This window comes from Dermochelys coriacea, chromosome 6 (genome assembly GCF_009764565.3).
Source record: "Dermochelys coriacea isolate rDerCor1 chromosome 6, rDerCor1.pri.v4, whole genome shotgun sequence".
Classification (NCBI taxonomy): Eukaryota; Metazoa; Chordata; order Testudines; family Dermochelyidae; genus Dermochelys; species Dermochelys coriacea.
The window spans coordinates 94793625-94937803 of record NC_050073.1 but is presented as its reverse complement, the minus strand read 5'-3'; the positions used below and the strand labels follow the sequence as shown (position 1 = coordinate 94937803).

Below are 144179 nucleotides of genomic sequence, written 5' to 3'. Positions count from 1 at the left end.
TGTAGAACCACAGGAGCCAAGCTTACTCCCTTAGGACACAATAGTTTAACACAGAACTATAAAGTTGATTTTTTCAATAGAGGCTGCTACTGAGTCACACCCTTGAGTGAGGGAGTTCCTACAAGAATGGAGATCTGATACTAGAGCTGCTGTTATACTAAATTCTGAATCTATCTATCACCAGACATTGTCTCAAGTTCCTCTGGAAGAAACCTCGGTTGTTTTGAAGATTTATACAGAAGAAAAGTTAGTCCCAAAAGGGGATACTGCAGGTGAAAGTTCAACTAAGATGGGCAATCAGTCATTTTACCCATGTATGTGACTGAAGGAAAGTGTCCACCATTATTTGGCAGATCTTGGCTTGAGAAGCTTGAGGTGAACTCGACCAAGATCAAGAAGAACAAACACCTCAAAACCCTCAAGAGAAACTGGACAACACTACAAAGCTTTTGAGAAAGAACTTAAAAGTGAGCTTCACTGACATGTTGCTCATTTGTCTAAATCTGATAGCCAAAATATTACAAGTTCAGATTTGTGCCTTATTCTCTGAAATCTCTGGTGGAACCACCTATAGTTTCATACAGTGGGTGGGCTACATCCATAGTACCATTGATCAAGAAAGATGGGTCTGTCTAACATTGTGGAGATTTCAAACTAAATCCAGTTTTATGTGCAGAACAGTATCCATTGCCTTGTATTGAACATTTGTTTGCTACTCTTAGTGAGAAACAGTGTTTCAGTAAACTGGATTTGCTCAGTACATACCTACAAATGGAGGTTGATCTGCCATCTTATAAATCTCAAAATCAACACACACAAAGGCTTATTTTGTCAGAACAGGTTGCCTTTTGGTATCACAACAACATATGCCTTATTTCAGAAAGCCATGGATTCTGAGGGGACTGAAGAAAGTTCAGTGATATTTGGGTGACATCCTTGTTATGGGAAAGGATCAAGAGGATCATCTTCAAAATTTGGATGCTGTCTTGCAACATTTGGAAGACCATGGACTGAGAGTATATTGAGACAAATGTGAGGTTTTTCAAACATTCAGCTGAATATCTTAGTCATTGTAATTGATGCCGTGGCATAAGAAAATCACCAGAGAAAGAGAAGACAGTTCTTCAAGTTCCATCACCAGAAAATGTGTCAGACATTCATTTTTAGTACTGCTTAACTACTATGGTAAATTTCTGCCTAATTTGGCAACAATATATGGCACTTTTACATGAACTGTCACAAGCTATGTCCTGATGTTGTCTCACGTGTAGCAACATCCCAAGCTATGCAGATTGATTGACATGAGACTTGTCATTTTTTTCAGGTAGGAGACTTATAGTAGACTCACAACTACAGTTGTGGAGTGAAATGGGTACCTGGAGAACGTGTAAAAGGCACAGGACCTGCTTTTCTGTGATTAAAACTATATTTGATAATATTTTATGGAAATGAATATGGACCAGCTGCAGCCCTGACAAGTACTGGAGTCCAGAGATATTCCTGTGGGACTTTCTGTTCCTCTAATGGAACCTCTTTACATTACAACTCCTACTTTTCATGACTTGGAAGAAACTTTGGTACCACATCCAGATGATTCTTTAACACTGACTGTTCCTGTTATCCAAGACATTGCTGCACCACCCTCACCATGTTAACCCAAAACAGTGTGAGAACCAGTTGTGCACCTGCACTTATAAGTAAGTTGTTTTTAGTTTGTCAGGGCAGAATAGTCCCTTGCAATTTAAGAGTCTGTTGTAGTCCACCTGCAATTTTAATTTAGGTTATATTGTGTTTCATGTTAGCCAGGTAAACAATAACGTGTGTGTGTGTGTGTGTGTGTGTGTGTGTGTGTGTGTATGTGTAATATATTTTTGGAAATGTTTTAAAGTAGGGTAGAGGAATGTGATGTCCTGTTCCTTTAAGTGTTTCCCTCCGCTCCCTCTGTGTCTGACTATCTCCTCTTCTGGATCCAAATATAACACTATATTGCAGACCAAGGGAAAGTCTTCACTTCTGTGTTTTAATGTCTTGAATAAGTGATGCACTTTGTGGCAAAGGCCAGAATACCCAGTGCGACTTTAGACCTGATCATTCCACTATCAACCAGATCTTTTCCTTGTGACAGCTTTTTAGGGAGATAGCTGAATTTAATAAGCTGTACACAGCATTTTTATAGACTTCCATCAGGCCTTTGATTCTATGCATCAAGCAAGTTTGTGGATCTGATGAGGTGACTCGGCATCCCTTGGAAGATAGTGGTATTGATAGAAGAGCTCTATAATGGAACAGAAAGCTGAGTTTGAGTCAATGGCAGATACACAGCATGATTTCGGATTGCCATGGGAGATCAACAAAATTGTGCCATGTCACTGTTAGTATTCAGTATCCATATTGGTTGGTTAATGGATGAGCATGAGGAAGCAGATGTGAGTGGCATTGAGCTGCATGCTGTTCTGCTTCCAGAACTTGAATATGCTGATGACATTTTCCTGTTGGATCAGTTTGGTGAATTGCTGTAGCTGATGGCCTGTCCGGTTAGGCAAGAAGCTGTGTATGTTGGTCCAGTCATTCATTCAGATAAAACTAAGTATCTGGCCATTACCATCAAGCAGCCTCCAACTCCAAATTAGAACCAGCTTAATATTAACCTGTTCAGATAGGATACTGATCAGGAGGCAACTGTCAGATACTTTGGAAGCATCACAGGGAGTACTGGAGGATGCTTAAAAGATGTGGACATTCAGATAGCAGCCACCACCATGTTCCGGGCCCTTAAGCAGCCTTTGTGGAGATGTCATGACATCAAGCTTACTACAAAGCTGTGGGTCTATGGAATCACAATTATACCAACTTTATTATATGCAGTGAAACATGGTTGCTGAAGAGCACCAGGTTGAGATTTTTTGATTCTCATCATCTTCATCAGCTGCTATACATTAAGTGGCAGGAGATCAGAAATGAGTATATTCATAGTTGAACCCAGCAACCATCTCCATCAGTACTGCTTCAGTTTTGATGTCTTTCTGGTACGGACATCTTATTGGGATGAAAGATGAATAAATTATAAAGTGTATTTACCAAGGAATTCTGTTATATGATTGGCGACCATATGGTTGTCAAAAGCTTTGGTGGTGCTATAAGATCGCTAATGACAGACATAGATTGAACATCCAGCCAGACTGATTTAATGATCTAGCTTGAGATTGGTAGCTGGCACTGGTTGTGAAAAAAGGTTGCATCCCTTTGGGATTTACCATGCTGCTGCTGCTATTAGCCAAACAACAAACCCATGTGTTGTGCTATCATGATTTGGCAGTGAGAGCCCAATCCTGTCAGGTATTGTGCACCTCCTGCCAGGTGCTCAGCAGCCTCAGTTCCCATTAACTCTAACTCTAAATTTTGAGATTTCAAACTCTTCAGGACATCTGGGTGCTTCCATTATTTAAATAATTAATAATGTTATAGGATCCACAGGGTGTTCAGCATCTCTCTGATCTGGCCCACTGCCTTCAATAGGAGTTGTAGATGCTGAGGATCAAGCCCTTAATGAAAAACAGAGTTACAGAATAAGATAAATTTGAAACACTTATAGGTGGCCTATCATTATTATATTGTTCATCAGAAGCTCTTAAGGCAGGTAGCAGCTGCTATGAAACTACATGTTTATGGTAGGTTCAAATTTTATATTTATATTTTTTTAAAAGGCTTGTTATAACTAGGGTTCCAATTTGGTACTTTATTCCTTTCCTCCCAAATCAGGAATCTCCTCTTCCACACCACAGAGGATATCGGTCACTGAGCAGCTTTGACTATTTTAGGAAATATAATTATCTACCTATACACAGAAGCAGAAATTGCCCCACTGACTAAGTTAATCAGAGGAAACCTTGTACTTCTGATAAAATATTGGTTTCCTTTCATCCAATAATTTATGTCTTCAGTCAGCTCGCTATGGCACTCTCCTGCTTCTTCACAAGGACTATTGATCATTATGGGCATTAGGGCTATATCAGAGAAAGAATGAGGCTACTTTTTTCTTACTGGATGACAATACATACATGCCTGGCTTTGAACAAGGCTGAGTGTTATTGCAAATGAATCTTTGCACAGAAAGCACAGCTAGTGCGCCCACGGGAATTCAATTTTTTTTTTTTACAGCCAACAGCTGAATTAATTTATTTTATTGGCACATGCTATTTAAAGGTCACCATATAAACATCATTTCCAACAGTTACAGCTTCTTGTATGAATTCCCAAGTGTTCATCAATAGAAAACTGAAAAGCTGGATGGAAGGAATTGGATCCCTCCATTGTATATTCAGATAAAGATTTTGCAATATCTATTTTTGTGAGAGTACATCCTTTTGCCACTTTCACGGTTTAGCCGTATTATAAGTTTAATGTATTTTCATAAATGGCTGACAGCAAGGAGGAAATACAATTTACTCATATAGATCTGAATCTAATCACAAATGAAAACTAAACCTGATTCAGACATTTCACAGAACACTGTAACAACATAGTTGCAAATGCTGAACTTCTGTTTTTCTGGGAAGTATTCTTATTCCTGGAAGCTATCAGCAAAACACGCTGATAGCCTCAGTGACCTTTTATTGATTGATTCTATTTTTGTCACCAATAAGCCTTTTTTTGTATTATTTACAATTGCAGGCCAATAACAGAGTCAATACTAATTGATCAAAGTGAGCACACATCTTCCTCAGGTTTAGCAATGGTATAAATTACTGTTCAATGTATTCAATGGAGAGAGGTAAAAAGCATTTTTCAAGGTTTTCTAGAGAGAGCTGTAAATGTAAGAACACTAAAGTAGTGGGTCAAATCCTGTAATCCTTATTCAGCCCACTGAATTTGATGTGGGCTTGCCCTGAGTGCATGCATTTGGGTCAGTATGCATGGGTGTGTTTCATTTAAGGGTGAGAAAAAGCACATAGCATCAAAAGATTAAAAACCAAAGTCTGCATAACATTGCTAAACAGAATAATGGGATTTAAAAACTATCTACAAATGATAGGTGCAAACAGCAAACAAGGAAGAGAATTATTAGAGGATTCCAATACAGACATCAGGGCACTGGACTGGCACTCAGACCTGGGTTGTGACCCACTTTTCCTTACACTTACTCAATGGGCTAAGGGAAACTATTTAGGTCTAAATTTTCCATTTTCAAATGAGGCTACAACTCTAGTTGAAGTCAATGGGAGCTGCAGGCATTCGGCACCTCTGAAAATGAAGCCTTGGGTGTATCAGGCTGGCACCGCAACACTGTGGTAAACAGAATTATTGGACACTTCTGAAAACTTCTGTGCCTTAGTTTTCCCATCTATAAACTTTGGAAAGGTGCTTTGAGATACTCAGATGGAAATTACTATGTGTATTAAGTGTTATTAAGGGACTATAATTGGGCTGAAATTTAGCTAAGGGAAATTTAAACTCTAAAAGGAAAACTTTTCTTACAGAAACATCTGTTCGATTATGGAATAGTCTCCCAAGAGAAGTTGTGGGGATGCTATTGTTTGAGTCAGTTAAGCTGCACCAGATAAAGCAATATGTATTTGGAAACAATGTTGCATCAGCAGGAGAATAGACTAGATGGTCTACACTAAAGATCTCTTCCATCTCTACTGTCTTTGATTCTATGATCCTATGAGTAAGAAGGTTCTAATGTGGTGTTAGGACCAAAGCCACAGTGTGACAGAAGTGCAACAACGAAGTGGCAATTGCTACTGACGTTGTGCCTGTGGATGAGACAGACAGGCAAAAGGCACCCTCAGAAATGGCAATTATTAACCCTTTTAAAAGGTTATTATGGACTTCCCCAGGAGTGTGCCTTGACCAGTTAGTGGTTATATAGTAGTGTCCAAACTTCAACCCCATTCAGCTAACATCCCTTAGTGTGGAGTGCTTTTTGGCTCCTGTACACCTTCCATTGCACACATGTAAGAACTATCACAGTTTATCCACAAATATCTGCCTGGATTAAAAAAAAAACCTTTCAAAGTTGTAGTGATGTAGTTGTAGTGATGGCTACCACTTTCCCCTGAATTTATTATTGATGAACTTGCTACAGAAAAAACAACGATAAGTTTTTTTTGTCATGCAGTTTGGATGGTAAAGGGGGCACACAAGAACTTAAAGGATAATAGAAGAGCCAGCCTGGGTCAGACCAATGGTCCATCTAGCCCAGTATCCTCTCTTCCAACAGTGTCTGCTGCCAGATGCTTCAGAGGGAATGAACAGAACACGGCAATTATTGAGTGAGCCATCCCCTGTCATCCAATCCCAGCTTCTGGCACAGAGGCTTAAGGACACCCAGAGCATGACATTGCATTCCTGACCATCTTGGCTAATAGCCACTGATGGACCTACCCTCTAAGAACAGGTAAAGGAAGAGTTAAAAAAACCCCTATGAATCCACAAGCTGGAAGATCTGCTGATTTATCTTGGCGTTTACTGCTCAACAGAACACAGGCTGATTGTACTACTACACAAAATAGAGCCTTGTGAGTGCAAAGTAGCTATGTTACTGCACTCTCACAATTTTATCACAAAGAGAAAAGGAATTTTATCACAGAATCACAGAACCAGACAGAGATTATACAGACAAACAACAGGGAAATGGGGACTACAGTGATAGAACAATACAGAAGTGAGGATTTCACATCCCAGCTATTGATAAGTGAGTTCTTGCCAGACAGGATGCTATCAAACTAAGTTTCCTTTTACATCTTCTGGCACTTCCCTTTCTCTAGAGGCGGTAGGCACTATCAGGAGTGGATTGTATTCCTAACAGCCCAATAGCACCTTCTTTCAATGTGACTAGTTTGGAATGTGAGGATGTGACCTGTCGCTTCCCAGCTTATGGCTGCCTCTGCTGCTTAGCCAAAGATCTTAGCCTAAGCACAGGGCTTCAGACTGTCACAGTAAGAGAAGGCCCTTACACTGGCAGACAGTGATTTTGATTCTTTCTTTTATACCTCTCTAACTAGCCAAGTGATAAGAGTACCCCTTAATTCTTAGAGTATAGGCCTTTACAGACAGGCTCGAATATCTATATCCTAACACACGTCTTTTGATATTTGATGTTTTTCTAAAAGCTCCAACTTTAAGAACCTCAAGTCACTAGATTAGGTGAGACGCCTAGCTTTCCTTGAGAAAAGTAAACTCCTAGCCTTCATTGAGAAGAAAAGTTGAAAAATGTGACCCAAATGCACCCTAAAATCTCCAAAAACAGAAGGAAAGTAGCCCCCAAATTTATAATTAAAAACCCCTCATGATTTCTAAACCATCTCAGGAATTTTGGGGCCTAACTCATGATTTTTAAATGTTTGGGTAACAGTGTAGTAGTTACTGTAGGAAAGATCAGTTCCCTCTAAAAGCAGGATAGAAAAATGGTCTCTCATTCACCTTTCTGTTGTGATGCATGAGGTTCCTATGTTGCTCAGGTGGCCGGAAGTGGCTGTGTTTTGGCTGGTGGTGCTCAGCAGAGAATTCCCTGTATGTAGGGGAACTTTCCAATGGTATAAAGATGGTAGAGGTGGAGTAACCACTTCCTGTGTCAGTTTGAGTTCTCCCACAACAGATGACATAGGGAGCATGCTGGTGAAGGAAGTGGGCATGTGAGGGCTGGGGTGAGTGGGAGGCATGGCTTATCCTCCACTGGCATAGGTCGCTGAAGGGGTCTAATTAGAATGCTCCTAAAATGCTCTAATTTATGCTGGGGCCAGGTGACACAGGATCAGCCTCAACCAGTTCCATGATGACCCTGCTTTTTCCTGCATTGAACGGCGCTTGGCCACAGGGGAAAGTCTATACCCTGATCTGTTGCATGGGAAGCAAGGTGAATAACTCCCATTAACAAATCCAGAATAGAGGCAACCCACCAAGTATCATGAGTAAGGCTCAGTGTTTGTCACGGAGGTCACAAAGTCACAGATTTCGTGACTTTCTGTGACCTCCGTGACTTCTGCAGTGGCTGGTGCATCTGGCCCAGGAGCCACCAAAGCAGCTCAGGCAGCCCCTGGGTGAGGCACACTGGGCACTGCTGAGGCAGTGTCGGGCCTCCCACCCCTCAGCAGCAGGAGTTTGGGGCAAGGGGGGCTAGGGCTGGGAGTTGGGGGGGGGCCGAGACTTACCTGTGCTTACCTGGGGGGGTGGCTCCCCAGAAGGGTGAGAGGAACTCCCTTCCCTCAGCTCCACATGCTGCCTCCACCTGCAGGCACTGCCCCTGCAGCTCCCATTGGCTGTGGTTCCCAGCCAATGGGAGCCGCAAAACTGGGGCTTGGGACAGAGCGGAGGCAGCGCATGGAGCTAGGAGCTGGGGTCCCTGCTTCTCAGGAGCTGGATAGGGAGCCTGCCCTAGCCCCAACAACCCTTCCTACCAGCACCCATGGCCCCCCTGGGCACCCACTGTGCCCCCCCTCGGCCGTGATCTCCTTCCCAACCCCTCCGGTGCCCCCAGGGCCACCTTCTCGAGCCCCTCTCCCCAAGTTTTAGTCATGGGCAGGTCACCCCAGGCCGTGAATTTTTGTTTACTGCCCCTGACCTGTCCATGACTTTTACTAAAAATACCTGTGACTAAAACATAGCCTTAATCATGAGCACCTTATTGTAATGCCTCACTATCCATTAGGACAACAAATATATTTAATTCTCTTGTTATTACTATCTCAGTGGTTATCGTCATCTGAGCATGGGGAAAAACTTCCAAACAGTGAAATCTGACTCTGGAATAGTCTCCAAAGGGGAAGTGGTGGAAGCCTCATCTCTTGGGACTTTTAAAAGAAAATTTGGTAAAGCAGGACAGAAAAAACAGTAGAGAAAAATCCTGCACTAGCAGCAGAGGATGGAATTATTATTATTAATAATAATTAATAATATTTATTACTATTATTATTATTTTATTTATATGATACCATAAGAATGGCCATACTGGGTCAGACCAAAGGTCCATCCAGCCCCATATCCTGTCTACCAACAGTGGTCAATGCCAGATCCCAGAGGGAGTGAATCTAACAGGTAGTGATCAAGTGATCTCTCTCCTGCCATCCATCTTCACCCTCTGACAAACGGAGGCTAGGGACACCATTCCTTACCCATCCTGGCTAATAACCATTAATGGACTTAACCTCCATGAATTTATCCAGTTCTCTTTTAAACCCTCTTATAGTCCTAGCCTTCACAACCTCCTCATGCAAGGAGTTCCACAGGTTGACTGTGCGCTGAGTGAAGAACTTCCTTTTATTTGTTTTAAACCTGCTGCCCATTAATTTCATTTGGTGGCCCCTAGTTCTTATATTATGGGAACAAGTAAATAACTTTCCTTATTCACTTTCTCCACACCACTCATGATTTTATATACCTCCATCATATCCCCTCTTAGTCTCCTCTTTTCCAATCTGAAAAGTCTGAGCCTCTTTAATCTCTCTTCATATGGGACCCGTTCCAAACCCCTAATCATTTTACAGAGTAACTGCCGTGTTAGTCTGTATTCGCAAAAAGAAAAGGAGTACTTGTGGCACCTTAGAGACTAACAAATTTATTTGAGCATAAGCTTTCGTGAGCTGTAGCTTATGTTCAAATAAATTTGTTAGTCTCTAACAAAGTATTCCTTTTCTTTTTTCTAATCATTTTAGTTGCCCTTTTCTGAACCTTTTCTAATGCTAGTATATCTCTTTTGAGATGAGGGGACCACATCTGTATGCAGTATTCAAGATGTGGACATACCATGGATTTATATAAGGGCAATAAGATATTCTCTGTCTTATTCTCTATCCCTTTTTTAATGATTCCTAACATCCCGTTTGCTTTTTTGACTGCTGCTGAACACTGCATGGACGTCTTCAGAGAACTATCCATGATGACTCCAAGATCTTTCTCCTGATTAGTTGTAGCTAAATTAGCCCCCATCATATTGTATGTATAATTGAGGTTATTTTTTCCAATGTGCATTACTTTACATTTATCCACATTAAATTTAATTTGCCATTTTGTTAAGCAATCACTTAGTTTTGTGAGATCTTTTTGAAGTTCTTCACAGTCTGCTTTGGTCTTAACTATCTTGAGCAGTTTAGTATCATCTGGAAACTTTGCCACCTTGCTATTTACCCCTTTCTCCAGATCATTTATGAATAAGTTGAATAGGATTGGTCCTAGAACTGACTGTTGGGGAACACCACTAGTTACCCCTCTCCATTCTGAAAATTTACCATTTATTCCTACTCTTTGTTCCCTGTCTTTTAACCAGTTCTCAATCCATGAAAGGATCCTCCTGATTATCCCATGACAACTTAATTTACATAAGATCCTTTGGTGAGGGACCTTGTCAAAGGCTTTCTGGAAATCTAAGTAAACTATGTCCACTGGATTCCCCCCTTGTCCACATGTTTGTTGACCCCCCTCAAAGAGCTATAATAGATTAGTAAGACATGATCTCCCTTTACAGAAACCATGTTGACTTTTGCACAACAATTTATGTTGTTCTATGCATCCGATGAAGTGAGCTGTAGCTCACGAAAGCTTATGCTCTAATAAATTTGTTAGTCTCTAAGGTGCCACAAGTACTCCTTTTCTTTTTGCGAATACAGACTAACACGGCTGCTACTCTGAAACCTGTTGTTCTATGTGTCTGACAATTTTATTCTTTACTATTCTTTCAACTAATTTGCCCAGTACTGATGTTAGACTTACTGGTCTGTAATTGCCAGGATCACCTCTAGAGCCCTTCTTAAATATTGGTGTTACATTAGCTATCTTACAGTCACTGGGTATATTTTTATGGCTGACTTAGAACAACGCTTCCTCAGCTCTCGTCCCCTAATGCCCCTACTCTACTTGCGCTACATTGATGACATCTTCATCATCTGGACCCATGGAAAAGAAGCTCTTGAGGAATTCCACCATGATTTCAACAATTTCCATCCCACCATCAACCTCAGCCTGGACCAGTCCACACAAGAGATCCACTTCCTGGACACTACGGTGCTAATAAGCGATGGTCACATAAACACCACCCTATATCGGAAACCTACTGACCGCTATTCCTACCTACATGCCTCTAGCTTTCATCCAGATCATACCACTCGATCCATTGTCTACAGCCAAGCGCTACGATATAACCGCATTTGCTCCAACCCCTCAGACAGAGACAAACACCTACAAGATCTCTATCATGCATTCCTACAACTACAATACCCACCTGCTGAAGTGAAGAAACAGATTGACAGAGCCAGAAGAGTACCCAGAAGTCACCTACTACAGGACAGGCCCAACAAAGAAAACAACAGAACGCCACTAGCCATCACCTTCAGCCCCCAACTAAAACCTCTCCAACGCATCATCAAGGATCTACAACCTATCCTGAAGGACGAGCCATCGCTCTCTCAGATCTTGGGAGATAGACCAGTCCTTGCTTACAGACAGCCCCCCAATCTGAAGCAAATACTCACCAGCAACCACACACCACACAACAGAACCACTAACCCAGGAACCTATCCTTGCAACAAAGCCCGTTGCCAACTCTGTCCACATATCTATTCAGGGGATACCATCATAGGGCCTAATCACATCAGCCACACTATCAGAGGCTCGTTCACCTGCGCATCTACCAATGTGATATATGCCATCATGTGCCAGCAATGCCCCTCTGCCATGTACATTGGCCAAACTGGACAGTCTCTACGTAAAAGAATGAATGGACACAAATCAGACGTCAAGAATTATAACATTCAAAAACCAGTTGGAGAACACTTCAATCTCTCTGGTCACTCGATCACAGACCTAAGAGTGGCTATACTTCAACAAAAAAGCTTCAAAAACAGACTCCAACGAGAGACTGCTGAATTGGAATTAATTTGCAAACTGGATACAATTAACTTAGGCTTGAATAGAGACTGGGAATGGATGAGTCATTACACAAAGTAAAACTATTTCCCCATGGTATTTCTCCCCCCCACCCCACCCCCCACTGTTCCTCTGATATTCTTGTTAACTGCTGGAATTAGCCTACCTGCTTGTCACCATGGAAGGTTTTCCTCCTTTCCCCCGCCTGCTGTGGGTGATGGCTTATCTTAAGTGATCACTCTCCTTACAGTGTGTATGATAAACCCATTGTTTCATGTTCTCTGTGTGTGTGTATATAAATCTCTCCTCTGTTTTTTCCACCAAATGCATCCGATGAAGTGAGCTGTAGCTCACGAAAGCTTATGCTCTAATAAATTTGTTAGTCTCTAAGGTGCCACAAGTACTCCTTTTCTTTTTGCGAATACAGACTAACACGGCTGCTACTCTGAAACCTGTCACTGGGTACAGAAGCTGATTTAAAGGACAGGTTACAAACCATAGTTAACAGTTCCACAGTTTCACATTTGAGTTCTTTCAGAACTCTTGGGTGAATGCCATATGGTCCCGGTGACTTGTTACTGTTAAGTTTCTCAATTAATTCCAAAGCCTCCTCTAGTGATACTTCAATCTGTGACAATTCCTCAGATTTGTCACCCACAAAAGACGGCTCAGGTTTGGGAATCTCCCTAACATCCTCAGCCATGAAGACTGAAGCAAAGAATTCATTTAGTTCTCTGTGATGACTTCATCGTCCTTTAAGTGCTCCTTTTGTATCTTGATCGTCCAGGGGCCCCACTGGTTGTTTAGCAGGCTTCCTGCTTCTGATGTACTTAAAAAACATTTTGTTATTACCTTTTGAGTTTTTGGCTAGCTGTTCTTCAAACTCCTTTTTGCTTTTTTTATTACATTTTTACATTTAATTTGGCAGTATTTAAGCTCCTTTCTAATTACCTCACTAGGATTTGACTTCCACTTTTTAAAAGATGCCTTTTTATCTCTCACTGCTTCTTTTATATGGTTGTTAAGCCACAGTGGCTCTTTTTTAGTTTTTTTTACTGTGTTTTTTCATTTGGAGTATACATTTAAGTTGAACCTCTATTATGGTGTCTTTGAAAAGTGTCCATGCAGCTTGCAGGGATTTCACTCTAGTCACTATACTTTTTAATTTCTGTTTAACTAACCTCCTAATTTTTGCATAGTTCCCCTTTCTGAAATTAAATGCCATAGTGCTGAACTGTTGAGGTGTTCTTCCCACAACAGGAATGTTAAATGTTGTTATATTATGGTCACTATTTCCAAGCTGTCCTGTTATAGTTACCTCTTGGACCAGATCCTGCACTCCACTCAGGACTAGATCGAGAGTCGCCGCTCCCCTTGTGGGTTCCTGTACCAGCTGTTCCAAGAAGCAGTCATTTAAAGTATAGAGAAATTTTGTCTCTACATTTCATCCTGAGGTGACATGTACCCGGTCAATATGGGGATAATTGAAATCCTCTACTATTATTGAGTTCTTTATTTTGATAGCTTCTCTAGTCTCCCTTAGCATTTCATCATCACTATCACTGTCCTGGTCAGGTGGTGGATAATAGATCGCTACTGTTATATTCTTATTAGAGCATGGAATTACTATCAATAGGGATTCTATGGAACATGTGAATTCATTTTAAGACTTTTATTTCACTTGATTCTACATTTTCTTTCACATATAGTGCCACTCCGCCCCCCGCATGGAATAAAGTCAGCTGCCTTGGCCTGAGCCCCACAAGCCCGCTCCCCCACCCAAACCCCGCTGGCTTCGGGGGAGAGGTGGAGTGAGGGCGGGAAGAAGAGCAGTGTGGGCGGGGCCACAGAGGAAGAGCAGGACATGGGAGCGAGGCCTGGGGGTGGAGTGTGAGCAGGGCCATAGCTCTTTCGGCGGTGGCGCTCCAAAGGTGGCAGGCTGGTAGCATGCCTCCAGAGGGAGGTGCGCTGCATTCTGTTTGGAGAGGCTTAGCCTCCCCTGGCCCATTATACCTGCCATCCAGTAGCCAGGGCTAGCACCGCTTGGGACATGTGCTATGAGCTGCACTGAACACAGGGTCAGCACACACAGATGCCCTCTTCTGCCTGCCTGCAGAGGCTGTGGCTGCTGGTGTTCCAAGCGGTGGCAGCACTTGCCACTGTGTTTCACATAAAACTGACTACCAAGCCCCCTTTAACTGCTGTTCTGACATGACGCTGCCATGCTATGAGCTGCACTGAGCATGAAACTGGCCCATGTGGATGCCCAGTTCTGCATCCCCACTGTTGGAAAAATCATGGTATTGGGCTATTTCATGATTTCTGTGCAGTCTGTGAAATTGCCATTTCTCACGGTTCTATTTGTGAGTACCAAACTCTTCTGATTACAGCCAGGTCACTTGTTCTAACCCTTTAAAGGACAGGAAAATATAGTCTGATCCCCTGTCAATTTGGAGATTTCCGCTATTCAAAGTCCCAAATTCAGCGTAAAGAAAAGGAGTACTTGTGGCACCTTAGAGACTAACAAATTTATTAGAGCATAAGCTTTCGTGATGCATCCGATGAAGTGAGCTGTAGCTCACGAAAGCTTATGCTCTAATAAATTTGTTAGTCTCTAAGGTGCCACAAGTACTCCTTTTCTTTTTGCGAATACAGACTAACACGGCTGCTACTCTGAAATTCAGCGTGTGACTTTCACCCTGATCCAAGCTCCTTTGTCGTGACTGCTGTGGGGAACAGGGGGGTAGATAACGTGCTCATGTATAACTGATGCATGTTTTTGGAAGGCATTAGAGGAACAGTGGATTGTGCTTTCCTATCAAACAGAAGGAAAGAATGGAATAATTTGCCCGGACCATGCTAGGGACCCTTAATGAAACATCCTGATTCCTTAGAAGGCTCACGTTGTTACCTTTACAGAACTCTGTTTGCACAAAGCAGCTCAGTTTTCATAACTTGCAGTTCTGGATCTTGAGTAGCAAATATCACAGTAGCTCCATGAGATCATAATGAGCTGGGATTCTCATCTCTAAGGTGCCACAAGTACTCCTTTTCTTTTTGCGAATACAGACTAACACGGCTGCTACTCTGAAACCTGTAAGGGGACTGTTCCCCTTACTAACATTCAGTAGGGGTGTTTTGGTTTTCTAGCTCCCAGTACTAAAAACGGGGAAGGGTCGATGGTGAATCAGGACCCTGAGACTGACAGCCCCGAGGAACAATGGGGAGAGGCCAATGCTCCTGGTCAGCTTGAATGACAGGGCAGGCAGGCTAATCAGGGAGTCAGGAGGCCAGGGAGGTCCCATCTTCCGTGTGAGCTGGAATTGCCTGGGTCAGACTGAGTGGGGCCGAGCTAAGGAGAAAGCAGGGGTTCAAGCTGAGCTGGGGAGCAGAGCTGTGCCAGATCCAGAGGGATCAGAAAAACAGCCCAGAGAGAGCAGACCCTGTCCTGGGAGCAGAGCTGCAGCAGCCAGAGCCAGAGGGGCCAGAAAAGCAGCCCAGGAAGCAGGTCAATGCTGGGAGCAGTCACAGAAGCAGCCTGCAGAACAGACCTCTCCTGGGAGCCGAGCTGCAGCAATCAGAGCCAGAGGGGGCCAAAGAAGCAGCCCAGGGAGCTGGAGGCAGAGCAGCAGCAGCAGTGCAGAGACAGAGTGGTGGAGTTGGGGCTGGAGCAGTCTGGAGCTGGGTGTGGTGAGCAGCTGGGGAGGCCAAGGGGGGGACCCTGGGCAGCAGGCCCAGCACAGGGAGATGCCTCAGCTAAGGGGCTCTGCAGGCCAGGCTTGGATCGTAACCCCAACAGGGCGGGGGCGACACTGGGCAGAAGGGTCCTACCACTTAGAGCCTGAGAGCGTGTGGCCACCACCAGAGCAAGTGTCCCACCCACAGCATCCCTGCAGCACAGCTAGGGCCTGAGAAGAAGGCCTGGGACTTCCAAGGAACAGACTGTGAACTGCCCGGACATTCCAGAGACGCTGTTTGTGATGTTCCCTGCCACAGAGCGGGGTGATGTGTTTCCTTTAACCTTTCCCATTTTTCCTTATTCTTTTTAAAAATTAATTGTTGATTAAATAATTTGCATTTGCTTTAACTTGTATGTAATAGTCAGTGGGTCAGAGAAGTGCCCAGTGCAGAGAGAGTACCCCAGAGTGGGGACACCCTAGCCCCTGTCCTAGGTGACCACAGCAGAGTTGGGGTCAAGCCCCCCAGGAATCCTGGGCCCAGCCTTGTTGGGGTTACGAGGACTCTGGAAGGGGAGGCCACTGGGTAAAGGAAGTAGGAGCAAGGACTCGGATCCTTTCGCTAGCCCACTTCACCGGGGTAGTGCAGAAACCAGGAAAGTTCCCCATAATAGCGGGACTATTCCTCTGCTTAGATAATTACAACAGGTTTGACTGCAGGAGTGTGTCACCATGAAAGGCCAAACTGTCCCTGATTTGCCAAAGGGATACAAAATAGTAGGCCTGAAGTGTTCCTATTGATCATACCTCCTACATGTCTCTGGAAGTCCTGCTTTATGCATTCTTCTGCATTCAAACCAGCCTGCCCACATTTGCTTCTTACTGAAGTATGGCTGTGAAATCCTCTGAGATAAGCATTCTGCTGGCATTGCTTCTCAGAAAGAGAACATTTTCTTTTCTTTTTTCTTTTCTTTTCTTTGCAACAAACAGGGCATGCTGACAAAGCCAGAAACAAAATATATATTGAGGTGGAACCAGTGTAAACCGCGCTTTCTTCATGCTCTTGAGGGCTATGGGAATTATTACTACTGCTCCTTAGGCAATAGGTGAGGGGGTGTTATTGCCCGTAATAATTCAGTGCTGCACAAAACCAAAAACCTGTAACTCAGTGACATAACTGAACTGGGCTCCATTGTTCAAGTGTTTATGCAGAAAATAAAAAGAAATAAACATATGTACTGCATTGTGACGACTCCATTTCTTTCACCTGCTCTGACCATAAGATATTAAATAATGCTTAGGCTTGGAAGGATTGGAGTTTTGCTGGTAAATGTTGATTTCACTGTACACCACAAAGTGACAAAAATATTTCCATTGTTGTTAATATAAATTTACAGATATGAAAAAATGCTGCTTGAGAACTTAGAGTCAAGATTCAGTGATTTAGACTCAAATTAGGCTTGTTACAAACGGACTAGTGAGTGAAGAGTAAAAACAAGTATAATTTGTTGATTGAAGGATGCATATATTTTGATATGTATTGTTGACAATTTGGGTTTTAATAGTTTATAAAACTTTGACTTTTTGGATCTCAGTGTCTACTGTCATTAAATAATTATCTGAGCCCTCCATAATTTCCCACAACTGTGAATATTTCAATAGATAAAAAAGCTTAAATGTCAATATTATCCATTGACATTATACAATAAAAACTGAATTCTGCCCAGACTTAATGCTGCAGTGAACAGGATGTACATGTGGAAAGCAGCAACATATCTTTGAGAGGATGTTGCTGTAAAGAGAGAAAGGGGGGGAAAGGAAAACATTTTTAAAACCTTGTTACCTCTATAGGTGTCATGATCAGTTTGCCCTGTATCAAGCAGTCTAATAATACTATTAGATATTCAAAATCTACATATCGTTTTGTGCTTTCAAAGTGCTGTTCCAACTTTGACTAATCTTCACACCACCCCTGTGAGATAATTAAGTAAATATCTCAGTTTTACTAATGGGGAAACCAAGACTGTGAATCTAATTCTACTCTCATTTACTCCCAAGCAACCCTCTTGACCTCAGTGGCGTTGCACATCTGAAAGCCAGGCCAGAACTTGGCAAAGCCAAATTAAAATGGGGTTATATTCTGAAAGGGGACTAAAAGTGGAATTTTCTTACTTTGATAGGGTTATTGTATCTATTCATGTTCATATTTGCTGACATCAGCAGGGGTTTTTTTTCTTACTCCTGTTACTCCTGCAAAACTACTATGGCTATTAGTGAAAGAGCTGGAGTTTATTCTGGTTCATGCATCATTAAGACTTGATTACAAAGTTCAAATGGAGGAGAATGGGTTTGCATGGGTATAAATGAGCGCAACAAATGCCTCTCAGAGTTTTTTTTACTTATGATGATGCATGAGTAAGACAAAATACATGTTGGCTGCAGATCATAAATTGAAGTGTCAACTACAAGGTCATATGCAAGTAAATGGTGTGGTTAGTAAAGGCCGTGTGGTTAGTAAAAGGCAGTGTAGTCGACAATACTTGAAAAGTCCTAGATAATGTGTGTTGAAGAGAATACTCAGATTCCAAGGCCAGAAGGGATTATTGTGGATCATGTAGTGCGACCTCCTACAGATCATAGACCACCCCCAACATAATTCTTAGATATGACTTTTTTAAAAAAAACACCCAATCTTGATTTTAAAAATTGTAAGTGATGGAGAAGCCACCATGACTGTTGGTGATATAGGACAAAACTTACAGAATGAAAGTTATATCTTGGTGAAGCCATGGAGGAAGGGAAAGTAGTTAGGAAAGAAGGGCAAGGTGCTGTACATATGCGTAATAAACAGTCCCTGTTCTGAAGAGCTCACAACCTAGTTTGATAGGACACAACAGGTGGATGGAGATAGACAAGCTGGTAAGATGAGGTAATAGTAAAGCAAATAGTCTGTCCTGTATTAAATAGCTCAATACCTCACTTCTTATGGTTAGCTGGTAGTGCTTCATAAGTATTGTGTCCATAGTAAGTTTAAAGGAAGAATGTGAAGAAGCATGAGGTAGTTTGTTTGCAGATCTATCCATTAGATCTAGGAGGCTGTTCTGTACTTCCCTAGATTCTGTTGCCCTCCTCTGTTTCTCCTTTGCTTATAATACAGATTTTTCAGTTGAATCAGTTACCCTCTCTGTGGGCCTTAGATACCATGGCAGTGAGCGTGATATAATTTTCCTAGATTGAACATTGTGTGGGTTCAAAGCCTCATACCATACGTAATGCAGTTTGTAGAGACCCAGACAGGAAATGGGTGGTTGCTGCTTTGTTTTAACAGAGCATTTTGTGCAGAATGCAAATGTCATCTAATGTGCTGCATTAGAACAGTCAGCCTTGAGACAGGGTGAAACATCTCTGCCAGGTGATCATGATTCATATGGAATCTGTGCATTGCAAAGTGAATCAATCCATGTGATTCAACAACAGGAGGGACAAAAACTCTGAACACAAAGTAGTTCCACCAATCTCCCTAAGTTGTGCGAAACAAAGCCAGTCTTTTTAACAGCTAGTTTTTACCAACAAAAGACCATCTTATTCTCCCTGCCAATTTTCCTTTTCTCTCTCTTTGCACAAAGAAGCATCCTGTTTTAAATAGGCTGTTATTCCTGCCTGACACAGCACAACTGCAGTTATTCATACTGTGTTTTTTTCCCCCATATAATTATTAACATGATGTAATGACTCAGCTGGATTTCTCTCATTATCTTCTTTGAATGAAAGCCAAATGAACTGGCATAGAGTTCCCAGAGAGCCAAAGTGGTGTGTGAGAGACCACGAGGTGCCACAAGGTTATGAGTAAATATGTGAGTAAATATGTGACAGACATGTTCCAGCAAGTTTGTGTCAAGCTGAGTGCTAGGTGACATCTAGCATTTAGAAATTTAAAGCTTTGCTGAAATAAAAGCGTGACAATGGGTTGTGAGCTGGTGGAACGGGTAGTAGCAGCACCAAGGGGATTAGTATCCAAAGGCCAGATCCACAGCTGTCAATTTTCATAGGGCCTGTGTCTTCAATAGATCTATGCCAATCTGCACCGTTGAGGATGTGGCCCTGAAACTTTTTTTCTCCTGATTCTGAGTGTACTCAACAGAAGTTACAAAATGAGCCTCTCTGTTCCACACCACCATTCATTCATTCAAGTTAAACTTCAACTTTCTAGCCCCTGGATATTGACCTCTGCCTTCTCCAAAGGCCTCTTTCCTGTAGATGCTTCTATATTGTTTCCTCGGTCTCCTCTCAGTGCCTGTCTGGATCTCCAATCCCCATCTCTCCTTTATTACTCTGCTCTAAACATTTGTGTGAGACTTATGCCAGGAATTAATGTCTTGGAAACCAAGTAGGGCCTGTGTAACCTTTCAGATTATGAGAGTAGATAGGGTTTCAAGTAAATGAAACAGGATGGGGAGCTCTCCCCATATCTGCCGAGGAGGGGGAGTGAAGAGAAGAAAAACAGCTTCCATGGATGGGGAGGGGCTATGATTATCTGTATGGGGAAACTGATCTACAGCTATTTCAGAATAGCTCCCCTTGGGGACATGCTGTTACAGAATAAAAGTAATTTTATTCTAGAATAATTACTCTGCTCACACAACAGAGTAGCCATTCTGGAATAAACTCACTTTTATTCCATAATGGTGTATCCACACAGGGGAATTATTGCAGAATAGCTAAATTATACCAGCATCACGATAGCAGAAAAGTTATTCCAGAATAGCTGAGCTGGTCAGTTTTCCCTGTGTAAACAAGGACTTGGTGTATATCTTGAATGGACCATTATATAGTCTTTTGTAGATATTTTTTAACATAATGTTATCCTATAGCAGGAAGATTGATGCAAATCCGTGAAAGAGCCTCCTGCCTGGTGTTTGCCAGTTAGTTTGTGGACTAATTAGGCTACAATGCAAACACTTGAAACTACACCTCTACCCCGATATAACACGGTCCTTGGGAGCCAAAAAATCTTACCGCGTTATAAGTGAAACTGTTATATCGGGGTAGAGGGATTAGAGTGGTCTTGGGCCAAGGCGCAGGAAGGAGGCAGGAGCCAAGTGAAGAGGTGGCAGCAGCAGCGGCAAAACCGCCCAGCCCGGTGGAGCGCACAGCACCCCCTGGCTGGGGCGCAGGATGTGCGGAGCCAGGGCCGGGACTGCACCACAGATCCGTTCCCTCTGGCCACAGGCATGTGGGCTGGGGCATGAACTTCTAGCCATGAGCCACCCCCTGGGTCACTGCAGCCTGGCCGAGCCCCGCCACAGCCCCGCTGCGCTGCCCCTGCACATCTGAATCGACCCCTGTTCCCCTCCCCCCCCATAACCCCATTATCCAACCCCTCGGCCCTGGCCCGGCACCCTTAACACACCGCTCAGAGCAGAGTGTGGGAGCCAGTCACGCTGATGTGTTGATCCGCTGGAGCGTGCAGCCTTGACCTCCAGAGCGCTGCTTTACCGCGTTCTATCCGAATTCATGTTCTGTCGGATCACGTTATATTGAGGTAGAGGTGTAATACCTTTCATGGTATTACAAAAGTTGCTCCATAGTAAATAAACTTTTATTTGAATATATTCACTATGATATTAATTGTAATTGTACTCGTATTGCATGGGTGAGTGGATCAACATTTTTATTGTCTTCCTGGAAGATGTGGCACTGAATATTAAACGGGAGGTTGCACTTGTGTCTTGTTGCTTATGTAAATGGACTTTTTTCTGAAACATGCTTATCCAATCGTTTGAGTAACCACAGCCAGAGACATCTTTAAAATGCAATTTTAAAAAAAGCCAACAACCTTCTAGTCTTTTATAGAAAATTATGGATAAGAAAAATCAGGTCACGAAACAGTTTAAAGTTCTGCAGCTAAAAAATGACATTAACATGAGAGGAGGAAATGGATGTATGTAATATGGTCTGAGGAAAAATGATTTTGAGTAGACAAGGAGGAACAAAGGAAAAGAAACTTAGCAAGTTTTGACAAAAGCGACATGAAACTCAAACTCACAACCAAACCTATACTGGAGAACATCTGGATTCAGGTGGATTCAAAGGGGCAGATCCTCAGCTGGTGAATGCTGGCATTGCTTGATTGGGGGCTTCCAGAAGTCCCTGAATTGCCAAATTAGAAGGTGGACTGGGATGGTTTGACTGGCCTAGTCCCAGCATGAGTAGATGGACATGCTTGCTCCGCTTGAGCTACATAATAAAAACAGCAGTGTAGCCAGGGTAATGCGGGCAGTTGCTCAGATTAACCGCTTGAATACAAACCTGTCCGAGTATGTACTCGGTCAGCTAGCTTAAGCTACCACACTTGCTACCCTGGCTATACTGCAATTTTTAGCGTGTTAACTGGAGGGCAGCTAGCATGTCTGTCTATCTAGGGTGGGAAGCGTAGGCCCAACCGCAGTTTAGACATAGCCTTGCAGTGTCATGCTGGTAAAGATGGAGTAGCTGATAATGTATATAACCTGATCTTAAGGGAGAAGCACAGTAAAACTAAGATTCTTAAGGCATGAGTCTCCACTCCACATTGGTAAGCAACAGATGTTAATGAAATCCACCACACTGGGTATTCTTCTTGCTTCTTTTTCATATATCCTCAGGCAACATTACATGAAAGAAATACAAGAAGGGGTATTTTTAAAACTAGTCATTTTTATGTTCGTTTCCATGTGGCAGCTTGCTTTTGCTAAAACCACCTTTTCTACATTATTCATTAGTTTCTTCAAATCAGTCTGCTGGGTGAGAGAGAAAAATAAAACAGTGATGCCAGGACACCACACAAGAGAAGCATGTTACTAATAGAGATCAACCCATCCCAAGTTACAGTGTTGTGCCAGATCAGATCAGGCTGCAGTATCAGACCTTGGAGGTGGTTGTGTTACCCACACACAATTCTCTGTTACTCACACACTCTCAGGGCACCCACCTTTACCCAGTTCCTAGGGCTCAAGGCGTAACCTGGTTGATTTAGGCACCTACACCCTTTCCCCGTTCCTAGGGTACTCCTCTGCGGGTTTACGGGGTCTTTTACCAGTGAAAGAGCCTTACATAGTAATATCCTACTTAATCTCTATTTATTAACAATCACCAGAACAAAATGCACACACTACACATACAATGCTCACCACTCCCAATAAGACAGATGAACTTTTCTTGATGGCCAGTCAGGATCAGGTCCACCTGGGGGACTCCAGCTTCTGCATAGTGTCACTGGCAGAGTGTTGAGGTCTGGCAGCTCTGATGAGTCCTGGAGTTGGTTCCCAAAGAACTTCCTTCTGGACCCTAGTTTATATAGTGAAACTTGAGTCCTGCTTAGCTATATTTTTTAACCAATTATTTTACTAAATTTTACTACAAATCCTAACATATTGTAACAAAATTCTCTAACCAATCATACACCATCATCTTAATTTACACCTAGCAAAATTAATTATGTAACAGACAGAAACAATCAAAGAACCAGAAGAGATCATATACATAATAGGGAAGTGGGGACCATAAAGATGAAACAATAAAGAAATGAGGATTTCACAACCACAACTATTATTAAGTGATTTCTTGACAGACAGAATTCTATCAAACTAAATTTTCTTTAACCATCTTAAGATCTGATTCTTTATCTGGTGATAGTGGATGCTATTAGGACAGGGTCTCCTTTTTAACAGCCTGATATTACATTGTTTTAATGTAATTTAGATGGAATGTGAGGATGTGACTTCCTGCTTAGCTCATGGCTGCTGCTCTCTTAATATGGCTGCAGACAAAGGCCTTATCCTTATAGTTGGGCCTGAGGTTTTGGCCAAGTTAATTTTCGAGCAAAGCCATCTTGAATCTTACACCTTGATGCCAGCTGTGCAGATGTGTCTAGTCTGACCCTGTCAAGAAACTGTTGTAGAGCAGGCCAAGGCATTTATTTACTAAACATGCAGAGTGTGATTCTCTACTGCATTTCCTCTTCTGCAATCACTTAGATCTGTGCTAAGGGGGTGTAATAACACCAGTGTGCATGGAGAGCATGTTACATCTACCTAGCCCAGTTCATTGGACTGAAAGAATGCCAGAGGACAACTGAGAAGGAGATAAGGAATTTGAGGAAGTGAGAAGGGGAAAAGGAGGAAGTGAATGCCAAGGAGGAGCAAAAAAGAGGAATAATAAAAACCACCAGTAAGTGAGACTGATGGTTTTCAAAGTGTTCTCTTTGATCTGCTTTACTTCTGAAACATTTACAAACATAACAATTCATTTGTGTCATTTGGCTTTCTCTTTTGTGTGAGGTCTATATTGCTATCATGAACATCACTTCATGAACCTAGTCAGTAACTCCAACTATTGACATTAGAATGGTCACAATCTGGTCTCTTGGCATCATTTCCAGCATATCTGTAGTAAAGACAGCACATGGTACTTTGTCTGTATTTTCTGTATTTTCTGTATTTTACCATCTAGTGGCTGTATTTTACCATCTAGTGGCTGGTCCATGGCAAAGATATGGGGCTGGCTACTGCTACTAGCTAGAGGAGTTTCATATATTCATACATTACAAGGCTAGAAGGGGGAACACTGTGCTCATGTTATCTGACCTCCTACGTAACTCTGGTCACAGAACTTTCCTGAATTAATGTCTTCGCTTAAGGTGCCGAGGTCTGTGTTGTTGATGCTAGAGGACCAAGGTTCCAGTTCCAGTTTGCAGTATATGTGTGAGGTTCTATAGTAACTCTGTCTGTGCAGCTAGGGTATCTCGTTACAACAAAGTCTGGGGAAAAACTTTTCGGGAAAGATGAGTGCGGCCAGGCGGACACCTTGCAGACTGTCCTTTGTAAGGAGCAGCATGGAAGTTATCCCTGGCTCTGCTGGCAAAATAAGCTGCAGCAGTCCATTTTCTGGGGCAGCTTACTTTCCCTCCATATTGGCCACGTTTAGGGGCGGGAGGGAGGAGCACAGAGGTGAATGCAAGGCTCTTTCCACTCCCTGCCCCTTCAGGCCAACCTGCACCAGCTCAGGACAGAGCATCCGGCATCACAATTGAATGATGCGACACATTCCCTCCTTAATATGAGACAAGGTGCACTGCACCCACCGTGTTTCCAAACTCTCCTGTGGTGCAAGAGACAGGAGTCTGGAATTGCCTTTCCCCTGGTTAAATTAAAAGTTTTGTACTGTTATAGTCATGCCATAGTCTTCAAATCTGTGCTAGATGGAGCAAAATTGCCCCCTACTGATCACAGCATCTCAGTTCACTCATTTTAATTACTGTAGTTTATTTTCAAATACAGAAGAGAGTACAATGGTCGTTACATATATATTCTGTGACATCTTTCATAGTCAAAGTATTACATGCATTGCAATAATGAGTTAGGCATGAAATTTATTAAAAGGATAGAAATGCAGATGTTGCCTCTATTAAACAGAAAATGATATGTTATCTCAGAGACAAGGTGGGTGAGGTCATATCTTATTGGACCAACTTCCATTGGTAAGTGAGACAAGCTTTCAAGCCACATGTAAAAAGAAAAGGAGTACTTGTGGCATCTTAGAGACTAACACATTTATTAGAGCATAAGCTTTCGTGAGCTACAGCTCACTTCATCGGATGCATTTGGTGGAAAAAACAGAGCATCCGATGAAGTGAGCTGTAGCTCACGAAAGCTTATGCTCTAATAAATTTGTTAGTCTCTAAGGTGCCACAAGTACTCCTTTTCTTTTTGCGAATACAGAGTAACACGGCTGTTACTCTGAAAAGCCACATGTAGTTTTTCTTCAGGATCTCATAGATCTATGCCAGTGTCTTCACCTTCATTCACAATTTTTAAGGGTCTGCAAATGAAAAAAAGTTGAAAACCACTGATCTATGGTATCTATTGTGACAAAGCTCTGTCCTTGCCTCCGTGGGTCCCGTGTTTCCTGGCAGATTTCGCTAGCCTCAGAGGCTCACTGTGATCTCCATGTAACCCTTCTTTCTCTAGAGACAAGGGTCACAGTTTACTGAGACCTTTTCATCATAAGCCAGCGAGGGAGGTGAGGAGAAGTTATCCTTCCTTGCACAGTCTCTGTTGTCTCCCAGTCTCAGTGATTAATCAAGGGGCAAAGGTGGGGGGGGGCCCGGGCCCACCCTCTACTCTGGGCTCCAGCCCAGGGACCCTAATAGTATCAGTTATGGTAGTTGTCCTTTTAGAAACATGACACGTACAATTCCCTGGGCTACTTCCCCCACAGCAGCCCTCACTTCCTCAAGCTCCACTTCGCCCTTACCTCAGGGCCTCCTTCCTTGTGCCTGATATGGTGTGTACTACTCAGCTTCTCCAACCGCGCAACTTCTTCCCACAGCTCCTGACATGCACACCCACCTGACTGACTGGGAGGCTTTTAACTAGTTTCAGCCAGCCCCTGATTGGCTTCAGGTGTCCCAATCAACCTAGCCTTCTCCTTGCCTTCTGGAAAGTTCTTAATTAGCCCCAGGTGTCTTAATTGACCTGGAGCAGCTGCCATTTCACTTATTCTGGTACCAGGGATTTGTTTAGCCTGGAGCTAATATATCTATCTCCCACTACTCTTCCATAGCCATCTGACCTTGCCCTGTCACACTATGTTATCTCAAGCAGAGCACGAAGCTTCACCATCCCATCCCCTTGCAAAATTTTTGGTACATATTTTTAAAAGGTTAGATGCCTACTTGTATGCGCAAAAATGTTGCACCTGCTCTGCAGTGTTGCAAATCCAATCATCAGCAATAATATTGGGCTAGTTCATGAAGATTAGGGAGTGAAAGTGATAAGCTGTCTAGGAGCTCATTTCACATTGATGGGCATGGCATAAAACTTTGGAAGTGGTTGGTGACCTTGAAGGGATCCAAAAGAAACTTCAGACCCAAGGCCTCCACCTCCAAAATGAATAGTTTTAAGCTGCTGCTGGTTTCTAAACTACTGCCCAAATTTCCTTGTAACTTTCCACAAAATTAAGCCTTTCTGCTCAGAATATGAGTTGTTAATTTGGTTATGAAATACATCACCGAATTTATTGTTTATACATAGAGCCCTGTGTGGATACAAGAATTTGGATCTGCGTCCGATTTGCATTTATGATAATTAAATTGTATCCAACCCATGATCCGCACTCCAACTTTTATATGGATCCACATCTGCACTAGCACCCTTTAGAGCAGAGGTTCTCAACTGGGCATCTGAGGTCCCCTCAGGGGTGGCAAGCCAGTTTCAAGGGGTCTGTGGCCCCACAGGACAGAAGCCCCGAGCCTCAGTGCCCCCTGTGGGGCTAAAGCCCTGAGCTCTGGCACTCATACCCATGGGGCTTTGGGCTTTAGTCCCATGGTGGGCACCAGGGCTTGGGGTTCCAGGCTTCAGCCCTGTGAGGGACACTGGGTTTTTGTTCGGCGGAGGGAGGAGCGGACCACCAGAGGGGGCACCGGGCTCGAGACTCCAGGCTTTATCCCTTTGGCGGACCTCCTGAAACCATGGCCCTCCAGGGGGGTGTGGACCTCCAGTTGAGATCCGCTGCTTTAGAGCTCTGTGCGGATAAAAAAAAATGTGGATCCACATCCAATTGGTGATCCATAAAGATGGTAAACAAAGAAATGCATTTGCAGATGCAGATATTTCTGGATATAAAGCGGATATCCTTGGATTGGCACAGCTCTATTTATACATGACAAATTCCTCCAACAGCTGCAGATTTCAATGCAACCTCAACTATGGAGTTAACAAGGAATCTTCCATATATTGCAATATGTTACTATTCCCGTAGCAACATATGTACTGGATTGAAATAATACTGCTGCACTCTAAAGACCTATTCAGATTGGGAGGGAAGATTACAGGAGCACATGTCAACATAAATGCTCAGGAAACTGCATATTATAATCTGATGTTTCTGGTGCTACTTCTATAACCAAACTTGTTTTGTCTTTGCAAACAAAATGTGTGAAGAAAAATAAAACTGTGAGACAAACAATACAGGTTTGCACTCTTGGCTGAAATGCACTTGGTGTAAGGCTTTCCACATCACATAAGCCACATGTAGGGTCTGCATGAAGTCTACTGGCTGAGTCCCCATGCAGGGATGGCTTTTCCCCTGTCTGCCAGGGAAAAAGTCTCTATCCCTGGCCATGTGGGGCTGCTGCAGAAGTATCAGTATGGGTCTATGGCTTGGCTTCCCAGGCATTTCCCTGTCTACAGCATGAAGTCCTCCTGGGCTAGATGTAAGGTGACCAGACAGCAAATGTGAAAAGGGCAAAAAGTGAGGATTGGTCCTGCTTTGAACAGGGGGTTGGACTAGATGACCTCCTGAGGTCCCTTCCAACCCTGATATTCTATGAAAATCGGGACGGGGGAGGGGGTAATAGGAACCTATATAAGAAAAAGACCCAAAAATTGGGACTGCCCCTATAAAATCGGGACATCTGGTCACCCTAGCTAGATGGTTCTACATGTCCCCTGGACTCTGCCACCTAGGCTAGCAATAAAGAATCTCTTTGGAGACCTGTTACAGAGGTGGCAGCAGCTGGAGGGGGCTGAGCTGAAGGTTGCTTATTGCATTCTCTCTTGCATTGGCAGTGTCTGTGTTGTTTCCAGTGCCATGGCCCGAGGGGGAGGAAGCTGAGGGGGAGGAAGCATGGCTACTGGTGTGGGCTCCAGGGAATTTTCCATCTGGCACGTCACCCTTCTGGCATCATCTCCCTCATGGAGATTGGGGTGGGGAGCCACTAGCCCTTGGATTTGGCTTTGGCTTGTCATTGTGTAAAGTGTATTTCTCTGAGAGCCGAAGATGTGCAACTCCTGGTCCCAGACTTCAATTAGCTAAGGGGAGAGAGTGTGCTTGAAGGGGAAAGAGGTTCCTGTGGATGCAAATTGGATTCCAAATGGCTGAAAGATCTAGCTCCAGCAGGCTGAATGCAATCCCCACCCCCACCCCTGCAATTTTATTTGTATTTGTTCTCCAAGTTTGGGCCCATCTTTTGTTAAGAGGGGTTAATGAAATATTTCTTCTCCACTTTAAATTGCAAGGATGTAGAATGTAGTTGCTCAAAATAGAATTTGAGAAGGAAACTGGAGATAAGCTATCTGCTCTTAAAAAGCACTATGGAGTCATTATTCATCATAAATTAACTTGGTTTTATATCTTATCTGTGAATGTAATATATCTATCATACCTATAGGGCACCAATCCTCATCACCAGGCATGCTACATAACCCCCCCCCACCAACCTCTCTTGGGGTACAAAGCTGCTCAGGTTGCCTTTTCTCTGTGTACTTTAGTTTTCACGTGCAATGAGTGTAGGGCTGAGTGAAGTGTTTATACCCATATTAATATGTGATTAGACACTAGGAAATTGCATGTGCTAATTTTCTGTCATCTCAACGTCCTATCCCAGAAACAGTTCAGACCCTTAAAAAAAAAGAAGAGTTTTTGTCCTTGGCATTGGATTTTCTAGCAAGTGGTTGCTATAGCAACAATTTCTCTGAAAATGCTGTATTTAAAATGCCAGCTCCTGTGAGCCACCTCACTCCTTGTGATGCACTGATCACCAGCTTCCTTCTGTACCTCACTCACCCCAGGAGGGTCACATCTCCTTTCACTGGCCCGACTCCCACAGTTTCCTCTTAACAAAATAAAATAAAATGGTTTTCCTTTTAAGACTTGTCTTTTTATTGTTACTAAGTGCTTCACACCTCTTGCACTACATGCTTCCCTTTTATTATTAATTACTCTAATTTGGTTATAATAGTGTATGGGAGCATGAGGTTGAGGCCGAGCAGTAGTTCATGGACCAGGGTTTTGGCTCCTTAGGGTATGTGTGTTGGATTTATCTAGGAACTGTGGGCTAGATCCTCAGGTGATAATTTCTATTGAGCTATGTTGATTTACAATGGGAGAAGGTCCAACCTTGTCTCTAGCGCACTGATTTGTTACACTGGCCTAACTGTGCTGTGCTTCTTGTATAAAATCTGAGATGGGTTATTTGATGGGTCTTTTCTTTGGTTCTTCCAAAGTCTTAGTCAGGAAGAACAGAGATAGAATCTTTCCCGGACATTATAAGGCACTGGTTGTAAAATAGCATTGTTTTTATTACATTGGTGTTGTGGGTATAAGCTTCTTAACACTAGTGAGCTAGTGCATTTGAGCTGATAAGGTATATTGAAAAGGTCTGTCATCGTAAACTCCTACCTTCCCTTCCTCTTGAAGGTCTGCTTGAGAAGGAAGCAGCTGGGTGAGTTGCTGATATACTCTCAGCAGATGAAACACTAGACAGAAGAAAATCTATGTAAGCAGGGTCTGAATGAGTTTTCCTCTGTCCTCTGAGGAATTGGGGGAAAGACACCAAGAGCAGACTGTATTTGCATAGACACACCTTCAGAGGTGCTGGAACAATTTGTGTAGCAGGGGTGCTGAGAGCCATTGAACCAAACTGTAAACCCTGTTTTTGATGGAAACCACTTCAAGCCAGAGGGTGCAGCAGCACCCCCAGCACTCCTAGTTCCACCACCTATGAGGACATTTCCCCATGAATCCAAGACTGAAATAAATTTTCACCCAAAACAGACATAATTGATCATTTTGGCAAAGCAGGTCTGTCTGCTGATCACCTAGCTGTCTGCCAGCGATGAGAGAGGAGAGGAGGCCTCAGCATTGGCTGATCCGGGCTGATGCCCATCCGCTTCAGGATCCCGGAGGCAGGCCCTGTCTCTCCCTGCTGCTCTGCTGAAGCAGCAGGCTGGGGAAGTCGGCAGCTCTCCCCCGCCCCTGCAAGGAAACGCCTCCTCTCCACCGCGGGCACTATCAGTGCCAGGCGGGTAGGGCTGGGTGGGACCCTGGGGGATGGGGCTGCTGCCACTCTGTGCTCCTGAGCTTCAGCTGTCCTGTCCCCTAGCACTGTGCTGGGGGGTGGGGTGGGGGTTCCCTGCTCTTCATGGTCTTCATGTGAGTGCAGTATCTGTTCCACAGATTCTTTTTGCATTTCAGTGTGATTGTTCCACAATTACTTTCTTTTAACCTTTTAAGTTATGGGTTGAATTTTACTGTTGACAAGGAAAGGACAGCACAGCACAGCACAGCACAGGACAGGAAGCAGCACTGCCAGTTGTTTCATCAAAGTGTTCCAATGCTGGCCTGAGAACATGATGCATTTCATAAGTGAACGAGAAATTTCATCACCCTGGAAAAATTGAAAAAAAGAAGCACCTCCACTGTATTTTCATTGATGTGCATTATTTTGAACACATACCAGAGCCTGTTGATGCCTGAAAAGATCAGCTACAGGAAAGCACAACAGTATTAAAAAGTATTGTTCTTTGATAACTGGCCAACGTTGTGAGCTGCCCTCAGAAAGAGAACAGCCTTGCTGCAATACCTTAGCATGTAAACATCTTTCAGCGCATACTGGAAAAGGTTGGGGGAGGGGGGAACAAACAGCTGTAATACTCACTTGGCAGCAAGGCAGTGCCCTATCTGTTGCAGCATGGATAGAGTATTGCAGAAGACTTAGGTTCTGTTCCTGGCCTTCTAGTCTCTCACTTGGCAAGTCACTAAGGTCCTGATCCTGCCCCAAGTTCTGCACAGGTGGACCTCTGCATCTGCATGGCGTCCCACTGACTTCAGCGTGGTGCTGCCCCTGTAGATCTCAGTGTAAGATCTCCATGTCTATTTTCTCATCTATAAAATGTGGGAAGTGCTTCTCCCCACACCTTTCCATAGCACTTTGCAATGCTAAGATGGACAGTACATTATAACATATCTGTTGCTATAAATGTAATTCTTGTGTTATATTAAAAAGAGGGTGGGGAAAAATCAAACCAATGCAACCAAATCAGCCTAGACTTAGCCAAATTTAGATCTACGGTAAGCAAGTACATCTCTACTGAATTCAGAGGAGTTGCAGCCAAACTCCTTACAACAGGCCTGAATTTGGCCCTGAGCTTTTACAGGTCTTTAACTTCCCCAAAGTACTACCTAAGGGCCTGATCCGGGACTGCTTGCATAGTCACACGTATATGTTTTTGCAGAATCACCTCTGAAATTGACTAAATTTCCCTAATGGTTTTGGAGCTATTTGGAGATAAAGAAATAATGTAGCTGTGCTTACAATAGGCATAGAGACTGGAATTTTCAAAGGAGCCCACAGGACTTAGGAGTCCAACTGCCACAGAATTTCAATAGGATTTGGGTGCCTAATTCCCTTTGGCTGCTTTGACAGTCCCAGTGTCTGTGCCCAATACTAAATTCCAGCTTCAAGGCAGCTTTGGGAGTGTGGTGAATGCAATGTGTTAAACTTAACATCATTGATGTATTTGTTGAATAAATATTACAAAGCTAAAAAATGATGGGGGAGAGAAAATACATTTTTTCTACTTTATTCAATGTCTCCAGGTTTGTTCACTTCAGATGTGGCAAGTTTGCCTGGAGCACTTACACATGGCAAGGTAGTGGGCAATGCCTGTGTTTTGTTTATATTTACATAGGGTTATTGCAGTGACAGCAATATAGAAACAACAGTGATGAGCTGCCAAAATCTTAACAACCGGGTTCCCTCCTCACCCCACGAGGGGGTTGTGGCCCACCCCCGCCCCCCAGGGACTCCTGCTCCATCCAATCCCCTGCGTTCCTTGATGCCCCCCGACCCCTGCCCTATCCACCCCCCTCCCCTGACCCCTGACTGCCCCCAGAACTGGGCAGAAGGGTCCCGTGGGCCACCATAGTGGGTGCCCACCCCACCCCTAAGAGCCAGAGGGACCTGCTGGGGGGTGAGGTGGGGAGTCCCAGTGGTGCTTACCTGGGGCAGTCCAATGGATGAATGTACTTTTAACACACACTCTCCTTTCCCTCTGCTGCACACTATTCACAGTTGGTTGTATGCAGTCAGAAAAGTCCTAGAATTCAGGGGTGCATTCACATGGGTTCACCTCTCACTTCTGAAACAGGGCTGGATTAACCTTTTGTGGGCCTGTGCCAAACATATTTGTGGCCCCCTATGGGGCAATGAAGCATGGCATGGCATGGGGAGTTTGGTCCCTAGAGCAAGGGGCAGGCCAGGGGCAATGGGGCATGGCATGGCAGGGGTGGCCCCACCCCGGCCAGCCCAGTGCGAGGGCACTGTTAACAAACCCACCAGGCCCTCTACTGCCAGCGTGCTCCTTCCCCTCAGGGGTGGGCCCGCACTGTGCCACACAGCCCCCGCCCTAACACCCCCCGATTCCCTATGCGCAGTGCCCCCCCAGACCTGCTATGCCCAGCTCCCCGTCACAGATCCACCCCACAAATGCACAGCACTCTGAACACCTTCACCCCCCACCCATAGCCCCACCACAACTCCCTAGTACCCCTCAACTACTCAGCATCCCACAGTCCCCCACTAGCACCCCAACACATACAGATCTCCGCAGTGCTCTTCCCCACAGCCCCATCACCACAACTACACAGCACCCCACACTGACCCCCCCACTGACCATCACCCTAACATACCCAGACCTCCCCCACTGCCCAATGCCCCCCGCCCCCTTACAGCCCAGCACCCCCCACATACCCACTCCCCCAAGCCCGGCCCCCCAGCCACACTTACTGGCTCTGCTGACTCAGTACAGAGCAGGGAACATATATATATTTAATATAACACAAGAATTACATTTATAGCAACAGATATGTTATAATGTACTGTCCATCTTAGCATTGCAAAGTGCTATGGAAAGGTGTGGGGAGAAGCACTTCCCACATTTTATAGATGAGAAAATAGACATGGAGATCTTACACTGAGATCTACAGGGGCAGCACCACGCTGAAGTCAGTGGGACGCCATGCAGATGCAGAGGTCCACCTGTGCAGAACTTGGGGCAGGATCAGGACCTTAGTGACTTGCCAAGTGAGAGACTAGAAGGCCAGGAACAGAACCTAAGTCTTCTGCAATACTCTATCCATGCTGCAACAGATAGGGCACTGCCTTGCTGCCAAGTGAGTATTACAGCTGTTTGTTCCCCCCTCCCCCAACCTTTTCCAGTATGCGCTGAAAGATGTTTACATGCTAAGGTATTGCAGCAAGGCTGTTCTCTTTCTGAGGGCAGCTCACAACGTTGGCCAGTTATCAAAGAACAATACTTTTTAATACTGTTGTGCTTTCCTGTAGCTGATCTTTTCAGGCATCAACAGGCTCTGGTATGTGTTCAAAATAATGCACATCAATGAAAATACAGTGGAGGTGCTTCTTTTTTTCAATTTTTCCAGGGTGATGAAATTTCTCGTTCACTTATGAAATGCATCATGTTCTCAGGCCAGCATTGGAACACTTTGATGAAACAACTGGCAGTGCTGCTTCCTGTCCTGTGCTGTGCTGTGCTGTGCTGTCCTTTCCCTGTCAACAGTAAAATTCAACCCATAACTTAAAAGGTTAAAAGAAAGTAATTGTGGAACAATCACACTGAAATGCAAAAAGAATCTGTGGAACAGATACTGCACTCACATGAAGACCCACTCCCTGATGCCGCTTTCAGGGGCCCAAGTCCTTTTGATATACAAATATATAGAGCAAGACTTTTTTTTTTAATAGAAAATTAGGATTTTGGCTACATGAAAAATTTTGCAGCAAAATGCTTTCCATGCAAATTTTTTCGTTGTTGTCGTTGATGTTGTTGGAAAACCGGATAAATGAACATTTTCAGCTGTAAAGTGAAGTTTTGGGGTGAAATTTTCAATGGAACACCTCCTGTTTTCTGAGAAGCTCTAAAAATCAGCACCTTCAAGTAGAAGTCACAGGAGACTCTCAATACCACACAGAACCAAACCCATAGTTAGTATCCGTTCCATAGATTATTGCTAGATTCACGTTTTTTTATAGTTTGATTTTTTTTTAACCAGATTGACAGCCCTGAAGACTGGAGTGTGGACCAATACCAATTCTCAGTGAATGGGTGTAAATCCAGTTACTCTGGCTTTAGACCATTATAACCAAGAGCAGAATCTGGCCCTGTATTACTTTTTAGCCCCAGGAGAAGAACAGCATGAGGGTTAGTAGTTAAAGCTTTCCTCCTGCTGTATCCCCATTGCTGTGCCTCTTTGTGTGCTGGAGACACAGGACCACATTTCCACCAGTGTGAACAAGGAATAATTCCAACTGAGTAGTGGGAGGCCTTATGTGTGTTTTAATAATAATTAACTTTTAACCATCTGAATCTGGATCTTCCTATTACAATGAAACTAGCTCAAAAAGGGAAAGCGTATGTATTAACAAAGACAAAAGCAGAGACTTTTTTGGCAAGCCTGTATAAATGTACATAGGTTTAAAACGTTGCTGAAGATATTGGGGCTCCTAGAAATTGGTCAAAATTGCACCACCACATTAGAAGGTAGATTAGGATGAGTGCCCCCCATAGTCACTCTCTGTCTGGCTACTGCAGTATAATTCCAGTCACACTTGTAACAGTTATCCCTGGAATTCTTAGTCCCCTTTTGCCTTTGGAATATGGTTTGTATCAAAAGACCAGGTATTTTTAAAAAAAATCCCATGAGAGGATCCTTTCCCCCACAACCTTCATATGTATATTAAAATTGGAAAGCAAATAGATTCATAACCTTTCTGCCCTCTTCTTTGTGAGCACATGCATGCCTGGTTCAAGGTGTATAGAATAAGATAAGGGGGGCAGTTTTGTGGGTGCCACTTGTTAAATTATTGGCAGCACAGCACAAGGTGATTCCTGTTTGATTTCCAGATTTGTTTTTCACTGGTTAGAACAATGACATTAGGCCTGCCTCTCCACTCCAGTTGTATACTGATGCAACTTCACTTACTTCAGTGACTTGCCCTGGTCACCTAATGTATCCCTATTAGATCCTCCAATAATAGAACCCATGAGTCCTGACTCACATTCACCTCCATTAGGTCATTAGAACATATACTTGCCCTTGCATGGTATATATAAAGCCAGAAAATATAATGGCTGAATTTCCCCCTCAGTAACACCCATGCCACTCCACTGATTTCACATTATTTTGAATACTATATAGCTTCAGTGGTGTTTCTTGGGTGTAAATGAGGAAAGAATTTGGCCTGTCTCATCAATTATATAGTTCTTTGGCAGTTCACTGTATTGGGCATTTTGGACAAAAGTTCATTTTCACTTAAAGGTCTGTAGATGACTTAGGTGTCACTGCAGTAGAATTCTTTTTATTAATGCTAGTCATAGTAACATCTGTTGGCTGCTGTAACTCAGATTGCCGCACACAAAAGCAGCGCTTGAGCATGTTCAGCATATCTGTTCTCCCAGTTTCACTCACAAAGCAGTACAGAATTGGGTCAGCAATACAGTTGAAACTTGTTAAGGCCTGTGTAATTCTATAAGGCTTAAACATATGGACAAAGTTGACATTGTTTGGCTCATTGATGCTGCGAATCAGCAACACAGCATGGTAGGGAGTAAAGCAAAAGAAGAAAGTAATGGTGATGCTCAATAGCAGCTTCTTGATTTTCTTTTTTTCTATGTTTTCTGTGGCTTGATTATGCCTCACAGCTTGGTAGATTTTTTGGTAGCAGAACAGCATGATTGCCAAGGGGATCATGTATCCTGAGCATATCCGGAAGATGTTTAATATGGCTTGCCATTTTTCCAAAGGATATTTATCATAACATAAGACATGGCTAGTGGAATTGCAAATTTCAGTGAATGTTTCATCCTTCACCAGGATCATACAGTTCAGGCTGCTTTCCAAAACCCAAATAAAGATGCTAATAAGCCAGGCAAATCTTTTTGTGTGCAGGTGTTGGTACCTGAGAGGGTGAACTAATATCAGGTATCTATCAATGGAGATGCAGGTGAGGAAGGCAGCACTGGTGTAAAAATTCATGTACATAAGGAAGGCAGAAATCTGGCAAAGCAAAGCAGAGAATCGCCAGCTATCTCGATTGAAAGTGTAATCAATCCACAGAGGCAAGGTCAGAGAGTATAGGAGATCAGCTAGGGATAAACTCAAGAGGTATATTGCTAACTCATTTTTTTTCCTCACTTCTATATAAGATACACAGAGGAATGTGCAATTGAGAGGAATACTGAACACAATCACAATTATGTAAACAAATGGAAACAAGTTCTTATCCAGATTGTAATCTTCAATGCACTCAATAGTGTTATTCATTGTCCCCTCCTTAGAACAATCACTGAGTTAATTCCAGCTTGGATACAGAAGAGTAAGCTCTGTAGTCTCCCTTTCTTCTGCTAATTTCCCAGGGCACAACGACAAGGATCCCATCCACTGCACTGATATGTCTTTCTGTTGCAAGAAAAAAAAAATCATTCGGTTGATCATTCAGTTAACCTGGTACACAAAAATGCAGTGGTCCTTCAAAAGCTCTAAGCCAATGCAGGAGTAAAGGAACTAGACTCATAGGACTTGATTCTCATGGGGGCCAGTTGCTGCTCCCTGATTCAAAGCTGTCTAGCTTTGGCACAAATGGGGTTCTACAGGAGCTGCCCCCAATTTATGCCAGTGAAGGAGCAGGCATAGTGGAGTCTCTCCCTACCTGTCCCACCCATGCCCCACCCATCGAGTATATATGGTAGTTTATGTACACAGGGACATCCCTTTAATCCTCCTGACAGATCTCGATGAAACTTCCATGGGGGTACACTGCAATCCTCTCCCAGAGGTTTCTAGGGATAGTGGCTTTATTTTTGCCTTTGAAGTAGAATACTTTCCCATTCCAGTCAGCAATAACTTCAGCAGGCCCTATTGCCTTAAAGAGGCAGCATACAGGCTCAGGCAACTTCGGGATGCCAGAAGCAGCTGTGCTCTTTTTGCCTTTGTTACTCTCAGGAGTGAGATATCAGCTAAAATCAACACTATCTGTGGAAAATGGTGCCCGTATTCAGTGCCATTGCCCTATACTCATAGTTTCATGCCACTGAGCAATTCCCTACTTGGTTCTCTCACCCCTGGTGGGTCATACTCCCCATTGCTTGAACCGAGAGTGGCACTGGGCACAAGCCCTCCAAAGCAGAAGTGTCAATAAGCATGTCTAACACTTTAGGGGAGCAAGGGAAGGGGGGAGTTCTGAATCTTAAGTTTTGCTTTCCATTCCTACTATACTGACAATGGTACCGCTGTGTTTTATCAGTAGTTGCAGCTGCTGTGGCCTTGAGAAGGACCCTCCACACCAGTGGAAGGACTGACCCAGATAAGGAGGAGAAAAGAGAGTACCCAGGAGGACATGTTCTATGAGATACTGCAACCAAATGCTGCATGAGACCATGAGCTGAAGGTCTGGAGGGTCAATATTGCTGACTGTGTGGAGAAGAAAAAAGTGGACAGCTGAAAGGCCCGGGAATCCCAGCAGGAAAAGGAGAGGGAGATGCAGCAGGACATAATGAAGCTTCTCTGGCAGCAAACACAAATGCTGCAGACTCCCGGTTCAACAATCCTGGGCTCGACTTCCAATGAAGTTTGTGGAGAACTGCAGCATAGCGCTTTCCTACACCCCCCTCAGCATTCCACATGGCCTCAGGACCCACACGCCTACCCCTACCACTCCACCTTGGGGGAAAGCATGGACAGCCACCGCTGCATGTATACATCAACTGTGGCTCTCGCAGGTCAGTGTATGTTGCTACAATGGACATCAGTGTTCCTTCCTCTTGTTTATTTATTAAGGTTTCTAAATTTGTTTAAGTTAAAATCTATTTACTTGTAAGTTCTTCAGATCTTTTTTTGGAACTGTTTTTGTAAGTAAATAAAAATCCTTTGTTTTGAAAGCAATTAATCTTTATTAGTTTACAACACATGATGTATAATGCCTGCCGCCAGTGAAAGTAGTGGTCTTGAACTCTCACAACTCATAGGATCAGTGCCAAACAGGGTAGTCATCATAAATGTGCACCTAGCACTCCAGCATTAATAGGTGCACTGTTGGTGATACAGGTGTGCAGAAAGCACCACACAATTCCTGCAGCCCCAGGTTGAGCATAGTACACCACAGAATGTTACTGTGGCTCTCTGTGCTCTTTCAAAGCTTCCCTAAGCCATGAACTCCATTTAATAGCCCTTGTATCCAGCTGTTCAAACTCAGCAGAAAAGCTGCTCCACGCCAGGGAACAAGTTTTCCCTTTTTGCTTCACAAAATTATGCAGGACCCAATAAGCACCTATTGCCATTGGGGTATTTTTGAACTGAGAATGACAGTTGAATGTGCTCTTTCAATCTACCAAAAGCACATTCAACTGTCATTCTGCACCTGCTGAATCTTTCCTTGGTGCTGAAGAGATGGGTAACGTTGTGAAGGGAGATGAACAGAGGACATTTTCTATGGCTGAACTTTAGAAAATGAAACAGTGCATAGTGATTCTCTCCTCCTCCCCCCTACCCCCCGCCTACATTTGAGGCTCCCACCTGTGGCATGAAAAGCTCTGAGAGAGTCTTGTTCTAATGTGAAACTTTCCAAAGTTATATGCTTCTGCCTGGATCATAGAAATTAACAATGAGAAAAACCTGTTAGATCATATTGGCTCATTCCCAACAAATATGTGAAGGGAAGATTTTGTGGCTAAATCCCAGAACTAGCTGGTAAAACACTGAGGCTGTATTTTCCCTTCTCAGTTGCAGATTTCCTATGTGACTTTGGGCAGACAAGAATCATAGAATCATGACTGGAAGGGACCTTGAGAAGTCATCTAGTCTAGTTCCCTGCATTCATAGCAGGACTAAGTATTATCTAGACTACTCCTTACAAATGTTTGTCTAACTTGCTCTTAAAAATCTCCAATGATGGAGATTCCACAACTTCCCTAGGCTATTTATTCCAGTGTTTAATCACCCTGATGGTTAGGAAGTTTTTTCTAATGTCCAGCCTAAACCTCCCTTGATGCAATTTAAGCCCATTGCTTCATGTCCTATCCTCAGACATTAAGAAGAACAAATTTTTCCCCTCCTCCTTGTAACAACTTTTTATGTACTTGAAAACTGTTATCATGTCCCCTCTCAGTCATCTCTTTTCCAGACTAAACAAACCCAATTTTTTCAATCTTCCTGCATTGGTCATGTTTTCTAGATCTTTAATAATTTTTGTTGCTCTTTTCTGGACTTTCTCCAGTTTGTCCACATCTTTCCTGAAATGTGGCACTCAGAACTGGACACAATACTCCAGTTGCGGCCTGATCAGCGTGGAGTAGAGTGGAAGAATTACTTCTTGTGTCTTACTTACAACACTCTGGCTAATGCATCCCAGAACGATGTTCGCTTTTTTTGCAACAGTTACACCATTGACTCATATTTAGCTTATGGTCCACTCTGACCCCCAGATCTCTTTCCGCAGTACTCTTTCCTAGGCAGTCATTTCCCATTTTGTAAGTGTGCAGTTTATTGTTCCTTCCTAAATGGCGTACCTTGCATTTGTTCTTATTGAATTTCATCCTATTTACTTCAGACCGTTTCTCCAGTTTGTCCAGATCATTTTGAATTTTAATCCTATCCTCCAAAGCATTTGCAACCTCTCCCAGCTTGTTATCATCTGCAAACGTTATAAGAGTACTCTCTATACTATTATCTAAATCACTGATGAAGTTATTGAACAGAACCAGACCCAGAACTGATTCCTGCAAGATACCACTCATTATGCCCTTCCAGCATGACTGTGAACCACTGATAACTACTCTCCGGGAACTGTTTTCCAACCAGTTTTGCACCCACCTTGTAGTAGCTCCATCTAGGTTGCATTTCCCTAGTTTGTTTATGAGAAGGTCATGCAAGACAGTATCAGAAGCTTTATTAAAGTCAAGATATACCACGTCTACTGCTTCCCCCCATCCACGAGCCTTGTTACCCTGTCAAAGAAAGCTATCTTTTTGATTTTTAGATCTTTGAAGATCTCCTGGGTAAGAAGGCTCCATCTACATTACAAATAACTGCTGTGTCACCCCTCTTGTAGTCAAAGAATAGTTCCATTTTGTAGCATAAAACGGACCTTTCAACTTCTTGTGCTTCATGTTCACCATTTGTGAAATATTGTGAATGATGCCTACCACCTGATGGGGTGAGTGGTGAGGCTCAGTTAGTAGTTATACTGGGAATGGGCTGCCTCTTATCATCTTTGCCATCCTTCTGGTAAATAATGTAAGTAGGGAACATAAGGCTATAGTTTTAGGGTTCAACTCGTAAAAGTATCTAATATCTACTTCTTCCCACCAGCTGGTTGTGAATCCAAATATCTAAATTGTTACTTAGAATGATGCTATTGGGTTATAGTTTTAGGAGTTATATCTATTTATTGGCTGGACTGTTTAATTTTCTCCATTATAGAATACATATAAACCTAATTTTGAATTTGCACTTCAAAAATAACTTTATTATAGGACCAAATTTACTCTTAGTTACATTGGAGTAAATCCAGATTTTGGAGTTCTTCCAGCCTCATCTTTGTGTAACTGTGTGAGTAGTAATTTGGCCCATCCTATCTATATTCTGGTTTCCAAATGAGATATATCCCCAACATAAAACTATGTGAGATTAGCTTTCCATTCATTTTCAACTGTCCCCACTACAACCAAGAGTCCTGGTTATTTATCAGTCCATTTCCTTGATCACCATTTTGCTACTCTCTCCACCACTCTAGTAAAGGAAACCAGCTGTAGGAGTAGACTGGGAAAGTTAAATATGGAGTAATAGACTGGAAAAATGGACTGGGAAATTGTATCCTTTTGGGGAAGTATGTAAAGAAGCTAATAAGGACCCTTTCTAATCATTCCAGGAGGAAAGTCTATCTCATCTATGACAGGTTTCAGAGTAGCAGCCATGGTAGTCTGTATTCGCAAAAAGAAAAGGAGTACTTGTGGCACCTTAGAGACTAACAAATTTATTTGAGCATAAGCTTTCGTGAGCTACAGCTCACTTCATCGGATGCATTCGATGAAGTGAGCTGTAGTTCACGAAAGCTTATGCTCAAATAAATTTGTTAGTCTCTAAGGTGACACAAGTACTCCTTTTCTTTTTATCTCCTCTATGGTATCTCTACAACTCCAATTACCATGGTATGTGTGTTCTGAACACTGCAGTTTAGATCCACAGAGTATTCTCCAGAGAGGACCTGAAAGATTCTCTTTGCACATTGCCATTTGAAAGAAATAGAATCTGCACAAAAAATATCCTTTGATTTGATCACAAACATGAAATGAAGATTCTAGTAACATTCTACAATCTATTTTCAGAAGAGACCTCCTACTTCAATTCAATGGAAGAAAGTCTTTTTTTTTCAGACTGGAGAATACCTTAGTCTTGGAAATTAGAGAAGCCCAAGCAGAGTCTGACTAATGGTTTTGTGTTATGAAGTGTAAGGCTTATGCGCTCATTTGAACAAATACTACTTTAGCCACTATCCACTAGCTTAATCTCCTTTGAAGCATCTGCAACAAGCACAGTTCACCATGATTCCTACATTTCTAATTCAAAAGATCCAACTAATTACTATGAGCAATTTTCAGTATACTGTGCTACACTGCTGTAAATAAATGGCTCCGTGCAGGGATGAGCTGCCAAAATCTTAACAATCGGATCCCTATAAAAAGTTCTGGTTTAAGGGATGTGCCACAGTATGTATTTTTTGTACCAGTAGGGTTACCATATGTCCATATTTTCCTGGGAGGAATTTTTAAAATTTAAAAATTTAAATTTAAATACAAATTTTAAAATGTAAAAATTCCTCCTGGACAGTGATTTAAGAACCAAAAAGCATGACATATCCAGGAAAATACGGATGTATGTTAACCCTACCTAAAGTTCTTTTTTAAAAAGATTGGCCTGAACACGACATGAGCTCCATATCACGTGTGGATCCCTGCCACTCCCTGGGGATGTGCTAAGGTGACCAGTTGTCCCGATTTTATAGAGACAGTCCCGATTTTTGGGGTCTTTTTCTTACATAGGCTCCTAGTACCCTCCACCCCGTGTCCTGATTTTTAAAACTTGCTGTCTGGTCACCCTAGGGTGTGCACATGTGTGGGTCCCAGCTGCTCCCTGCCCCCCTCATTGAAGCAGGTGTGCAGGGTTACTGCCCTGGGAACTGCAGGGCACCAGTGGATGTGGGCCAGCTGAAGACAGGGGCATGGGCCAGGGCTAGCTGGAGGCAAACGGGTGTGGGGCTGGTTGGAGGCAGGGCAGGGGGTGCGGGGCTGGCTGGAGACAGGGGTGTGGGGCTGGCTGGCTTCGGGCAGGGCTGCAGGGGGGTACAGCAGGGGTTGGCTGGAGATGGGGGGTGTGGGGCTGGCTAGCTTCGGGCAGGGGAGGTGTAGCAAGGGCTGGCTGGAGACAGGGCAGGGGGTGCATGCGGCAGGGGCTGGCTGGAGACAGGGCGGGGATGCGTGCGACAGGAGTTTGCTGGAGACCCAGGGCAGGGGATGCAGGGGTGGCTGGAGGCAGGGGCTGGCTGCGGGCAGGGGGTGCGGGGGTGGCTGGAGATAGGGGCTGGCTGCGGGCAGAGGGTGCGGGGATGGTTGGAGGCAGGGGCTGGCTGCGGGCAGGGGGTGCGGGGCTGGTTGGAGGCAGGGGTTGGCTGCGGGCAGGGGGTGCGGGGATGGCTGGAGGCAGAGGCTGCCTGCGGGAAGGGGGTGCGGGGCTGGCTGCAGACAGGGGCTGCCTGCGGGCGGGGGGTGCGGGGGTGGCTGGAGGCAGGGGGTGCGGAGGTGGCTGCAGGCAGGGGCTTGCTGTGGGCAGGGGGTGCGGAGCTGGTTGGAGGCAGGGGCTGCCTGCGGGAAGGGGGTGTGTGTGGCAGGGGCTGGCTGTAGGAAGCGGGTGCGGGGGTGGCTGGTGGCAGGGGCTGGCTGCGGGCGGGGGTGCTGGGATGGCTGCAGGCAGCAGCTGGCTGCAGGCAGGGGGTGCGGGGCTGGCTGCAGACAGGGGCTGGCTGCGGGTAGAGGGTGCGGGGCTGGCTGGAGGCAGGGCAGGGCAGGGCAGGGGGTGCGGCAGGGGCTGGCTGCAGGCAGGGGGTGCGGGGGTGGCTGGATACAGGGCAGGGGGTGCGGCAGGGTCTGGCTGCAGGCAGGGGGTGCGGGGGTGCCTGGAGGCAGGGCAGGGCAGGGAGTGCGGGGGTGGCTGGAGGCAGGGCAGGGCAGGGGGTGCAGGGGTGGCTGGAGGCAGGGCAGGGCAGGGCAGGGGGTGCGGGGGTGCCTGGAGGCAGGGCAGGGCAGGGCAGGGGGTGCGGGGGTGGCTGGAGGCAGGGCAGGGCAGGGGGTGCGGGGGTGCCTGGAGGCAGGGCAGGGCAGGGCAGGGCAGGGGGTGCGGGGGTGGCTGGAGGCAGGACAGGGCAGGGGGTGCGGGGGTGCCTGGAGGCAGGGCAGGGCAGGGCAGGGCAGGGGGTGCGGGGGTGGCTGGAGGCAGGGCAGGGCAGGGCAGGGGGTGCGGGGGTGCCTGGAGGCAGGGCAGGGCAGGGCAGGGGGTGCGGGGGTGCCTGGAGGCAGGGCAGGGGGTGCGGGGGTGCCTGGAGGCAGGGCAGGGCAGGGCAGGGCAGGGCAGGGGGTGCCTGGAGGCAGGGCAGGGCAGGGCAGGGGGTGCGGGGGTGCCTGGAGGCAGGGCAGGGCAGGGCATGGCAGGGGGTGCGGGGGTGCCTGGAGGCAGGGCAGGGGGTGCGGGGGTGGCTGGAGCCAGGGCAGGGCAGGGGGTGCCTGGAGGCAGGGCAGGGCAGGGCAGGGCAGGGGGTGCGGGGGTGGCTGGAGGCAGGACAGGGCAGGGGGTGCGGGGGTGGCTGGAGGCAGGGCAGGGCAGGGCAGGGCAGGGCAGGGGGTGCGGGGGTGGCTGGAGGCAGGACAGGGCAGGGGGTGCGGGGGTGGCTGGAGGCAGGGCAGGGCAGGGCAGGGGGTGCGGGGGTGGCTGGAGGCAGGACAGGGCAGGGGGTGCGGGGGTGGCTGGAGGCAGGGCAGGGCAGGGCAGGGGGTGCGGGGGTGGCTGGAGGCAGGACAGGGCAGGGGGTGCGGGGGTGGCTGGAGGCAGCCCACATGGCTCCCTCCCGCAGTGCCTGGAGGAGGATTTACATCACTTCCCAGCCGGAACCCATCCAAGCCTCAGCGCCCCCTGCAGGGAAGCGGGTTAACAACCGATTCTAAAACTGCTTCTAAATTTAACAACCGGTTCGTGTGAAACGGTGGGAACCAGCTCCAGCTCACCACTGGCTGTGCGGGTAAAATAAGCGATTAGAGAACTGTGTTGCAACAGCTGCAAGATCTATAAGGGCTGTTGCTACAATGGTTCTTTGCAAAATAGTAATAAAGCGGCCAGAAGTCGTAGGTGCAGCTAGTTGACCTGAAATGCCAGTTCCTATCAGACCCATGTTGAAAATTATATTGTTTCATGTGTTTAAAATGAGAGATGGATTCAAATTGAAACTCTCTAACAATAATACCTCCCAAATCTAGATTTTGATCTGAATTTTGCAAATGGTCCCTATCTTTAGACTGAGCAGATTCAAAAACTCAAGTCTGAACCTTTACAAAATTTTGGATGTTTGAAAACTGGACTTTTATGGGACTTTTTATGCTTGAGCCCATATTTACCATTTACTTAAAATGCATCCTATACTAGTATGGTATCTCTTGTGCCCCATGATTAAAAAAGCACTTTCTTTCATGAATTGTTAAATTATACTCACAACTGTTACAAATGTAGTTATCTTTATTGGGGAGCCAGGGACGTCTCCAAAGAATTAATTTCCATTAACTCTGATATGCTTACAAGACTATTTCATAAAGCAATAAAAAAATCCCAAATATTATTGTTAAAATAAATTGGCTAATGCATAAGTAACACAGAGGTCATTGGTTTGGTAGGATGTAGTTCACACATTTGTCTATTACTATGATTTCGCTATACCTTATATGAAGCAAATTTTTGATATTGCATATTTAGAGAGAAACTATGTGAAATTCAATATATATGGTACCAGAAACATTAATAAACCACTTTCCAGAGCATCTTGTTTTCTCAGTTTCTCTTGCTTAGTTTGTAAACTCTTTGGGGCAGAGACTGTTTGACTTTTTTTGTATAGTACATGGCTGTGAATATTGTTGGTGCAAAACAAATAATAAAGAATAATAACCAGATGAGCTGCTTTAACTCCTTAGCCATGATGATGCTGGGGAAACATAGTGATGGAAACTCTATACAGTAGAACCTCAGAGTTATGAACTGACCCATCAACCATACATCTCATTTGGAACTGGAAGTACACAATCAGGCAGCAGCAGAGACTCAAACACATGAAAAAAAGGAAATACAGCACAGTACTGTGTTAAACGTAAACTATTAAAAAAAGGGAAGGCAGCATTTTTCTTCTGCATAGCAAAGTTTCAAAGCTGTATTAAGTAAATGTTCAGCTGTAAGCTTTTGAAAGAACAACCAAACATTTTGTTCATCAGTCATGAACATTTCATAGCTGTGAACAACTGCATTCGCGAGGTGTTCGTAACTCTGAAGTTCTACTGTAGTTTGTAATCTAAAAACCCATCTGAAAATATTTTCTTTATTTCCCCTGCTCCTCTACAAACAATAGAGTCTTTTAACTCTGCCAGTTCTTTAAGAGCAATAAACCATGTCCACCAGGTTGGAGTAGTGTCTTAAATCACCCCGTCTTTGGAACGATCCACTTACCTTTCTGCCTTGTGCCTCATGCACGTTGGTACTATACATCAGACAATCTCTTTCCTTGTATATCTCAGTGTTTTGCAGTTCTGTCTGATGTTGTCAGCATCACATTCAAGGAGAACCAGCAGCAGAACTCTACTAGAGGATAATGTTGCTGATGAAAGTTATGCCCTGCTGGTTTCTTAGATGTTCTGGACTTGCCTTGCAAGCCATGTATTCCGGGGTTGCAGTTTTTACTGTGATGCTATAACTACTGTAAACAGGAGCTGGTTTTGAAAGAGGAAACTACAGCAAAGAGTGCCCCTAAAGAAACAGGAAACTGCTATGCATATCTTTAATAGAAAATACACCAGTGAGAAAGCAGCTCAATAGATAGGATGAATGTATTCAGATTTGAAAAAAAATCCGCCTTACTTTTCAGGCACTAATTTTTGCCTTCCACTTTGTCCTGTTACTCTTGGTTTGGCAGTAAGAACGTGGGCAAAATTACTGAATAAGACAGCGTGTCCAAACTTTGCCCATCTGAGGTTGCCTTGGCAACTTTACAGGAGCCCAAGATCAGCACCTGATTTCATAAAGTGGAGTATATTGCGGCCACCCTTATCTATGCTACTGATGTGGAGTCTGCAGAGATGACAGCTCCACAGACACAGTACTCCATTTTTTTAATTTTAATATGCCAAAAATCAGAGGTTCTTACTTCAACAAGCAGGATTATGTACTCAGTATCAGACATGCATTTTTTATTCCAGCCTTTCTGTGGCAACTTCCCATTGAATCAGATGGGAACTGGCCTGAGCAAGGCCTGAGTATAAACTGGAAAGGATCTAAGGGTTCAGCCTAACAAGAATCGATTCATTTCAAAAGCTGTAAATACCGATTTAAAAATTGTATTTATATTCACCCAGTTACAGGGTCAAGTCATTCAATGGGAGTTTTGCTTCAGTAAGGACTACAGGATTTGACCCACAGCATGAAAGTATAATATATGTAATATACACAATGTATAAATGTATATATAATTATCATTTCCAATCAATTTAAACTAGGACCTGCTCCCACTGAAGTTAAAAGGAGGAAGTTCAGGCCCTTTGAATCTTTTAACAAATAATCCTGGTTTAATGTGACCATTGCACAGTTGGCTAATTTGTACAGATGCTCTTTTTTTCCCTCTGTGGGTAAGACAATTTGGTTTTGTATACATTAATTCTCATAACATCTGAGTCTGGGTGGGAGTGATTCACTTCTGCATTTGGGAAACTGGTACAACTTCACACCAGATTGCTACACACTGGGTAACACAAACAGATGGCCTGTTTGCTGAGTCAGGTGAAAATACTAGGAGAAATGAAATATAGGTCTTGGTGGCATATTTTAAAACCGTGAACTAGGATAAACATCAAGTACAGGTTCTGTTGAATCAGAAGACAATGCCAGAGAGCTCTTTTCTGTTTGCTTCAAAGATTTGGATCCTATTTTCCAGCCAGAACGAGACACAACATTTTCATAAAAACAACAAGGAGTCCGGTGGCACCTTAAAGACTAACAGATTTATTTGGGCATAAGCTTTTATGGGTAAAAAACCACTTCTTCAGATGCATGGAGGGAAAATTACAGATGCAGGCATTATATAATGACACATGAAGAGAAGGGAGTTACCTCACAAATGGAGAACCAGTGTTGACATGGACAATTCGATCAGGGTGGATGTAGTCCACTCCCAATAATAGATGAGGAGGTGTCAATTCCAGGAGAGGCAAAGCTGGTTTTGTAATGAGCCAGCCACTCCCAGTCCCTATTCAAGCCCAAATTAATGGTGTTAAATTTGCAAATGAATTTTAGTTTTGCTGTTTCTCTTTGAGGTCTGTTTCTGAAGTTTTTTTGTTCGAGTATAGCTACTTTTAAATCTGTTATAGAATGTCCAGGAAGATTGAAGTGTTCTCCTATTGGCTTTTGTATGTTATCATTCCTGATGTCTGATTTGTGTCTATTTATTCTTTTACGTAGGGACTGTCCGGTTTGATCAATCTACATGGCAGAGGGGCATTGCTGGCACATATAACATTAGTAGACATGCAGCTGATTGAGCCTTTGATGGTGTGGCTGATGTGGTTGGGTCATCTGATGGTGTCGCTAGAGTAGATATGGGGACAGGCAATGAGTAGGCAATGAGGTTTGCTACAGGGATTGGCTCCTGGGTTAGTGTTTCTGTGGTGTGGTGTGTAGTTGCTGGTGAGTATTTGCTTCAGGTTGGGGGGCTGTCTGTAAGTGAGGAGTGGCCTGCCTCCCCAGGTCTGTGAGAGTGAGGAATCATTTTCCAGGATAGGTTGCAGATCGTTGATGATATGCTGGAGAGGTTTTAGCTGGGGGCTGTATGTGATGGCCAGTGGTGTTCTGTTATTTTCCTTGTTGGGCCTGTCCTGTAGTAGGGGATTTTTGGGTACCCGTCTTGCTCTGTCAATCTGTTTCCTCACTTCCCCAGGTAGGTATTGTAGTTTTAAGAATGCGTTATAAAGATCTTGTAGATGTTTGTCTTTGTCTGAGGGATTGGAGCAAATTCAGTTGTATTTTAGGACTTGGCTGTAGACAGTGGATCATGTGATGAGTCCTGGATGGAAGCTGGAGGCATGTAAGTAAGTATAGCAGTCAGTAGGTTTCCAGTATAGGGAAACATATATATGGTATAACATTTCCATACACGGTGTTTGCAGTGATGGATTGGATATATTAAACATAAAATCACTGATCAGTTTCAGACTGAAGAATGCCTACAAAATGGGGTATAGACACTGGCCCCCAGAATGGCAATTGCGTGGTTTTCTGCAAGCTGGGATGGTGGTCAGATCAGGACATTATTCTGAAGGAAATCTCAGTCAATCTTGCATTCTGCTCACTGACAGAAACATTCTCTAGTTTCCAGAGATTCTGACTTACCTTTCGCCTGCCCATTGTGGACTCAGGATGAAATTGGTGGTAGCTCAGTTTTTCTGTTAAAGGTTCTCATTGTGCAGTGAGAAAGAAGCAATCTGTTTTTATCATTGTAAAATGTTCAGATTGCTGTCTGGTTTTTTTTTCTTGTATGATGTTGTATCCTAGCTACTATTATCAGAAAAGGAAGCAGAAAAGGAGATGATGAATCATATGCTGTAAAAGAACACACACTTCTCATTGGTGCCTGCTTGTATCAGGGCTGAATTTGTCCAGTGTCTGTGTCCCAAATTACCAACTACCATTCAAAGAGATGCTGTCACTGTTGGATTGGGCATTTGTCACTGAAAAAGAGAAATGGAAAAGAAAAAAACCTAATTTACTGTCTGTAAAATGCTTTAAAAAGGAAATAAATGGCAAGTGTTTTGTTTAAAGCCTTAATATTTTTATTTAGTTGTGGATTAATAAGTGCCTCCCTCATACATCCCTGGGGTGAATGTACAAAAGCTAAAAGCAACAAATGTAATTTATTGGCAGCACAGGCGCTGACTTTTGTTTTTCCCGGCGGGTGCTCCACCCGCACTCCGTGGCTCCACTCCCGATCGGCCTCTTCCTCCGAAGCCTCACCCTCGCTCTGCCTCTTCCCACCTCCTTCTTCCCCCTCCCCCAAGAGCCCTGCTGCCCGCCACTTGCTCCTCTCTGCCCCAGTGCCTCCCACCAGCCGCTCGCTGCTCTGCTGGCCATCCTGGGGCCCGTTGAACAGCTGATCTGTGGCCAGCTCCAGGACCATGGAATCACTGTTGCTGGTGGGCACTGAGCACCTCCTATTTTTTTTTCTGTGGGTGCTTGAGCCCCAGAATACCCATGGAGTTGGTGCCTATGACTGGTAGAAGACAAGACCAAGATTCTCAACCCAGATTAAGATTCTTCAAATGCTGTCTATAATTGCCTGCACAGGAAGAAGCTTTTGATGTTCTGATTCTGCAAGTTGCTTGGCACCCTCAACTACTGAGAGGTGAGGGGACTCAGCACCTCGCAGGATTGAGACCTGAGTCGTGTCCTCAAAATCAATAGATTTGGCCTCTGATTGGCAAATGAGATGATGTTCATTGCAGAGTTGAGGGTCTTCTACTGAAAATAATATTCCTCCACAAATGTATTCATTTAGGTGCTCAGCAAAAATTACCCAACTTACTTCATCTGTCTCATCATGATGGCAAAATAATATTACTAAACAGCTCATATAAAAACACCAAGATGTGACAAGATATATAGTCTAGTGGATTGAATATGGACTGGAGGCCAGGAATTCTAATCCTGTCTCTGCCACTGAGGCACTTTGTAGCCTTGAACAGTCACTTAACTTCCTTATTGTCCTTCTTCCCTGGTAAAACAGAGCTAATAATACTGGTTTACATATCTCACTGGAGTGTGGGAAGATTCACTAATTAATGTTTCTAATACTTTGAAAATAAAAAATTGTATACACGTGTTCAGTGTTGTGATTAAGGATTAGCAAACAAACAGGAAACAGCCATCATTTAGACGCTACAGTTCTTCAGCTCTGTAAGAAGCAGAAGCAGTAGCTAGAGTAAGATCAGCAACATCCCTTATACGGATAAATAGATAAGACCTGAGTTTCTATATCTAGATCTGACACTGACTAGCTATGTGATCATGGGCAAGTCCTTTCACCTCTCTGTGCCTCATTTTTCCATCTGCAAAAGGAGTAACTATTCTTGTAAAGTGCTTTGAGATCAATAGATAAAAAGTCCTATTTACAAATAAGAAGTGTTATTATTTTAGTGCATTAACAATTTGATGACCTTCCCTTTATACAGAATGTTTTACTGGAGTACGATCTGTGTGGAAAACCTGGCTTGCCTTTATGGAATATTGTTTACTATTTCAGTTATTCATATTTTGTAGGTGCATGGCAGTACAACAATTAAATATCCTCCAATGTAGATAATAAAAACAGACCCCATGAAGTGAGAACCTTCTCACTGCTAGGTACCCCTATATCATACCCCACCTAACCCACCACACTCCCCCTTGGAAAAGACTTGGAAAAAAAAGTTTATGTAGTGTACTCTGAAAAAGACAAAATCCAGGTTCTGGCCAGAGTGGATTTGATTTAAATCACTAGTCAGGAAGACTCGATTTAATCATGGTTTTCTACATAAAAGTGGATTCTTGTTGGTTGTTATAACCTTAATACATATTCTTCACAACTCAGAGATAGATGTATGTTTCATTTTTAGACGGTATACACTATACATTTTTAAACAGTGATTTATTTTGAAAACTTTTCAGATTAGTTTTACAGCTATATCAGAAAATGAATGATTGTTTGGTTATTTCATTTACCAAAGGTAACTGAAGCAGATATTTATGAAGTCATTGAGAAGTGAACTATCTCCAATTCAACAGGTTAATCATTAATATTTGGAGGATTTTCTTGCCATGCTGTATTAGGATGAGATCACCAGACAGACATTTAAATTGTTTTATTTAACTAAAACAATAACAGTGAGTATTCTTGATTTTTTTCTTCAACAGCAAACATAATATTTTAACAAAACAAACATATGTCCCTCGCTTCTCATATTTATCTCCAGACTTCTTCTCCTTGTCTAGATCTATTCTACCCCCAACAATCTTCTATTCATTGAACTTTTTGAAACTTTGCACTTTTAGAGAGAGTTAAGGGATTGACTCTGTGTACACAAATTTGCAGACGGACAATAGGGTTGAGGTCTGTTATTTCTTACCTCTATATATTTATTTAAAATATTTTTGTTGTTAACAAGCATGTTATCTCTGGAGACACAAATGCACATTTGAGAACTGCAAAACTAAATATCTCTGATATTTTCTAGACTGAGCACTGAGTCCCATTGGGTAGATAGAAAGATTAAGCTAAATAATCTATACAGAAGCCCCTGAAACCGCATAAGATTGGGTCCCTAATCCATGAACTATTGGAATTAATTTACAAAACATTTCTTAAACATTACATGAATATATTGTCTCATACTATAGAATTAGAATTTATAATCCCTATTCCATGATGAGATATCTTTGAGCTATAATGTATCTTAATTAAAACTATCTTTAGATAGGTTTTTTTCTTCAAAAAGCATTTTATAAAAAAAATCCAATTTAAATAAAAACTGATTTTTTGATTAAAAAAAATCATTGTTTTTTATCCACCTTAGTTGTGGCACAGCAAAATGAGAAGTGTATTCCAGAGCCAAGTATCCTCACCAATAAGACTCTTCTACCAGCTCACTTCTACTAGCCAGAGGGCTATAATCCTGTAGCCTTAGATCAGGAGTGGAAAAACTATGGCCCACGGGCTGGATCCAGCTGCCCTGGCCCCGCGCCACTCCCCGAAGCAGCCGGCACCACATCCCTGCAGCCCCTGGGGAAGCAAGGGGAGGGGCAGAGGGCTTCATGCGCTGCCCTCGCCTACAGGCACCACCCCCTGCAGCTCCCATTGGCTGGGAATGGGAACGAGGGCAGCTTCCGGGAGCAGCGTGGGGCCAGGGCGGGCAGGCAGGCAGGGAGCCTGCCTTAGCCCCGCTGCACGCTGCTGCCACCCTGGAGCCGCTGGAGGTAAGCCCCTCCTCCTCCACCCCTCCTGCACGCCAACCCCTTGCCCTGAGCCCCTTCCTGCACACCGCACCCCCCACACCCCTCACTGCCTCCTGCACCCCAAACCCTTGCCCCAGCCCTACATTCATGGCCCTGTATGCAATTTCCCCACCCAGATGTGGCCCTCGGACCAAAAAATTTGCCCATCCCTGCCTTAGATGATCACAACATCTATGGCAACAAAGGTGTTCTCAAGTAGAAATGATCTAGGGCTTACAGGTCAAAATCATTGCTGGGGATCAATTAGTCATCAGTACAGATTATGCAGCATGGATGTAGTAAATGGGCAGCCTCGTTCTGCACTGATGCAATTTCCTAATGGTTACAGGGAGTAGTAGATCTGACTCAGTGTTTGAAGTGTGTGGGTGTGTGGGTGTGTGTGTGGACTTTAAACACTGTCTTAACAAAGCTGTTGCCCCCAGATTCTGATAGACCACCCCCCCACGCTTTTTTCAGACTACTTTAAGCACCGAGCCTTGAGTAGCACGGCAATCATCCTGCTTCAGTGTAACAAAGGCTTTGCTAACTTCCATGAGCTTCTCATCCACAAGGAGAGAATGTAACATTTCTGAAGCACAATGGAAAATCCTTCTCCATAAAGGGGAGATATTTTTAAAACAGCCTATAAATTACTGTGGGTTTCCAAGTCCATTTGGCTGAATGAGAAATAGCAGGTCTGAAACTGTAAGAACATAAGAATGGCCATACTGGGTCAGACCAAAGGTCCATCTAGACCAGTATCCTGTCTTCTGACAAAAAGAAAAGGAGTACTTGTGGCACCTTAGAGACTAACAAATTTATTAGAGCATAAGCTTTAGTGAGCTACAGCTCACTACATTAGCTATCCTCATCTAGTACAGAGACTGATTTAAGGGCTTGTCTACATTGGCAAGTTTCTGCGCAGTAAAGCAACTCTTTGCGCTCAAACTGCAGACGTGTACACACTGCAAAGCCACTTTGTGCGCAGAAACTCCTCAGTTGCAGTGCTGCAAAAAAACCACCTCGACGAGAGTCATAAGACTATTTGCGCAGAGTCTCTGCGCATACACTCTCTGTCCCCTAAAACACACTGTCTCTCTCCCCCACTCCATACACACACACACATTCCCTGTCACACATTCTCCCTCCCCCTCCCCACTTCAGTTGAAAAGCAGCTGGCAATGTAGTAGGATGCCCATGGAACAATGGGATTGGGAAACCTGCATCATGTGACACTGTGCCTGCCTCATGAGGCACTGCAAACCCTTCCCAAAGCATCCTGTGGCCAGTTGCACAGTGGGATAGCTATGGCAATGCACTGCTGTCTTTGCTGTTGCAAGAGCTGCTAATGTTGATGCGCTCTAGTGTCACAAGGAACACAGTGTGGACACACAACAGTGGTTTAATTCCAGTGTTTTAATAAAAGTGGTATAACTTGTGGTGCAGAAACTTGACAGTGTAGACATACCCTAAGTGATAAGTTACATACCAGTTAGTAATTCTGTAGTTTCACATTTGAGTTCCTTCAGAACTCTTGGGTGAATACAGGCTGGTCCTGGCATTTTATGACTGTTTAATTTATCAGTTTATTCCAAAACCTCTTCTATCAACACCTCAGTCTGGGACTGATTTGTCATCTATAGAGAATGGCTCAGGTGTGGGAATATCCCTCACATCCTCTGCAGTGAAAACTAATATAAAGAATTCATTTAGCTTCTCAACAAAGGCATGGTCTTTATGAGTGCTCCGTTAGCACTGTAATCGCTCAGGGGCCCCACTGGTTGTTTAGCAGGTTCTCTGCTTCTGAGAAACTTAAAAATTTTCTTGCTATTAGTTTTTTTTGGTCTTTTACTATTTAAATTCTTTTTTAGCCTGCCTTATTAGTGGGGTAGGTCTACACTGTAAATGCCACTGTTGTACTTTGATGAAGATACTGTAAAATGATGGGCGAGAGCTCTCCTGGCAGCTTAGTTACATCACCTCTGCAAGAGGTGATGGCTATTGTGACGTTGAACTCTATATGATTTAATGAAAGTATGCTGATGAGTATGAATATAATGTAACTAGAAAATGCTTCATGCAAAAGGTCTCTTGTAAGGTATCATTACAAAGCTTATAATCTACTGAGTGTGGTCATCCTACTTGTATAAATGTATCACTCTTGTATCTGAAACTAGAAATATGAAATATAACTCTGAGGCCCTATTGTAATTATGCAAAGTGTGGGCCATTTAATGGTGGTTTGGAATCTTGATGGCTTCCATTAACCAGGACAATTGACTGTGGATGGCTCTGTTTGCAGGCAGGCCTTCCTGTGAGTCAGGCTGGGAGGAATGAAGGCTTGGGGTCTTACAGTGACATGTGATCATGTCACCTGAACTGGAATCCATCTTTAACCTGGTGTTTTTCCATTGAGAAGGAGGGGTGGGAACCCAGAGGGACAAAGGGTTCCTGCCTTATGCAAAAGATATACAAGTGGGTGGAACAGAACAAAAGGGGCAGCCATCATGAGAAATCCCCTAGCTACCACCTAAGCTGGAACAAGGGCTGTACCAGGGGAAAGGCTTGTGCCCAGACTAGGAAGCCATCCAATTTGTAAAAGAAATTTATTGAAACATTTCTGAGGGGGAGATTTTATCTGTATTCAGTTTTATTACTGTACTAAGCTTAGACTTGCATGTTTTATTTTATTTTGCTTGGTAATTCACTTTGTTCTGTCTGTCACTACTTGGAACCACTTAAATCCTACTTTCTGTATTTAATAAAACAATGGTTTACTTATTAATTAATCCAGAATATGTATTAATACCTGGGGGGGGGCAAACAGTTGTGCATATTATCTATCAGTGTTATAGAGGGCGAACAATTTATGAGTTTACCCTGTATAAGGTTTATAAAGGATAAAACGGATTTATTTGGGGTTTGGACCCCATTGGGAGTTGGGCATCTGAAAAGATGGGAACAATTCTTAAGCTGCTTTCCGTTAAGTCTGCAGCTTTGGGGCTCGTAGTTCAGACCCTGGGTTTGTGTTGGAGCAGATTGGCATGTTTGGCTCAGCAAGACAGGGTTCTTGAGTCCCATGCTGGCAGGGAAAGCAGGGAGAAGTAGTCGTGGCACATCAGTTGGTAGCCCCAAGGGGGTTTCTGTGATCCAACCCGTCACAGCTATGTTAGCAGCAGCAGCAACAGCTCTCCCACCAACATAGCACTGTCTACACAGGGGGGTTAAGGTCGGTATAACTACGTTCCTCCGGATGCGGATTTTTCACACGCCTGAGCAATGTAGTTATACCGAAGTAAGTGTGTAGTGTCACTTGATTGCCAGAGCTTATGCTCCTTTCTATTTTCATGAGTAGAATTTGACTTCCAATTTTTAAAGAATGCCTTTTTGCCTTTAGCTGATGCTTTTACTGTGCTGCTTAGCCATCATGGCATTGTTTTAATCTTCTATTTTTTTAATTTGGATTACACATTTCCTTTCAGCCTCTATTATGGTGTTTTTAAAAAGTTCCACGCAGCTTGTAGGCATTTCACTCTTGTGACTGTTCCTTTTAATTTCTGTTTAACCAGCCTCCTCATTTTTGTGTAGTTGCCCTTTTTGAAGTTAACTGCTATTGAGGCTGGCTTCTCTAGTATTCCCGCCACTCCCAGGGATGTTAAATTTATTTACATCATGGTCACTATTACCAAGCAGTTCGGCTACGTTCACCTCTTGGACCAGACCCTAGGCACCACTTAGGACTAAATCAAGAAGCGCCTCCATGGGTTTCAGGACTATCTATTCCAAGAAGCAATCATTGTTACTTTGGGGTACAGCTGCTGAAGGTAGTCTATTGCTCTGGTGTGTGAATACTTGGTGCTTGCATCAGTGCTGTCTAGTGTATTGACAATTATATTTTGTGGCAGCACAGGGTTTACACCGTATTGTTTTGAGGCTGATATTTCCCCTCCAGCCCCATCCAGCTCTGTGGTGCCATGGTTCACCTCAGACAGCTTCAGCAGGGCTCTGGAGACAGAGTCCTTCAGTATCAGATGATGCAAATACACACAAAATTTTAAAACCCCTACAGAGGTGTCCAAGCCAGCTAGAGTTGCCAGGTGTCCAGTTTTGGACTGGAACACCCAGTTGAAAAGGGACCCTGGCGGCTCGGTCAGCCATTAAAAGTCCAGCTGGCAGTGCAGCAGGACTGGCAAGCACCCTGCCCGCCTCCTGGGAAGTGGTGACATGTCCCTCCAGCTCCTAGGCGGAGGGGCAGCCATGGGGTCTCTGTGCACTGCCGCCAACCCGAGTACCAGGTTCACAGCTCCCATTGGCTAGGAACCCCTTGACCCCAGCCCGGAGCCTCCTCCTGCAGTCCAAACCCTTCATTCCCAGCCCCATCCCAGAGCTTGCACCCTCAGCCAGAGCCCTCACCCTGTCCAAAACCCTAACTCCCTGCCTTAGCCTAGCACCCCTTCTTGCACCCTGAACCCCTCATTTCTGGCCCCACCCCAGAATCTGCACCCTGAGCCAAGTTACTACCCATTCCCACACCCGTTGCAACCCGTGCCCCAGCCAGAGCCCCCTCCCACATTCCAAACCCCTCATCCCTTCCTGTACCCCAACCCCATGCCCCAGCCCAGAGCCCCCTCTCGCACCCTGAACCCCTCATTTCTGGCCCAACGCCAGAATTTGCACCTGCAGCCCAGAGCCGGTACCCTTTCCCATACCCCAAACCCCTGCCTCAGCCCGGAGCCCCCTCTTGCATCCCAAACCCCTCAGCCCCACCCCAGAGTCTGCACCCCCAGCCAGAGCCATCATCCCCTCCTGCATCCCAACCTCCTGCCCCAGCCCGGAGCCCCCTACCATATTCCAAACCCCTAAACCCCTAGCCCTGACCCCTTCTGGTACCCCTGCCCCAGTTCAGAGCCCCCTCTTGCACCCTGAACCCCTCATTTCATGCCCCACCCGAGTCCACACCCCTGTCCAGTGCCCATCCCCCTCTCCCTCCTGCACCCCAACCCCCTGCCTCAGCCCAGAGCCCCCTCCCACACTCCAAACCCCTCAACCCCACCCAGCCCAGCCCCCTCTCCTGCTAGAGGCCTCCCCCTCCCTTTCCTGCACCCCAACCCCCAGCCCAGAGCCCCCTCCCACACTGTGAACCCCTCAATCCCATCGCCCAACCCCCTCCTGCACTCCACCCCCAACCTGGTGAAAGTGAGCGAGGGTGGGGTTGAGTGAGCTATGGAGGGAGTGGGGGGAAGGACGTCGGGGAGGGGGCGGGGCCTCGGGGCAGGGGGCGGGGCAAGGGTCTTTGGTTTGGGGCAGTTCCCTAAAGCCAGGCCGCGGGCCCCCTCTGTCTCACTACGTCAGGCTCTGAACCTGCAACGCAATTTAATTCCTGACACCTCCAGTGGCCTGGGTTGAACCTGAGGCTTGACTCCAAGCACCGCCCCCTCTTCCCACGTGTGGCGGGATCCGCGCTTCGCAGCCTCACTCCCGTATCTCCCCCTCTATACAGCCCTGGCGGAGACCCCCCCCCCCAGCGCAAAGCTCCGCCCAGAGCCAATACGGCGCCCGCACTCGCTCGACCTCACCTCCAACAAGGCGTCGCAGCGGCTTCCCTCCGAAGCCGGCTCGCCGCGGAGTCACATACCCTTTCGTGCCCGTACACAACATGGCAGCCGCTAGCTTCAGCTCACGTTGTCACGTGACCTCCGGAGGCCCGCCCTCGCCTGTGGGAAGATGGGGGCGGTTCGCGGGAAAGGCCTGGCCCCTGTCAGGTGACCGCCGGCTGGCGTGGTCACATGACAATGGCTAGCGGGCGGCTGGAGTAAGTGTTGCTGTAGGAACGGGGCGGCTGCTATGGACGCTGCTGGAGGGAGGCGTGTAGGGTGCCCGGGCTCCCCTCGCCGGGCTGGGGCGCTGCTGTGGGGCTGGGCCCTGCTGGGCTGCGCCTGGTGCCCTCGCCCCCCGGGGGCCGCTGCCGCCCCTTTCCCAGCCGGCTACGCGCTGGACGATTCGGTCGGGCTGGGCCGTGAGTTCGACGGCATCGGGGCCGTGAGCGGCGGAGGGGTGAGCAGGCATGGGCAGGGAATGAGGGGTGGATGGAGGGAGCGGGAATAGGGGGTGAGTGGTGGGCTGGAGGGGCAAGAGGGATGGGGAATAGGTGGGTGTGGGGGCTGGAGGGAGGGAACGGGGGCTGGAGCGAGATCTGGGAAGTTTCTGGGTGGCCACCCCCGAATTGGGGTGTGCTTTTGTGTGGGGTGAAGATGACTGCCCTGAAGTGACAGTCTCTTGTGCTGTCTGTGCATGTGGCCTGCCCCTCGGATTTGTAATGCAGAGTGAAGGGCTTCACCTCAGGAAAACAAGAAAAATAATAGTGTAGGGAAATTCAGAAGAGTGAGAGTGTGTCCATGTGTGATGATGCATTGAAGGGAATGGGGTGGAGGTATTGTTGCCTGTCAAATTCAGGTGCTAAAAAGCAAGGCACCAAGTTAGTGTTGGAGGGAGACGGGATGTTCCCTAAATGTGAGTTGCAGGTCCTGGCCGTGAGTAGAATTTGAGGTTGAGGAACAGTGTGGGAGAATGCTTCTTGTTCTCTCCTTTTGCCTCTCGCAAAAAAGATGTGGGATGTGTGTGTGTTGCGGTCTATTTCCAGTTAGGATGATAGGAGATTCTAAAGGACAAATGAATCTTTGGTGTAACTCCATTGAAATCCTGGGATTAATTTTACCCTTGACCTACATTTTAAAGACTTCTCTGTATTGTTTTTCAAATATTTAAACCACCAAATGAGTTTCCAGGGACCTCTTCCAGTCCAATGATAAGTGTCATGAGCTCCATTCAAGCTCTACTGTGGTAGGTAATTAGCACCTCTCTTGAGTTACCTGGGACGCTAAGCGTATGTCTACACTTACCATTTAAAGTGCAAAAAGTCCCTTTTTTTGCACTAAAACCACGGGAGTGTCTACACTTGTTAATGACTTTTAGTGGTGAAACTCAGTTTTGCTGCAAAAAAGAAAACCACCTTCATGAGAGGCGTACAGCTCTTACCGCTGTTCTTTTTGCACTGCTGTGAAAGTGAAGACTCGTTCTAGCAGTGTAAACGCCCTTTGGCCTATTCAGGATATCCCACAGTTCCAAAAGCAACCACTTCTGGCCAGCATCTCCGCTGCTCTGACACAGGGATGTCCGCCCCTCCCCCTGTAAGCCCCAGAAAGTTTGAAGCTCCCTTTCCCTTAAGCAGCCAGACAGCAGGAGGTTTTTAAAAAAATGCCTGGAAGTAACCAGGAAGTAATGGGGCTCCTGAGACATGAAGCAGGGCAGCACGGGGCACTGAGTAGGGACCCAGAATGCCTTCTGCTCACTCCCCCACCCTTCCCACAAGACCTATTGAGAGAGCTGCACTGTGGGGATAGCTGCCCTGCTCTCATCCTTGATGGAAGTGCTGCTAGTGTAAACACTCTCTGACGCCTGAGGAATTGAATGAGTACACAAACCAGCACTTTAAGTTTCACCGGTGATAGGGAACCGGTAAAAGTACAGTGCAAAAACTCTGTAAGTGTAGACTTACCCATAGTCTGACTTGGGTTTAGGAGGAAGAAAAGCAGGGAAAACTTTTAGAGGAAAGACTACATTAGTAGGAGATAGGTTTTTGTTTGGGGAAAATGTTCCTCATGCCCATGCTGGATCCCATTCTCTCCTCCCGCTCCCACATCCCAACATACACTTCACGACACCACAGTGCTGCTGCAGAAAGCTGGACAATAGTAATTTGTTAATGTCTTTCTACTATAAGACAGTAAATTTTGTGTCTTAAAGAAGTGTTGAATTTTTGTGGGTATCTGACTGGCTGAGTTCTTGCTGACACGATTCCTTAGTTCTTGGTGGGATTTGACTATGCTATTAATTATGTTAGTTTGGCTAGAGCTTAGATAGGAGGCTCTTTACTATTTTAAATTCAAATAAATAATACAAAATAACTCTATATATTCTCTTTTCTCTTTGTTCTTTTCTTTTTCAGGCTACCTCTCGACTTCTGGTGAATTACCCAGAGCCTTATTGCTCTCAGATTTTAGATTATCTGTTTGTGGTAATATTTGTCTTACTGATATAGAACTATCTCTAACCTCCTCTAGAGTTTTAATGTGTACTCTTATTTTTAATGGCAGTTCTCTAAAATGCATTAGATACTGGTTTAAAAAATACAAAACCCCCTTATTTTCTGAAGTATTATAGCAGGGATCAGCAATGTTTGGTACGTGGTCTGCCAGGCTAAGCCCCCGGCAGGCTGGGCTGGGCCGATTTATTTACCTGCTGCATCTGCAGGATTGGCCGATTGCAGCTCCCACTGGCCGGGGTTCACTGCTCCAGGCCAATGGGGGCTGCGGGAAGTGGTACGGGCTGAGGACACGGCAGGTAAACAAACCGGCCCAGCCCGCCAGGGGGCTTACCCTGACGGGCCGCGTGCCAAACGTTGCCGATCCCTGTGTTAGTGGGAGAGCTTAAATAAAATCATGCTGTTAATAATTATAATGATACTTAGGGCCAGATTTTTAAAGGTACTTACATACCTGATGCTTTTGAAAATCCTACTAGGCACCTAAATACATCTAAAAATCTGACCTGTAAGCATTATGCAGAGATTAACTAGTGCTAATTTATTAATTGACCTATGTGTCATTGCAAACAATATTTTGTTGTCTTTTAGCTGATAAGTAGGGCTTCTGATGTTTGGTTTTTAATTGATAAACATTCCTGATGTAAAAATACGAAATAGGTGTTTATCCAATCAACTCCAGAAATGGTTATTTGTATCTAAGCACTTGTGTACACAGAGAAATAATGCAGATTGTGGGCCTGTGATTTCTAAAGCATGCTAATGTGCTGCATGTTAATTGGTACATATAGAATCTGCTGGTGTGCACTAAAGGCTTCCTATTTAACTTTACCATAGTGCTGTTTGAAACAGTCCAATGTGAAAGTGCACTTGGGAACATTACAAAAAAATTACTCGTTACAGTATATATAAAGAGAGAGTCCATTCTACCCCCCACCCCTGGGATTTTTGGACATCTATGTAGACCGCAAAAATTTCTAAAAGTAACTACCCCTCAAAATAAAATTAATAAACAGAATTCTTACTGATTGATATGGGAAATCTGTATTCTAATTCTGGCTCTGTCATTGACTGACTTGATTTAACTTTGGGCAAGTCACTTGGGTCCTGACCCTGCAAACACGTATGTGCTTGTTTCTATGCACGTAAATAGTCTTGTTGACTGCAAAGGAATTACTTGTGTGTAAAGTTAAGCATGTTCATTAGTGTTTGCAGGATTGGGATCTTAACTTCAATTAGACCAACTGTCTCTATGTGTAAAACAGTGAATGCTGGCCCAATTCTGCAGCTTGCTTTGCAATCCTGTCTAAATAAAAGATATTATGGTTAAGGCTAATATTTTGTCATGGTTATTTTTAGTAAAAGTCAGACAGGTCATGGGCAATAAACAAAAATTCACGGAAGCTGTGACCTATCTATGATTTTTGTTGCTGCAGCTCCATGGTTTCCCCCATCAACATGGTGGCTGGGTTCCCCTTCCACCCACGGCACCTGGGAGCTGCAGGGTGACCATATTTCCCAAAGAGAAAACGGGGCACCCCAGCTGCTCATCCAAGGCATCCCTCTTGTCCCCCACCCTGTGTGAGGCTGTCTCCCATCACTGGAACCCTGAGGAGGGCCCCCTCAGGAGTCTGTCACCTGTGGCTGGAACCTTGCCAGGGCCTCCCTAGCTGTCAGCTCCAGACTCCTGCAGCCCCTGGGGCTGAAACAGAGAATGTCAAGGAGGTCTCACGTTTCAGAGTAGCAGCCCTGTTAGTCTCTATTCGCAAAAAGAAAAGGAGTACTTGTGGCACCTTAGAGACTAAGGTGCCACAAGTACTCCTTTTCTTTTTGTGAATACAGACTAACACGGCTGCTACTCTGAAACCTGTCATTATGCAAGGCACTGAATTTAGCCGTATAGAGTGTAAGTCTGTCAACTTCATGAAAAAACTCGCACAGATACAGACAGACATCATCTTCCTCTCCAAATGCAAAAGGAGGTCTCAGGAAGTCATGGATTCCATGACATAAATGTAGCCTTAATTATGGTTATTAATACAGTAACTTGAAGGTATGTCCTGTTTGTGTGGTGATAGCTGTTTCTGGGACCTAAATTCTGAGGCTAAATTAAGTCTTGTTATTCCAAGGTGTTGTAGCTGCCAAGAGTAAACACCCTTGTTAAGTTAAGAGGAAACAACTAATTATACTGAAATGATTAAACAATTTTAAACAAACTTCCTCTTGGTAATAACCCTAATATAGGCTAATCAACATCTTGTTGTTTCTGTTGGGAGTTTATTTAATTTTGGAAATAACGATTACTGAGATTTCCTCTTATTGCTATTCTGAAATAGCTAATGATTAAATATTTTGGGATATTGGGCTAGAATTAGAAGGTTTTTTTTTTTCTAGTTTAAAGGTAGATAAAATGAAGGGTTGAGGTGGTCATAACTGTTGTGGGTAGTAAATCCTGAAGGCAATATTGAATCAGAGTGCAAAAGTATGTATACTTCATGACTTCTGAAAATTACTGTACATTTTAATTGGCAATTGCAGAGTATCCTTGCTCTCTAGTTTGCTAAAATTGTTCCATTTTAATAGAGTTAATATCCTAAGGTTTGCCTAGGATGCAAGTTTACTTAGGTATGGTTCTGAATTCTTTAGATCAACCTGTAAAACACTTTTATACCTGTAAAGCTATCCAGTTAGAGAGCTGTACCACTTAAACTATATCAATGTCTGCACTGTATTTTCCACTGAATGCATCCGATGAAGTGAGCTGTAGCTCATGAAAGCTTATGCTCAAATAAATTTGTTAGTCTCTAAGGTGCCACAAGTACTCCTTTTCTTTTTGCACTGATATAGTTACAGCAGTACTATACAGTAAAGCTGTACAGACAGGCCCTAAATGCCAGATAGGAGTAGTTGCTGCTCAATAATAACTTGTGCTGTGTCCTGAGAGGGCAACATACCACTTTCAAATAGCTGTTCCCTTGGCTTCAGCCCTGTAGAACATAGTTTCTGTGTTTAAAAAGAGAAGTAGCTATGGAGGTTTTTGATGGGAAGTGGGGAAGAGACATGATGTAGCTGCCTTTGCCTTCTGTGCACTCAGTCATCTGTAAAATGGTCTTTTTGGCCCTTTTTACGCTGGTTATGGAAATGTATATGACCTCTTATATGTAGAAGTTACTTTACCCACTACAGAATTTAATCAGTTATGGTTCTGAATTGATGAGATAAATGAATATAAGCACCTTTATACTCTAAAACTGTCCATTTAGAAGGCTGTACTGCTATAACTTTATCAGTGTCTAAATGGATATAATTACATCAGTACCAACCCTCAAACTTGCAAACCTTTTAGTTTTTTGAAGGAATATGGTCATTTTGAAATCTAGTCAACTTAAAATAGTATTGTCCTACATCAGCCTCTGGACTGCTGTACAAATTTTTTTGGCTTTACCTTGACCTCTTCCTATTTTGTTAACTTTGTTGTGCTAAAGATTCATGCAAACAGGGAAACATACTAATAACTACAGGAGAGACAGTGAAACTGACGAGAGACCAAATACTCTCAATTGCACAAAATAAATAAACTGGAAAAAGTGGAATAGCTTTTCCCTCTAATCTTTCAGTTGCATTAATCATAGGTGATTGTAATAATAATGGGTAAAATATTCAGATAGAAATGTGATTAAGTTGATGGTGCTGCACTTTTTAGTTGGACATTCTTCTGCTTATATTCTGTATTCATTGATATTTTTTTTCCTTTTTTAAAGCCAAATTTTGGTGCCTCTTTGCACATTCTCAAAGTAGAGATTGGTGGTGATGGACAGTCAACAGGTATGAATTCTTGGGGACTGGGCTTACTGTTTTTATGCAGATCATTCTTCACTTCAAATGGTGTGGCGATGCAAGAGATGAAATACTACCAGTTAAGTGATAAACATTGTGATGAACATTTCACCTCATTTGAAATAGCAAAACTCTATGTGATACACTTGGAACTACGCTACCATGTCTAAAAATGTTTGCTGCTAGTAGGGTTCTAGCACCATTTCTTGAATCGGTGTGGGAAGGGTCTTCTTTTACATGAGAACTGTGTTACAGAATGTTACTTAGTATGGTGTATTCTAGAACAAAATAATACCTGTTCCCAATGGACAGGGAAATTGTGCTAGTGAGATGTATTGTAGGGTTCCAGCCATAATATTGAATAGCTTTAGTGTTTCTCAGGTGTCAGCTCCACTGTGTGAACTAGATATAAAATCTTACTTAGACCAAGATGGTTCTTTGTTCTGCTTCCTTATTTGCAAGTCACACTTGCCTATATCACAGAAAATGATTTTCTTAAAGATGAGCTGTGTGTTAATTGGGTTTGATTGTTATGAGTGTTGTCAGTCTTAATGCTCCATTTTCAGACTTTTTGATAGCTCTGGTGAGGTGTGCAAGTGCGACTATTACTGACTAGATTCTGAGCATTAAACATTAATACTCTGGCACCTACAGTCCTGGATGTCTAAAAGCCCATTTTTTTGACAGGAAGAATATTATTTTAAGTACAGGAATTCATTGGTGTTCAACAGAGATTCAGTCAGTACGTTGCTGCCAGAAAAAATGGACTCATGAGTGTCCACAGACATATATAGCTCTTCATCTTGAAAATACTGTACTAATGTTATTTAGTCCTAATAAGTAGGTAAGTAGTGTCTTGGTTTTCAGATGAGGAAACTGAGGTACAGAGATGAAGGGACTTACCTTGGTCTGTGTCAGAGCCAGGATTGGAACTCGGGAGTTCTTTACTCAAAGACCTGTATGTGCTTGCATACTCAGTCTATGTCTAATACACACATCACTGTAGTTTCTGGGCATCCTCTAAAAAATGAGATTTGCCATTATCCCTCTGATGGGGAGAACTATCCTCCCCTATCACTGCCACAATTTTAAAGTGTTCAAATCCTAATGGTTTGCTGATTATCTGACTTGCATTTGCAGTGGTGGTCAGTGTGTAACTGCACAAAACTTGAGTTTATTTTTTGCTAAAACAATTGGGTGAATCCCAAAACTTCTTCCAGCAGTAGAGAAACCCCACAGTAATACGAGTCCAAATCTTATATGAAAGGGAACTTTTCATTATTATGATATAGTGTAGTTTTAACTGAACTCTTGGTTTCATAACAAGTTTCCTCCTTTTCCCTCCCCATGTGTTTCTCTTGCTGCCAAGAAGTAAACATGCAGTAATCTGTGCCACGCTGTCTTTTGTTTCTCAGTTCAGAATCCTTGCATGATGGTGAAAATATTTTTTTCCCCTCTTGATACTGCTGTGGTGATGTTCATGCAATGATTCCTTGGCCCAAAAAAATATTGGAGGTAGACTTAGCATCACAGTAATTGGGGATGTAAAAGATCTACTAGATAATCAGATCAATCCTTCAGCAAGGATAGGGTATAGTCCCTTTGACAGAAAACATATTTTCATATTCATGTTAAATGGATATTGTACTTGATCGTGGTCAACAGACATAGGCTGTCTACACTTACGGTGGCATGTAGAATACAGACACTGCACGTCCAGCTAGCATGGATATAAATAGCAGTGTAGACAGTGAACTGCGGCTTTGTAGAGTATTTCTTTACACAACTGAACCCCCCGGGTATACAGTCTACACGCTCAAGCTCTGTTTCCCATATCAACAGTACTGTTTCCAGCAGTGTAGTGTCTTGCTTCCTCCACGCTGGCTGAGCCTTCCCCTGTCACAGTTAGTCTCTGACAGGGGAAAATTGTGGGGAAAGGATATGGCAGCTCCCCTGTGCTGGAGCATTTCCTCACTTCAGTGAAAGGTTTTGGCAGCAGTCAGCTCCCAGAGTCTTTCCCTGCTGCTGGAGCATTTTGCTGCCATGTGTAGCTACACGCCGCAGTGACAAGTGTGGACATAGCCTGCCTTTCAGTGTGGCGTGTAGCTACGTGTGTAGTGCTTATACTCTACATGCAACTCTAAGTATAGACAGCCTAACATCTGCACTGCAATCAGAGGTGTAATTGCAACATGTACAGACATACTTGATTAGCTTTAATTTAGCTAGCATAAGTACCAATAGCAGTGCAACTGCAGCAGCGTGGGCTGTAGAAGCCAACCCAGGATTCTTGGTACTTAGGCAGCTAGCCCATGCTGAAGCCCATGCTGCCTGTGGCTTCGCTGCTGTCAGTACTCGCAGTAAATAGATTAAAGCTAGCGGGGGTATGTCTACATGTGCTGCAGTCACACCTCCACTTGCAGAGGTGATGTACTCTAAGAGGGAAGGATGGCTAGTCTTTCATGTTGGCTTCCATTGCTCACTTTGCTTTCAAATTTATTTCAAAGAATGTATGCACTGTGCTTGCGGTATGTGCCTAGATATTATGGTGATGAGCAATATAAAAAAAGCCCCTAAGATACATAGGAATTTGTCATGACACAGAAAACAATTAGTGAGATACCTTTGTTGTTTCCTCTGTAGATGGTACTGAACCCTCCCACATGCACTATGAAAATGATGAGAATTATTTCCGGGGCTATGAGTGGTGGCTAATGAAAGAAGCTAAAAAGAGAAACCCCAACATTAAATTGATTGGTAAGGACTTGGGTTTTCTCAATGTTCTGTCTTCCTGTTTTCAAACACTATTTCATACCTGACTCATTCTTAATTGGCTCCTTAGCTTTAATGAAGCAAAGTATTCTTTGTCACATTAGCCAGTGTACAGTCAGAGTTTAGCCAGTTTGCCTTACCTCTCCTTTTAAAGAATATTATTGTGTGAATTTTGTAAGGTTTTATTGTGACAATGCCTTGTGTTTGGTGGATGTCCCCCCCCCCGTCCCTCCCCTCCCCCCAGTGCTGGGTGATATTTATGTTTGGCCTAAATAACTAAACTAAAACGGTCAGTATAAGGGTGTCACGGTGTGAGATCCAAAGACTAGAGACAATAAATTCAAGACTAAGAATCTCCCACATTATGCATGCTCATTCTTCCTTTTTTCCAGATACCCTTTTTAGGAGAAGTCTTTTCTAATCCTACACACAATAAACTAACTTTTCATATCTTCCAGGACTCTATTTATTCCCTTCAGACTTCTATCAAATGCTTTCAAAAACTAGCTCAAGCAAATGTGCTTTGACTTCTGATTTTCACCTCAAATGGGTAGACAAGTTCTATGAGGCCTTCACTGTTCTGTTCAGTTCAAATCAGAACCCTGTATCTACAGCTGTGGAATCTACCTGTTGCCACTGAAATGTGTTCCAAAATAGAAGTTGTCATTTAAACTTTCTATTCTTCTATGGTTTGCAAAGAAAATGTTCCAAACCTGAACTGAACGTTAACCAATGCAGTGATTTGGAGTGGGTGTCTGAGTTACCAAGCTCATGTGCTAATTGCATAATTCCAAACCCACCTCCCATGTGCCAAATGACCCCAGAATTCCTTACCCCATTGTCAAAACCTCCGGCTTCCCCTCTGACACATCTTTAATCCAGTTTATAAAATGTTAATTCTTAGTCTATGGCAACTTGAAAATGAGAGACTTAGAGGCAGAATAAATTACACTGCATTTAATATAAAAATATTGAAAAAACCCTATTTTTGTATATGAAAATGAATAATCTAATTCAGTAAAAAACTTCATTGTCAAATTTACTGGAGTTTGCTGTGGACTTTCTAATCTACTTCATCAAAGCGCCTTAACTACAGAATCTTGCTGGAGAGCTGTTAGGTCCGCCTTGCCACTGCGCCACTATTATGCTCACACCAAAGTTGCCCTAAAAAGTACAGGAACAGCTGGAGGAGGAGCTGTTTCCCCGTCACCAAGGCTCTGGAGCCGGAGGAGTGCTGTCAGTTCCAGCTGTGGCCCCAGGGTCGGCAAAGCTGTCTTCCATCCCTCGTTGTAACGATTCTCTAGCTATACCAAACAAATGGCTTGGATCCCCAGGGGTTCATTATAGCGAGGGTGTACTGTAATTTATGTCTGCACGATTTGTTTATTCAGTTCATACAGTTTGCCTGTTTGATAAACTCAGTATGAACATTCATATTGCAAAATAAGTGTTGCCAAAATAAGATTGCATATCCATATACACAGGAAAATCTCTTCAAGCTCAGGTTTACAGCAAGTCTATAGTCTTTAAGTGTTAACTTATTTGCTATTTTAATCTTCTTAATGGCTGAAACATTTGAGTTCTTGCAGACCAGTCTCTGTGCTGTCTCCCTCCTGTTCGATCACTGATTTACTTTCACATCTGTTTTGTGTAACTGCACAAAACTTGAGTTTATCTTTGCTAAAATTTAATATTATGTGGTGAATCCCAAAACTTCTTCCAGCAGTAGAGAAACCCCTTGCTCTAGTGCATTTCTTCACCTGCATAAATTACCACACTGTCTTCTCTGCCCCCTGAACCATCTGCACTGTCTCAGTTCTGACTGGAAAAGTTGCCTACATCATGAATTATGCTGTTTTGTAGTTTAGTGTTGCTTAATAGTTTATAGTCAGGAATATTTAGAGAGAACCATCTTTGTATATTAAGAATGAGTGAATGATGGAGGTCTTCCTCCCATAGGGAAATTTAACAGTGGATCACTGCAAGGGGCATGAACTAGATTACTGTGGGAGGGTCTAGAGGCTCCAAACAAGGGTCAGAAATCCATTGTGTTCTATAAACATAGAGTAAAAGACAGTCCCTGTCCTGAAGAGCCCACAGAACCTTTGGAAGCAGGGTTTTTTTTTTTTTTTTAAAATAATCATTAAAAAGGAGACAGACCAGTTATAGTACAAGAATTAAAATAGGATCAAATCCTGCTTGCCTTACTTGAGAGATTAGTCCCATTCACTACAGTGGGCTAAAGGCCCATGGCGAACAGGATCAGACTCTTGTGTTTAGATATAACAGAATGTATTTGTTGATCCTGCAGTTCTGGGGGGGGCACTATCCTTGATGTAACCCATCATTTGAGCCAGTCAAGGGTGAGCTGTTGGGTAGATGATTGTCATTGCCTAAAGATAGAGTCTTAGGTGGAGATGTACAGCTTATGCTCGATTCTCATCTAGTGTAAATAAAGCATAATTTCATTTAAGTCAATGGAACTACACTGATTTTCAGTAAGGATCTTTCCTTACATCTTTCAGTTAATATCGGCAGTGGCTTGCTCTTGTTTCTTACTGATGTATGCAGTGCACCTAATTAACTGTCCTTCTCTTTTGATTTTTCTGTTGTAGGGTTACCTTGGGCATTTCCTGGATGGATAGGGAGGGGTCAGAATTGGCCCTATAATAATCCGGATGTCACTGTTTACTATATTGTTTCCTGGATTCTAGGCGCCAAGCGGTATCACAATTTGGACATTGATTATATTGGGGTCAGTAAAGTACACATCTCAAATTTCTGTTTGTTTGTCTGTCTGTCTCATAATTGTTCTTTGTTAGCCCCTGATTTTGATTTCCCCCTCCATCTCCCAATCGCTCTGTGGCAGCCAGTTAACAAATCATTCCATATCCAGAGCTTTATGTTTGCCTCTGGTTTCTGGTGCAGCAGGCAGAAGTCACATGGGCTGGCACTGTTTTGCAACTGTTAATGGGTACAATGCTGATTTTCAACATTTTCGGGTTCCATACTCTAAACTGTATAAAATGAATGTCTGACTTTGTCTTGTTCAGCTTGAAGAACATAGATAGTAACTCAGAATGTATTAAGTGAGGTTTGAGAACTTTCCAAACCTAGGTTATATGACCTATATAATGCAGTGATGTGCTGACAATATTTTGGAAAGGAGCAACAACATACAAGTTCGCCCTTAGGTTGTGATAAACTACATGATCCTGAGGTGCATGTGTCTGTAGGAGAGTAGAGGGACTGTGCTGTTTATTTCTTATAGCTAGAATGAAGGAAAGTGGCAGATCACCTGAGATCTGGGGACTTTGCCTCTGATTTCAATGGAATTTCACCCATGTTACAGGACTGGGTTTCATTCACTATATTCACGAGAACTACTTCTAAGTGAAAGCTTCATTTCTATAGACCATACGCTCTTGGTGTTACTGTGATATTTTGTGTGGTAGAACCCTTTGGTTATGGCGTCTTAAAAATGGGGAAATAGTGAATGCTGTTTTGAGCAGGAGAAACTGATTGTCAGTAAGCCGTTTTAATGATTTCATAGCCACCTCTTCTTCCCTTTAGTCTTGCTGCACATGTGGTACAGATTAGATACCATCAATTGTTTTCTTAATATATGATGCATTTCAGAAGCCTTTTCAAGGCATGTGTTTTGATAGGTCTTCTGAAATGAGTCCAGTTATGTTAGAACATTCAAGTTCAAACCTGCAGTCATAGGCTTGTGTAAATGAAGAAATCTACTAATAGGCAAGTTATTCCTTTTCAGAAGGAATTTAGGTAGTTATGTCTAGGGGCCTTTGAACTTTATTTAAAGTTGCTGCCTTTAGAGCCAATAACAAAAACAAGTGGAGCTGCTCTCTCCTTACACAAGAATCTGAAGCCACAGAATTCAGTTACAATAGTGGCTGTATAATTTTACAGATTAAAACTTTCCTTTTTTGTATTGATGTGATTAATTTTACTCTTCAGACTAATACATTTATTTTAGAAATTGCTTTTTATGTTCTGTTCCATAGGTATGGAATGAAAGGTCATTTAATAGCAAATATATCAAGGTATGTAATTTTCTCTTTCCCATATTAATTTTATGTACCATGCTACTTTGTTATCAGTATGTGTAAATGACTTTTGAAACTTAAAAATAGTGTTTTGGCAGTTGTATGTAGGATGATCAACTTTTCTGAATTTGATTGAGTTAGGGTCCAATTCTGCAAGTAGAGTCCTGCGCGGGACTAATTTTTAATCCCGCTCCTGTCCTGCCCTGCAATACCCACTCCCACCTGCTTCTGCATTGTTTCTTGTTTATCCTGTTCCCACTCCCAAAAACCTTAGATCCCACAAATCCTGCAAGAGACAGATTCCCCCATGCTACTAAAAACTACAACTCCCCTTCCCCCCCAAAAAACAAAAACACAGTTGGTTTTATATATAAATGGAATTCAGACACAATTGTTACCACTAAAAGAATAAAACAAATTTTTCTTAAACCATGTAAAAAATACTTTAACTCCTGGTAGAAAGAGATTTGATGTCTATTATATCTCCTGCTTAAATTTAAGTATTAAAATCTTTATTTAAAAAAATTGCTTTACGGTGCTGAAAGTCTATTTATGACAAACTGACAGGAAATTTAGTGTTTTTCCAAAAATTACTGCAGTCTGTTTCTCCCTCCCAGCCCCCCAACCCACCCGCAATAAAGTACATTTTACCTGCTCCCACTATTATGGCAGTGGGTCCTGCAGGACCTGTGGGATCCCAGTCCCACTGCAGGGCTCTGCCTGCAAATACACTGCCCACTGAACTTCTGTTGTCACCCATAGTGGTTCTAGGTGTGAAGTGATTTCAGGATCAGATCCCCCTCTTTGAATTTAATTGGCTGAAATAAAATTGCTTTGAAGTCAGGACAGTATCGCCTTCAATCGTGGTTGTTAATGCTCTCATGTGAGGAAGTTTCATATGGATAGGCTGACCAGACGGCAAGTATGAAAAATCGGGACAGAGGGTGGGGGGTAATAGGCACCTATGTAAGATTCAGCCCCAAATTTCGGGACTATCCCTATAAAATCGGGACATCTGGTCACCCTACATATGGAACTCTCATCCCTAATGGAAACTCCAGTAGACGCCATTAGGATCCTTCAGCCTGGTCACTATTGATTTCTACTGCCTACTAATGAAGGGCCTGTAGCTCCACAGACATGTTGCATTGTTCCAAAACCTAGTTGCCAACTGGAACCAGTTGAAAATCTACAGAACTTCCCCTAGGGATGATAACATCATCCTTTATCTTACTACCACAGAAGTCGTATAAGGTTCTCGTTATGGTACCAATTATAAGTTCTTAATGAAATGCAGAGTATATGTTTAATTCTATTTGTCATAGTTGAACTGGAAGTTTTCTCACAAATACCCATGATACTTAATCATGGGAACTACATTACCACTTTCAAAGGTAAATTCTGAAGAAGCTTGGCCTCTTGCAACACCCATTAAAAATAAAGGCAAGTTGAAGTAGCTCAGCACTTCACCTGACAAAGCCTTGATGGTGACTCAAAACCCAAAACACTTACTGTTGACAGAAGATGTGCAGTAGGGCATGTAACATTAAAGTGGAATTTTATTAAGGCAAAGAAACTGTTTCTACCTTAAATTCAGTTCTTTTGTTGCATCTTCTGGAAATAAGCGAAAAATTAATTTTAAATTTAATACTGAATTGTATTATCTATGGAGTGACGTTGAATTTCCCATAGAAGTGAACAAGGATTGGATCCCAGACTAGATTACTCTATTAATTATAGAACTGCTATAGATCTTTATTTGCCATAGAGTTTTTGTAGTTTTTTCTACACATGATTATATTAGAACTGAGTCAAGCCAATAGTTCTAATGTATTTATTGGTAAATCTTAATATTGTTGGGTTTCATTCACTATATTGAGCCTAAACAATTGAATAGATAATTTATTGTAGAAACTGTGTGGGATTTTTTTAATGTTGTTTTTTGACTTCCGTATGTCTTAAGAAATTTGCCTGTGTTCAGAAAGTTAACACTTATTTCTCTGTGTTTTTCGTGTTCACTCCCTTCTGTTATACAGAAGACATTCAATTTTTCAGATTCCACCTTTGCTTGCCATACAATTTTAAATCCAAGCAAAGCTAATCTGGCACTTCAGCAATAAAGGCCTCTATTCAGCAGTACAGACTTGCAGTCTTTGAGGCAGTTTTCTGGAAAAGCTTTGTGGCCGATTGAATTGTTTGACTTGCAACTTGGCCCAACTACATGCGAGTTCTTCTGAACTAGATTTTGTTTATCCAATACTCCTATTATTAGAAAAATATCTGTTTACTCTGAAACCACAGAGTATTTTAGTTAACTAAGTCTAAACCTGGCCTCACTGAGTCTATATCACTCTCCTTAAGGAGGAAACTATCTGCTCTTTGCTCAGGAGCGGGGGTTGGCTTATATAGAGCACTGCTTACTCTTGGAAAACAATGGGCATGATCCTGCAAGGTGCTGAGTGCCATCCATTGCCGTTTAATTTAATAGGAGTTGAGGATACTCAACATCTGTTAGGATTAAGTCCTTAGGTACAGTGTCATCCATTGAGGAGGAGGATTTTTACTGTACCATATACTAGCCTTACATTTTCAGCTCCTCACTGGTTAGTGGATAGGCTCTGATTGGGTAAAGCATTCCTTAAACAAATGTCTTGACCCTATATGCTGGATTTTGCCTGATCTGCCAGGAGAAGAGAGGATTTTGTCTCTACCTCCAAGTGGGTATTTAATTCTTATGAATAGGACATAATCCTACCATGTGCCAGAATAAACTAATGCAGCTGCAGTTTAGTTCTGTCATTGTTTTAGTAGCTTGGCTTCCTAGACCTTCCAAATTTTGGACCATTTCTGCCAGCCTTGCTCACCTTGAATGGTACCTTACTCAAAATAGTCCTATTAAAGTCCTAAAAGTAAATAAGGTTGGCAGAATCTGTCCCAACAGATATTAGTATTGGTTTAAGGGATTGGTATTATCCCTTAAACCAGTGGTTCCCAAACTGTTTATCATTGTGGGCCTCAGGTTGAGAGCCACAGCATCCCCCACCCTAAAACTGGCCACAGTCCCCTATGCCCAGACTGGGGCCAGGAGTGGAGCCCTGAGCGTGGGCTGAACAGTGGGACCCTGCTGCTGTGATGTGGGACCAGGACCCGCGACTGGCCAGCAACTGGGACCCCTAGAAGCCGGTCCAGGAGTGGAGCACCCAGGGGGCCAGCAGCCAGCCCAGGAGCGGAGCACCCAGGGGGCCAGCAGTCAAGACCCGAGAAGGAGGGCCAGGAATGGAACCCACCTAAAACCTGGGGCAAACCCCTAGTTCCTAGAGCTGCCCCCCAGGGCCTCCTCTTCTGCTCCGGGTCTTCGGCAGCAATTTAGCAGCGGGGGCTCCTTCCGCTCCATGTCTTCGGCGAAGTGCCCCGAAGACCCAGAGCGGAAGGACTCCCGCCGCCGAAGACCCGGAGCAGAAGAGGCAGCGGAATGCAGAAGGAATGCAGTTACTAATGAAGTCTGGCTTTACATTTGGAGGGATTAAAAACATTCAAAATATTTTTTTCTACAACTTGTAGCACATTTGGGATAGGTGATGGTGTGATATACTGTTAAAGATTTTTATCGACATGAACTTGGAATGACCTCCCTTATGGCTTTTCTCTCGTGAGTAATGCAGCCTCACCTGGTTCATGCAGATAAAACTTCTGTATCACACTATACTCCACACGTTGTATTACCCAGGAAAAACTGTTATTTTTTTCTTATCTAAAACTGAGTACACCTTATCAACAACTTCTGTAAACTGAGGAAGAATAATTCTAATTAGGAGTGTAAGCTTTAGAATCAGGTTTCTGGCATGAAGACTCCTGATTACAAGTTCAAAATATGCTTTTGGGAAATGTTTTCTACCCTTGAGGAAAAGTCCTATTTTCCATTAAATTTTGTAACTTTTCTTGTTTTTTAACCATCTCAGACAATGTTATAAGATTTGTATTCCTGCTAAAGAACGGCATAGTATGGTTCAAACAACCTAGAAAAAGGAATTTATTCTTTGTTAAATTCTAGAAGCTACTCTAAAAACCTATATAGAACCCTATTGGCTTCACCCCTGTTAAATTGCATAGGACTTTTCCATAGGGGTAATATTAATTGAAAACTCTTTCAAGGCTTGATCCTGCAACCCTTAAAATCAGTAGGAGTTTTGACATTGACTTCAATGAGTGCAGAATTGAGACCGTAGTGAGTAATGTTCAAGAATGATTGACTGGCAAGTTTGAGAATGGTCTTTGGTTTGCCACCTTAGAAATGCCAAACAGACACTGATAGACATAGGTGCTGGAACTAGGGATGTGTGGGGTGCTGCTGCACCCCCTGGCTTGAAGTGGTTTCCATTATATACAGGGTTCAGTTTGGTTCAATGGCTCTCAGCACCCCCAGTATAAAAATTGTTCTGGCACCCCTGCTGATAGAAGTTCTTTGGCATCTGGCAGAGCACCCACCTGGCATTCCTGATCACTTGGAAAATACATGACGTGTATGGACTCACTGTTGTGCACTTGCCTGTTGAAACGCTTAACATGTGAAGTTAGATTAGTTACTCTAACTGAATTACTTCCCTATGTTCAGAAAAGGAAAACTCCCCAGAATTTTAGGAAGATTTACTTTGGAATCGCTGGCAGAAAGTTATTCTACAGTTGTGTGAATCTGTTTTAGTGAAGGTCACCTGTTCTGTAAACACTGGTCATCCAGAATACTGTTCCAAGCTATTGAGTAAGTCACAATCTTTCTCACTGATGGTCTAGTTACTGATAGTTTTTATATTTTAGGGCTGGTTGCTTATCAGCTATTTGTATTTCTAGGCTGAACTTCTGTTGCTGTGTAATCCCAGGAATATTGCAGCTTCTTCTGGGGAAGAAATATTCCCACATACTACTGTTTCAGTCCAGTTACTCTCCACTTTATCTGTCCATAAGATTTTGCAAGAAATTCTTTAAAGAGCTAATATAAACTAATTTTCAAGTGAGTGGAAGGAGTCTCCCTTGAACAGTTATATGTGCTCTTTCTATAGTGCAGCGCCATGCTACCTGAGAATGGAGATATTATAACAAAAGTAGCTTTCCGACATGTTGAGCTTCTGAATGTTAACTATCTGGGATATGGTGCTTTAAAAATGTAATCCTGAGAATATTCAACATAATATTACATGGAGTTAGTTGTTACATAGGAAACTTTTGTCCTTATAACTTGTATAGTGTAGGTAAAACTTCAAAATCTGCAAGTCACAGTGCTTTAAAGGATATTTTTTACTTTTAGATGTGACTTTGTTTATGAAACTTTCTGGATTAATACATTTGAAAACTGAAGTCCTCTATATCCACAAGATAAGCAGAGACAACACAAGTTTTAGACTATGACCTACCAATAGGCCTAACTGATTGAGGATAAAGGAGGGTAGTTCGGTTTTAGGCTTATTCAATCTTTGGCTTCTGTTTGACACTGTCAACGAGTGCCAATAGTGGTGAGTTTTTTGTTCTACAGACATTTTAGTGTCTTGTCTTTCAGCTAATCTCTACATCTCTCCTCATGTCCAGCCTCTAGCCAAATCTGCTTCATTCTCTGCATTTCTATATTCTGTCCTTTCCTTTTCTGTCCACTAAAATTCTTATTATTCCTTAGCCATCTTTCAGCTTGTATAATCTCCTCTGACCAGTCCTGTTACATAGCCACCTTAGATGTTCTTGTTAGCGCTGACCTGCCACTCGGTAAGGCAACTTCCATCTTTTCATGTGCTGTGTTGCTTACTGTATTTTCCACTCCATGCATCTGATGAAGTGGGTTATAGCCCACGAAAGCTTATGCCCAAATACATTTTAGTTTCTAAGGTGCCACAAGGATTCCTCCTTGTTTTTACAAAAATCAAAGGTACTTACTATTTTTTCAACAGTCTCCCACAACGTGTGTGTCATGTTTCAGGCTCACATTTTTTGCCATGTTTCCAAAGGGCAAACTCACTCAGCAGGAAGCCCCTGCTTCATATGCTAATAAAAAAAATATGAAATGTTGAGGGCATTCTAGGATGTCTCTTCTGATCCTTATTCTGTGAGTACATACAGTGAGCATAAGAAACGTAGATAAACATAATTGTATATTTTTGTAACTAGGAGTTAATTTTAAATGTTGCCCATTGGACAGCGTGAATATATATCCGGAAATGAGAGCTATTACTTGTCATTGAAAAAGTTTTCTTGTCTCCAATCTGATTTTTAAAAAGCATTGGCTCAAATATGATGAGATAACTGGCTCTGTGGATGAGGGGAAAGCAGTGGACGTGTTATTCCTTGAATTTAGAAAAGCTTTTGATATGGGCTTCTATAGTATTCTTGCCAGCAAGTTAAAGAAGTATGGGCTGGATGAACGGACTATAAGGTGGATAGAAAGCTGGTTAGATTGTCGGGCTTAACAGGTATCAATGGCTCCATGTCTAGTTGGCAGCTAGTATCAAGCGGAGTGCCCCAAGGGTTGGTCCTGGAACCAGTTTTGTTCAATATCTTCATTAATGATCTGGAGGATGGTGTGGATTGCACCCTCAGCAAGTTTGCAGATGGCTTTAAACTGGGAGGAGTGGTAGATACTGGATGGTAGGGATAGGATACAGAGGGTCCTAGACAAATTAGAGGATTGGGCCAAAAGAAATCTGATGAGGTTCAACAAGGACAAGTGCAGAGACCTGCACTTAGGACAGAAGAATCCCATGCACTTCTACAGCCTAGGGACTGAGTGGCTAAGCAGTAGTTCTGCAGAAAAGGACCTGGGGTTACAGTGGACAAGAAGCTGGATATGAGTCAACAGTGTGCCCTTGTTGCCAAGAAGGCCAATGGCATTTTGGGCTGTATAAGTAGGGGCATTGCCAGCAGATCAAGGGACGTGATCGTTCCCCTCTATTCGACATTGGTGAGGCCTCATCTGGAGTACTGTGTCCAGTTTTGGGCCCCACGCTACAAGAAGGATGTGGAAAAATTGAAAGAGTCCAGCGGAAGGCAACAAAAATGATTAGGGGCTGGAGCACATGGCTTATGAGGAGACACTGAGGAACTGGAATTATTTAGTCTGCAGAAGAGAAGAATGAGGGGGGATTTGATAGCTGCTTTCAACTACCTGAAAGGGGGTTCCAAAGAGGATGGATCTAGATGGTTCTCAATGGTACCAGATGACAGAATAAGGAGTAATGGTCTCAAGTTGAAGTGTGGGAGATTTAGGTTGGATATTAGGAAAAACTTTTTCACTAGGAGGGTGGTGAAGCACTGGAATGGGTTACCTAGAGATGGGGTAGAATCTCCTTCCTTAGAAGTTTTTAAGGTCAGGCTTGACAGAGCCCTGGCTAGGATGATTTAGTTGGGGATTGGTCCTGCTTTGAACAGGGGTTGGACTAGATGACCTCCTGAGGTCTCTTCCAACCCTGATATTCTATGATTCTAAATTATGGTCTGTGATGATCACGCTCTTTAGAAATCCATGCACAATTAAACCTTAGAAGTCAATGGCAACACCTCATGGCCCTTGGTGTTCTGTAGGGGAGATAATGATGCTTCAGGTTCTGTTCTTCTCTCAGAGGACACAAGTCACCCAATAATCATGGCATGATTTCTCATCAGTGAGAAAAAAGTTGCTGTTGAGGAGGGATTTTAGCTATGATCATTGTAACTTGGTTTGTTGATGACAATAGTCTTTCATTAGATATAGTTCGCAATTTAGTGGGAACCAAGAGTTTTTGAGAATGACCCATGATTGAATGGCCCTCCTGGAAACAAGGGATTTGTTTGATATCCTGTCTGACTCCTGCTTGTATGAGGTGATGGTATATCCAAGACAGTAGCTTCTTAATAGTGATCTTAAAGGCCACGTCTAATCTGAAGATAATGTCTAGCTAATTCCCGCCTTGCTTCCTGTGAGGTAGGCAGCTATTACTATCCCAGCTACAGTTGGAGGAAACTCAGACTGAAGTGAAGTGACTTGCCCAAGATCACATCCTGGATCAGTGGCAGAGCTAGGGTAGAACTTTGGAAATTCCTGCTAATGAACTCTTGTTTTCCTTTCTGGACCATGCAACCTTTTCTGTAAATCAGAATTTTTGTGTTTGCATGGCTCAAAAAGTTCAATAGTTCATAGTTCAGTCTGGGTTTATTTATACTTTATGTTGAGACATAAAATAATCCAAGTTTGAAGGAAGCCAATTCAAGAGATTATAGTGTTCAGCATTCTACTTTGCTAGTTTTGTGATGTGCATGAGAAGCAATATCATCACATTAAGGCTGAGAAAATAAGAACTGAAAAGTCAGGAAATCTTAAACTAATATTCTCTGCTGTTAGCTCTGTCCTGTGGTATACTGGTTCAGATTCTGATTGTTACAAAGATGTAACTGAGCTGTCTTTGGCCCTCTGCATATAGCATTTTCTGTACCTGTTTTTCTTGTCAAACTTTAATCCTGTCATGATGTTTAATATGTACCACAAAATAAACGCTATGCAAAGTGGATGAACTAGTGTTGCAGGAGAAACATCTGCTTTGACGTTTTCCGTATTTGGAGTTTTTGTGTTCTTGACTCTACTATGATGTTAATGGTACAGTAGTTTTGAAGGCAGCAAGTTATACGTGTGTATCATGTAAACAATAGAATGTCCTGGAAAGTGCTTACTCCTTAGTCATCTAAATATGACTTTAACAAGTACAGTATTATCTGATAGCAGCTTGCTTTGTTTCTGAAACAAAAACTTCCGTAAGAGTAATTTTTTGCATACCCCCAATGTGGACTGTAAACCTTATCTATGTTCTGTAGCTTCAGTTTTTAAACTGAAACAGTCAGCTGGTGATGCAGTTGTTCTTCATTGTGTTTTATTATGAAATATTTGCTTTATTTTCAGAAATGTTGTATACCTTTTGGATCAGACTTGTCCATGCTTTTCTGTCTGTATTCTTTGTAACTGCACACTCAAACTACTGACATTTTGTAAGTTACTGATCTGCAAATAGACTGTCTCTCATGAAATGTAGTTGCCTTTGCCTTGTCGAACTTTACATTCTGCATGTATGTAAGAAAATGAGAATCAAATGTTTTTCATTTTCCATACCTCCCTTATGTACTGTGCAATCTTGGACTAACTGAACTTTGGGGCTTGACATGATAGAAGAACATGTTGTCTATTTTGATCACCAGCTTATGGTTGACATTCTTTTTTGCTAAGTATACTCTTGACATAACTGTGCTGTATGGAGGTGTAAAAGGAAGATAATTTTTTAAAAACTGTAAAAGGTTCATTTGGTAACTAAGGAAAGCTGCTTTCTGTTCCAAACCTGGATATGTGCCAGTTTGACACAACATTTTTTTTTCTTTCTCTTTTCTCTTAAAAAAAGCTCTTAAGGTACACCTTGGATAAACAAAGTCTGCAGCGGGTGAGGATCATAGCCAGTGATAACATGTGGGAACCAATTTCCTTTTTCATGATGCTCGACTCTGAGCTCCATCAAGTGGTCGATATCATAGGGTAGGTCACTTTTTTTCTTTTTTATGAAGCTGCTTTCTTGGTAGCCTGCTCTGATCATGTATTTCCACTGGTTTCTCTTATGTAACTTCAGAGAAGTAGAGTTTGCTGGGAGCTTTGGCTTTGCTAAGCTCTCACCAAAGGTTTGATACCTTAACCTTTCTTGCTAAATAATTTACTCTGTCGGGTGTAGGGAGGTGATCATTACAGCTTCATGTGCTAGCCTGGCTCCTTTCAAATTCCATCTGAGTTTTCCACCTGAGTGGACTTAGCCTTAAAATCTGCTGACAGTTGCATGCCCAGTCGGTTCAGTCATAGAGCCAGGCCCCTTCTCTGGCTAGCCCTGCCTATTTTGGGGGCTGCTTGGAACTCCTACAGTTGGTGCATAGAACATGCTTTGATGCCACCCTCTTGCAAATATTCTGCTATGGCTGGTTTCTTCTAGGGTCTATACTGGCAAAAACTGTCATAGACCATAGTGTGAATTGAGCCTTATGATTTCAGCTGTGATTCAACTAGCAATACTTGATTCAATTAAGCTGCTGAGTCTCATTACTGGTTTAGTTTAGGTGGGCAGGGTTTGTTCAAGTGGAGGCTGATGTGACCATCAGATGGGTGGACATGTTTTTCTAGCTGAGTTTCATTGGATACCAGTGTGTTGTCTCAGAAGCAGAAAATTAAAATTAACTACAGACCTGTATTAATTCTCCAACACTGGCAATTTAAAAATCAAGATTAGATGTTTTTCTGAAAGATATGCTTTAGGATATTTGGGGAACGGGGAAGTTCTATGACCTAGTTTGTACAGGCTGTTAGACTAGGTTATCACAATGGTCCCTTCTGGCCTTAGTGTCTATGAATCATCTAGCAAGTGAAGATGTAAAACTACTGTAAAAAGGGTTAAAATTATCAGCATGTGTTCATCTTACTAGGAACCTCTGGAAGTGCCTTTTCTTTTTAAGCTTGATATTACTGTTGACTTACCCAAGCTGCCATTGACTGAAGACACATAATAACTCTGTTTTTCTTCTTTGAGTGATTGCTTATGTGTATTCCACAATAGGTGTGCATGCTCACCACGTGCACCGGTGCCAGAAGTTTTCCCCCCTAGCAGTACCAATTTGGGGGGAACACCTCCTAAAGTGGTGCCTGCCTGGCGTGGTATAAGGGGAACTGCGCGCTTCCCCCACTCTGTTTCTTCTTGCCACCAGTGAAAGTGCGTTAGAATTACTCTGCTCCAGCTTTGCTGTAGCTTGTCCCCAGAACTGTTCGTTCGTTCAGTGTTGGTACCTGTAGTTTAGTTAGTCAGTGGGCTGGGGCATGTCCCGCGCCCTGGGGTTTAAGTCTTGCAGCTCTTGTAGGTGTTCTATGCCAAGAAGTGACCTGCATGCAGACTGTTCGCGCTGTTTGGGAGAAACCTATATCAGCGAAAGGTGCAAGATTTGCAAGTTGTTTAAGCCTCAGACCAAAAGAGAAAGGGACATTAGGCTCCGGGCCATCCTGATGGAGTCAGTGCTGACCCCGACTCCAGCACGCTGCTCCGAACCAGTACCTGGCACAGTGGCGTCGGTACATGGCAACCCACCGGTGTCATCGACCAGTCGGCACTGATCCCTGTCCACGGGACACGCCAAAAGGGCCAGAAAGACTCCCTCTTCACAGCGGCACCGTGGGAAGTCTGGGACAGAGGCCAGGCCCGTGTCAGGCACCATCGATCCCCACTGGGCCCCAGGCCTCCGACTCATGTTGAGCGGAGTAGCCCGTACCCTTCAGAACAGGCCTTTCCAGATGTCCAGATGCCGTCCACACCTGAAGCCCTCCAGGCGGCCCAGGACGTTATGTCCATGCCGGTGCCTGGAGCACCGCTGATGTCGGCCCCACGCTCCAGAGGCAAGTCGCCTCTGGCATCTTGCAGTCGCCTCCGGCCCAGTACTGGCCTCGGTCGAGAGAACGTTCCTGACGCCATTCACCGCTCAGCGACCGTTCAGGGCAGAGTCCATGTGGATCGCCCTCAACGCCGATCAGACTGGCTGGCTGGGTTGCATCCGGCCGGGAGACTCGGCACCGCTCGTCCTCAAAGAGCGAATATTGATGGGACTGCTGCAGCGTCACCAACGGTCCTCGTCTTGGAGGGGGTACTGCAGTTGGTCGTGGCACGGTCGTTGATGCCATTCCTGCTTGGACTCCCGCTCCAAGTCTCCGCCAAGACATTGCAGCGCTGGGCATTGATCACCGGCATCTCACCATCACAGGTCCACCTGTTGAGGCTGTTCGCGGAGCAGCTGTTACCGTCGGTACCGGTCCTCCACGTTGAGATTGCGGTCTCATGGCTGACGTAGATCCCGGCACCGCCGCTTCTCCCGGTCCAGAGACAGCAGCAGATCTTACACCCGCCCGGCCTCCATTCGTAGCCATCCTTTGATGGGCCATGCCAGCCAGCCCGAAGAGCCGGCCCCGCTCGTATCACAGCAGATGCAGTGGCACCAAGTGTCGTGGCCGGCCCAACGGTACCAGTGGGCACAATGTCCTCCAGCACAGCCCCCGGTGGGAGCTCGTTTGGTATATCAACAGGCAAAGCGGGGCCCGATCCTCTGCCACGAAGCCCCCAGGCTGTGGGACTTCTGAACAGCCCACTACATCCACCTGAAAGCTTTCCACCTACTGCGCGCCTGGAACAAGAGGGCGGATCGCTTGAGCAGGAAGTTTTCCTTGCAACATGAGTGGTCCCTCCACCCAGAAGGGCCAACCTGCTCTTCTGAAGGTGGGGAACTCCTCAGGTGGACCTATTTGCGACTCAGCAGAACTGATGATGCCCCCGGTTCTGCTCCGGGGGGCCTGGGGAGGGGCGCTATCTCCAATGACTGTATCCTGTCCTGGTCAGGCTGGCTTCTGTACGCCTTTCCCCTATTCCCTCTAATCAGCAGGGTCCTGGAGAAGTTAAAGATGGACAAGGTCCGGGTCCTCCTGATTGCCCTGGCGTGGCCCAGGCAGCATTAGTACGGGACCCTCACAGGCCCGGCGGTAGCGCCGCCGTGGCCGTTGCCACTCCGCCCGGACTTGCTCTCTCAGGACCAGGGCTGCCTCTTCCATCCCAACCTAGCAGCTCTTCACATCACGGTGTGGCTGCTCAGTAGTTAGGTGGAGAAGAAAGGACGTGCTCAGAACAGGTTCAGAGCATCCTCCTTGAAAGTAGACAGCCCTCCACTCGCTGCGCTTATTTGGCGAAGTGGTCCCGGTTTTCTAGGTTGGTGGCGGACTAGGGTGTCTCCCCTGTGCCTGCCCTGATCTAGCTTATCCTTGGTTACCTCCTTCACCTGAGGGCCCAGGGCCTGGCACCCTCGTCAGTCAAGGTGCACCTGGCAGCAATATCGGCCTTCCATCTGCTGGGGCAAGGGCACATGGTATTTTCCCACGCTATGACTGGCCAGTTCCGTAAGGGTTTGGACCATCTTTTTCCATATTCTAGACCCCTGGTCCCACAGTGGGACCTAAACCTGATGTTGGATAATCTCATGGGGCCCCCGTTTGAATTACTGGCCACGTGCTCCTGGTTTCATCTCTCATGGAAGGTGGCCTTCCTGGTTGCAGTCACGTTGGCTAGGCAAGTCTTGGACCTCAGGGCTCTGAGCCATCGTACACGCTCTTCTATAAGGACAAGGGCAAGATCCAGCTCCCCCCCACACCCTGCGTTCCTCCCGAAGGTGGTCTCTGCCTACCACATGGGTCAGGACATTTTTTCTACCAATCCTCTGCCCCAAGCCTCGTGTCCAGTGAGGAGCGCCGTCTCCACATGCTCGATGTGCGGTGGGTTCTGGCTTTCTACCTCGAGCAGACCAAACCGTTCAGAAAGTCCTCCCAACTGTTCGTTGCCTCAGCTGAGCACATGAGGGGCCAGCTGATTTCCACTCAGCGGCTTTCCAATAGGATCACTTCGTGCATCCGTTCCTGTTATGAGCTGGCGGGTGCCCCCCCCCCATTGTGAGGGCACTCTCGACTCGGGTGCACGCCTTGTCGGCTGCCATCATGGCCCATGTCCCCATCCAGGACATTTTGTAGGGCCGCCACGTTGTCTTCGGTTCATACGTTCACCTTGCGCTATGCGGTCGTCCCCCAAACCAGGGATGACGCCGGGTTTGGCCGGGCTGTCCTCCATCCTGGGAACTTGTGAACTCCTACTCATCTCCAACAGATATAATTTGGAATCGCCTATTGTGGAATACACATGAGCAATCACTCGAAGAAAAAAACAGTTACCTTTTCCATAACTGGTGTTCTTTGAGATGTGTTGCTCATGTCTATTCCACATCCCGCTCTCCTTCCCCTCTGTTGGAGTTGTCCGGCCAAAAGGAACTGAGGGTGGGGGGAGCACGCAGCTCCCCTTATACCGCACCAGGCAGGCGCCACTCCAAGGGTCGTGGGGGGTGCTCCCCGCCACGAGTACTACTAGGGGAAAAACTTCCATCACCGGTGCATGTGGCTAGCATGCTCACCTATTGTGGAATAGACATGAGCAACACATCTTGAACACCAGTTATGGAAAAGGTAACTGTCTTTTAATACAGTGCCTTTGGAAACAAAGGCATCAAATGTTTCCTAGTAGCTATGAATTTAAAATACATTATTATGAAAGTGTCTATGGGTGGATGTGGCAGCTTGAGGCTCATGTTAACAAACCTGTTCTGAGGATATATAAGGTTGAATAAATACAGTACATCATTTCAGGAAAGTCTGCTTTCCTAGCACTTCTGTCTGGCTTGGGTTAAAGTGGATTAGATAATCAAGATGAGAAAGTTGAAGAGTGGTAAGAAACAAACAAAGGCTATTATCCTAGTTAAAACTTAAACTTTCTTACAGGGATGATATTGCATAATTAAGACTTCAAGTTTTGTGCAAATAAGCCCATTTTGTAAAACTTCTTCAGAATAGTTTTTCAGACATTTTTTATTAATTGAAATATTTCCTAGCAGTGTTTTGCAGCCTGTATATCGCAATATTGTGCTAGTGCATGGAAGTCAAAAAGTAAAATAAGCTAGTCAATTTTCTGTCCAATAGTGAGATAAGTGCAAAAGACAAGGAGCACAAATAATAAATCTGGAAAATCTACTTTAATTTTTGTTCACTGTAGATAACAGTAATGAGAAATTTTGTTTCCTAAAAATTATTTTTTTTACCTTCTTGCTCTAACTGGGATTTAATTTAGTTCTCTCATGCAAAACTTCTGCCACTCACAGAACTGTTTTTATATGGGAATGCTACTAGTCCATTGCCTACTATACAAACATATATTTAATGTTAAAATGCTTGATAATATCTAGACATGTATTAATGTAGAATTTAGACACCTTAGTCATGGATCCAGGACCCCATTGTGCTAGGCGCTGTGCAAACACAGAGCAAAAAGATTCTCGGTGTCTCTTGAAAAACACATTCAAAACATTGCTCCTTCTTGTCTGAAAGGTTTTTTTGTTTTTTTGTTTTTTTTTCTCAATGGAAGGGGGCAATGAAAATACTACTTAGCCAATGGCTGTGAAATGGAGAATGAATGTCAAAAGCAAAAGCAGTTTCCCTCCTTTATTAAAAACATGATGCTGTTAGTATCATTCTGTGTTACTTATGTATATCCTTTTCAAAACTCATTACTTCTGCCAATACTTCATGCTAGCTTGTTAATTTCCCATCGTCTTACATCCTATGTACTGGCCTTGTCCTATCTCTTCCCTCCACGTACTTTCCATTCCTTCTACAGTGCGTCTGCTAATATAATATCTTCATACCATTCTTACTATCTCTCCCCTTAGTGGAATTTTGCAGTGGCTTTTTCCTTTTGGCATTGAGCTAACATTTGAGCTTACATTCAGAGTTCTCCAGAACTCCATTCCTACCTACCTTTCACGACCTGCTCTCCATCCAGGCTTCTCTCTTGCCCTCCTTTGCCCACTCTTGATACTATACTTGCTCTTCTTCCATATGTTTGGAACAGCTTCCCTGTTAAGGTGTCTCTAGTTCTTTGCTCCTGTAAAATAAGTCCTTAAATCTTACCTATTCTGTTGAAGCATCCCAGCTATATAGGGATCACTCCTAACTTTAGCCTGTAAGGCTCAAATTCTCTGCTGCCACCCCGAGATGGGGAGAAGCAGAGAAGGGGGAGAGATATCAGGGAGCCAGTTATGATGTTCTAACGCTTTAACCTAGTGGTCCCCAAACTGTGAGGTATGGCACCCCGGGCGGGAGCAGGAGCACAGCAGGGCCTGGGCCAGCCTCCCCAAGGGTCAGGGAGGAAGCACCACCCAGCCCTGCTCCGCCCCCAGCTCTGCTCTGGCCTCGCTTCCGGCCCCGACCATGGCCTGGCCACAGCTTCCACTCCTGGCCCCTAGAGTTGGCCCCCAGCTCCACTTCTGGCCCTGGCTGTGGCCCCAGCCTCGGCCCCCTTACCTGTCTGCGCTCCTCTCCTCCCCCCCCCCCCCACAGGAGCTGTGGTCCCCCTTCTGGCCCCGGCTCGGGGTGTGTGTGTGCACGGACACAGGTAAGGGGAGGTGTGACTGTGAAAAGTTTGGAGACCACTGCTTTAACTAGTTTTATACACTCCACAGCACCTAACCCCCACCACACACTGGTCCGCTAGCTAGGGGTGGCTGCAGAGCAGTATGTTGTGGCCATGCCCCCTGTGCTGGAGCATGCTCGGGGTGTTCAGAGGTGGGAAGAGATGAGGAGTGGCATAGGAACCAGCTGTTCTGGCTCAAAGGCTCTTGGGGAGTCTGCAGAAGAGATGGGAACAGCTTGCTCTGCTGAGGAAGTTGGAAGATGTGAAGAATCTGACCTTTTTCTCTGTGAAAGGAACTTGTTCTCTGGCACAGTGCACCTCTTGCTGTGTGCCATATACCTTATTTTTCAGGTCAGTGTAGCTGAGGTGCTCGGGTGGAAAGGATTAGTTAAAAGAAGATTGTAACTCAGTCTAGTGACCTCAAAAGTTTTAAAGTAGTTATGGATTCAGTAGACTGAGGGCATATTGAAGGGCTATAAGTTCTTCTTTAAAAACTGGTGCTTAGCAGTGTGAGGGAATTCGCTAATAACTGTAGCTATAAAAAGTTAGTCCATGGGGTAATGAGGCTTGAGCTGTGGCATACTCTATGTGGAGTCTTTTAGATCTTAATAAAAGGAACCAAAGCACCTAGGGTACAGGCAGTGTCTGAGGAGCAGAGTTCATGATCATTGCTCATTCCCTGGCATTTGAGGGGGGAAAAAATGACCCACTTCTCACTCTCAGTGAGACTGTTCTGCTTAATCACATACTAATGGAACAAACTGTGATACTGTCTCTGACAGGATGTGGGCTGCAAGTGGAGCAAAGCTGCTCATAAATACGTTTTGAAAATGGTCTTTCTGTCCTTTTTGCAAGACCCAGTTTCAGTTATTTCTTTTTTAACCTTAACCCTTTGGTCATCCCATCTTCTTGTCCATTTTCTTCCCTTACCTTTAGTGCTCTCCTCTCATTCCCATTATTTGGTTATTCCACTTTTCATATTCTACCTCTCTCTATATATACAGGGACCTTGGTCTTTGTAGTTAAAATACAAGTCTGGGTATTGGTTTTATTACTGCATACCTGCGTGATCTTGACATTCACTTTGCATCTTTTTTTTCCCCTCTTCTGTGAAATGGGGATAGTATCTGCCAGGGGTGTTGAGTAATAATGTTTGTAAAGCGTTTTGAGAGCCTTCAGGGGAGAGGGGCATAGAAGTGCACATTTTCTAACTCTCTGCTTTACATCTGTCTCTGCAAACTACATTTTTCATCTAATCTCTGAAACATCAAAATTAATATTTTAGTCACTTAAGTTTTTGCTTCCAAACCAAAAAGAGTTGAACGTGTATACAATAAGCCTAACAGCAGAGGGATGAATATTCAACATATTTATGAGCACTGTATTATGCCTTTTATTAGATTAGTAAAGCTATACATGAATGAGTACCATATTGGGAGATTGTCCATATTCCTCTTAAAGGAAAGAGATCACTTAGTTGAATTCTTTCTTCTTTGTTTTAGACATATTATTCCCTTCCCTTGCCCACAAATTAGCAAGGTTCCTCCTGCCTCTATATCAGATTAATATTAAGGACCCTTCTCAGACCTCTATCTATAGAGTTTATGGTTTTGTTTTCAGTGTGTAGTTGACTTTCTTCTTAGTTTCCCCTCAGATAAGAGTAACCAAAAATGCCCCTTGTTGACTGAAAGAGAGCCTTTGAAACTGTTAAGACGAAATTGCGTTAGTGAATCAGTGGTAACCAAACCAGTGTGAGCACAAAAGGTCTTCTTGGATGAGAATAAATATCAACATTCGGAGTAGGAAAGATCTGTCAAAGAGAAATAAGCAGAGTTCCTGTCATATCCTGTACATAACCTCAGTTTATTGCAGCTGCTCCAAACTTTCAATGCTTTTTCTCTTGGCTTTAACAACATACTTGCTGAAAGTTCAAGTATTTCTGAGGAAAGAGTATAAGAGTAGGCATAAATAGCGTGGTTAAGTGATGTCTAAGGGGAGATCTCACTGTATGTATAGGGCTTTGAAGATACCCAGTGATGAGAATTATTATTAATCCATAAGTATGTGAAAGTCATAAAAACCCAGAAGAGGATTTATTTAGGGTGGTACAAGGTGGTATAATTAGCAGCAATGAGATAAGTGTGGGGGCACTAATGCCGACTATCAGGAAAAATGTGCAAACCAGGATAGGGAATAAAAAGACGGATTTGCATTTGATATTTAAAACTAGACTTGCTAAAGCATCAGAATATATTATAAGGAAAAATCCTGCATTGGCACAGATGGGGCTAAATTATTAAATATTGTAGCTCTCTTCTGGATTTAACTAGTATGATTCTCTAGAGTGAAATCCACATAGTGATTTATTTATTTATTTATTTTGGCACCAGGTATTTTGTTTTTTCTTTGAGCTAATAACTGAATGTGTCTTGAGTTCTGCTTTTCTTGGGTTAATTGTTGTCCTTTTTTGAAATACTATCCAGGGCTCATTACCCTGGAACAAAAACGGTGGCTAATGCCTTAGCAACTCAGAAGAAACTATGGGCTTCAGAAGATTATAGCACTTTCAATGATGAAGTGGGTGCAGGCTGCTGGGCTCGGATCCTGAACCAGAACTATGTGAATGGAAATATGACCTCGTAAGTCTTGCATGCAGTTAGTTATTTTCATAACTTTAGCATAGTGTCATAGTTACAAGGCTAGCTGTACTTCTCTGGTCTCTTTGAGTGAACCACTCAGGTGTCAGTCCTTGTGCCTTTACTACTATAGGCTGGAATTCCACAGTTTAACCACTTTTAGACCAGGCTGTGTGCCACAGTATCCTGTGTTTCAACCATGATTACCCAGCAGGTCCAGCTGAGTTTGGACAGCTGTGGTTCTTTTCTTTGGGGGTCTGACAGTGATATTCTAGTGACAAAACAGCCTCCTTAAGAGAAAAGTGTATGTTTTGGAGTAGGAAAACACATGAGAGAGAGAGAGAGAGAGAGGAGGATTTTATAGCAACAATCAACACACACCTGTCTGATCTAAAGGCTTACCGTCCCCTGACTTGAGACACCCCAGTGGGTACCTGCATCTTCATCTGGTTCTGCTGAACAACTCCCCTTATAGCCCTCCCTAACTCCCTTGAGACATTTTTCTGTTTTAAATCTGCCACAGTACTTTTCTTTTGATTTTCTGGTTCCCAGGCCTTTTCCTGTCCTGGCTAGAGGTGGGTGTGGACTGTGTTGTAGGAAAGTCTGTTCTGAAAAACAAGAACTCCAAAAATGTTGAAAATTTCCCACAAAATGAAATGGGGGGGGGGGGGGAGAAGAGGTTAGATTGATCAAAAGGTTTTGTTCAGATTTCAACATTTTAAATTAAAAAATGTTTATAATCTAAAATAAATATTGAAATGAGAAGGAATCTCAAAATGAAAAATCTGTTCGGTTCCAAAAATTTCAAAACATTCCATTTTGATGTCAAAATGCTTCATGGTTATTTTTCAAATGGAAATTGGTCAACCTACTTTATCCTTTGAAATGATTTGCTGTTTATGAATTGGCATGTTCAGACAAGTAAAACAATCCACTGGAAGGTTCCCAACCACCTCTAATCATGGCATTGTCTCTAAACAGCTCGCAAGTGTTTGCTGAGAAGTGTCTTACCTTGAGTCATTCTTCTTCCCTTTCTGCTTTTTTCCTTACAGTCCTCTATTAAACTAAACCAACATATTCATACAGTAAACATCCCAATAACCACATCAACACACAGTATTCATCAGGTATTACAAGCAGCTCCATATCTGGCATACCCTGAATAATTAAAATCATGTTGGCCTTTCTATGGAAAACAGGCTAGTATCTAATTATCTGCATGACATGAGGCTGAAATTTGCTGTAGTTCCTGTCAGCCAAGTTGGAGCTCTCAAAAATTTAAATAGAACAAGTTGGTTAGTGTACAAAGCAAAAAGTTTTCTTCTAAGCATCTTTTTTTGTTGACTTTTTAGGACCCCCTTTTAAAAATTCAGGTGCACAGTGGGACACACAGTTATAATGACCACTTGTGTGAATTTAGGTACTGGCCCATACCAGGGGATACTCGAAGAATAACTAGTGTTTGCCTGCAGCAGCGACTAGATATGTATGCCATCACAGTATTTTCATGCACAAATGTTGGCCGTAATTTGATACATGCAAATGTGCCAATATGAGGATAAGACCTAGGATTTTTTTTTATTAACAAGCTCTCTTGATTTTGGGTTTCTTTAATTTTTTTTTTTTTTAAAGTAGTTGATCAGACTAATGCTTTTTTGGTGTACTGAGAACGTTTCCTTTAATGACTGAGGTTTCTTGAGAGGACAATGTGTGGTAAAAGTTGCACTGCTGCTGTCTGTTTTGTTTGGGTAAAAAGAGTTCAGTCCACAAGTTACTTCATTTAGCTCTTTTCACTAGCGCTTAAAACCATATTACAGCCATAAAAGTTCTCAACCCCAAGAGCTTGACTTTTTTCTTTTTTCTAATTTCCCAAAGACCTGGTGTGATGAATTGAGCAAATATCCTAAATTGATAAATGGATGCTTTAATTAAGGGCTCTACTGCATCTGAGGTTAGAATGTGCAAATTCCAGATGCTAAAGATCTTGCAATTCTTTGCTAGTCAAGTTAGTCTTGCTCACCTTTCTAAACTTTCTGTAGGTGCACTAGTATAGAAACACAGATACCTATAGAACATGGAAGCTCTGCAGGTAATTCCCACCACTGCAAATGTGTAATATATCTGCCAAAGGAAGTAGCTCCATTGGAGTGTTTAGTTTATGCAGACACATATGGGCGTTCAGTCTCAGCATGATCAGAAATATTTTGTTCAATTCTCTGCACTCAAAACTACTGTGACTTTAAAACTATTTTCCAGCACTATTGCTTGGAATTTGGTGGCTAGTTATTATGAAGATTTGCCCTTTGGTCGGAATGGATTAATGACAGCGCAAGAGCCGTGGAGTGGCTATTATGCAGTGGAAGCTCCCATCTGGATCACAGGTAAATAAAAAGTTCAAATAGACCTACAAAAGTATAGACAATACAATACTCTGGGTTTTTTATGCTAAATTAAAGTAGTACAACGTTCTCTATTTTTGGTGTTTAATAATTTTCTTTTATATTCACTTTTTATTGGATACAGTACTTTTATTGAACATATTTACTTTCTTAGCAATACGAAGACTTTCCCTCTTTCATTTTAACTAGAATGAGGGCAGGAAGAAATCTTTACAGGAAATGAGATCTGGTTTTCTGATTTGACTTGTGCCACACACATCAATGTAGTTCATGGCTCCTATTATTAAAGATCTCTGTTTTCTTTGCAGACAACTGTTTTGGGTTTTTTTTTAACACTCTGTGTTTCTAAAAAAATTAAAAAGGGCTTTGAGCTAAAACCTCCGTAAAAGCTAGGACTCTGTGCCTGATTTTTATTTTCTATTTTATCTCCAAAATATCTGGGTACGAGAACTTTCTGAATTCTGAGAGGGAGGAAGAGAAAACAGAATTGGAGTACTCCTATGTTCTGTTTGTGATGGCTGAGATTGTAAACCATCACTTTACTCTGTGTATATAGCATATAAAAATTTTATGTATTCACAATTTAAATATGTATAGATGGATCCAGTGGCCACCCTCTGGTCCACCCATAACCTTTTCTTGTCCTGCAGAGTTGGTCACCAGATCAGGTGACCTGCCCCTTCCCCTATGGGGCAGGATGGTGTGAAGTTCCCCTGTATTGGATCTTCTGCTATTCATCTGCAGACAGAAAAATGTATTATGTAGCAAAGGGTTCAGACATAAGAATCCGCTATCCCCACCTTCTTGATTCTTTGGTCTCTTTTCAATTAACTAGCCAGAATTCGTGCCTTGTAATTTCTATGGAGATTTCTCTCAAAGTAAAGTGTATGGTTGTAAAACCAGTGGTATGGAAGCTACAAAATGGTAGCAGGATGGACTTCCTGGAATGAATGCTGACCTCTTTTTTTATTTCTTTTCACTATTGCCCAGCACACACAACCCAGTTTACCTACCCTGGCTGGCACTACCTGCAGGTGGATGGACATTTAGAAGGTGGTGGCAGCTATGTAGCTCTGACTGATGGCCTAGGCAACCTTACTATCATCATTGAAACTATGGTAATGTTCTCCAATACCCAACAAAGCAGTAGAGATTTAGGAGGATTTTTCTGAAAAAATTGTCTTGCAGAAACTCATTATGTATGTGTCGCTTGCACCTTTGCCAGTGAGAGAAAATAGAGCTTTCTCTTGTCTGCCTGTGCTTGGATGGTACAGCTATTTAGATCTTGGAAATCAGGGCATGTCAGTCTTGTTTCGCAGGCTTAACTTGTGACACAGCGCAGTAGAAAACTGTTAGATGAATAAAGTATTTACTACAGTTTTAACCTTTAGAGGCACTTTATTCTTTTACTTCTTAAATCACATTAAGAAGTTGATGTGGTAAAAGCTGAAGTACTCTATGCTTTTTTTGCCTCGGTCTTCACAGACAAGGTCAGCTCCCAGATTGCTGCACTGGGCAACGCATTATGGGGGAAGAGGTGTGAGCAGCCCTCAGTGGTGAAAGGACGGGTTAAGGACTATTTAGAAAAGCTGGATGTGCACAAGTCCATGGGTCCAGATCTAATGCATCCAAGGGTGCTGAGGGAGTTGGCTGATGTGATTGCAGAGCCATTGGCCATTATCTTTCAAAATTCATGGAAATCAGGGAAGGTCCTGGATGATTGGAAAAAGTCAAATATAGTGCCCATATTTAAAAAAGGGAAGAAAGAGAACCCAGGGAACTACAGACCAGTCAGGCTGACTTCGGTCCCCGGCAAAATCATGGAGCAGGTCCTCAAGGAATCCATTTTGAAGCACTTGGAGAAGAGAAAGGTGATCAGGAATACTCAACATGGATTCACCAAGGGCAAGTCATGCCTGACCAACGTCATTGCCTTCTATGATGAGATAACTTGCTCTGTGAATATGGGAAAAGCGGTGGGTGTGATATATCTTGACTTTAGCAAAGCTTTTGATATGCTCTCCACAGTATTCTTGCCAGCAAGTTAAAAAAGTATGGATTGGATTAATGGACTATAAAGTAGATAGAAAGCTCGCTAGATTGTCGGGCTCAACAAATAGTGATCAATGGCTTAATGTCTAGTTGGCAGCCACTATCAAGCAGAGTGCCCCGGGCTCAGTCCTGGGGCCAGTTTTGTTCAACATCTTCCTTAATCGGGATGATTGGGTTAATTGCACCCTCAGCAATTTCACAGATGACATTAAGATGGGGAGAGGTAGATACGCTGGAGGGTAGGGATAGGGTCCAGAGTGACCTAGACAAATTGGAGGATTGGGCCAAAAGAAATCTGATGAGAGTCAAACAAGAACAAGTGCAGAGTCCTGCACTTAGGAAGGAAGAATCCCATGTACCGCTACAGGCTGGGGGCCAACTCACTAAGCAGCAGTCCTGGAGAAAAGGACCTGAGGATTACAGTGGACGAGAAGCTGGACATGAGTCAACCGTGACCCCTTGTTGCCAAGAAGGTCAACGGCATATTGGATTGTATTAGTCGGAGCATTGCCAGCAGATCGAGGGAAGTGATTATTCCCCTCTATTCGGCAATGGTGAGGCCACATCTGGAGTATTGCATCCAGTTTTGGTCCCCCCACTACAAAAAGGATGTGAACAAATTGGAGAGAGTCCAGCAGAGGGCAACAAAAATGATTAAGGGGTTGGGGCACATGACTTATGATTAGGAGGCTGAGGGAACTGGACTTAGTCTTCAGAAGAGAAGAGTGAGGAGGGATTTGATAGCAGCCTTCAACTACCTGAAGGAGGGTTCCAAAGAGGATGGAGCTAGTCTGTTCTCAGGGGTGACAGGTGACAGAACAAGAAGCAATGGTCTCAAGTTGCAGTCAGGGAGATCTAGGTTGGATATTAGGAAACACTATTTCACTAGGAGGGTGGTGAAGCACTGGAATGGGTTATTGAGGGAGGTGGTGGAATCTCCATCCTCAGAGGGTTTTTAAGTCCTGGCTTGAGAAAGCCTTGGCTGTGATGATTTAGTTGGTGTAGGTCCTGCTTTGAGCAGGGGATTGGACTGGATGACCTCCTGAGGTCTCTTCCAACCCTTATATTCTAAGCTCAGTATGTAACGAGAGCTTTCCAGCCTCTTTGCTGTATAGATACAGTAGCATCTTCAAGCTTTGAAATATTTGTTTCTAATATTTACTCTCCATGTTCTATCATATTTTATAATGTGTGTGGGTTTTTTTAAACGAGTACTGATGTCCACCAGCCTCTTTTGTGGTGTTTTTAAGGGTCAGCACAGTCTTCCTCACCAGTCTCTCGTGATGGGGTTTTGGAACAGTCTTTTTTCTTTCCTGCCCTTTGAAATTTGAGCTGTTGATTAGTTGTGGTTGGCCCTTCATTTTCAGTTTACTGCCTTTTTTTATACTGAAAAATTCCCAGGTTATTCAAAATGTATTCTTTGTCTTTTAGTGATTCCCCCCTCCCCCCCCGCACCTGAATTTTGGATCATGAAGTACATGAAAATGCTGATTGTTTATCTAATATAATATATTTTCTTGAGTTCCTTATTAACATAAACACATCTATCTACCTTAATGTAAAAGGTATATATATTCATGCGCGCGCATGTGCATGCATATGTGTATGTAATGTACAGTTCATGAAATAAACCACAGCATTAAACTACTTTTACTTTAAATACTTTTACTTTGTTGCTTTTCTGTCCTCCTGTCCCCCAATATTCACCCACCAAACTGTGTGTAAAGTTAATTTTTGCACTGATTTTTCCCATTTTTTTTTTAAATTTTGTAATAAACACTGATAAATTCCCAGGAAGATTTACATAAATTAAAAATTGAGAATGAAGGGCCTTGGTCATGTGAGTTGCTTGATTGAGTAGGCATAATATTTTAAAATCAGGCGGAGGGCTTTGAATACCCCAGGAAAAGGTAGAAAGTTTATAGTGAGAGGGAGCAACAGATAAAGCAGTTCTAGGGGGTTTTAGAATTTTTTAAGCTTTTATTTTTTTCTTTCTGGGCCCCATGCAGGTCTTGCAAGAAGTATCTGAGCCAAGATTTTTAAATGTGACTTGGGATTTTTGGGCCCAGTTTGAGATATTTAAAGGGGCCTGATTTCAGAGAGTTTTGAGCAAGCCCTCACCCCCCGAAAATCACGCTTGTTTAAGGCATCTCAAATTGGATACCCAAAAGGCATCACTTTAGAAAATCTTGGCCATCATTCCTGCAGAAATCAAACTACTGTAAGATTTATCATCTGGATGCAGAGTTCATTTAACTTGGTCTCATCTTCACGCAAATCAATTTTGGGTGCGTTTTAGTCCTAGTGGTGAAAGGTATGATCAGTTCTTTCTCCAGCTCCTTGATTGCCTTAGTTCCAGTAATCTGGCAAGGAGTCCTAGGAATCCTGTCACATTGCTGATTTAAGCAGCATCCCAAATAAAAATATGAACTGTTGTTCTCTGACTCTAACTTCCATTACCCACAAAATAGCAGTGAACTTGGAACTAAACCAATTTATCTGATCCCTTTTGTTACCGTTTTGTTAATGTTTATGGCTTTTGGCTCATACTTGGGGATCGTGACTCCCAAAATTGGCCAAAGACCGATTTCAGTGATGTATGTTCCCATCTGTTCCATTCATTTTCTTTTCAGACTTATTTCCACTCTCAGTGTATCAGGCCTCCACTGTTTCCCTTCATTGTGACCCCTCAGAAAGCAACTTTCTACCTCAAAGGATCCTTTGTAAGTAAATATTTTTGTGTATGTATCATATCAATGTGTTCAGGGACATCAGGCTGCTGCATATTGTTTAATACATGTACAAAATAAGATGTCACTGCGTAATGAACTAGCTTTGTGCATGTGAGTGATGTTGGCTTCTGAAATTGTAGCCACGTAGTAAGTCCCATATCCATTATTGCTGTAAGCTGAAAGTTCTCCATTAATTTATGTGGTGGAGGCCTATACTTCGGGGGCTGAAAGATGAGCACTGTCGTTCTCATTCTGTAGGGTATATAAGAGACTTGCATAGTTATTGTATTCACAGAAGAACGATTTGTTACACTACGATCATCTTCACCAACCAACAACTGATTTCCCCCCCACCCCAAAAGAGTTCAAAGTTACTGGATTTTCCTTAATGTTTTCCTGAAAATACTTTTGGTGGTGTGGAGAGGAACACGTTTTTCCTTATTTGACCTGGAAGTCCACTACTTTCTCCCTCCCTTGTGGGCATGTTTAACACTCACTTAATGTGGACAAATCCTCTTCCTGTGAAACACTGTTTCAGTTACCACCTCCTGTAGCTATTCTTCTGAAAAGGAGAGGCCTATGTTTCAGTTTAAACATTTCTGCTCTATGAAAAGATACTCTGGATATCTCTGGGTGGGTGGGTAGGTAGATGAGTGTGGCTCAGCTGGGAAAAACATAAGCCATGCTCCAATAGCCACAGTAACTCATCTGTGTTAAATGGCAGATTTGGGGGGTTACTTATCAGAAGGTGAAAGTGTTTGAACATTCTTAGCTTTTAATTTCAAGTAAGATTGGTTCCTCTCCCTTCACAGCTGTACAGGCTGCTGTGTTACTGGGGCAAGTAGTGCCTCATTCACCACTGGAATAATGCAATAAAAGACTTACGAGCAGCCATTAATCATTATGCTTGGAACACTGCCTTCCCTAATGCCCCAAGTGGTACTGCTCTTATGCCATATGGCTTGCCAGGCTAATTGTATAAGATATCCTGTAGGAATAGTGTGCACACCACATCAATAACTCTCTAGATTTTTCTCTTGCTAACTTCACTGGACTAAATTCAAACTCTAGAATTTTGTTGAATGATTGTTTTTCAGTAACAGAACTATAGTTACCCTCACATTCTTGTAGCGCAAGGATGCATTAGCTGTGTTATTTAGCGGTTCTAATTAGGCCCAGGCACTAGTGACCAAAACTTGTGACCAATTAGTTATCCAGATAGCTCTATGAAATGAATGAGACAATCTAAGCCCAGCTACTGGAGGGAGGTGTCTGTATCAGAACCTTCATCAAAGTTGGCACTAATTGGCCATTTTGTTGGCATTTTTGACAGAAGCCAAGAATTCAATGGGCTCTTAAGAGTGAATTTCCTCTTCATAAAAGCTGTTCCTGTGTAATGGAGCAGAGACCCATAGATGTGAGGGAATTGTTAGCTGCCACTGCCCATGCTATACCTGTTCTGTGGATAAGCAAAGAATGGTGGTCTCTTGGGCTGTCCGCCCAACATGTTTCACTAAAACCGCCTTAAATGTCTTTAAATCCTCAGTATTTCCAAAGAAGAATCTTATGAAAGTTTTTTTTGTATGTTTCTTCCTAGCATAAAGTGAAAACCTTGAAAATGTGGTATACTAAGCTTGGCTTCAAATCTGCAAATTCCACCTTATTCCATGCTCTTCCTCCTGTAAAGGTGGGTGTGTTACTTACTGATCACTGTTAATTTCCCCTCAAACCCTTGCCATTTTGTTATTCTGGGTGATTGACGGGGAGTGTAAGGAAAACCTGGCTTACAGATAAAAATGGTTTTGATACCTCTGGTTTGTTCAGACTTCTGGCCCTTCTGTATTTTATGTACTAGGGGTTTAATCCTATCCAACTCAGTTGTGGAACATTACGTGTATAGGTGCAAGGTAAAAAAGTGGAATTACTTCAGCTTTACCCCAGTGTGAGAAGAGAATTTGGCTCTTTGGGCTTGACACCACATGATGTAGGTGTACAGTATTCCCTGTGTAATCATAAAGTGCTGAGCAGGATGGAGAGTACAAGGGACATGGATATTCTTGTTAGTGAGAGCCCTGCTGCATGGCTGTCACATCACTCTTTCAGGGTAGCTGGAGTGAATTTTGAGAGAGAGGGATGTAGCTAAGTGATTCATTAGCATAATGATATACTCAAAAAGAAACTCTGTTCTTTCCCTTGGTCTTGCCCCTTTCTTACCTTGTACGCTTGAGTACTGGAGTAGATGCACAGTGGACCTGACCCTTTACTGCTCAGTGCAGCACTTAAACTTGCTTACACACACCTACGTTTCCTTGACACTTGCATTTGTGCTAGACTGCACCAATCTTGCATTCTGCTGCACAGGGATTTTCAGGGTCAAGGCCTTATATTTCTCTGGCCGGGACCCCCCACATCCCATCTTCACAGCTTCAACCCAATGTCCTCTTTGGGATCTGCTGCTTCTCTGTGATGTTCTCTCCACACATTTAGAAGTAATGTGTGGGAAGAGGGACCCATGTTGCCAGTGAATCTGTTATATCCCAAGTAATGGGAACATGGCAATACAGAGAAGCTTCTGCAGACTGGGTGCTGATTGCCTCGATAAATACTACTTCTCAAAAAAGCGGTTCTTAATTGGATGTGACCTTGCTTAAATTCTGTTGTAAATGAGTTTTTCCAGATGGATCCCTGTACTGCCAACTGCTGCCTCCCCTCTTCACAGTAGCTCCCTGGTGTCTTTTATGCTCAGAATGGACAAATAGGCTGTGCCTCATTAGCTTCTTTATAGGTAGTTTGCAGTGTTACAGTTAACTGGAGGATGGAATGAAATACAGAGTTTAGGGGTAAGATCAGCATACCTATAGAGAAATTAGACCAACTGATGCAAGATCATAGAATCATAGAATATCAGGGTTGGAAGAGACCTTAGGAGGTCATCTAGTCCAACCCCCTGCTCAAAGCAGGACCACTCTCCAATTTTTGCCCCAGATCCCGAAATGGGCCCCTCAAGGATTGAACTCACAACCCTGGGTTTAGCAGGCCAATGCTCAAACCACTGAGCTGTCCCTCCCTCCTATGATGGTATGCTTTTGTGTTAACTCGGAAAGTTAAAGGAAATGCTGCAGAATTTTGGCACTTGCTGACATGACCGCTTTAGCCGCCTCTTGCATTTCTTTAGCTTGTGCTTTCTTTCATTATAGGTACATGAAGGGATGTTCAGCTTAAATCTGGAAGTGGATGAAGTCTACACGTTAACTACCCTCATGACAGGCCGGAAAGGCTCTTACCCAGATCCTCCCCAGTCCAAGCCTTTTCCTTCAAATTACAAGGATGATTTTAACATTCGTAAGTCAACTCTTAATTTCTTAAGGTCTGTGCTGCCTGTGAGAGCAGAAGGGCTATGGTGCTTAGAGGAATAATCTGCATTAATACAGCCTATTCTACACTAAAATGTTAGGTTGACCCAGTTACATTGCTCAGGGGTGTGAAAAATCCACACTGCTGTGTGACGTAGTTAAGATGACCTCACCTCTGCTGTAGATAGCATTCTTCCTCCGACCTAGCTATTGCCTCTTGCGGAAGGTGGATTACCTATGCCAATGGGAGAACCCCTCCAATCAGTGTAGGTAGTGTCTACACTGAAGGGCTACAGCAGTTGTGCTGCTGTAGTATTTCAAGTGTAGACAAGCCCTACAGCTGGTCTGCGAGAGAGTGAAATATATCACACATAATATAGCCTTCTGGCTGCTACTGACTGCCCTGGAGTATAAATCCTGAATACTTCAAGTGCTGGTTCCCATGTGTATTCCACTGTGGGTGTGCACGCACCTGAGACTAGGTTTCTAGCAAGTGGAGTCTGCTGGTCTGCATCTGCGCAGTTATTCCCCTTGTGCTCCATACCAAAGGGTTAGCAGTCCCGCCCGATGCCTCTCCAGTTCCTTCGTACGACCACATGGCCCGAGTCAGAATCCTGCAGTATCTGGAACTGATCCTCTTTGACATTCTTTCCTGTAAATATTTGTTTTTTATATTTTTAGTTATTGTTAATAGTATTCATAATTTGATAAGTAGTTAATTAGAATCCCTATTCTGGGAAATCATTCCTTGGCATGGGACTTGGATTATGCCCATGGCATAATCTTACACTTATAAAAGCTACTTCTCGGGCTTTAAGAATTGTATCTCTTGCCCGCCCCCCGCTCTTTTTTTGGTCAGCAATGACCACCAGAGTTGCCTCTGCTGCCTTAAAGAAGCTCCTGTCTCCACTAAGTGTGGTATAAGCCACTCCTTTCCTGGCAGAACAGGAGAACTTTGGCTTGGGAAGCACCTGCCTGAACATGCTATGAGGCTTCAGTTGGATCCAGGCCAGTGAGACTCCTCCTCCTGTAAATCAACCAGAGACCCTGAGAAGTGTTTTCTAGCTCAATGTCTGATTCAGGAGCAGTAACAGCTTGAGTGAAGGACCCTTGATGAGAAACACTTTCATAAACATCAGAGAGGATTCCTTCCTAGATCTAAGAGAAGGGATCCCTCCCTGACTGTGTCCAGATTGGATGAGTTTTTTTCACCCAGGACACAAGGACTTTAGATCTTCTTAAGCCTCATGACCATGATCAAAAGGCGCATGAGAGCAAGTAGCTTTCAGCACTGCTCCCCCTACCATCTATGTCGACCTCTGTACCACTAACACAAAGCCCCAAGAACCTTTGGTACTGGCGATAACCATACTGTCAGAAGTTCCAACACCAGCGGTACTTCAGCCTTGGAAGGAACCAAGGATTACGAAGATCTCTATTATGCAGACTCTGGTGGTGCGGGGTAACAAGACTCGACCATCCAAAGCTCCAACATCTAACCCCACACCATATTGTATCTTTGTCCTCCTGGACTCGCAGTCCCTTCTGTTGTTGGGACTGACCCTCTCCAGCAAGATTCTAATGCCTGGGGAGAATCTCCTCTCTCATTCCATTCACTAGCCACGGTTTCCTGACACTGGTACCACCAATGGAGCTGGACCCAACCTTACCTTCCAGAGAGTCTAATGTTCCAGTGGAACCATCTTCCTCTCCAGTGAGGGAATTCAGTCTGGACAGAGGATTGAGAGCCTCCTACTTCCAGTCTCATCTGGCTAAGTGGGGACACCCCCTTGGACCAATGGTACTTGGTGTCTTGGTAACCATCACAACCTACTTTCAATCCCTCATATTGACCTTATTGGGGGACCATGGGACCCATATACACAAGACTGAGTCTGTGAGAGCCAGTAGGGAAAATCATACCACCCCTTCCCTCAGGGGATCAGTCGGAGCCTTCTGAACCTATGGAAGAGGAGGAAGATGAATCAGATCCACTGTTACCACCAGTGCTAACACATTTCTTCCTTGCTCGATGAGGCGATTGCTTCAGCCTTGCCTCATCCTCCAGATGACCATAAACACTTATAAAAGCTACTTCAGAGAGTAGCAGAATAGCTTCAGATCCCCTTAGAGGAGGTCCAGGACTCGCAATACAAGCTCTTGGACGTTCTACAGCCCATGGGGCCTAGCCTAATAGCGCTCACAGTCAATGAGGCCATATTAGAACCAGCAAGAACTGTACGATACATGTTAGCCATGCTCCTACCTCTAAGAAGGCAGAAAAGTAGTGGTTTGTCCCAGCTAAGGAAGCAGATTTCTTTTTCTCCCACCTTGCCCTATACAATAGATGCTGAACAAACTGGATTGCCTAAACGGAAGGCATGGTATGATGCTCATACTCGGAAGCACCTCCCTGTCATGAATTTGCTGGTAATTTTGTCTCTTACTACACAATTTATGGGTCAAGACAAAGAATTTGGTATTTGTGGTAAATACTGTAAAAATATGTAACATGCATGATTTTTGGGAGAAACTTTGGTACAGGCTAGGAGTGGTATCAAGGAAGTACGATAAGAATTCTACTTCTCAACTAGTACCTGTAAACAAGCTTAGAGCTTTGCACAGCAGAGAAAGGATAACCAATCTAGACTATAGTGTGGAAGGGAAAATTGAGGCACACTGCCTCATGGCATTGGTGGCTAAATGCCCAGATACCTACACTCTAGAAGATATTAATATCTACATTGTGTTAACAATGCTGTACTTTAAAAGGCTTTCAGGCAACTTGAAAAATGGCACCCAGAACTTTGTGAAAACATCTGTGGATGACACTATAATTTTTGGTGACACTTAAGAAATTAGATAACCAAGAACGAAAAAGAATTTTAAGCACACTTCCTTTGCATTGGTCAGTGACCGACCCTTTGGCAGTAATCTAAGGGGAGAGGTGTGATGTTACACTCCATATTCTTTATAGTAATACTGTTATGATATGAATAAGGTAAGTTTTATGCAAGATGGGTCATGTGAGATTATTAGAAAGGTTATGATTTACTGAATGTGATTATCCAATTTGTATGCATGTATCGTTTCTGTATCTAAAGTTAGGAATATTGACTATATAACAATTACAACTGAGTGTACACTTGGGAAACACCCACCATCAGCCTTGATGGGCCATTAGGAAGAAACAATAAGACTTTGAAAATACTAATCTCTCTCCTTCCTAAGAAGCCTCCTGTGAAATTGCTTTGAGACTACAAGGTCTAACTACCTTGGAACTAAACGCCATTTTGGACTTCTAGTGATTTTTCCACTAAAAAGAGGGGGAGGTCAAGACTGGGAAACAAAAGGTTCCCATCTTCTGTAAATTCTGTTTAAGGCTGGGGAGTAAGTTGACTTTGGTTCACTCTTCACTGAATCTTCTCTTAAACTTGTGACATCCGTTTCTTTGGGCATAGTTTGGCTCTGAGTTTGTGACCACTTTTGCACCCACAATTTATTCATGCTTTTCCCTGATCATTTGTTGGGGGGCACAAAACAGTATTTTCAAAAAGAGGTCTGGCTTGAAAATCAGACCCTAAGTTTGCACTGCTGTTGATTCTCAAGCACAGATGTGCTGATGGAAGAAATTATAACTATGGAGAATGTTTTTGACGAGAACTTTCTGAAAACCTGCAATGTGTGTGGGAGTAAAAGAAATAAACCTAACCCTCATTGTTGGATTTGTTTGTTCTTTGAATAGGTAATCCGCCCTTTAGTGAAGCTCCAAATTTTGCTGATCAGACTGGGGTATTCGAGTACTTCGTCAACACTTCTGATCTAGGGGACCACATTTTCACACTCCGCCAGGTAGTGGTTCAGCGACCCATCACTTGGGCTTCTGATGCAGACCAGGCCATCAGCATTATAGGAGACTTTAAATGGTATGTCAAATCCACTTTAACTAGGCTTTGCAGAATTCAGTTTTTAGGGTTTTTTTTTTTTGTAGTTTTGATGGATAATATCGATGCTTATTTTTAAGAACTTTTTTATCTATTTAAATTTTCAAGTTGCAGGAAATTATTGGGAGGGTGTCAGACAATTTATTGCTAGACAGTGAGATTGCAAAAGGTAAAGCTTTATAACTGTTAAAAGGACACATTATCAACATCATGTGTCAAAATATACAAAGTAAATATCCTTAAACTCTTAAAAAAAATTTTCAAGCAGCATTTTTTTCTTTGCCTATCTGTTAATTTCGATTGTTAATGGAAATATTTTTCACTGCCCTGTGTGTGCATGGTGAAATCAATGTTTACTGACCTTTTACTTACAAAAAATTTCATCCTTCCAAGGCTATTCATTCCAAAGTTAATTTGTATCTAGACTAATCCACACTTGGGATAGATTGAGTGTACACATCTGTCTTTTTGAATGTCAAGTATTGAGAGATTTTGATCTGGAATAGTGAAAAAATTCTAGGCCAAATTAGTGGCAGCTTGTAAACACAAGTCTAATTTTAAGGTAGAAGTCAGATTTTTGTTAATCCAGTGCAAATATCTGTCCACATATTTGTAACCATGCTGAATGATTCCGCTTAAGATCTGTTGTACAAATGGCGAACAGTGTAAGGTGACTTGAAGATGCAAAAGCTTTGGGTCAAGCTTGGCTGTGATCTGTAATGTCAATGCAAATGTTTGATATTACAGAAATTTGAAAGAGTTAATTTGGTTACATTGGTCTTGTGGTGCCATCTTCTGGCCAGTCCCAAAAATTGCACTGACTTGATCTATACAGCACATGGAATACTGCATTCTAGGTAAAGATGGCTGTGGATGCGTCAGTGAGATTAGTCAAAGCACATTAGTAACCTGATAAACTGGGAAACATCAGTGAGACTCTACACTTGCATTAGAGGTCTGTTGACTTACATACGATGACTAATTGGAGAAAAGAGGGGATGCAAAATCAAAGTTGTGCAAAGGTTGGGTGGTGTGGAAAATAATAGCGGAATTTTGAGTTCTCTGGTTGAGTTTGTCAGTATCTCTTTATCCCATAGTATTGTCAAAAATGTACCTATTCCATGTTGTTGTTCTTCCCTCTTGGATTAGTAGGACCCTTCGTTTTCATTTTTATTTTACTTAATTTTTCCCAGGAATTTATTGGTGTTTGTTACTACAAGGACAAAAGCAGCTGAAAATTGGGTGCAAGAAACTATTATTCATTTTTCCGGGCAAATATCAGGATTCATTTTGGCAGACAGAAGGATGGGGAAGTATTCAGTAGATAATACTTTGAGGGGAATGCAGTGTAGTTTGTTGCTGAACTAAAACAGAACTCAAAGCACAATGCCATCTCTGAGTTTAAGAAAATAATATATCTCTAGTCCCCAAATAAAACTTTTCATTTCCAGCCTATAAATATTTACATTTAATAATTGGGCCCAATATTTTAAAATATTTATAAATACCCGCTGTCTTATGTGAAAAACAAAGAGTCCAGTGACACCTTAAAGTCTAACAGATTTATTTGGGCATAAGCTTTCGTGGGTAAAAAAACCCACTTCTTCAGACACATGGAGAGAAAATTACAGATGCAGGCATTATGTAATGACACATGAAGAAAAGGGAGTTACCTCACAAGTGGAGAACCAGTGTTGACAGAGCCAATTCAATCAGGGTGGATGTAGTCCATTCCCAATAATAGATGAGGAGGTGTCAATTCCAGGAGTGGCAAAGCTGGTTTTATAATGAGCCAGCTACTCCCAGTCCCTATTCAAGTCCAAATTAATGGTGTTAAATTTGCAAATGAATTTTAGTTTTGTCGTTTCTCTTTGAAGTCTGTTTCTGACTTTTTTTTGTTCAAGTATAGCTACTTTTAAATCTGTTATAGAATGTCCAAAAAGATCGTCTTTGTGGCTACAGACTAATACGGCTACCCCCTGATACTTGTCTTGTGTGAAGTCCTTCAGTGCACTTCCTATTGTTCTGAAACATATATTCTGATTCAGATTTTCATTGTCTTCCCATGAGTCAAATCTTTACACCATTATCTGCTAACAGCTTGAAATGTGTACATGGTGGGCATGAGACTCGTCAGTATGTTCAGATGTGCATGCACTTCAGAGCTTGCATGTGTGCCTGTTTGTTTGTTGTGTGTATCTTCTAGACAAATACATAACCTTACTTCGACATGCAGCTTTGCATATATACACCGACTAATGTATTATTGTAATACATATATCTCATGCAATGTATTGTATTTTCCTAATAAAACAAGTTTGTTTTTTTTTATATTTGAATGATACAAAAGTAGGGTGAAATTTGGGGGGAAAAATAAGGCTTTTTTTTGTAAAACCCTGGATTTTTTTAAATTTTAAACTGAAAATGAAGGTATTTACAGATTAGCAACCTCATATTCTTGTGTGTTTTCTGAGCAATTGAATATTTGCCTGATAATCACTAGTTTTTACATACCTGTTGCATCTAATTAGTGCCCCTTTGATTTGCTTGTTTCATTCCCAGTTCGTCTAGCCTTAGCCTTGTTGAGGTATTTGTCCTTTCTTGGGGGAGGGATAGCTCAGTGGTTTGAGCATTGACCTGCTAAACCCAGGGTTGTGAGTTCAATCCTTGAGGGGGCCATTTAGGGATCCGGGCAAAAATTGGGGATTGGTTCTACTTTGAGCAGGGGGTTGGACTAGATGACCTCCTGAGGTCCCTTGCAACCCTGATATTCTTTGATTCTATGATATTCTCTGTCCTCATCCCTTGCTGATGAAATGATGAGGTGGAGTGTTGAATCACCCCGTAACCTCATCTTGACCATAGAGTGGGGGATTTAGTTACAGCCATCAGTAGATCTATCACAGTTCTACTTCCAAGTCACTAACTGATTTTTGCGTTGGTGGCTGTTCCTGGAGTGCTTCCTAATTCCCTGCTTCCCAGCAGCATTCTCTATTTGACCATTGTGGACCATTGTGATCCATGGTCCGTGGCAATATCTTTGGATAGATCAGTGTTTCCTCCTTGCTTTTTGCATGCAGTCTAACTGATGACATGAGAAAAGGGTCTCGGCTTGGTGCTTTTGTACTGTGGGTTTGCACTTCCAGTTTCTCGTTACTATTGGCTTTTTGCTGAAGTATTTATAAGTGCTGTTTTTTGAATCCTGTATCTATTGAGTAACTGTATAACTGAGAAACTTATCCATCCTTTAACAGTGTTACAAAAGATCCAAGCATCAGACATATCCTTCCAGTAGGAGGAGATAAAAGAAACAGATATTCCTTCAGATGTATTTATCAACTGACTCGAGGGGTGAGGCGTACGCTAACAAGACACTGAAATAGTGGAAGTTTACTGAATGTGTGGCCTTGAGGCACTATCTCTGTTAATGTCATTTATCTTAAGGCACTTCAGGTTTTAGACATATTGGGTTTTCAAACCTTTTGAGGTTTTTGTTTTTTTTATATGAGCCAGAAAGTATCTTGGTACTGTGTAAAGGTGCAATTTGCACTGTAAGCTGCTTATCCTTATAATAACTGCAGGAAAATACTCTGCTTTGTAATACACCAGGATGTCACCCTGGAATACTGTGGCGAGTTCTGGTGCCCACAATTCAAGAAGATTATTGATAAATTGGAGAGGATCAGAGAAGAGCCACAAGAATGAGTATAGGATTAGAAAACATGACTTGTAGTGATAGACTCAAATAACTCAATCTACTTAGCTTAATAAAGAGAGAGGTTAAGGGATGACTTGATTAGTCTGTAAGTATCTACATCAGGAACAAATATTTAATAATGGGCTCTTCAGTCTAGCAGGGAAAAGGTATAACATGAACCAATGGCTGGAAGTTAAAGCTAGACAAGTTCAGACCAGAAATAAAGCTTATATTTTTAATAGTGATGATAATTAACCTTTGGAAGAATTTACCAAGAGTCGTGGTGGATTCTCCATCACTGACTATCTTTAAATCAAGGTAAGATGTTTTTCTAAAAGAAATGCTGTAGGAATTTTGGGGAGAAGTTCTATGGCCTATGTTACACAGCTCAGACTAGGTGATCACAATGGTGAAGTGCTTAATTCCCATAGTGCTTTTATCCATAAATCTTAGTGTTTTGCACAAGTGGGTAAGTGTCATGATACCCATTTCACAGATAGGGAAACTGAGACACAGGGAGTTGATGCGACTTACCTCGATCAGACAGTGAGTTTGTCGGGAGTTGAACTTTGGTCTCCTTATACGTGGCTTATATGAAAAGCTCTGTAGAAATAGAGGTTAATCTTTCATTTTTTTTAGTGACCATAAGACCTGAAATATTGGGATTGATATCATTCCTCTAGACTAAGGTTTGAGAGATTTGATGGGATTTGCCAAAGGTGTGCAGCTTCCATTGATGATAGCAATTGCAGAACTGAATCTTCATATTAAAAATACTTATTCCTCCAATGTGTGTGTTCGAAATGGATGTCAAACTATACAGAGAAGACTTAAAGATGCTTCCTTACTATCCTTATGCTCATTTCTTTATTCAGTGTTAACTTTCTCTTGCAGGGTAAATGTGACAATAACTTGTGATGTGTACATAGAGCGCCCGGTCAGCGGTGGTGTGTTCATTGCAGGAAGAGTAAACAATGGTGGGATATATGTTCGACGTAGCAAAGGACTCTTCTTCTGGGTGTTTGCAGATGGCACCTACCGGGTCACTGGTGATCTTTGTAAGTAACTCATTATTAACACACACACACACACCCTTTTAAAGAGAAAAGGAGTACTTGTGGCACCTTAGAGACTAACAAATTTATTTGAGCATAAGCTTTCGTGAGCTACAGCTCACTTCATCAGATGCATTTGGTGGAAAATACAGTGGGGAGATTTATATACACACACAGAGAACATGAAACAATGGGTTTTATCATACACACTGTAAGGAGAGTGATCACTTAAGATGAGCTATTACCAGCAGGAAGGGGGGATGGAAGGAGGAAAACCTTTTATGGTGATAATCAAGGTGGACCATTTCTAGCAGTTAACAAGAACGTCTGAGGAACAGTGGGGAGTGGGGTGGGGGGGAGAAATAACATGGGGAAATAGTTTACTTTGTGTAATGACTCATCCATTCCCAGTCTCTATTCAAGCCTAAGTTAATTGTATCCAGTTTGCAAATTAATTCCAATTCAGCAGTCTCTCATTGGAGTCTGTTTCTGAAGTTTTTTTTTTTTTTGAAGGATAGCCACTCTCAGGTCTGTAATCGAGTGACCAGAGAGATTGAAGTGTTCTCCGACTGGTTTTTGAATGCTATAATTCTTGATGTCTGATTTGTGTCCATTTATTCTTTTACGTAGAGACTGTCAAGTTTGACCAATGTACATGGCAGAGGGGCATTGCTGGCACATGATGGCATATATCACATTGGTAGACGTGCAGGTGAATGAGCCTCTGATAGTGTGGCTGATGTGATTAGGCCCTATGATGGTGTCCCCTGAATAGATATGTGGACACAGTTGGCAACGGGCTTTGTTGCAAGGATATGTTCCTGGGTTAGTGGTTCTGTTGTGTGGTGTGTGGTTGCTGGTGAGTATTTGCTTCATGTTGGGGGGCTGTCTGTAAGCAAGGACTGGCCTGTCTCCCAAGATCTGTGAGAGTGATGGGTCGTCCTTCAGGATAGGTTGTAGATCCTTGATGATGCATTGGAGAGGTTTTAGTTGAGGGCTGAAGTTGATGGCTAGTGGCGTTCTGTTATTTTCTTTGTTGGGCCTGTCCTGTAGTAGGTGACTTCTGGGTACTCTTCTGGATCTGTCAATCTGTTTCTTCACTTCAGCAGGTGGGTATTGTAGTTGTAAGAATGCATGATAGAGATCTTGTAAGTATTTGTCTCTGTCTGAGGGGTTGGAGCAAATGCGATTATATCGTAGAGCTTGGCTGTAGACAATGGATCGAGTGGTATGATCTGGATGAAAGCTGGAGGCATGTAGGTAGGAATAGCGGTCAGTAGGTTTCCGATATAGGGTATTGTTTATGTGACCATCGCTTATTAGCTCCGTAGTGTCCAGGAAGTGGATCTCTTGTGTGGACTGGTCCAGGCTGAGGTTGATGGTGGGATGGAAATTGTTGAAATCATGGTGGAATTCCTCAAGGGCTTCTTTTCCATGGGTCCAGATGATGATGATGTCATCAATGTAGTGCAAGTAGAGTAGGGGCATTAGGGGACGAGAGCTGAGGAAGTGTTGTTCTAAGTCAGCCATAAAAATGTTGGCATACTGTGGGCCATGCGGGTACCCATTGCAGTGCCGGTGATTTGAAGGTATACATTGTCCCCAAATGTGAAATAGTTATGGGTAAGCTCACGAAAGCTTATGCTCAAATAAATTTGTTAGTCTCTAAGGTGCCACAAGTACTCCTTTTCTTTTTGTGAATACAGACTAACATGGCTGTTACTCTGAAACCTTTTAAAGAGCTGACGCTTGGTTATATCTAAGTCTGAAATAGGTTTAAATAGACGAAAAAGCTAGAGAAAATGCAGGATGCTTAATTTCATAGATGGCACTTGCATTACAAACCCAAACAGATACCAACGAGAAACTGCTGAGCTTGGATTAATATGCAAACTAGATATCATTAATTTGGGTTTGAATAGAGACTGGGAGTGGCTGGGTCATTACACATATTGAATCTATTTCCTTAAGTTTCAGAGTAGCAGCCGTGTTAGTCTGTATTCACAAAAATAAATTTGTTAGTCTCTAAGGTGCCACAAGTACTCCTTTCCTTAAGTATCCTCACACCTTCTTGTCAACTGTCTAAATGGGCCATCTTGATTATCACTACAAAAGTTTTTTTTCTCCTACTGATAATGGCTTATCTTAACTAATTAGCCTCTCACAGTTTGTATGGTAACTTCCACCTTATTTGTATGTGTATCTCTCTCTCTGTCTCACTCACACACACTATATGTTCCATTCTATGCATCCGATGAAGTGAGCTGTAACTCACGAAAGCTTATGATCTAATAAATTTGTTAGTCTCTAAGGTGCCACACATACTATTATCCTGTAATGAGTTGTATCCTTCTTGCAGATAATGCTTGCAGTCTCCTGGACAAGTACATGGCTTCTTTTACTGATTACTATAATCAGCCTGTGCTGTATGCTTAGAATAATTGAAATTAATTGATGTAGGATGCCTTAGTCAAGATGACATCCATGCAGGTGCTTAGATAACAGGATGGTGGATGTGGTATGAGAATGTAAGTAGTGTACAGCAGCACTTCTCAATCTATCAGTTTGCTAGGATGTTGAGAAGAATTTATCCAGCTGAAACAAGGAGAATTTTGGTAGACAATATGTGGTTGAAACTGGAACTTAGAAAGGTCATTAGGTTTAACATCCCTACTCCAGGGGAAAATAATCACTACTTTAATGAATCACAAGTAGACAGGCCATCAGTTTTATTTCTCACTTAGAAGATACTTCCAGCAAAAGAGTATTTTATCACTTAGCCTTCTTTCCTGTGAGTCAGAACTGAACGTATGTGCTATCTATGGAATCGCTAACACTATTTTCTGTAGCACTTGACTGTCTTGTCTCCTATCAAAGTTCTGATCATACCTTTCCTGCTCATCTGATCAAATCAAAAGCTTAAACCCATACTGGCATGACAGTTTTTGTTTAAGAATGTATTAAACCCGATTTTGGGATATACTAAGTACATAAACAAAGAACTGCACTGAGATTGCTCTTTTACTTCAGTGGAATGACCATATTGCTGACAGAACTTTTTTGTAGTTGTTTTTTTAACTTTACTGTTAACTTGGGTCAAAATCCTACCAATGAAAGAGTCCATATCCTGGGTTAACTCAACTGACTTAAAGTCAACAGAGACAACTGCTGTGTCCTCAACACTTGCTATTGTTGTTTTGGATGAAACAATGGAAGGACAAATGGTCTGGCTAGCTTAATACGATGGCTTGATTTGTTCTGTTAAGGGCCTGACTTTTTTTTCCCCAGGGATTTGGAGTCTCTCCTTCCCCCACACTTGAGTAGAAGTTGCCAGTTCTCAACACCTCTGAAAACCAGGTGCTAATTATCAAGCCAAGAAAAGAAAGGTCTTTATTACAATATACCTATGGAATTTGGAATTGTTTGTTATCCACTAATATCGTGTATGTGTTTCAGCTGGAAAGGAAGTTCTGATGAAAGGAATGTCTGGTGTACGAGCAAGAGCATGGCACACGCTCACTCTAATCCTCAGGGTAAGGATGTAAATTGAAAGCCACAAGAATTAACCAAAATATTCTTTACATAGATCACCTTAAAATACAGTACACAGGCACCCTGGGATATTGACTGTCCAGTAGCAATTGGTGATTGCATCAGTTAGCAATAGTTAAAGTAATGATAATACTTCATGTGTTACATCTTCTTCAAAGAGCTTTACAAACATGAATCCTCACAACACCGTAGTGAAGTGTTAATCCTGTTTTGTAGAAGGTTGAGGCACAAATGGGTGAAATGATCAGTGCAATACCACAGAGGGAGATGTTGGAACATGGGGATTAAACTCTGCAGTTTTTAGTTCCCAGGAATGAGCTGTAACACCCCTTAGACCATGCTTTGCATAAAGTCTTAGTGGAGTTAAAGTAATTTTGTTTTGCTTTTTGGCAATCCCGTATTCCACTAGGTGATCTAGTCTGCCCTGCTGTATACCACAGGCCTTTATATTTTACCCAGTACCCCTGTATCGTACCTAATAACTTGTGTTTGACTAAAGCATATTTTACAGAGGGGCCTCTAGGCTTGACTTGAAGACATCAACAGATGCAGACTCCACCACTTCCCTTGGTAGTTTGTTCCAATGACTAATCGCTCTGTTTTTTGTTGTTTTTAAAAATTCTGCCTAATGTGAATTTGTCTGGCTTCAGCTTTCTGCCAGTGGTTCTTATATGACTTTCTCCACTCAATTGATGAGCCTTTAATAGTTAGTATATTCTTCGGGTGAAGATACTTATCCACTGCAATTAAGTAACTCTCAGAGTATTCAATATGGTAAATTAGTGTGTGGCAAACTGGGGTGCAGATCTACAGTGCTTCAGTGTGCTGCACACTATCTGTTACGTTGGGCCCTGCTCCTTTTATCCCTGAGGGAATTGTGCATCAAAAAATTCAGCGCAATTATTTTGGTAATTTATTTCAAATTACCTGTCAGTAAGTATGTTGAACAATAAAGACGACAAAAGAGTCAGGAAATGTTTTTTGACAAATAGATTCCTTACTAGGCAAGTTAATACAGAACTTTGAGTAGTAATTCATTTAAACTACAATACAGAGATGTATGTCCTGCACCCCTGGAAGCCGTGCAAAGGTTTGCAGGAATCAGGAGTAATGGAGGTGCTGAGGGAGAGGGAAGTGATTGCTGGGAAGGAGCCTGGGAGTGAACCTGGAGAGTTGTTAAGTGGGTATGAGAAGTATGGAACAGGTTTGGGGGCAAGAGGAGGGATTGTTAGGGAGTTGGGGAGCCTCCCCTATGCAGACCCTTGCTGACCCATAGACTCTCCCATTCATTCAAACATACCTGCTCCTGTCCTGATGTGTTCCTGTCCCCCCCTCCTCCCTTTCCTCATGTGTCCCTTCACCCCCACTCAGACACTCCCCCTCTCCCCTGTATCCCTGCACCCCCACTCCCATTCAGCCCCTAGCTCAGTGCTGTCACCCCACTAGCTCCTGTGACCCCTTCAGCAGCCCTGTATGCCCCTTTCTGTCTGTCCACCCCAATGTCCCATGTCTCTTTATCTGCCTCTGTGGGCAGGGTGCTGTGAGGAACGCAGCCTCTTCCCCCTCCCTCTTTACAGCTGCCCTCTCTTCTGGCTCCACAGCAGATCCTCATGGGCAAAAGGTATAATTGCAGTTCCTCCCCAGCAGAATCTATTTTCTGGGGTGGAGGAAAGCGGAATCTGTGGGAGACTTGAATTCTGCGCATGTGCAGGGGTGCAGAATTCCCCCAGGAATATCCTATGCACTAAAAGTTACCTAGTGAACTTTCAGTCAGTGTATGGCAGCAGGTTTCACACAGACTGGTAGTGCACAGTGAGCTGTAGATTTACACCTCAGCTTACTGAACACTAACTGACCATATAGACAAGTTCTCAGTCTTCTTGATAAGTTAAACAAACTGAGCTCTTTCAGTCTCTCATTCTAACATATTTTTCTCCAGCCTTCAAATAACTTTTGTGGCTCTTTTCTGCACCCCCTCCAATTTTTCAGCATCCTTTTTAAAACATGGACAGTTAAACTGGATGCAGTGTTCTAGTGTCTGTCTCACCAATGCCATATGCAGAGCTAAAATTGCCTCCCTACACCTGTTTGCTACTCCCCCGTTTATACATCCAAGGATCACCATAGCTCTTTTAGCCACAGCATCACAGTGGGAGCTCATGTTGAATTGTTTGTCCACTATGACCCCCTAGATTCTTTTTAGAGTCACGGCTTTCCAGGGTACAGTTCCCAATTCTGTAGGTATGACCTGCATTCCTAGTTCCCAGATATATAATTTTGCATGTGGCTGTATTAAAATGTATTTTGTTTCTACAGGCTCAGTTTACCAAGTGATGACCAAGGTTTGCTGGCCTATAGTTACCCAGGTCATCTCACTCTCACTTTTTGAATATTGGCACATTAGCACTTTCGCAGTTTTTCGCAGTGGAATTTCCCTGCTTTGCCATGACTTATTAAACAAATTTAACATCAGTGGGTCAGAGATCTCTCTTAGGACTTTTGGGCTAATTATGCAGGCCGGCTGATTTTTAAAATGTTTATCCTTAGTGGATATTGTCCAACATCCTCCTCGGTTACAAATAGACTGGAAAGTACATCCTCCTCATATAATAAGAGTACATAGTCACATTTTTTTTTGGGTGTGGAGCAGAAATATTTATTAAATATGTTGTCTTTTTTTGCCTTGCTATTAAGAATGTTACTATTTTACATAGCATACCATCTCTAGCCACAACTTGGCAGCACTTCTCCATCACCTCCAGGACCGCTGTCAGCAGCTCCTTAAATATTCATATCTAGCCAGCTTTGTGTGGTGTTGACTCATGTAACTAAAAAGCAGATGTCACATGCTTTTCTGTGGAATTTCTAAAACCAGATTCAGTGCCCTTGTGTAAACTTTGCCATCGCACTTGGTCTGAGACCAGTTAAACATGGGCTTCAATTCAGATAAACCTTTTTTAAAATTGCACACTAAGTCTATGCCCCTAGTTTCCCACATGCCAGCATGTTTGCTGTAAGACTGGCACATTGCTTTGTGAGTGTTCTTGGTTCATCTTAATCTTTTTAGAGTTGGAGAAGAAGGGATTATTTTGGGGTTAAGGCAGTGAACTAGAACTGGAGTGATTTGGGTTCAGTTTCCACTCATCCACAGACTGTGTGACCTCAAACAAGAGTCTTAATCTTCATGCCCCAGTCCACCTCTGTAAAATGGGGATAACGAAACCTACCTCACAGGGATGTTGAGGGTAAAAATATGCTATTTGTGAGGTACGCAGATACGGGGGTGATAGAGAGAAGGTTGCCAGTATCATTTTGAAACTACTTCTAGGACATGTTACTGTAATTGATAAATATTCCCAGGCAACCCCCTATTTGATGTGATGGTAGAAAAAATGGCGCTCCCTCTAAAGAATTCTAATGGTGGCCAAAGAGGATAATCCCTGCTGGACCACTCTTTCCTTCTGTTAAATGTTCCCTCTGCAGCTCTTGCCTTCGGTTATAGCTGCCCTTAGAAAGTGTAAACTCTGATAATTAGTGTGTATTTTTATTTGTTACTGCCATCTAGTGGAAAATAGTGGCTGATAGTAATATTGCTACTTAAAATGATTCCACACTGAAAGTTACTTTGCATTAATGGCACCATCATACTCAAAAGCAGTAAAAATGTATTTTAGTTACTATCATGAGTTCATACAGTTCTAACTACGCTTAAGTAGCAGAGCTTTTGATTTCTGTTAACCTTGGAGAGCTAACAGCTCTGAGAAAGTGAGCTGGATTCTATTCCTCCTTGTGTCTGGCATTCCAGTTAGTTCCATCCATGCAAATCCACTGAAGACAATAGGGGTTGCTCAGGGGAGTCTAATGGCAGATTTTGCCTGTTGAAACTCTTAGGTCACCAGAAATAAGGGAAAAACCCAGTTTAACTCTCAAATTCTAGGTTGAGTTCACAGGGTTGGAGCTTAGGGGAAATGCATCTCTACATGCATACTATAAACGTATATGATTTGGAGTTAACTGAGCTGATAAACGTAACACTATGATGTAGTATTTTAGCTGCTTTTCAGTAGAGAACTGTGCTTGAAGCACTATAAAGGACTAATGTTTTCACAAGTACCTGCAACATCTTGTTGACTTTCCCAATCTCATTTACCCCTAATGACAGGTCAAGTGTGTTAAACTGATCACTGGATTTGCTAACCTTTCTTCCCTTTCTTTGGACAGGGTTCTTTGGCCTCAGGATTGCTCAATGGTTATCCTCTCTGGGAGAACGTCACCATATCTGAGACAAGTCATGGCTGGGTGGCTATTGGAACACGCTCCTTTGAATTCGCGCAGTTTGACAATTTTCACGTTGAGGCCAGCTGAGGTTGCTGGCATACTAGGACAAGCCAGTTATTTTATTACTACTTTGAATCTGAGCCAGTTCAAACTTTGGAGAAAACTCGTAAATACTATTTTGTGGTTGATCTGTTGGCCGGGGTTCTAAATTCCTCCTTTATTTATTACCATTTGTTAGAAATTTACTTGAGTAGGTAGGTGTATGCATGCCTGTGACTTAATCAAAAGGATTCCCTAGGATTTTGCCCTTTAATTTCTAGAGATAAGTTTTGTTTAAGTTAGAGATGGCAGACAGGAGCCATGGATTGAAACCCTCTTGAATATTTGGAATCAATGCCTCAGTTCACTTGTGAGCCTTTTTAAGAAATTAACATGCAGTATGTAGAGGACTTCAGAAGCTTCAGTTTTAACACTTACCTGGCTCTGGTGTTCTTTCCTTTCACCCTCCAACTAAAGAATTAAACACCTAAATTTAGTGAACATACAGTAACTCCTCATTTAACGTTGTAGTTATGTTGCTGAAAAATGTGACTTTAAGCGAAACGATGTTAAGTGAATCCAATTTCCCTGTAAGAATTAATGTAAATGGGGGGGGTGGGGGGCTAGGTTCCAGGGAAATTTTTTTCACCAGACAAAAGACTATATTTTATTTTATTTTATATATATATATACGCGCGCACACACACACACACACACACACACACACACACACACACACACACACACAGTATAAGTTTTAAACAAACTATTTAATACTGGTACACAGCAGTGATGATTGTGAAGCTTGATTGAGGTGGGGTCATCAGAGGGTAGGATATTTCCCAGGGAATGCCTTACTGCTAAATGATGAAATATCAATCAGCTGAGTACTCAAGGTTTAACGCATTGTTGTTAATGTAGCCTCACACTCTACAAGGCAGCACAAATGGAGGGAGGGGAGACAGCATGGCAGAGAGATACACCCTGTGTGTGTGTGTGTGTGTGTGTGTGTGTGAGAGAGAGAGAGAGAGAGAGAGAGAGAGAGAGAGAGACGTGCATTGCCCCTTTAAGTATGCTGACCCTACTCTAAGTACATTGCCTTTTTAAGTAGATCAGCAAGTTATGACAGAAGCTGCAGCCAGGAAGCTCCCTCCGTCCTGAGCCCTGTCATGTCCTGCCCCGCTTCATGGAATTGGGGTAACCGGGGTGCAGGAGCCTGGGGGAGGGGGACACCCTGACATTAGTTCCCTCACACACATCCCCCCCCAGCCCTGCACAGCAAGCAGGAGGCTCCAGGGAGCAGCTCCAAGGTAGAGGGCAGGAGCAGCACAGGGCAGTGAGGGGGAGGGACAGCTGAACTGCCGGCAATTGATAGCCTGCTGGGCAGCTGCCACACAGGGAACTTAGGGGAATGGGGGGCTGCCGGTCCACCCTGGTTCCAAGCCCCCACCAGCTAGCTGCAACGGGCTGCTCTTCCTGCAAGCAGTGGACAAAGCAGGCGGTTGCCAAATGATGTTATAAGAGAGAACTGCACAACTTTAAACGAGCATGTTCTCTAATTGATCAGCAATGTAATAACGAAACAACATTTACCAGGATGACTTTAAGTGAGGAGTTACTGTAGGAGTCCTAAAGGGTCATGTTTACTATTCCCAAATTCCCCTTTCAACAAAGTGCTTAGTTCTGTTACAATAGAACGATGTTTGCCTTTTTTCCCCCTGCCCGTAGCCTGAAGCTAGGGAATATGCAACTGCAAGTGCATTTGAATTACTTCTCCCAGTTATAAATGAGACCTGCAATACCAGCCTTTAGACATATATATTTTGAGGCTGTAATCTGTACATTGGAGTACAAACACAGCTTATGGTTGATCTGGCCATTTAGGAAGTGCCTCATTTTTAAACTACTTCTCTTATTAATGACCGTGTAGCAAGTGAGGTTTTTGTAATACAATCAGCTGTTGATATCCCCACTTCTTTCTGTGCACCATCTTGGTGGCTTTTCCAGGAGGGAGGGGAAAGATGGGTCTCTTAATTTGGTGAGGTGCTTAGATAAAATGGTTATGATCTCTTGAACTATAGATGAGCAGATTTCCTTTTGAATTGACACCCAAGACAGTTGTCACTCAGCTACTGAATGGTCTGATAAGTAAAGACCCCATTGTGACATGCAGAAATGATCTTTCATTGGATGTTGGTAACTGTAAACTTTTCCATTCATGTCAGGGCAGGACTCCGAAGTAGCTAATATGTGAAAGATGTGCTTCTTTTCCTAAAAGGTTTGTCAAGCATCTTCCACTTATGATACAGGACTCTATCCTAAAACAAAGAATAAATTAAGCATAATGACATGTTATAAATCCTCAGAGGGAAAAAAACCTTCTCTATTTTGCTGTCATTCCTTGGCTTTCCAAGTCACTGCAACAGCTGCAGAATTAATTTATTCTTGAATGTATAAGAGAGTCTTAAAGTACAGAGTGAGACTCTCATATATTGCTACTCTATGTTCTGGAGACTCCTGCATTTTTCTTCCTTTTTTTGTTCATGTTCTGCTTAGCTCAACTTGGTAGTTCAGCGAGATGTCATCTTGTCATGCTAGGAAAGAAAACTTTCCATACCTCCTAATTGATTAATGCTTACCATATTTCACTGTTTTAACTGAGGAAATCCAGTGAGACAAGAATCTAACTCCAGAGTTGATAACACACTTAAAACCTGGGCAAGCACACATTTATGAGGCAATCTTCTGTCTTAAGAGACTGTCCCAAAGTATCTCTAAACATACTGAGCACAGTTCTGATCCACTTTTATTAGAAAACTAACTCTATTAAGCAACGGGTTGTTCTGAATGGTCACTTAAGACAGGTATAATGTAATTACAAGTATTTTGCAGTTTGAAGATGACGGGATAATTTTGGAAATAGCGTTTGGAGAAAGCTATCTCAGAGTTCCATTCTTAATCGCTAGAGTGGGATGTATTTTCTTAAGCAATTACTGACACTTTGTGTGACTATTAGGAAAAGCCTTTATACATTCAGTTAACCTTGAAAACAATAAATTTTAAAGTGATTTTTAACTATTGTCATGGGGTGTAAACAAGTTAGTTTTTATTTGATAAATGAGAGAAAATGTCTAGTCCAATATTCAGACTGGGGCAGCCTAGATTTAGGTGCCTAACTTTATATTTAGATACTTAAATAAGTTGTCTGATTTCCAGAGGAGTGTCAGTGGGAGCTGCAGATGTTCAGCACTTCCCAAAGTCAGGCCACTTGTGTGTCCCTAAAGTTGGACACCTATTTGAGGACTGTCTGTAAAGGAACAAGTTACAAGAAATTTAAATTTGGCAGAACTAGATATCTGTTTCTAATGGGATATTTCTGCAGCAATTCTTGCTAACTCTATTAGCTGCAGGGTGTTTATGCATGGGTGATAGAACAGCACTAATGATGCAATTATTCCAAAGACTACAGTAAAGTTTTTACTTTTTTGCACTAATTAATTAACCAATTTTACTGTTTTTTGCATTATGGAATAAATGTGTTGTACATTTTTGAGAATGTAGTTTTTATGTTAACTTATAAAATTAACGTTATAAGGGATTTAAAATGTTTGAAATTATTGTGAATACTATGTTTACTGAAGTTTTGTTGTGTAGTCATCTTATACATCTGTAATCCATTCCCTTTGAATGGACTGTAATGCACTTGGCAATAGCAGATAAGATATTAAGTGTTTCAGTAAGGGACAAATTTACATGGTTGATTATAAATACTAATGATTCCAAATGAGCAAATAAAACACTTTTAAAAAACCCTTCATTTGTGCAGAGCCATTCTGTAAATGCATCTTAGTATCCTTCAGAGAGAGGATTGATAATCTTTCATTTGTGATTCCTGATAAGGATGCTTGTCATTAGGCTAACTGGTCTGGAAGATTTTGCTACTGCAACTTTGAATGACTTTTAACAGTCTTGATTTACAAAACTCTCAAGAAGATCCCTATAGGTTAGCGCTTACACTCCTGATGTCAGAGTAGCAGCCATGTTAGTCTGTATTCGCAAAAAGAAAAGGAGTACTTGTGGCACCTTAGAGACTAACAAATTTATTTGAGCATAAGCTTTCGTGAGATACAGCTCACTTCATTGGATGCCTGATGTGATATTCTTTAAACAGTATTTTTCCTTAGCTAGTGCAAGGATACAGTTTCTGAGGCCTTTGCACTTAGCTAAGGATATGAAGTTTTTTCGGTCTTGCCAAGTACAGAGTGTCTTCAAATGTCTTTTGGCTTCGCAGGCAGTTGACCACCTTGTAGGATCAGGCCCATTTATCTACAGAGGGGTGCCGAGTTATAAAGGGCTCAGGTTTTATAGGGTTAAAAGTGACGTTTACCTTCCCTTCAATTCAAATTTAAAAACTAGGTTAAAAACCTCAAACTTCAACTTTAAAGGAGAACAGAAATTCCTGGCATTAACAGCCATGTTATCTGGGCTGTTTCTGCCCATGTTACACTACTTGCCATTAGGCTGGTAGCTTAAATTTCAATGTTTGCTCTTGCAAATAAAAGGCCCTCAAATATCTGAACATTCCCCATCATCACGGCAAAGGTGCTGCTTGAGCTGCAGCAGAATTTTCTGTCACAGGATATAAATAACTTCAGTAATGCAAAGGTTGGCTCAGAATAAATCTATTATAGGTGTATCACCTAGCCTAACAAACCAGTGTCTGGTAGGTTATAGGATATGTAGACTGGTGTTGGTTCAGTCACTACGAACCACTGTTGGGATTTTCAAAGTAGTCTAGGAGGTGTGCGCACATCTGCTTTGAAAAATCTCAACCAGTGTTTTTTTCAATTCTTTGGTGGTCTTCCTAGGATTCTTCAGACATTGTTTCGGGCATCCTCATGCCATCAAAACATAGAGACTTTTAACTACCAAGGTTGCTTTCTGTATTTGATGTTGTGAAGGACAAGTCAATAACAGGGTTTAAAAAAACTAGATAAATTCATGGAGAATAGGTCCATCAATGGCTGTTAGCCAAGATGGGCAGGGATGGTGGCCCTAGTTTGCCAGAAGCTGGGAATGGGCAACAGGGACTGGATCACTTGATGATTACCTGTTCTGTTCCTTCCCTTTGAAGCACCTGGTACTGGCCGCTGTCGGAAGACAGGATACTGGGCTAGATGGACCTTTGGTCTGACCCAGTATGGCCATTCTTATGTTCTTATGTCAAAACCAATTGGAAATGTTTTGGATTAACAGAAGGAGACTGTTTCTTATGAGAACTTAAGCCAGTTATCCTAAATGCTTGTCAGTTTCCCCTGATTTCTCCCTGTTGCCATGTAAAGAAGAACATTTGCAATTCCATTTTCCATTTCTTTTAAACCACAAAAATTGGCAGGAGAATAGAGGGAGGTGGAGTATCTGAAACTACCCTGAACTCTCTTTTGAAATTTACTAGATCTCTAGCTGATATTTTCCTTTTAAACTATCCATTGTATTAATCTACAAACAGGAGGAGCCTGGAAGAAAGTCAAATGAGAAGCTGTGGTCTATCTCAGATTATATCTTTAATTTCTTTTCTGGGTTAGCAGAACCCAAATACAACTGCCTCAAACTGGCTGGCTTGCTGGAGCTGATGTTGCTGTGTGATGATGATGTTTTGGTGCTATTGTGTATGCATTCACTAAGCCTTATGAGCACTTCACAAGAATTTGTATCCCAACTATGATTTGCAAATTACATCTATTGCAGGTTAGTGAAGAGTGACTTTCTCCCATATGATGGCTTTTCAGAGGCCTATGTGAATGAAATATTTAGTTCCAGTCCAGGTCCTAAAGGGGTGTAAGTACCACAAAAATGGCCTCAACAGTTATTGCTGCTCTTCAAGGTGGCTAAGGACATAATGCCAGAAGCCTAATTTATCCTCTTACTTTTAGGTCTAATCCTCCGGGTCAGAGATAAGCTACACATGCCTATGTGTGTGCACACATACTCACTTCCATTGCCTGGGTCTATTTGTCCTGTGGTTAAACAGGCTATTAATCTGTAGAGCTGTCAATCCAGCACCTTTCCTGAGCGTGAATTAACACAGACGCAGGACCTGCTTTGGAAAGAAAACAGTTACCATATTTTAAAAAGGCTTGCAAGGATTGGTAAGGCATAACAAAATAGCCCCTTATTTACCAGTGACTGGGATGCAAGCTTTTTTAAAGCTCCATATAATACATTTTGTTCATACTGAAAAGCATGATGATACATTATAATTAATATCCTGACTTGCTAAGAGTTGAAAAATAAAGTGACACATGCTTATTTGGCACCATAACAAAGATGAGTTATCAATGGTCAATTTGAATGCACTTTGTGTGTGGAGTTGGAAGCTTCAAAAATCATCTTGTACATATCTGTAATACAGACAAATACATTAATATCCAGCAAATTTTGCTTGCTGCTCAACATGCTCCTTCCATTTCTTAAGCTCTATATTATTCATGCTTTGATGTCATCCTGATAGTAATGTTCTTGTTTGTAGAATCAATGTGTAAATGGAGACCAGGAATAATTGCCCAGAGTAAATATTAAGATCCAAACTAAAATTTTTTAAGAGGACCTGAATGACTTTGAAGCCAGTGTATAAAACTGCCCCCTATTTGCCATTGTACACCCAAAAGCTGGGCTAACCACCACTGTAGAAAGTGGAGGGAAAAACCAGCCCAAATGTTTAAAAATGAGTAGCTCTTATCCTCCCCTTCACGCCCCCCACCCCAACTTTTTTAGTGTCTTAGATTGCATGATTAATTCACAGCTCCTCTGTGTGGATCCCCATTTTACAGGGTATAGGGTATGTGGTATAGGACTACAGTGCAGAGTTGTACAGTGAGTCATTGGCTTGGATTAGAACTAAGGCATGTGGGTTCTTAGAAGCCTGCTGCAAACACTGGACTGCTGGGACCCTAAAACCATCCCAGTGCTAGAGGGAAAGGGGCTCATTGGAAGCAGAGAGTTTCAGCTGGCCTGATAAGAAAATTGGGGTATGTTGAACTGATGTAATAGTCTGTATTAATTGGTGTCATGTAAGGTATCACTGGAAGACCAATGATATACTTATCACTAATTCTTGCATGGTGTATGTATGGTAAACACCCGAAGGACGTATGAGACTAAAATGTTTGAACCAGGCAAGTCTGGGGAGTAGGTAAACAGTTTTTTCCATACAAAGGAAGGCCGATGCCTCCACCCAGGTGCAATCGCAGACAATTGGTCATTCATTGGCATACTGGAGGTTGCAGGGAAGAGATCAGCTTGCATTGTAGAAAGCACCACTGGGGAAGAAACCAACATGGAACCTTGTCCATCAGACTCCATGGTACCATTCCTCACAGTGGGGGCACTAAATTTGAGAAGGATGCATTTCAGAAGTTCACTGGACTATAAAGAGAGGTGCAAAGAACCCCAAATGATCTTTCATTTAAAATGACAAAAGAACTGAGCACTTTGGACTCTGTGGCAGAACCTGACCAAGGGGGCAATTAGCCATCTTTCTGGAAAGAGGTCTGATAAAAATCTTACCTTGAACCAAGACTGTAGTTTTCATAAGTCTTAGTCACTAGAAAGCATTTCACACTTTTATTTCTAACTGTTTCTGGAATCCCTTATACTTGAACTCACTTGAAACCTCTCTTCGATTAAATAAACTTTTTACTTTTATTCTAAATCAACCTAGTACTGTGTAGGACTTGAAGTGATTATTAACTCCAGTTAAAGCAACTAAGTTGCTCTGCTTTGTCTCTTTAAAGGAGCAATGGACCTTATTACTCTGAATGTTCCAGGAAAGGGATGGACATTTCAGGACAGATGATTTGGGGAAATTCAGGACTGAGGGTGTGTTGGGGTCATTTAGCTAGTAGTAAGCAAAGCTGGTGGAGACCAGCTGTGGTGTAAAGAGCAAGCTGCTGGAGCCCTGTAGAACCAGGGCTGTTCGACACACAGCCCCTCAGTGCATGCTTGCATGCAAGTTGGGAGTGTCCAGAAAGGGAGTTACAACAACGATGCATTTTAAGGCACTCAGGGTTATAGGACAAGTGATGACATAACCTCTCTCTGGTCTGGGTTTAACCCCAAAATGTGACAACTTCACTCCTGGAAAGTCTTATTTTAACATGTTAGACTCTAGTGTAGAGCTGATCAGGAATTTTTTGACAAACAGTTTTTCCACTGGTAAAGGCAGATTATTCAAAACGGAAACTCCCTGCCCCCCCAAATATGTCAATTTCAACAAATTGTCCCCCTCCCACCCTCCTAAAAAAATAGGAAGAGTATTGAAAATGTCAAAACATCTCATTTTGACTCTCTTGGAATTAAATGTTTTGATTTTTGGTTCAAAACAGTTTTAAATTTATAACTTTTTTTATTTTTTTAGTTTAGAAAATTAAACTAAAAGTAACAAATTGAAAGTTTCAAAATGATCAATAAAAACATTTTGATCGATCAGAACTGATTTGTTTTGTTTTTTGTTTGTTTTTGAGGTTTTCTGTTTGTGGACATTTTTTGAAATTGACTTCCTGTCCCAATTGGGTGGGAAAACCATCTCTCACCCAGCATTTGTATCTTGGCCAGTGTCTTCTATGCTCGGACAGTGGCAGGCTTGGTGGGGAGGGAAAACACTTTATGTTCAATATCCCTCATATGCTGGAGTTGAGGTTTAAAGTACATCAACAGTTTTAAGATTCTCAAATGAAAGGCTTTGTGGCACACAGAGTCTGACTATAGAGTACATTATCATAATTTGAGTCAGTCTGAAAAGAGCATGCAGCAGTGACAGACAGCAAATCCTATTAAGGATGTCCATTCTCTACTCTACTCTAATGTGATTGCTCTCATGGTGGGAGCAATAAATGGCGGGGTTCATAGAGCTGTAAAACAGTGAGATATCATTCAGGTTTTGTGCTGAGTCGAGGTGAATGCTAATACTTCAGTGTGAGATCTATAAAGCTGCAGTGGGGCACACGATGGCTGTGGCTCAAACTGCCTATTTCCTATTCAGTCTGATATTGCTGGCTAATGACTCAACTTGAATTTTCTTTCATTCCTCCACTGATGCTTTGTCTAAAATGCTTTTTGTCCATGGTCTATGGACTTCACTCCAGGACAAAACGAATAGTAGAAGATAGATCATCCAATCCACCTCCCATTTTCAAGTGCCTTGCTTCATCTAGTTTTAAAAGTGCCATGTTGATGAGGCTTCCACCTCTTTCCATCAGGGATTATTCTCCAGTTTAGTTTGTCTTGCTACTCTGAATGTTTTGCTAAAGTTCAGCCTACGGTTCTCCCTATCTTAATTACTTCCCATTGCTTCTCATTATACATCTCTGTAACATACAAACTATCTTCCATTTTGGTGTTTAGAACAGTGAAGGGTTAGGCTAGTGGATAGAGTGCTGGGAGTTGGGGAGAGACCCGGGTTTTAGTTCCACACTGGGCCATAGGTCAGGAAAGGACCTGATAGGTCATCAAGGCCAGTCCCCTACCATGGCAGGCAATTCCATCATATAATCTCATTCATAAATTTATCAAGCCCCATCTTAAAACTATTTTAGGTTATTTGCCCCATCTATTCCTATTGGGAGGCTGTTATAGAACTTCACCTCTTTGATGGTTAGAAACCTAATTTACAGCCTAAATTTATTTATGACTAGTTTATAACCATTTGTTCTTGTGCCAATGCTGTCCTTTATCTTAAATAGCTATTCACCCTCCCCCATATTTACCTCCCCTGATGTATTTATAGAGAGAAATCAAAGCCCTGCTCAGCCTTCTTTTTGCTAGACTAACCAAGCCAAGCTCTTCCAGTCTTCTCTCATAAAACAGGTGCTCCAGTCTCCTGATCATCCCAGTAGTAGTTCTTTGCACCTGTTCCAGAAAGAATTCATTTTTCTTGAACATGGGTGACCAAAACTGTACAGTGTTCCAGATGGGGTCTCTCCAATGCCTTGTGCAACGGCATGAATACTTCTCTATCTCTAAATGAAATGCCCTGCCTGATACAACCAACGATAAACCCACATACCCAGGTCTCTCTCCTCCTCTGTCACTTCTAACTGATGAGCCCCCAGCTTCTAGCTGAAATTCTTGTTGTTAGTCCCTTAGTACATGATGTGGCACTTTGTACTATTACATTTAATTTCCATTTCTATTACTCCTGTCCTCAAGCAAATCCAGGTCTTCCTGTGTAATACTTGGATCCTCCTCTGCATTGATGATACCTCCCAACTTTGTACTGTCAGCAAATTGCATTAGTATATTCCTACTTGTTGTGCCTAGGTCATTGGGTTCCAAGTCCAGTCATTGAGGAACTCCACCAGTAACCTCCCTCCAGCCCAATAGCTCTCTTTGCAGCACAACCTGTTGTCTTCTCCTCTGAAGCTTGTTCCTTACCAGCATTACAATTCCTGGCTCTGCCACTGACCTGCTGTGTTACGTTGGTCAAGTCGCTTCATTTCACTTCTGAGCCTGTCTTGTCTATTTAGATTGTAAGCATTGGGGCAGTGGCCATTTCTATTTTGCTTTTCTACAGTTCCTATCACACACTGAGGCCCTGCTCTCTGTTGGTATCAGTGTGTGCTACCATAATGTAACTAATACTAATTTAAATGTTTGACACCTTACCTCTTAGCCCAAGTTATGTGACTCTCTTAACTTTTCCTCGGAAATCTCTTCTCCTAGGGCCTGATCATCTGTTACCCCACCCTCTTTCCTGATCAAACAATTTTTACCTCCTACCATGTCACTCCCTCCATCTTGAGTAATGGAACCAAATGTTTTGGGCAATGAGATAGCAAAAAGAGGGAATGACTTTGTGCATCTCCACAGACAGAGACTCTCCCGTTTAGTGTAAAAAAAAAAACTGTCCACTTCTTATTGCCTTGCCAGTGTGTCACATATACAGATCTGGCACGACAATGTTCTTGGGTTACATTATCCAGATGGAAGAGCAGGCTTCAAGCATCATGCTTCCCCATCCAACACAGGTGAAATGGACTTTGTTGGCACAATGGATCAAATAACCTTTATTAATATGTAGCTGTCTTCTCACACCCAGTTCTAGGACCATAGTGAAGGATCTGTTCTCTCTCTGCCTGCTGATACTTCAGTCACCATGAAACTTCATCAATTATTTCTGTAGTTCCATGGTATCTATGTTGCCATGAAGATGCAGATGGAACCATCCCAATTACTCCTTGTTTATTGAAGAACTAGGATTATATTGGGTTTATGCAGAATAAGCACTCAAGAAAGCAGCTTTTAAATAGAACCCTTCTAAAGAAACCTTTGTGACCACCCTTCTCCTAGAGGAAAATATGACTTCTGCTGGGGCCTCTGTTGAGGAGGGTACTTAACAATGTCCCTAATTAAGTGTGTAAATAGTCCAACTGAAGTGAATGTGCTTACATTTAGGCACATGTTTAAGTACATTCTTGAATCAGGGTCTAAATAACTAACAAAGAATAATGGCCTAAAAATTTTAGAAACTACTGATAGAAAAGACTTAAGTCAGATCCAAATGCATAAGAAACCAAGGATAGCTCATCTAGTGGTGTATCTATCCCAAACCATAGGAGATCATGTCTCATCCTCTGTGCTGTTGCACAACTTCTGCTGATCATCCTCTGTTGATTGTATGGCAGATTGCTTGAATCATAGAATATCAGGGTTGGAAGGGACCTCAGGAGGTCATCTAGTCTAACCCCCTGCTCAAAGCAGGACCAACACCAACTAAATCATCTCAGCCAAGGCTTTCTCAAGCCAGGCCTTAAAAATCTCTGAGGATGGAGATTCCACCATCTCCCGAGGTAACCCACTCCAGTGCTTCACCACCCTTCTAGTGAAAAAGTTTTTCCTAATATCCAGCCTAGACCTACCCCACTGCAACTTGAGACCATTTCTCCTTGTTCTGTCATCTGTCACCACTGAGAACAGCCTAGCTCCATCCTCTTTGGAACCCTCCTTCAGGTAGTTGAAGGCTGCTATCAAATCCCTCCTCACTCTTCTCTTCTGAAGACTAACTAAGTCCAGTTCCCTCAGCCTCCTAATCATAAGTCATGTGCCCCAACCCCTTAATCATTTTTGTTGCCCTCTGCTGGACTCTCTCCAATTTGTTCACATCCTTTTTGTAGTGTGGGGACCAAAACTGGATGCAATACTCCAGATGTGGCCTCACCAGTGCCAAACAGAGGGGAATGATCACTTCCCTTGATCTGCTGGCAATGCTCCTACTAATGCAGCCCAATATGCCATTAGCCTTCTTGGCAACAAGGGCACACTGTTGACTCTCATATCCAGCTTCTTGTCCACTGTAATCCTCAGGTCCTTTTCTGCAGAACTGCCGCTTAGCCAATTGGTCCCCAGCCTGCAGCAGTGCATGGGATTCTTCCTTCCCAAGTGCAGGACTGTGCACTTGTCCTTGTTGACCCTCATCAGATTTCTTTTGGCCCAATCCTCCAATTTGTCTAGGTCACTCTGGACCCTATCCCTATCCTCCAACGTATCTACCTCTTACCCCCAGTTTAGTGTCATCCATGAACTTGTTGAGGGTGCTATCCATTCCATCATCCAGATTACTAATGAAGATGTTGAACAAAACCGGCCCTAGGACTAACCCTTGGGGCAATCTGCTTGGTACCTGCTGCAACTAGACATTAAGCCGTTGATCACCCATTGAGCCCAACGATCTAGCCAGCTTGACCGCACTTTGGTTCGGTATTTCATTTATGACATATACTCAAGAGACCAAATAACCAATGTCAGTCCAGGTTTATTAATATGATATAGGAAAAAGGTTCTCTACAATACCAGTGTCCAAAGAGCAATCCTGTGTGGCAATGTTACATTCACCTTAGGCAGAAGGTGTGCTCCCTGAATTTGCATCTCTAAAGCCATCCTTTTATAGCCTACTTGTATAGCAGTAAAGGGTACTTATATGTCTTTGAAACCGGATTTAATTAATCCGCTTTCTACTTTGTTTCTGATACACTTCTTTTTTTTTATTTTTTGTTCTGAACCCAGGCATTCCGGGTAATAAGGACCATGAAGGCACCTGCTATATTTCTGTGGATAATTCCTTTCCTGTTGCCATGAAGAAATCATCATCTCTCTTGACAGTTTTCCTAGCAACTCAAGCCAAGGTTTACTTCAGCTAATGCAAGGTGTTATGGTATACTTAGCATAAATGTACAGGATTATAACAAAAATATAGGCAAATATGGCCTATATAACTACTATAATAATGCTTTATAATATGTATACTTAAATGCTTAAAATATCTATTGTGGACAGTATTATCAGCATAATACATATGTATTGCCCATTTACTCAAGCTGGTATGATAGGGACTGGTAAATCCTCTATTAACTGGGTTAGTCCCTTCTGCTCAGCCTAGACCATCCCTGACAGCATGTTGAATGCATGGGACGGTTTAGTTTAAAATTTTTCCTGATGTCCTTTGGGTGACTGTTGTGACACTTCCAGGGGGTGCCTGGGGCACTATGCTACAACCTGCCCTTAGTATGAAGAAGTCTTGTCTGCGCCTGCGTAGATCAGCTCCACCAGCAATGGGCAATACAAGCACTCCCTTCTAGACTGCTGCAGGCCCCACCCCCTCCAGGTTAGTGATAGGCACCAACTCCTCAACCCTCCAAGCACCTTGCTGGAGTACCCAGCCCCTGTGTCACAGGACACTTGCATTATTCACAGAAGCCATACTTTCCAGCTCACCAAGTACACTTCAGATCGTTGCCCTGCTTAACACACAGCACTTAGATATGTTCATAATGAAAACAGGTCAATGTTTATTTAACAAAGTCTAGAGATTCAAGTGATAACAGGTAGAAGTATTGGAAACAAATGGTTACATATACAATAAAATCATAATCCACATTCTAGAACCTAACCTTAACGAGATACTTTCACGTGTTATAGAATAAGGCTCACCCCACTGTCCTTCCAGAGTTTTACAGCTAGTAATCCTCTGTACATAAGACACATACTGTTAGCTTGCCTCCTCAGTGAAGGATCTAGGTGTACTCTGCACCCCCAGATATGCCCCCAAAATCTACTCTCTTTACTCAGAAAGGCTCCCCGCCTGCTATTTTTTAATTCCTGTAAATTTCCTCTCAAAGATTTTCCAGTCTCTTGATGGCTTTTGGCTCAGTATGGAAACAGGCATCCATTGTGAGAGACAGTGCCCAATATATACAACCAGACAGAGACATGAGTCTATTACCTCTTCCTTGAAAGGAACTTATCCAAGACAAGTCACCTCCTGGTTATCTGTGTTAAGAACATAATTTTATCCATATATACATGTATACAATATTATCTGTATATACATTTCACACTGCTTATGATGATCAGTGGGGTGCTGGCTCTTGGGAGACACCTCACATGTCACACTCTAGTTAATTATTATGTATATATTCAACACAGGGAATCACTGTAAAATCCTATGCATGCCCTCTGCCAATTGGCACCAAGAATTCCCTGGTTCACAACTGTTCAGCTCAATAGATCTCAACACCAGGAAAATTTTCCTAATATTTATCCTAAATATACTCTTTATAATGCTTGCTACCTACCATTCTAAAGAATTTTTCTCCGTCCATACAGTTTACATCTTCCAAACTACAAATATTTATAGAGGCTAATATATACCCAAATAATTGTTTAGCCAAACTATAAATAGAGACTTTAATATTTTGTCTGTCTTTTAAAAGTCAATCCCTTAGAGCTAGTTTACCTTCCCTCCACTTGTTAAGTTTAATAGTCACTTTTGGGGTTTTCCCTTACCACTGTACAGGTAGTGGGACTGAAAAGGTTTTCATTGTAATCCAGCTTTTGTAGTATAAATACAATTAAACTAGTGCATTGTGAAGAAGAGTCAGAGATCCCATGCATAAGAAAATGAGGGTAGCTCAGCTAGTGGGTTATTTATCATAAATCATAGGATAACTTGGCTCATCACACAGACTATATGGTGGCTACAAGAACGAAATCCTGAGCGCTAGTTTTAAGATCATATTACATTTACTGTGAGGGATAGAGATCTATTATACATGTCTCTTGCTTTTGTCTGTTCTCCAGAGAACATTGGGAATGACACGTTAAGTGTAAAAATAGATTCTGATCATTTTTATTCCTTTCCTGTCATTCTCTTCCTTCACCCATTTAAAAAACAACTTCCGGATTTTGGGTCAGCCTTCCCAATATGATCAGGAGTGGGAGGTGTTTAACAGTCTCCAACTTACTTTTTCCTTTTCTTTCAGGTTCCTGTTTATCATCTGTCCCTTTACCACCAAAATCTTTTGCAAGCAAATTGTTTAATGCAGCCTGGTGCAGGAAAGGTGCTGCCTGGCTTTTATCATTTCAAAGACTGATTACTGCAATTCTCTGCCTACCAGCTTCCCTGATGCCTTTGAAGGCTTCTGCCGGAGGTACTTAGCCATACTAGGTCATTTCAAAAGAGAAACCGCTTTGCAGAAGTTTCTTTGGCTTTCATTTAAGTAACATGTTGATTAAAACATTGGTGGGTTGTGTGTGTGTGTGTGTGTGTGTGTTTCTTTTACTCTTTAGCAGGTATTGATAGGCTATTTGGGTGTTATTCTTGATACTGTCACAATTTCCTCGTTAGAAAATGGGTACAATAATACAGATGCTGCAGAGAGACAAACTTGTCTCCAGTGGATCTGAAGGATGGCTTTCTCTTTTTCAAGGAGTAAAAGTTAGTCTCCCATGATCACGCAGTTTCCATTAGTATTTACTGCAGCGGCACAGGAGCTAGCAAACAGAGCTGTAAACAGGGAAGTTTGAAAGGGGAGTTTGTATTGTGGTGCTTGTTTGAGGTTTGCTTTTGCTGGGGGGGTGGTCTTTTTGGTGTGGCTTGTTTCCCAGATTAACAGGATTTAGGTGGGAAGGCGATGACAGATACGGAGGCAGCTGTGGGAGTGACTCCTGTAGTGGAAGACACATTGAGGATGACTGGATGTGGAAGCTGTGGTATGTACATGATCCTGGAGGGGGGACCTGGTAAGAGTTTTTTCTGCATGAAATGCTATCTGATAGAGCTGATGGAGGAAAAGATCCGAGGTTTAGAGATGCAGGTGGAAAGTCTCGTTGAGTTTAGGAAGGGTTTTGAACAGATGATGGAGCAAAGATATGAGGTATCTGAAGGGAAAAGCTCAGACTCACAGATGGAAGCAGGGCTGGGGAATTTTGAGGGGAGACTGGGTGAGGAAAGTGTTCAGTGGAAGCATGTGACTAAAAGGACCAGGCAGAGGAAGAGACGGGCTAGTGAAGGAGAAATAGAGCTTAGGAACAGGTTTGCAGAGTTGGAAAATGAAGCAGGGGCTCAGCAGGTACTTGTTGAAGGTGGAAGGGTAAGGAAGAAAAGAAGAGAGGCTACTCCTATACGAAAAGCGGAAGAGTCAAGGGAGACTACACCAAATATGAGCCCCAGGAGGATACAGGATGGGTTGAAGAAGATTATAAGGGAAAATAGGAATGGAAAGAACTTGCAGCCAGAGGGAACAGGGGAGAGACTGGAGAATAGCACTGTCACCAGGAAAAGGCAGGTCTATGTGATAGGGGACTCTTTATTGAGAAGAGTAGACAGGCCTGTAACTAGAGCTGATCGAGAGAATAGAAGGGTGTGCTGTCTTCCGGGTGCTAAGATATGGGATATAGACATGAGGTTGAAAAGGATCCTAAAGGGAGCGGGAAAGAATCCCCTAGTTATCCTTCATGTGGGAACAAATGATACGGCAAGATTCTCGCTGGAAAGTATTAAGAGAGACTATGCTAGGCTGGGGAAGATGCTTAAGGAAATTGAGGCTCAGGTGATCTTTAGTGGGATCCTTCCTGTTCCTAGAGAAAGGTGACAAAGGTGTGACAAGATTATGACTGTCAACAGATGGCTTAGGCAGTGGTGCTATAAGGAGGGCTTTGGGATGTATGGCCACTGGGAGGCGTTCACAGACAGAGGACAGTTCTCTCGGGATGGACTTCATCTGAGTAGGGAAGGAAATAGACTTCTAGGATCAAGGCTGGCACAACTGATAAAAAGAGCTTTAAACTAGGAATTAGGGGGAGATGGTTAGGAGATGTCCAGGTAATCTCCACGCCAGATTTTAGCATTGAGAGAAGAAGACGAAGTAAGAAAGGATACAGCTGTGGGTAGGAGAATGTATATAAGGAGCGAGGGTAGTGTGGATACTAGTCTAATAGGTTATACTGGCTGTAGAATGACTGTGCCTAAAAGGGTACAAAATGTGAGCGAGGCCAAACAGCAAAAATTAAGATGTTTGTACACCAATGCGAGGCGCCTAGGTAACAAAATGGAGGAACTAGAGCTACTGGTGCAGGAAGTGAAACCAGATATTATAGGGATAACAGAAACATGGTGGAATAGTAGTCATGACTGGACTACAGGTATTGAAGGGTATGTGCTATTTAGGAAAGACAGAAATAAAGGTAAAGGTGGTGGAGTAGCATTGTATATCAATGATGAGGTAGAATGTAAAGAAATAAGAAGCGATGCAATGGATAAGACAGAGTCTGTCCGGGCAAAAATTACATTGGGGAAGATAACTAGTAAAGCCTCTCCTACGATGGTGCTTAGGGTGTGCTATAGACCTCCGGGATCTAATTTGGATATGGATAGAGCCCTTTTAATGTTTTTAATCAAGTAAATACTAATGGAAACTGCGTGATCATGGGAGACTTTAACTTCCCAGATATAGACTGGAGGACCTGTGCTAGTAATAATAATAGGGCTCAGATTTTCCTAGATGCGATAGTTGATGGATTCCTTCATCAAGTAGTTGCTGAACCGACGAGAGGGGATGCCATTTTAGATTTAATTTTGGTGAGTAGCGACGACCTCATAGAAGAAATGGTTGTAGGGACAATCTTGGCTCAAGTGATCATGAGCTAATTCAGTTCAAACTAAATGGAAGGATTAACAAAAATAAATCTGTAACTAGAGATTTTGATTTCAAAAGGGCTGACTTTCAAAAATTAAGGAAATTAGTTAGGGAAGTGGATTACACTGAAGAACTTATGGATCTAAAGGTAGAGGAGGCCTGGGATTACTTTAAATCAAAGCTGCAGAAGCTATCGGAAGCCTGTATCCCAAGAAAGGGGAAGAAATTCAATATGAACATCAAAAGGTGGATAAGGAATTGGTTAAAGGGGAGACTGCAATGGGTCCTACTGAAAGGCAAACTGTCAGGTTGGAGGGAGGTTACCAGTGGAGTTCCTCAGGGATCAGTTTTGGGACCAATCTTATTTAATCTTTTTATTACTGACCTTGGCACAAAAAGTGGGAGTGTGCTAATAAAGTTTGCAGATGATACAAAGTTGGGAGGTATTGCCAATTCGGGGAAGGATCGGGATATCATACAGGAGGATCTGGATGACCTTGTAAACTGGAGTAATAGTAATAGGATGAAATTTAATAGTGAGAAGTGTAAGGTTATGCATTTAGGGATTAATAACAAGAATTTTAGTTATAAGTTGGGGACGCATCAATTAGAAGTAAAGGAAGAGGAGAAGGACCTTGGAGTATTGGTTGATCATAGGATGAATATGAGCTGCCAATGTGATATGGCTGTGAAAAAAGCTAATGCGGTTTTGGGATGCATCAGGAGAGGCATTTCCAGTAGGGATAAGGAGGTTTTAGTACCATTATACAAGGCACTGGTGAGACCTCACCTAGAATACTGTGTGCAGTTCTGGTCTCCCATGTTTAAAAAGGATGAATTCAAACTGGAGCAGGTACAGAGAAGGGCTACTAGGATGATCCGAGGAATGGAAAACTTGTCTTATGAAAGGAGACTTAAGGAGCTTGGCTAATTTAGCCTAACTAAAAGAAGGTTGAGGGGAGATATGATTGCTCTCTATAAATATATCAGAGGGATAAATACAGGAGAGGGAGAGGAATTATTTAGGCTCAGCACCAATGTGGACACAAGAACAAATGGGTATAAACTGGCCACCAGGAAGTTTAGACTTGAAATTAGATGAAGGTTTCTAACCATGAGAGGAGTGAAGTTTTGAAATAGCCTTCCAAGGGAAGCAGTGGGGGCAAAAGATCCATCTGGTTTTAAGATTCTACTTGATAAGTTTATGGAGGAGATGGTATGATGGGATAATGGGATTTTGGTAAGTAATTGATCTTTAAATATTCAGGGTAAATAGGACTAATCCGCTGAGATGGGATATTAGATGGATGGGATCTGAGTTACCCAGGAAAGAATTTTCTGTAGTATTTGGCTGGTGAATCTTGCCCATATGCTCAGGGTTTAGCTGATTGCCATATTTGGGGTCGGGAAGGAATTTTCCTCCAGGGCAGACTGGAGAGGCCCTGGAGGTTTTTCGCCTTCCTCTGTAGCATGGGGCATGGTTGACTTGAGGGAGGCTTCTCTGCTCCTTGAAGTCTTTAAACCGTGATTTGAGGACTTCAATAGCTCAGACATAGGTGAGGTTTTTTGTAGGAGTGGGTGGGTGAGATTCTGTGGCCTGCGCTGTGCAGGAGGTCGGACTAGATGATCAGAATGGTCCCTTCTGACCTTAGTATCTATGAATCTATGAGTATGGATACAGTGCTCATGAGGGCCCACTGCGGCCCATAGCTGCTGTAGAGTCACAACGGGTTTCTTCACAGATGGCCTTGGTCTCTGGTGTGTCCCCCGGGAACCGCACAAATCCCTGAGAATCTGCCAGGATTCTCTACGTCTGAAGAAAAATATCTGGCCAGTATGCAAGCCCTAGATGGTCTGAGAGCAAAACCAAAGGCCCAGCCAATATGCTCATATCTCTGGCCTCCTTTTAAAAATCACGTCACTGGTGTTAAGGAACAAGGATCATTTATTGCTTAGTTACTGGTGCAAGTTCCACACTGGCATCCTATTCTCCCATGTAAAGCCTCTTAGCCCTAACTGAAAACGGATAAACAGCAATACTATTCCAGTTCATTGAGTGTGACTGACACAGTATTTGAAAAACACCACTCAGCCAAGGCAGTCAAGAGAGCTAGCACATACTTCAGGCTACAAGCAAACCTCATTAAAGCTAGCCTGAGCTGTACTCAGAAAAATCTATAGAGGTATCACAAAGATTGGTTTCCAAATGAAAAATAGAGGGTTGACAGGAACCTTACGACTTTTTATTTTTTGTGACAAGTTCTTGAAGGCAGAAAAACTTCTGTTTCACCCTAGAGCCACTAGATGGCAGTGTTACTATAACTAAGAAGTATTTGGTGTTTTCAGTAGATTAAGAGCCAGCCTCTCTCAGCTGTGAAAATGTGGAACAGATGTAGTTTTATTTGTGGGGAAAGATGAGGTTGAAACTATGGAAGACTTCATGCACACAAAACCTGTTGCTGCTCACACAAGGAATATTCATTCACCTCTTACTAATTTTGTATCTGCTCTACACAGATTAAGTTAAACAAAGCAAATGCTTCATAAAGCATCTGTGACCCACATGGGTTTGTCTGGTGCTAATTAATTTAAAATAAAAAAACCCAAAGCCTCCAACTGTTGACAGAAGCAGGCAGGTGTAAGTTAGTTGTTGCACAAGTCTTAAAAATCCCCACCCTCCCTTATCTTCCTATTAAGAAATGTATGATTATTATTTCTAGAGCACCATGCATTTGAATTTTGCTTTAGAGGAAATTACAAAACATAGCCACTGACCTGAAGAGATTGGAATTGTAAGGCTCTGATCCTGCAAAGGAATCCACTGGCCAGACACTTACAGCTGCCGAAAGACCGATTTACTTTGATGTGACTTTGCAGGAGGGAGAGTCTGCACTTGCATATGCAGTTTTGGGATGGAGGCCTAGATTAGATAAAACAATGACTAAAGGCAGCAAGTAAGAGAAGGGCGAGTTTTACACAAAATAGGGTCATGAGTTTGCTAGTTCTCATAGTGTCTGCAGCTGGGTGATTTTTTTTTTGAGAGGGAGGTTTCTCTGTGTTTAAATGTTATTTTATATTTAAATGTTATCTTTGTGACCAGGGCGAGGAGCAAAGTCAGAGAGAGACAAAAGGGGTAGGGTTTGATTGCAGAGGAAGAGGTTACATGGTTTAATCTGTTTAAGGCACTTCCATATTCAAAGAGGTGGATCTAGACTTGGGGAGTTGCATTGCAGGAGAAAGCATGTACGCAGGTATAGGGCGATGATGTAGAGACCCTGAAGAGAAGTGGAATTGGCAGAGTGCAGCATGGGTGAGAGGCAGGAGATGAGAGCTGGGAGGTCAACAGGGAAGATTCTTGAAGGCGAGGATAGGTTTGAAGAGGATGCAGTGCCAGCAAGAGGGCTCAGAAGACGGTCAGAATTGCTTAGTCATAGAGGTCAGAGAGGCAGATGAGCTTCCTCTTCAAGTCCTGGAAAAGCAACTGTCTAATTCGTGTCAGGCTTTCAAAAGATTCCTTAGGTTACTGGCCAGCTCTTCACTTCTATAGTCATTATGGGTTAGCTTCCTTCTTTGCAAAGAGGACATCCTTCATTGTCCCTGACATGCAACCTGAATCGGGGTGATTGGGAGTGGAGCTCAAAACTGGCTACGCCAGCTCAATTCTCTTGAGAATTTCCCCCATGTGAGGGGAATCCCCAGCTCGAGGGAGACAGCCAGTCTCTGCTCCCTATGCATTGACTGGCCAGCGCAAAGGGAGCCTAGCAGGGCAGAACAGTACAGGGAACAGGGTGGTAGTCAAAGTGAAACACACAGTGCAATTTAGAACAATTATCTAAGAATCTGACATGAAAGGTCATCATTTTGCATCGTCCCCCAGAAGGATGATGTGAGAAACAGTTTTGATTTTTGTTGCGATTACAGCAATACATGTAGACAGAATTGTTGCTAGCCCATTGGACATCCTAAGCAGAAATATTTTCAGCCCCCCCCCATTCCCTACACAATACTAAAACAGGCAAGTTCTTATAATAAAAAGTGAATGGGGGCCCCCTTGAGCTGCTCAGGGCCCTAAGCAATTGCTTAGTCTCTTTATCCCTAGCACCGGCTCTGCTTGTAAAATCTGACACACTTGAAAGGGAATCATTCTTTTTCATAGGAGCATGGAGTGTCCTGTAAGCCTGATTTTCTGGAGAGGAAACTCATCCTTTTTAGGGAATCTGAAGGCTTTGGTGCTACTTGGCTAAGTAGCTCTCATGGGTGGCTGTTCATGTGAGCTTTTGCAGAGAAGAAGGTGTTGAGGGAAGGGGTGGAGGGTAACCTCTTCCAAGTGTGCCAAATCCCTATGATGATGATGGTGATTTATTTGTATTGCCATGGAGCCTAGGGGATTGATCTGCTTTGAAGAACTACAGACATTTGATTTATAACCTCAATATTGCTCATTTGTGTTTTGATGAATTTCCTTGTTGAAATCCCATTTAATTTTATTGGCCAGCTTTTATAGTTCCTTAGGTATCCTGTACTCTTTGGTCATGACCCTTTCCCCTATTGTTTTCCTTTGATTGAAGGTACGTGCTCTACTGCCAATGTTTCAAATCTTCATTTGCATTTCTCTACTCTTGTTCCTGGGACTAACTGGGTTCTACCGCATAAGGGCCAGAAACCAAAGTTTCCATTAAGCAGTGAGGTACTGAAATATGATCATTAAACTTTGATGGCCTTTTCCTTTTGCTTATAGTAATCTGAAGGCCAATTGCTTACCAAAAAAGCTTAGATAAGCGAAGAATACATGGTACGGTGGAAGAGAGATCCCAAGGCAGCACAGGGCCTGTGGAGGACAGCAGTTATTTACAAGCATCTTTGGAGCCAGGTGAGTTATATAGGTCTGCCTCACTAAGCAAGATAACACCAGGATACTGAGCCTGATTACTGCACTGTTTGTGGAGTCAGCACAAGGAAGCAGCTTGGCAGTGTGTTTGTGATGGTTTGAGATGCTCTGTGCGGGATTAGTTAGGGAATTTACTTAAGAAAGAACTTTAGTTCCTGAGCGATAAGAAAAAGCCAGGGTGAGCTGCTAATCTAAATCAGTGGTTACCAGCAGCTGGTATAGGTAACAGTGCTTGTAATTCTGGCTCCCATTCTATAATGCTGAGTCCCCTTGTTTGGCCCCCTGAACCACTGCTGGCTAGCACTTGGGCTGCTCTCCTGTACAATATATAATATAAAGCTAATAGTAAGGAGTTCTAGTAACAGAGCCTCACTACAATCCCGATGCCTAAGAGATCCATACATTACACACAACAGAGAGCACTCTTAGGACAAGGAAAATGTTGTACCAGACATATGACTCGAACTATGCTTTAAAACGAGACTGTGACATGCAGTGCTTGAGAATACAGTGTCACGAGCAATCTTGAATTAGCAACAAGATGGATTAGATGAGCTTGTTGATTTCCAGAGGTAGCAAGGGCCTGCTGCTTCCACTGACTGCAGTAAGCCCTGAACCTGCTTGAGAGGGCAGCTTCAACACTTCTGGAAATCCGACACTGGGTATCTTCATACGTGCAAGTTTTCTGTTCACGTTCCATTAGTGCTCTGTGCCTGTACAAGACACTTTAGTGAAGGCAGTATTGTTACTTGTATTTGTCACTGAGTTCAATTAAAGGTGGTAGAACATCTGATAATAGAGATAATAGAATTGTGCGATCTTAACATTTCATTCATTGTTAGTCTCTGTTTTATGTGCAGGGCCTATTGGGAGTGTTACCGAGCAACAGGCCTGATGCAGCAATGTGAATTGGTGGGCTTACGACAGGGAAAACTATTGCCCTGTTATGGGCAATAGGACAACTGTGACTTGCTGGGGGAGGCAGGGTTGTCAGTGAACAGGACACCAGATTTGGAATTAGGCAATGTGCAGTCTTCTGCCACTGACTTTGGTAAGACTTTTCTGTGTCTCAGGTTCTCTATCTGTAAAATGGGGTTAATGACACTACCCCACCTTTGCAAAGTGCTTTGAAACCTATAGATAAAAAGTGCTGTGAGGCTGCTGAGTATTAGCACAAGGGTAAACATATGATTGTACCAGAGAGTAGAAAATCATCTATCCAAGTGCTTTATATACCCCATGTCCTTTAAAACGTGTTGTCGTCTGAAGGCCTGGAGTTGTTTGTATGAGAGAAAGTCAGTGTTACTCAATGGAATTCACTTTGCAGAACTGGAATGAAATGTCTGGGACTGTAATGGTAGTGCAGCGATTTTGAAATAAAATGCCACAGCCCTTATGTGCTCAACAATGGCTCAAGCACAGCTCTTGGTGCTGGAAGACTGCTGCTGCTAAGAGACAGAGAGTTGTGGCCAAGACATCAGAGAAATCCAGCTGTTTTGCAAAGAGCCATAGGAGCATTTCACTTTCATCTGGACAACACCCCAGAACGGGTTGAAAGGACCCCCTTTTCACATTTTATCTGATGGCCACCACACCCTACCTCTAGAGCTAGAGCAAAGCTGGCCAGACAATGGAATTTCCCGCCAGTAGAAAATTTCCATTTTGAGGGAAATTTTTCATCTTAAATTGGGACACAAAGTACAAAGATAATAATAAAAAAGGAGGGAAAATTCTGAAAAACTTCCATTGTGGGAGAACTGAAATGGAGATGGTCAGCTTGCTCCTGGAGGCCAGACTCCCTAGGTAGCTAGCTGTGTGTGTGTGTGTGTGTGAGGCAGCATGGGGAACAGCTGCCCAGGGAGTTGGGAACCAGCTCAGCTCCTTGAGCAGCTATGTCTGTGTTGCCAAAGTCCCCAGGGAGCTGAAGGCCTGGGGAGTCAGGTGCCTTGTAAGGCAGTTCCCGGGGAATCGGAGATCTGGCTCCCTGAACAGCTGCCTCCCTATGCTACCAGGCTCCCTGCGAGATCTTTACCTGGGAAGCCATCAGGAGCAGCTGTCTGCAGCCTGGGGAGGCATCTGACCAGGTTGCTGGCAAAGCCCAAACGGGAAAGGAGGTAGGCTGGCTAGGGTACCTGCCTAATATCCATCATAAGTTTCAAATTTGTTGAATTAGCATTTTCTGATGGACAAGTGTTGGTCAGAAACTTTCTCACTAACTGTCATCTAGAGCTCTTTTAAAAGTGCATTGAAGTTATAGCATCTTCTGGATTCAACTCCAGTGCCCACGTGGTATTGGTGGCAAACGGTGGGTGATGAAGTATGTAGGGTTTGAATGAGTGAATGGCATAGAGATGAGTCAGAGCCATAAAATTAGGATACAAAGTTACCCAAAGTTTGAGGTCATTTGGAGTCAGGGTTTTGGTTTAACTCAGTAGGAAAAGATGGGCCAGTTGCAAAATTTGGATCCAAGAATTCAGTCCAGACTTATCTCTAGAAAGGAATGGACCAGAATTAGACTCATCTTGTGAAGCTAATTTATTTTCCAAAATAATACTCCCAGAAAACAGCTTAGCCCTCTTGTTACCTAACTCATGTTGTTCAGACTCTCTATGTACATAACTGGATCTAGTACTGTCTTTCTATCTAATCTAATCTAAGGGTGAAATCCTTGCCTCACTGTGACTTCACTGGGAATTTTACCATTGACTTAACTGGGGGTAGAATGTCACCTGAGGTATTTATCTTTTACTCAGCACCATAGTATGTGATCATCTTCTAAAATTATACCAATCCTTATGAATGATCTAGAAGCAGGCCTCTCTTTCCAGTCACCGTGAGAATTATAGGAAGCTTCATTCACTCTTCTTGTCCTTCTCTCCTCCATTATCAGAGCAGGCAGAGATAATGCTCATTAGTGTAACAGGAATGCTATGGCAGAGCAGTGAGTCTTGTCTATTGCATTGTGGTCATTTTTGGCTCTCATGGGAGGAAGTTCTGAACTCATTTACTCCTTTGTTAATAACAGGCATTTGTTAAACACCATCTTTTGTCCCAGAGCAAATTAACTAAATAAAACACCATGGTGTATTCAAACATGGCCTTTAAGATACTTTATTAAAACAATAAATCAAGTGCTATGAAGGCCATTATTGAACTGGCTTTTATTGAGTTCTTCCGTTGTCTTTACCATCCTCCTTTAACCCATCCCCCCAACTCCTTTTGCGTTTATGATTTTGAAACTCAGTATATCACACAGACCCGCATGGCACTTTCATCTAATGCCACATTTTCGGCGGGGGAGGGTTGTATCACTGAGAAACATATGATCATTTTATGAGCCTATTGTTTTATGGAATTGCACTCACTGTCTTTATTATTCTGCCTCCCTTTCTCTCAAAATCTGGTTATAATTATAAATAGCTTTTGTTAAGAGCACTAGTGGGAAGACTGAATACCGGTCACACTTGTTTCTCTTAAAATTCCTCAATCTACCTACTGAAAAATATTATTAGATGAAAAGGTAGGTAGCCCTGTTGAAAACAAAACCAAACAGCATTTTCTTATACCTAAATCTGCCTTACACTGATGCTGTATAGTTCAATGGACAAGGGAAAAACCCCAATGTATTGACAGCAAAAAAGCCTTTCTCACCTTCACACACCCAGCCCTGAATTCCATAGAAACTTTACAAACTCTGGAAACCAAACACAATTTAGAGCTCATACTGATAGATGAGGTTTAACTGATGGGCTGTCTATATTATAAATTGATTTAGATCTCTGGATGGGAGACCAGTGCCTGTATATCTCCAGCATTAAAATCTTGTCAATATCCATCCCTATCTTCTCACTTTCAGTTTCTTATACTCTCTTTGGATCTTGGATTATGGGTATAAGAAGTCTTTTTTTTTCCAACTATGCCAGTCAGACACTGTTTAAAATTCCAGAGGCCTATCTTTCATATACCTTGAGCCTCTGGGAAGTCAATAAATGTCAAAGA

The 144179-nt window shown here is 42.8% G+C and overlaps 2 protein-coding genes across 7 annotated transcripts; one reads left to right on the top strand and one right to left on the bottom strand.

Moving 5' to 3' along the window:
* Positions 1–33569: 33569 nt before the first annotated feature.
* GPR65 (G protein-coupled receptor 65) lies at positions 33570–46489 on the bottom strand. 2 transcript variants are annotated; one of them, XM_038406517.2, is made up of 2 exons: positions 46185–46489; positions 33570–36836 (listed from the first exon to the last, which is right to left on the bottom strand). In XM_038406517.2, the coding sequence occupies exon 2, from the start codon at positions 36699–36701 to the stop codon at positions 35691–35693; it is 1011 nt and encodes a 336-aa protein (XP_038262445.1). In that variant the 5' UTR covers positions 36702–36836; positions 46185–46489; the 3' UTR covers positions 33570–35690. The 2 variants fall into 2 exon arrangements, with proteins under 2 accessions (XP_038262445.1, XP_043371929.1); XM_043515994.1 differs by having other exon boundaries at positions 46380–46477.
* Positions 46490–58501: 12012 nt separating this feature from the next.
* GALC (galactosylceramidase) lies at positions 58502–117676 on the top strand. 5 transcript variants are annotated; one of them, XM_038407129.2, is made up of 17 exons: positions 58502–58799; positions 60751–60819; positions 64608–64671; positions 67327–67440; positions 70071–70210; positions 71481–71519; positions 80918–81048; positions 90070–90225; positions 92479–92603; positions 93612–93739; positions 97307–97396; positions 99003–99092; positions 100603–100747; positions 104504–104684; positions 109294–109457; positions 112911–112987; positions 117228–117676. In XM_038407129.2, the coding sequence occupies exons 1-17, from the start codon at positions 58590–58592 to the stop codon at positions 117369–117371; spliced, it is 2067 nt and encodes a 688-aa protein (XP_038263057.1). In that variant the 5' UTR covers positions 58502–58589; the 3' UTR covers positions 117372–117676. The 5 variants fall into 5 exon arrangements, with proteins under 5 accessions (XP_038263057.1, XP_038263060.1, XP_043371926.1 ...); XM_043515992.1 differs by lacking the exon at positions 58502–58799 and adding an exon at positions 59037–59108; XM_038407132.2 differs by lacking the exon at positions 109294–109457.
* Positions 117677–144179: the final 26503 nt, after the last annotated feature.

Bases quoted from the DNA above. Each gene is read 5' to 3' on its own strand.
- GPR65 (XM_038406517.2), bottom strand. From the start codon at position 36,701: ATGAATAACACTATTGAGTGCATTGAAGATTACAATCTGGATAAGAAC.
- GALC (XM_038407129.2), top strand. From the start codon at position 58,590: ATGGACGCTGCTGGAGGGAGGCGTGTAGGGTGCCCGGGCTCCCCTCGC. The intron at 67,441-70,070 runs GTAAGGACTTGG...TTTCTGTTGTAG, and splicing joins CCCCAACATTAAATTGATTG to GGTTACCTTGGGCATTTCCT. The intron at 81,049-90,069 runs GTAGGTCACTTT...AATACTATCCAG, and splicing joins CAAGTGGTCGATATCATAGG to GGCTCATTACCCTGGAACAA.